At 43.2% G+C, this 144,179-nt stretch overlaps 2 protein-coding genes and 4 pseudogenes across 12 annotated transcripts in view; 2 read left to right on the top strand and 4 right to left on the bottom strand.

The window, feature by feature from the left end:
* Window positions 1-4,897, bottom strand: part of HTR3B (5-hydroxytryptamine receptor 3B) — a 25,659-nt gene extending 20,762 nt beyond the window's left edge. Inside the window, exon 1 of the mRNA XM_016220575.2 lies at window positions 4,718-4,897. Within this exon, the coding sequence (XP_016076061.2) occupies window positions 4,718-4,897 (180 nt within the window). The remainder of the gene's footprint in view (window positions 1-4,717) is intronic.
* A 32,798-nt stretch (window positions 4,898-37,695) lies between these two features.
* On the top strand, window positions 37,696-97,511 carry USP28 (ubiquitin specific peptidase 28). Of its 11 annotated transcripts, XM_087821536.1 has the most exons (26): window positions 37,716-37,805; window positions 54,290-54,367; window positions 55,400-55,532; window positions 58,171-58,276; window positions 59,202-59,361; window positions 65,037-65,123; window positions 66,091-66,228; window positions 67,160-67,233; window positions 68,934-69,013; window positions 70,411-70,559; window positions 72,338-72,465; window positions 74,570-74,665; window positions 77,659-77,838; window positions 83,935-84,149; window positions 84,882-84,952; window positions 86,293-86,521; window positions 88,794-88,982; window positions 89,820-89,959; window positions 90,114-90,299; window positions 91,314-91,409; window positions 92,078-92,256; window positions 92,367-92,445; window positions 93,771-93,850; window positions 94,406-94,529; window positions 95,895-96,090; window positions 97,160-97,511. In XM_087821536.1, the coding sequence occupies exons 1-26, from the start codon at window positions 37,740-37,742 to the stop codon at window positions 97,333-97,335; spliced, it is 3,435 nt and encodes a 1,144-aa protein (XP_087677662.1). In that variant the 5' UTR covers window positions 37,716-37,739; the 3' UTR covers window positions 97,336-97,511. The 11 variants fall into 11 exon arrangements, with proteins under 11 accessions (XP_087677657.1, XP_087677659.1, XP_087677662.1 ...); XM_087821531.1 differs by lacking the exons at window positions 90,114-90,299; window positions 91,314-91,409 and having other exon boundaries at window positions 37,696-37,796; XM_087821528.1 differs by lacking the exons at window positions 90,114-90,299; window positions 91,314-91,409 and having other exon boundaries at window positions 37,717-37,805.
* LOC148091921 (large ribosomal subunit protein eL36 pseudogene) lies at window positions 40,497-44,684 on the bottom strand (annotated as a pseudogene).
* On the bottom strand, window positions 80,613-82,246 carry LOC148091922 (pleckstrin homology domain-containing family M member 1 pseudogene; annotated as a pseudogene).
* Window positions 97,512-101,310: 3,799 nt separating the features above from the next.
* LOC148091923 (ubiquitin-ribosomal protein eS31 fusion protein pseudogene) lies at window positions 101,311-101,738 on the bottom strand (annotated as a pseudogene).
* Window positions 101,739-125,722: 23,984 nt separating this feature from the next.
* On the top strand, window positions 125,723-127,342 carry LOC107543126 (protein FAM118B pseudogene; annotated as a pseudogene).
* Window positions 127,343-144,179: the final 16,837 nt, after the last annotated feature.

Genomic DNA, 144,179 nt, shown 5'->3' on the forward strand with positions numbered 1-144,179 from the left:
TGAAATCAGAGTTCATAGCATAGCAGTCAGATGTTAACACAGAAAACCACCTCCATTGGTTGCTCAAAAATTAAAATGGGAACTGCCTTATGAACCAGCAATTCCACTTCCAGGTACATAGCCAGAGAAACCCAATACACTAACTTGAAAGAATATATACACCCCTCTGCTTGTTGCAATGTTATTTACAATCGCCAAGCTATGGAAGCAACCTAGGTGCCCATCAGTAGATGAGTGGGTGGACCTAGAAGGTATTAAGCTAAGTGAAATGAGTCAGACAGGGCAAGACAAATACCATGTGATTTCACTTGTATGTGGAATCTAAAGAGCAAGATAAATGAACCAAAAAACAGAAACAGACTCATGGTTGCCTAAGGGGAGGGGGACTGTTGAGGGATGAGTGAAAATGGTGACAGGATTAAGAATTACAAATTGGCAGTTAGGGGACAGTCACAGGATTGTAAAGTACAGCACAGGGAATATAGCCAATAATATTATAATAATTATGTTCAGTGTTAGGTGGGTACTTGACATGTTGGGGGCACCACTTTGTAAAGTATGTGATTGTCTAACCACTATGCTGTTACGCCTGAAATTAATACAAAATAATATTGAATGTAAACTGTAACTGAAAAATAAAACTTGAAGAAAAGAAAGAAAAAAGCTTATATTAAAGCAGATTAAACAGGAATTATTGTTATTTAAACTTAATTCAATATAAGGACATTAAAATAATAACATTGCATTGCACGGTATATTATGTGTGTAAATGTAAAATGAGGGCAAAGGTAGTGCAAAGGAGGGGGGCAGGTAAATAGAATTTTACTGCTGTAAGATTCGTACATTTTATGTGAAGTGTAATAACATTAATTCTGAGTACATTACATGAAGTGAATAATGGATATGGAAGTCCATAAAACAACATTTAAAAAGCCAGTATAAAGAGGGATGCTAAAAGGCCAATAAGAGAACTAAAATTAAATATTAAAGAAATTAATTTACCTAAAATAAGGTAGGATAAGAGGAAAAGAACACCAAACAGATGGGACAACTAGAAAACAAATATCAAGATGGTACTGGTAAGTGGACGAAACGCCTCGATGAAAATGCGTGGATCGACTGGTTTAAAAAGCAATGCCCTGGATTACTGCTTAGCAACAGAAAGGAATGAACTACTGATATACACAACAGCTTCGAAACAGGACGGGAATTAGACGCGATGAAAAAACTCAGTCTCGAAGGCTACATGATGAATGGTTCCATTTATATGATAGTCTTGAAAATACAATTATAAAGATGGAGAGGAGATTGACTGGTTGCCTGTAGTGAAGGGTTGGAAGGAGAAAGGGCCCTGGCTGGGCAGGAGCAGCACCAGGAAGCCCTGTGACGATGGCTGCGTAGCCTGATGTGGGGGTGGCACTGGCTACACAAAGCTACACATACGGTAAAAGTACATAGCCGTGCACACACCAATCTGAATACATGTGAAACTGGAGAAACCTGAATGAGCTCTAGGGATTGCACAAATGTCATTTTCTAAAACTCAATATTGTTAAGATGTCAATTCTTCCCTAAATCTGTAGATCCCACACCATTCAAAGCAAACTCCAAGCAGGGTTTGGAAAAAAAAGAAATGGACTGCGACTCTCTCTGGAGCACAGCCACACCTTTCCCCCTCTCCTTCCCCAGGCTTGTTCTCTCTGCCTTTCTTTTTACTAAACTCCAAGGGCCCTTCTTTTGCCTCTGTAACTTGTTTCCTGAGCCCACGCAGCCCAGCTGGCTCACCTTTTCTACCTCTCTGACTTTCTAAATAAACTTTTTCTTATTAAAAAAATCATATAGCCCTGGTTGGTGTGGCTCAATGGTTAGAGAGTTGGCCTGCACACTGAAGGGTCACAGGTTTGATTCCCAATCAAGGGCACATACCTGGGTTGCAGGTCTGCTCCCATCCCCACTGGGGTGTGTGGGGGAGGCAGCCAGTCGATGTGTCTCTCACATCGTTACTATCCCTCTCTCTCCACCCTTCTTCCCTCCCTTCCATCTTCTCTGACAAAGCAGTGGAAAAAATAGCCTTAGGAGAGGATTAATAAAATAATAAAGAAAAAGAAAGAAAGAAGAAAGAAAGAAAGAAAGAAAGAAAGAAAGAAAGAAAGAAAGAAAGAAAGAAAGAAAGAAAGAAAGAGAAAGAAAGAAAGAAAGAAAGAAAGAAAGAAAGAAAGAAAGAAAGAAAGAAAGAAAGAAAGAAAGAAAGAAAGGAGGGAGGGAGGGAGGGAGGGAGGGAGGGAGGGAGGGAGGGAGGGAGGGAGGGAGAGAGAGAGAGAGAGAGAGAGAGAAAGAAAGAAAGAAAGAAAGAAAGAAAGAAAGAAAGAAAGAAAGAAAGAAAGAAAGAAAGAAAGAAAAAAGAAAGAAAGAAAGAAAGAAAGAAAGAAAGAAAGAAAGAAAGAAAGAAAGAAAGAAAGAAAGAAAGAAAGAGACAAGATAATTGTAAAACTTATGAAAAATACTAAGGTCATAAAAAGCCAAACTATCTTAAAAATAAAGAAAAAATTCCAAGGACCTATACTACGTGATTTCAAGAGAAATAAACCAACACTTATCAGTTAATTTAATTTTCAACCAAGGCACCAAAACAATTCAATGGGCAGAGGAAAGCCTTTTTTAAAAAAAATAAAAATGGTGCTGGAACAACGCCTACCTAATTGAAAAAAAAAACACAAAACAACCCACAAAAACAACAACAAAAATCTTGACCCATACCTCATAGCATCACAAAAATTAATTCTCAATAAATCAGAGAACTAAATCTAAGGAGCTAAAAGCTTTAAATCTTCTGTAGGAAAATATTTTTGTGAACTTGGAGTAACAAAGGTTTCTTACTACCCAGAAAGCAATAACCATTAATAAAAGAATTGATAGAAATGGACTTCACTAAGTTTAAAATTTTCTGTTCATCATAAGACCCATTAAGGGGAGAGTAGAAGACAAGCTGCAGACTGGAACTAAACATCCACAATACATACCTGACAAAGGACTTGTGTCCAGAATAGCTCCTATAAATCTATAATAAAAAGACCAACAGCCAAATAAAAACAAGGAAAATACTTAAATAGCTACTTTACAAAGAAGTTACATAGGTAGCTAAAAAGCACATGGAAAAGAGCCCCAAATCATTAGCCATCAAGGAAAAGTAAAGTAAAACCACGACGCTATAGCACCACACCCTCACCAGAGCGGCTGGGAGTTAAAAGTCTGAGAATAACAAATGTTGCCGAGGACGTGGAGCAACGGGAACTCTCACGGCCGACCGGTGGGAGCGTAAGACAGCAGCCACCTTGTAACTCAGCCTTTCTCAGTTATTCGCTTCCGGGGTTTGCTTAAGTGAAATGAAAACATGGTACGCAGAAGACTTGTACAGGAATGTTCACACCAGCTTTATTAATAGTACCCTAAAACTGGAAACAACCCAAATGCTTATCAACAGGACAATGGGTAAACAAATCATGGTAGAGCCATAGCCAAGTGCTACTTATCAGCACTCAGCATGCATGAACCTCAGGAACATTACACTAAATGAAAAATCCAGGCGTGGTAGAAGACATACAGTAAACTTTCATTCACTTAACATTCTAGAAATGGCAGAAATAATCCATGGTGACAGAACTCAGAACAGTGGTTGTACCTATGGAGGGAGGGGGTGGGGACTGACTGGGAAGGAAACGAGAAATCTTTCTGGGGTGCTGAAAATATTTGATATACTGACAGGTTACACGCAGTCATCAGACCTCATCAAACTGTACGTTTGCGATCTGTGCATTTCAATATGTGTACTGTATACTTCAATCAGAAAAAGTAGTTCTGAGAAGTAAATTGAAAAACAATCATTAAACGACTGTAACAAAACAAGCTCAGTAAAGTCTGCTTGTTTGTAAGAGAAATTAATGCATGGTGCCAGATGGGCACTAGACTTACTCGGGTGGATCACTTTATAAGGTACACTAATGTCTAATCACTATGTTGTACACTTGAAACTAATATAATATTGTCTGCCCACTGTATTGAAAAAATAAATTAAAATAAGAGAAATCGAAATAAATCTGAGCCTACTGGTATTGAAGACTTTGTAATAAAGAAAAAAGAGAAAGAGGGAGCAGGGATAGTCATCGGGGCCGTCAGTCACTGAGGGCTTCCTAAGACCTGCTAACTCTTCACAACAACCCAGTTTTCAGATACGGTAGGAAAAACATGCTTTAGTAAACAACTCTTCCCCCATCCTTAGCAAAGACCTTAGGTATAAGACCCCTTAAAGCTCAATACCAAAGCACTTTTTTTCCCTTAAATTTTCAGGCAAGAAGTGGCAGATGTTTTCTTAAATCTACTATCACTGTGAAATGTGAACCATAGGGGGGAAATGCCTATTACCATTTTTTGTTCCAGCAATGCTCATAAAATATGCACCAGATCAATGACCAGAATTCTTGATACATCTTAATTCTGTGAAACTCATCTTACTAGACTATCTGCCCTTCCCAATGTAAGTTGGGGGCTAGAAAGCAGGATTTGCCTAATAAACATTCTACCTCATGCTCACTGCTAAACTGAGCCTAGCACAGCCCCCCTGCCATTTCAACTAGAGTCTCAGGAACAAAACTACTCCTAAGCTCCGGTAAGCAGCAGAGAGTTTTAGCAGCAGGAATAGGAAAGGGTAAGCGATCCTTACCACGTCCAGTACTGCACGGACAGATACGTCCAGGTAGACAGTGGTGGCCTCGGTCCAGTCGTGAACTGGCCGCACGCCCTTGTGGCACTTCTGTAAGAGCTGCTTGGTGAGATGATACAGAGCTGAGTTCCTGGGATGAGGCGCATCGATGGCTAGGATTCCTGGAAAATAAAATATCATTGTGAAGATGAAAATAAGAGGAACTTAGGATCTTTAGGAGATTTCAGACTATTCCTGACTCAGTGGCTCCTAGCAGAAAGTTTCAGCTCACCCCAATCTGCTTAAATCCACAGCCAGCTGGTAGGTTTTTGGCAGACAGTATTAAATAACTGATGTAAGTAAGCTGATGGCCTGTGTGCCCAATAGAGAAATCTCATTGCAAAGATAAATAAATCAACCCATCTCCAAGGATGCCAAGCTGCACCCACAATTCCATTTTTACAGCGATCATGCATCTCAGAGACGAATCTTGTCCCTGTCCCTGTACCACCTCCTCCGGGTACGTGAGAGAAAACTTCCTATACACTTAGCCCAAACTGAACTTTCCCCTCGGGTTTTTCTTTTGATTTTCCATTTGTAATTCAACAGTTAAATAGAAAACCCAGGCAAAAACATGGATGAACCAATGATCCCAAAGATCTGCGTGGATTTCTAAATCATGGGATTAATGAGATCCCAATTTTTACTTTTCACACCACCCCCCCAAAAAAAGAAAAATCACTTTTCTCATTTGGTCTGTCTTTAAATAAAATGCACTTGTCAGAAAATGAGCTCTTCATTTTGGGAAAATTCTCTCTGGTTCCAGGGAGCAACCATCTGCAATGACCCAGGAATCTTGATTTGCAGAGGAGCAGGGATTGGTGCTGGGGGAGGGGAGGCCAGGGCAAAGGAAGCCAGAGAAGTGAGTGTCAACAATTGGAGGTGACAAATTCGTGAGAGTTTTCTTTGAATTGCGAAAAGATATTTTGTTCACAAGCGTTGCCAGCCCCTGGGGAATTCAAAGCCTCCCTGAGTCATTGGGCTGAAGCGAATTGCACGCCTCCTGCCGCAGCCGGGCCTGAAGCCGAGCTGCGTGCTCTTCGCGAGGCCGCCTGCTCTCGGCGGCTCTGATGGTTGTTCTGATGAGCTGCTGACTGTATGCGGGATCCAGCGGGAAACTGTAAACGAGGGGTCTTCTCCCTGTGCGACAATCCTGCTCAGACCCGTTTCTTTATGAATGATGTCGTGTCACTTGCCACCACAGGCAGCAATTTCTATGCTTTATCAATGTCATTGTGACTAAAATGCTAACGACGACGCTGGAGGTGCAATTGCAGGCTCGTGGTGGGCAGTGGGATATTTACTTTCATTACCCTCCGAGCCGGGACGCTAATGAGAATATTAACTTCCTCGCTGCTCGCCCAGAAGATGCCTGGAGCGGCCTCGGCTATGCGGGCGAGCAGGCCGAGGTGGGTGGCTGGCGTCAGCCGTCATTTTTAGGGTGTTTTGTGAACTGAAATCGTTAAAAATGTGCTGTGGATCTCTCTACCTGAGACCATGTCTGGCTGGCTACCCCAGGGGACAGAAGTCAGCGCGCAGAGTCAAGCTGGTCTGGAGCTTTTCCTGCAAACTTCACTTCGGGTAACTTCGCTTTTACTTCGCTTTTACTTCGCTTGGGAGCTCCCAATTCAAGTCCCAGTTGGGGAAATACTGAAACTGCAAATTTCAATGCAGGAAAGTGCCCGAGACGGAGTTCAAGTGGAGCTCTGAGAAATGAGCGTGTGTAATTCTGAGCGTGGTTCCTTACACCCTGTGCTCAGAAAGACTCAGATTCCCCGCGACTATCTTTTCTGGGAGACAATCGACAGGTCCCCCGTGGATAAACACATCTTTCCTGGAGCATGTCAAGATCTTTGGGTAAAAAGAGAAAGTTCTGGAAGCTAGAACGAGGAACAGAAGAGAAATAACCAAGGACAGGAGAAAAGTAAGAGGCAAAAGGAAATCACTTAAATAAGCTACAGGGGAAAGAGTTCTTTGTTGAAAATGGGAAGAAATAATAAATTACATTTCCACGATGAATGCAAATTTGCCTGAGGAGAAAGATCTATTACAGGAGGGAGATTAAGGATCTAAGTGACCATTAATTAACAGTAAATTATGCCCCTTGAAAGCTAATGTGACATTCACACAAGCGCTAAATGACTCACAGTGAAGTGATGTTTCAACAGGCACCGAGGGAAGCTCTCGGCAGGCCCAGGCCCGGGCAGAGTCCTCACTGCACTGCCCCTGACAGCCAGCTTCACACAGCTCCCTCGCAAGGTCGCAGGAAGGGGCAATGTCTCAGGAACAGAGACAGGAAACACTTGTAGATGAAGAGAGACTTTTTTAAAGATAATGCAGTGGAATTATTCCCTTGTTTTCCTTACTTGAATGGGTTTCTCTTCACACCTATCTTACAGTGCTCCCAGCACTTTGATGAGAAGAGCTATTCGTGCCCGGCCGGCGTGGCTCAGTGGTTGAGTGTCGACCTATGAACCAGGAGGTCACGGTTCAATTCCCGGTCAGGACACATGCCCAGGTTTTGTGCTCCACCCCCAGCAGGGGGTGTGCAGGGGTCAGCCGATCAATGACTCTCTTATCATTGATGTTTTTCTCTCTCTCTCCCTCTCCCTTCCTCTCTCTGAAATCAATAAGGACATATTTTTTTAAAAAAGGAAAAAAAGAAGAGCTATTTTGGCTTTAGTGAGTATACCATCTTTAGGATTCTGAGTTATACATACATCTGGGAGGTTACGAGGAAACAGAGGTTTAGGCATGTGGTGCTATGAGTACCTGATACTGACTGAATACTTGGCATATGTCAGGAACTAGGCCAGAGGCCTTTCACGTGAATTATCTCATTTAACTTTTGCAACAGCCTATGAGATAGATGCTCTCCAGCCCTGTGTGTCTCTATTATTACAGGTGAAGGACTAGACTTATCGAGGTGGGTACCACCCAGGGCCATTGCAAGTAAAGAGGCTGGAATTTAAACACAACTGATCTGTGACCCTGCTCCCTGAAAATATTAACAACAGCAGTGAGTAACCTTTGTAAGGACAGATCGCATTGCATGCTGTTCAGTGTTGGGCAGAAAGAGCCCATTGTTATTTTCTGCGTATGTGTGTTTTCGGGTCAATAATATCTTAAAAATTTTTTTATATGCTTTTATTGGTTTCAGAGAGGGAAAGGGAGAGGGAGAGAGAGATAGAAACACCAGTGATGAGAGAGAGTCCTTAATCGGCCGCCTCCTGCACGCCCCCTACGGGGGACCAAACCCGTAAGCTGGGCAGGTGCTCTGACCGGGAATCGAATGGTAACCTCCTGGTTCGTAGGTTGACGCTCAACCACTGAGCCACGCAAGCCGGGCAATAATATCTTCTGTTTGTGTTGCACCTTAACAATTTCACCATGCTATCTTGTCTGATCTTCATGAATATACAAACTACATGGTTAACTTGCAGGAAAACCGAATCTCTAAGAGACTGATTGGCTTCCCAGGGTCACCTGGCTGGTGGGAAGCGGAGCAGGCACTAGAAGGTTCTCTTCACCCAGGCCTTCCGGGGAGCAGCCGTGAAGTGTGGCCGGTTCAGTGGTCTTACATTTACAAATCATCTTGATATTAACCCAGGTAAAGTTCCCAAGGATGGATTTTTCTGCAGCAAATGTGCTCAGTATGATTTATGTTCAAGCACAGATTACTAGACACTGTTAAAACACCTTTTTCTGCAACATTTAGAACAAACATCAAGCATAATGCAAAACATTAGAAAGAGATATTGTTAGGAAGAATTTCTTCTGTTTTCTTACCTTCATTTTTCTACTTTATCTTAGTATAATGGTCACAGTTATTTTCTGCTAAGAAATCCATTTGGCATTTAATGAAATTTCCTCTGTTTTCATTTTTTATAATTAAGATCGGCTTTTATCCTTTAAGTTCAATAATCAGGATTTTTATACTTTAATGATAAGTGGCTATTTTTTCCCCTCCACTGAATAAAAAAATCATTTCCAGCTTCTTGACTAGCAAACTCCCTCCTCATCTCCATAATGGACTCGTTCCACTTCCAGTTGTATTTTAAAACACTGAAATTCAGACATGGGCTCTGGGAGAACCCTCGAGAAAGGGGATATCGGGAAACACCAGCATAAAGATAAATTCTTGATTTGTGCATGTTTTCTAAGAATCAGTGGTGTCCTTACTAAAATGGTTCAATTCAGTAGAGTTAATACAGGTGCCACGGAAGTTTAGTTTGAAAAATTTAGAAAAAAATATATATTAGCTTCTAAGGTATTTTTAAGAGAAGTTGTACACTCGGACCTGCGAGCTGCGGTCTGGAGACGGACGCGCCTGCACAGCCTGCGTGTGGCTGTGGGAGCCCCGCAGCCAAAACGGCCTCAGGCTTCTCTGGCCACGATGCATCCGCGGGCCTCTTTCTCTGGTTTCCTAAAAGCTTGTGATGAAGCCAGGACTGTTTTGGAAAATAAAAATGTATGATTCAGACACAAAAGCAAATCTGAAAAAGAATGCCCCACACCCACCATGTAACTGCGGCAGAGAGAGGCCCCAGAGCAGAGATTCAGCAACAGCCAGAAGGGTCCAGAGCCTGCTTCCCGCTGCGGGGCCCTGGGGGAAACGCGCCTGTAACTGTGGGAGCCAAGTCTCCTCGTAGCTCACAGGACTGGCCTGCTACAGGTGCATAGACACGGACCCTTGTGAGGAGTTAGTTACACGGCACAATGTAGAACACACGGTCTCTAGTCTCTAAGAGTCTGTCCTGATGCCAGTTAAATCACTCAGAGGACTCACCCGAGGCAGCCGCCAGGATGAAGGGCCACAGGGGCGCCATCGCCCGCGCCAGGGTCCCTGGACAGCGGGAAGGCGCCCTTGCCTGTTGGACGGAGCGGCACTCGCTGTCTCCTCGGCACTTGGTCCCTCTCTGTTTGCTGTCCTTGCTGGAGCTATTTTGCAAACACCAAATGGAAACCAGAGGCGATACCAGCCCCACAGAAACGTTTTGGAAATGGTACCATCGCGACATCCCTTAACTTCTCCATTTGGTTCTGCCCCAGAACCCGATCGTGGCCAGCATTTCAATTTCCCCGACAGGAGATGTCTAAGTGAGTAATATAATCTAAGAGGAGCCCCCGAGGACGGGAAATTCCACACTAATATGATTTCCTTTACAGCCTTTACCTAAGGCAATGTTCTGCTAGCATTCAGGACACTAATCTCATTAATAATTGAGACTCAGATAGCTGTTCTAAATATGCAGTAAGGTCTTCAGCATTTCTCAGTGGATTCTGGACTCGAATCACACAGAGGAAATGGAAGCCCGGTGCTGCCTAACAGAGAACAGCTCGAACAGCATGGGGGTAAAGTGCTCTTTGTTTCTCCTGAGCCCCTTTAATAAAAAGAAACATCGATTTTTGATATTTGAGAGTGCTTTCTAAATTTCCAGTGCCCACAATTCAGAAAGTAACCACGTGAGAGAGGATGTTCTAGGCTTATTGGACATGAGAACCCTGAAAGTTTAACATTTGGTAAAATTTTTTCCCTGTTTGATTGCGCCCCCATTCATTCACTTTTCCATATAAAAATGCTGCACGATTCCACATAATAACTCTGCTTTCCATCGGTGGACTCCTGGATGCTCTAGAAACAAACACTGCATTTCGTGCCATTTTTGAAAGTTGCCTTCTTTCTACTATAAATGGGGTTGTGGAGGCACAAGTGTGAGATAAGTTTCCACAAAGCAAATTGAGAGGGAAGGTGTCTCCTGGCCCCTGTTCTGATCATTCCGGCCCTTGTTTAGGATCCATGACATTCTCCTCTTTTTCATCTACCGATAAAATGTAGCCCGATGGGTTTCCCACAAACATGGAAAAGGGGAAGCCAGGATGACCCCTTGGCGTTGAGCTGGTTTGGGGATATCAGCGTAACTCGGAGTTTTCAATATATGTAGCTCAATATAGAAATAAATACAAATGTAAGAGTGTGTGCACACGCTTGTACATACACATATCCCTAGCTCTGCCTACTCGAGGGCCCGGGAGCAAGAGCACCCCAATAGCAATGAGCACATCTAGTATCCAGGTCTTAGTTTCTAAGAACCATATCACCGAAAACGAAAGCATGGAGAAATGCTGGGTGCCAAGGCTGAGAGAGGGATGGGGAGGAGCCCAGAACATTTTGTATTGCAGAGTGAAGAACTGCTGAAATAATGATGCGAGGACACACGAGCCAGCCTGGAGGGGCTCCCAGCTGCCAAGTCTGGGACAATTAGAGCATCAAAACCAACAAGAAATGTGGAAAAAGTATAGCACGCTAAATGAGTAGTCATCCACAAGCCCGTACTGATTTAAGTAAATAAATGAGTGGGAAGCAAGGAAGGCCTTTCCTTAAATAGAATGCCAGCTAATAAATGTAGCAGGAATGATGGATCTGCATAGTAACAATTCACTCAAAAGACATCAATGGGCGATAAAAAGTAGCTGGTGAAAGTTTGATGAGGAACAGGACACTTACACAAGATAGTAATTACAGAGATTGAAAAAAAGCACTTCCAGTGGAGAAATGTGGCAGAGAGTACCTAATCCAGCTGTGAAAATGAGCATCCCCGGGCCGGGGAATTTGTGCCATGAGGTAGGAGGGATGGAGAGGGCACAGCAGCACTTCTGTTCTCCTGCTGAAAATTCGTAACTGAACCTACCCTGGAGGAAACACCAGACAATCCCATGTAGTGGGACGTGCTACAAAGTAGCAGGTATGTAATCTTCAGCAGAGTCAAAGTTATGAAAGTCAAGGAAAGACTACGAAACTGCATCAAACAAAGTGGATTAAAGGTGCATGACACTCAAGCAATGTGTGATTCTGAATTGGATCGTGTTATTACAAAAAATATTTGGGGGGGAATTGGTTAAACTCAGATAGAGTCTGTGGGTGGGATAGTAGTAATGTAACAATGTTGATACTCTGCTTTTGATTATATTGAGAATGTGTAAAGGGATATTCTTGTTTGTAAGAATAAAACACTAAGTGCTCACAGGTAAAAGACATCGCGTTGGCACCTTACTCTCAAGTGGTTAGGGGGTGGGGGTGGGAGGAAGTCTACTATTCTTCCAATTTGCTGTGCATTTGAAAATAATTCCGAAGGAAGCAAAATGAAATGTTAACTGGTAGACAAATTTTAATACAAAGTTATAGCAAGTTTATTGGAGAAATATTCATCAGAGATATTTATATCTAGATTTATCTATCTGGTGACCAGCTAAGGGAGCTGCGTCGAGAGATAAGATCACCAGGGATTGATCTGGCCTTCGAAGTCTCAGCCCTTCCCATCAGTTCTCCGAATTGTCGCTTCTACCTACGAGGTGAATTTGGACAGAAGGAAAGCAAGCTGAAGGCAGCGTATCTATGTAGGAAACACTTTCTATGGGAAAGGAACACAGAAGCTTGCCTTTTATGCAAGGCTTTGAGATGGCGATGGACACTATATTCTTGCCATGCATCTTAGTCAAACCCCTCTCTCTCTTCTCACTTTCTCGTGCGCGCATCTGTTACTGCAAGGCCTTTGCTAACGATGTGTATACAGGTACATTACAACCTTCATTAGCTCACCTACAACAGCCTGGTGATCCTGCCCATTACAGCTCCTTACCGACTGATTGTTTTGCCAACACGGAAAAGGTTGTGTGTGAGCGACTGGTCCTCAAGGTCCTTTGCATACAGATGCTTCCTGACCCTCCTTTGACCACCCTGCCCCACACAGCCAGGCGGCTCAGGTCTTCCTTTTTCCAGCTTTACTGTCCTGGCTGCATTTAGTTTGTTACTTGGTGCCTTTCGACTTGGTATCTCTCCTCTGCTCAACCTATAATTTTTCATGACAGCTGTGGCTGCTCACTCCTTAAATACAGCACTTTTAACTCAAATTGTTTCTTATAACCCACTGGTCAAGGGTTTCACCCCCTTGTATATCTCCTTAGGAAGGATGACTATTAGGGCTGGGGGATTCCATTCAGGCCCTTCAAGCAGATTACTGTTTACATAAAAATTAGAATTGCCAGGGGCTAAGCACGCAGGTTTCTTGACTCTCACCTGGGAGAAAGCAAGACTTACAAATCTGAGGTTTGGACCCTCCATTCTCTGACAGCAGTTCAGGGCAGGCCTATCATTACGAGAGCACCTAGAAATATACTTCTTTCTGACATCCCCTCTCCACATTCTCGTGAGCCTGTGCAGGTGTTTCTCCATTGTTTCCAAGTAAGACATGGCACCTCTTAGATGGACCAGTGTCTTTCGGAGGAAGCAGGGGGAGAGGGTTTATTATGCAAATATAATAAGGAAGTGTTTATTATGCAAACAGCAACTGAGTTATGTGTCCTTTAAGACTACTAAATAGTTTTTAATTACTGCTATATCAGTAAATCCCATAAATATGCAAATGCAATTAGTTCACAAAATAGGCCTTTAAATATCTTTATTCCTCTCCAACAAAGTTCTTTGAAGTTAATCGCCAGCTCTCTTTGTTCGCTCCCTTGGCAGTCCTGCTCAGAGTGACAGGGATTTTGACAGATGTACATACTCAGAGGGAACCAAATTTTCTGAGCACATCTGGTCAGGCCAGAGGAGGAAGGCAGACACGGACACTGCAGCCAAACTCAGATAGTTAATGAGGAGAGTCCCATGTGAAATTCTTACTCTATCACACTGTCCTCTGAAGTATATATCCAGGTAACCACTGGGGCCCCACTTCAAGTCCAAAGCCACACTCAACATTTGATTTTCTTCTGGCTCAGAATTTCATTAATAATAATAATAATGCACATTTTTTTGGTCCCTAGAAAAATAGAGATAAACACAGAAAAGAGTCCCCATGACTCTGGCTCTCCTGGGCTCCATGATGTGTTTTCTACGGGAGGTCACCGGGCGCAGGAGCTGAGGCCCCGGCTGTAAAGTCAGGCTCCCCGCTGGGCGCTCAGGGTCGTGGTCCGCTTGCTCGCTGCTTCCGAGCCGTCGTTTTCACGCCTGTAAAGAGCACCGCGGGCCCCGGTTAGTTTCCTGTGGCCGCATAACTGGAACACAATTCCAGCGCGAGCGCCCAGACCCGAGGGCCCGAGGCCGGCTCAGCACGCGCGGCCGTGCGCGGGGCGCCCACGCGGACCCGCGGGTGGAGGGGGCGCTCGGGGCTCCCCCAGGGCGCACGGCCGCGCCCCTTCCCGCTGCGCTCGGAGTCCGCCTGGACGGGAGCGTGAGCCCCGGGAAGACTGGGCACCCCACACCAGGGCCCCGCCGCCGGGCACTGCCATCTCCCCGCGCGCTGGGCCGCTCCCGGGAGCCCTGGGTCGCGCGCTCCGCCGTCGCTCTTCCCGGGCGCGGCGCTGACTCCCCCGCCCCCCGCGGGCCCCGGCGTCCCTGCGGCCGCGCCCCGCGCCTTCCCCGCCTGCGGGCTGCGTGTGCGGGGGCTCCCCGAAGGTCTGGCGAGAACAGGAGCGGGGCGCGGTCATTAAGCGGGCGGGAAAGGACTGTGGTTTATGCGTGACCGGTGGCAGCAGGAAGGGCCTCGCTTTCCCGCGACCCGTCAGTGCGCTTTCCTTTCGCCTCCAAAGGCGGGACGAGGGCGCGGGCCTGGGCGCGGAGCCGGGCTGCACGGTCTCCCCTGCCCCGCCCGGGCTCTCAGGGGCGCCTGCGGGCAGCGGCCTTGCAGCCTCCCGGCCTGAGACCCCAGGAGCGGGGACGGGGGGCCGCGCGCCTGCTGCTTCCCCGCGCGCCCAGCGCGTCGGCTCCAGCCCAGCGCTCAGCCCCCCACCCCCACCCCCCAGGCGCAGGGGCACCCCGCGAGCTGTGCCGTCCAGCCCCGAGCCCCAGCCTGGGCCTGCCGGTCCCCTGGGCGCCGCTGGGGACCCTCCCCTCGGTGGCTCGTCGCAGAGCCCGGGGCTTTTCCATGAGGCCCAGGAGAGGTTTTCTTGGAGAGGCCTGGACACTGTCAGTCACAGCCGCCATAGTCCGGTTTGGGCCCAAAGTTCTGGGCATCTCTCAGGATGGGGCCCGGTCTTTCATCCTCCCGAGCTGCGTCACTTGTTCCCCCATCGGCTCCCGTGGGGAGCGGCGGTAGACACCGGGGACAGGAAAGGTAAGAGCGCTCGGGGACCTGGGGGTGGGGGTGACAGACGGGGACACTCAGGAAGCGACCAGGCCGATGCCAGCAGGTGAGTGGCCTGCGCAAGACGAAGGTAAATGAGAGGGGGCCCAGCCTTGGGGGGGGGGCTTTTCACAAAGACAGTGACCCAGGCGAGGAGAGCGCGGGGCTCCCGGGGGAGAACTGGCGCGGGCGGGGGGATGGGAACACAGCACCTCACTCTGTAAAACTGGGGGTGGGAGGGGGCAGATTACTCCAGATTAGCATGAGTTGAATGTATTAACGAGCTCACGTTACCAAGTGTTAGGGAAATGAAAAGTGAAATACTGTATAAGTCTGTGTAAGTGCTGCAATTATAAAGCTGTCTCCAAATGGCCTGCGGCAATTATTCTAAAATGCACGCCAGCTATGTTTGTCCCCTTCCTGCCGCTGCTGAGATTTACACTGTCATTGCTCCAGGAGGAAGGCTTGGCACTAATAGCAGGTTGGCGGGCTGTGGCTGGAGCGTGACAGACCCTAGTTACAGCCCCGACGGCTGCAGGCGGGGGATGGAGACGGGAAGCTCGGGAAACAAAGTAAATGTGGTCGGGGCGCCCCCTTGTGGCGGCTGCCATGCCTGCAAGCCCCAGAAAACAGCCTGTTTTACATTTTATTAAACCTGCGATTTTCAACCGGCGACACACGAGAATTTTTCAGACATGCCATACCTGACTATTTAGTCAGGGGCACTGACCTCTTTTCCCTTAGATTGTCAAATTTAAAAAATTACAACAGCTAACACAATAGCCATCTGGTGTGAATAAATAAAAATTAGACCTATTTTTTTGTCAGATTGGCAAAAAATATATAGTTTGTCGTGTCGCAGAATTTTAATAATTAGTTTGTGTGTGCCATGAGATGGAAACGGTCGGACATCCTGTATTATACTGTGCACTCTTACGTGGCTTGAAAGCCATGTCATGCTCTGCTATGTCACCACTCTTTTTCCTGTGCTCCAAACATCCGTCTGCAGGTTCCCCAACGCCAGCTCACACTAACCAGCCCAATTTATTTCTACTCTACTTCCAACTGTCAACAGATCCCTCCCTGCTCACTCCCTGACTCTCCTGCCTCCAAACGTTTTGACCCCAGGAGCTCCCAAGCTTCCCAGTGAATCAGCGGCTGCTCTAGGGGTAACCTCTCCTGTCTTCCTAAGAGCGGGAGTAAATAAAGCCTTGGCTGTCCGCCTCTGAGAAGTTATAAAGAGTGTTATTAAGACGGGTGTGGGTGTGGGTGGGGTGGGGAGAGATTAACCGAAGAATTTACATGCATATATGCATAACCCGTGGACACAGACAATAGTGAGGGGAAGGCCTGGCGGTGAGTGGGGGCGGGGTGGAGGGAGTCAATGGGGGAAAAGGGGGACATATGTAATACTTTCAACAATAAAGGTACATTTTTTAAAAAGCCACATAGAATTTTAATATTAGACAAAAAGGTTAAGATTCCAGGAAGCAGCCTTAGACTGGGGTTTTCTGAAGCGTGCCTGGTAAGGATTTGCCTACCAGTGCTCATTGCAGGACTCACAAAAGAAACGTCTAAGGAAGGAGGGTGGCTGGAGCCTGGCCCTGCAGGGAACCCTGGCAGTGAAAACGAGCCTGGGAGTCTGTTAGTGAGGAAGCCTGGCTGTCACACTCACTCACGCCTGCTGGGGGTTGGGGGGAGGCAGGTAGTGAACTCCCAGGCGATTCCTGCTTTTTTCCTGGGCAGGCAAACCATTTGGTAGCCCACGAAAAGAGTTCTGTGTGCAACCCGGGAGCCCCGAGAGGGAGCAGAAACAGTGAAAGGAGACCTGAAGAGCTCGGGAAGACCGCTGAAGGCTCCCGCTGCAGACAGCAGAGCTGTGAGAGGCGCGAAGTTTCTTATTTCTCCAGAACACAGTTACTTCCTAAGGAACCTGAGGATCAAGGTTTTCAGAGGCTAATCCTACCAAAACATATATATAGCTGTTTTCAAATTAATACTATCTCTCCTGAAGGAAGCTCTTCTCTCCTCAGAACACTCAATGATGACTTTACCATAAAGTTTTGCAGAGGCACATGATTCCTAACTTGATCACATTTTTAAAGAATCAGATATGGCCCTGGCCGCGTGGTTCAGTTGGTTGGAGCGTCATCCTGTGCACCAAAAGGCTTCGGGTTCGATTCCTGTCAGTGCACGTACCTAGGTTGTGGGTTCGATCCCCCAATCGGGAGGCGTAAGGGAGGCAACCAATCAATGTTTCTCTCTCACATCGATGTCTTTCTCTCTCTCCCTTCCTTTCTTTAAACATATCCTCAGGTGAGGATTATAAGGAAAAAAAGGAAGGAGATATAAAATAATAAAATCTGAAGTCTTAAATTATACTGATGTGAAGTCTAAACAAGTAGTCCACAGCCCTGGCAGAACATTAGGATCATCTGGAGTGTTTAGAAACTTTTAAAAAATTACCTGGGCTCGCCCGGCCAGAGTGGTTCAGTGGTTGAGCGTCGACCTAGGACCCAGGAGATCGAGGTTCGGTTCCGGTCCCGGCACATGGCCGGGTTGAGGGCTCGATCCCCAATGGGGTGCGTGCAGGAGGCAGCCGATCAGTGACTCTCATCATTGATGTTTCTCTCCCCCTCTCTCTTCCTCTCTCTGAAATCAATAGACAAACATATTAAAGAAAAAAATTACCTGGGCTCCACCTCCACAGATTCTGATGTTATAGTATAAGGTGGGACCAGGCACTGGTGGGTTTTTGCAACTGCACAGGTGACTGATGTGCAACCAGGTCTGAAAACCACAAGTTTAAATCAAGGCCAATAGACTCGTTTGCAGATGAAAGCTATTGATTTCCCTTCATTCAATTACTATTAAATTCTACTTTGATGCTTATAGAAGGAAACTGTTGGAAAAGCAGCGCAGTCTACAGTTCCCTTCTCTGAGAACTGCCTTTTTCTCCAGCCACGGTGGCCGTACGTATCGGGTTATCACCCTCTCTGACCAAAGCAGAAGGACAAGGAGGGGTGGGTATCGGGTCCAAGTGGACCACTAGGCTCTGTCCTACAACTTGAAGCCAGTGGAAGTGGTCCTGGGACTTGGAAGTATGTGGGCCCAAGGCTGGAGTGATGTCAGTGTCCAGCATCTCCACAGGGAAGCGTAGGATGCTGGGCTGCAGAAAGCAAACCTGCAGAGCGGTCAGGAGGAGCAGCCACATGGGCCAGCTGTCCGAGAGAGGAGTCACTGATTCCTAACGATTCTTTGAGAACAGGTCTCAGAGTTTGTGTGGCGCTGCTCTGCTCTACTACGAGATTGCTCTATGGCCTCTAAGAAAATCACCCTCACCCTAGCCTGTTTGGCTCAGTGGTTAGAGCATCGGCCCACGGATTGAAGGGGCCTTGGTTCAGTTCCGGCCCAGGGCACGTAGCTCGGTTGCAGGCTCAATCCCCAGCCCCAGGGCACATGCAGGAGGCAACCAATCCATGTGTTTCTCTCACATTGATGTTTCTCTCTCTCTCTCTCCTTTCCACTTTCTCTGAAAGGCAATGGGAAAAATATCCTTGGGTAAGGGTTAAAAAAAAAAAAAATCACCCTCCCTTCCACTTATTAGAGCTGCTTTGTGCTGATTTCTGTTACTTGCAACTAAAAAGCCTTTGTTGAAACAATGATACCTTGGCCAGGTACTAAGTTTATGCCAAAAATATCTTTTTCAGGTAAACTATTTAGAGGACTGTGGGCAACATGCATGTACGTTTCTGAGCCTATGTAGAAATCATTCTTCACCACCAGGTCTATCTGCCTCGCTAGAGCCACTTAACCACCAGCCGTCATCCAGCGCGTACAGTGGATGTTCAATAGGTAGCTGCTGAATTCAATTACTAGGCTTGTCAAATAGAATGTGTATGTGTTAGTTTGCTAGGGCTGCCATAACAAAGCACCACAGATTGGGTGGCTTAAACAACAGAAACTTCTTTTTTCACAGACGTCCAAGATAAAGGTGTCAGCGGGTTGGTTTCTTCTGAGGCCTTGCTCCTTGGCCATCAGATGGCCGTCTTCTTGCTGTGTCTTCATGTGGTTGCCCCTTGGTCTGTGTGTTTCTGTGTTCTAATCTCTTGCTGTAAGGACCTCAGTCATGTTGGACTAAGGACCACCCTAATGACCCCATTTTAACTTAATCACCTCTTTAAAGGCTCTGTCTGCAAATATAGTCACATTCTGAGGTACTGGGGTTAGGACTTCAACGTAAGAATACAATTCAGCTCATAACAATGCATGTTCATTCATTTATTTATTCGAGACACTTTTATGGATTGCAATGAAGCAGGCCTATTGTGATCCTCCAAACTAAAACCTTGGGTATTGCATCACTGGTAAATGTGCCAGCTCCTTCATACTCTTAGTTTATAACGTTCAAAGAATCTTACAGATTGAATTACTCCAAATTATATGACTAACCCTTGGAGGAAATCTAAGCCTACAAACTTCAGAAAAATAGGTAAGTTCCAGCACACAGTTTTATTATCAAAACTAGAATGGAACAGGTTTTTAAACTTTGCTTTATTTTCATTTTTTAAAATTAAAACTTTATTTTTGAAAACAGTTTTGCAAAATTAAGGGAAAGGCACAAAAATTTCTCATATACACCCTGCACCTTCCTACACATGCATAGCCTCCCCTAGTACCAACATCCCGCACCAGAGTGGTACCTTTGTTACAACTGATAAACCCACATTGACACGTCATAATCAGCTATAGTCCATAGTTTACATTACAGTTCATTCTTGATGTTGTACAGTCTATGGATTTAGAAAAATGTATAATGACATGTAGCTCTCATTAAGGTCCCACACAGAGTATTTTCACTGCCCTGGACATCCTCTGAGCTCCACCCATCCTCCCCTCAAACCCCTGGCAACTGCTGATCTATTTACTGTCTCCATAGTTTTACCTTTTCCAGAATGTCATATAGTTAGAATCAGGCATTTCAGATTGACTTTTTTCACTTATTACTTTAAGGTTTCTCCATGTCTTTTCCTGACTTAATAGCTTATTTATTTTTAGTGCTGAATAACAGTCCATTGTTTGGATGTCCCACAGTTGATTTATCCATTCACCTATTGAAGTTTGGCAATTATGAATAAAGCTGCTATAAACATCCATGTACGGGGTTTAGTATGTATATGTTTCCAAACCTTTTGGGTAAATACCAAGAAGCATGATTTGGGCATCCTGTGGTAAGAGCTTGTTTAGTTTTGTAAGAAATTGCCAACTGTGTTCTAGGTGCTGCACCATTTTTCATTCCCACCAGCAAAACGAGAGCTCCCGCTGCTCCACGTCCTCACCAGCAGTTAGTGCGGCCGGTGGTCCATATTTGGGGCATTCTGAAGGTGTGTACTGGCATCTTGTTGTTGTTTTGAGTTGCGTTTCCCTGACGATAAATGATGTGCAGCAACTTTTCATGAGCTTATTTGTCATCTGTTTATCTTCTTTGATGAGGGGTCTGTTGAGGTCTTTGACTCATTTTTTAATCAAGTTGTTTTCTCATTGTTGAGTTTTAAGAATTCTTTTTATATTTGGGTAGCAGTCCTTTTGTAAACATTTTCTTCAAATTTTCTTCAAGTCTTTGGCTGGTTTTCTCATTCTCTTGCCATTGTCTTTCACAGAGCAGCAGTTTTACTTTTTAATGAAATCTAGCTGATCAGTTATTTCTTTCATGGATTATGACTTTGGTGTTGTGTCTAAAAAAATCACCAACATACCCAAGGTCATCTGGGGTTTTATAGTGTTGTGTTTTACACGTAGGTCTGTATTTCATTTTGAGTTAATTTTTGTGAAGGGTGTAAGGTATGTGTTAGAATTAAAGTTTTTCTGCATGTAGATGTCCAGTTGTTCTTCGCTCCACTGTATTACCTTTGCTCGTTTGCCAAAGACCAGTTGACTATATTCATGTGGGTCTAATTCTGCACTTAAATCTGTTCTGTTCCATTGTTCTTTTTGTCTCTTCTCTTGCCTGTGCCATACCGTGTGGATTCCTGTAGCTTTGGAATAAGTCTGAAGTTGGGTAGTGTCAGCCCTCTCACTCTGTTCCTCTCCTTCAATGTGTTGACTATTCTGGGTCTTTTGAGTCTCCATATAACCTTTAGGGTCGGTTTGTGGATAGCCACAAGATGCTGAGATTTTGGTTGGAGTTGCATGAAATCTATAGATCAAGTTGAAAAGAACTGACATCTTGACAATATTGCGCTTCCTATCCACAAACATGGGATAGCTCTGAATTTATTTATTCATTCATCCGTTCATTTATTTTTAAATTACAGTTTACGGTCAATGTTATTTTGTATTAGTTTCTCTCCATTTATTTTGTCTTGGGTTTCATTCATTACAGTTTTAGAGTTTTTCTCATATAGATCTTGTACACATTTTGTTAGATGTATACCTAAGTATTTCATTGGATGGGGGTAATGTAAATGGTTTTGTATTTGTAATTTCAAATTCCTCTTGTTCATACTGGTATATAGGAAGATGATTCACTTTTGTATATTAACCTTGTGTCCTACACCCTTGCTATAAACACTTATTAGTTCCAGACATGGGTGGGGTTTTTTGTTTGTTTGTTTGTTTGTTTATCAATTCTTTTGGCTTTTCTACCATAGATGATCATGTCATCTGTGAATAGATAGTTTTATTTCTACCTTCTCAATCTATGTACCTTTTATTTCCTTTTCTTGTCTTAATGAGTCAGCTAGAACTTCCAATATGGTGTTGAAAAGAATGGTGAGAGGGAACATCCTTGCCTTCTAACTGATCTTAGTGGGAAAGCTTAGTTCCTCAATATTAAGCATAATGTTAACTGTAGGGTTTTGTAGATATTCTTTATCAAGTTCAGGGAGTTCCCCTCTATTCCTAGTTTACTGATAGTTTTTATGATGAATAAATGTTGGATTTGGTCAAATGCCTTTTCTGAATCTATTGATATGATCATGTGATTTTTTGAAACAGTTTTTTAAAGGCTTTTACTCTAGCTTTCACCCTAAGTTTGGCCAACTCACTTTTTAATTCTTTTACTTTTTTTTCTTCTTTTTGTGTGCTTTGTTGTGTTACTGTTCAAAGGAGGTAATAATTTAAAATGCAAAAATCCTAAATGTGTAATCTGAAGAGTTTTGAAAAATGTATAAATTCATGTAACCAACATCCCTATCAAGATATGATACATCCCCCAAATGTTGCTTCATGTTTGCCTGTTTTAGAATTTCCTATAGTTAGAATCATATACATACAGTATGTACCGTTTGTGTCAGGGTTCTTCCTCTCAACTCAAGGTTTTTGAAACTCACATATGTTGTTATTATATCAACAATTCTTTGATTTTTATTGCTGAATGATATTTTATCATGTGGATATTACTTTGTTTACCTAATCTCCTATTGGTGGACATTTGGGTCATTAAAATTTGGGATTATTCTAAAAAAAGATATATGAACATCTGGAGCAAGTATTTTTGTGAATGCACACTTTCAGTTCTCCTGGGTGAAAACCTAGGAATGGACAGCTGGATATTAGATGTGCATGTTTAACTTTTAAGAAACTAACAGTTTTCCAAAGTGGTTTTACCATTTTATACTCCTACTATCAATGTATGTGAGTTTGGATTGCTTCACATCCTTTCTAACACTTTATAAAGTCTTTTAGCCTGGCCAGGTGGCTCAGTTGGTTAGAGCATCACCCTGTACACCAAAGGGTGGTGGGTTCGATTCCTGGTCAGGGCACATGTGGGAGGCAACCAATCAATGTTTCTCCCTTACATAGATGTTTCTCTCTCTCTCTCCCCCTTCTTCTCTCTAAAATCAGTTTTTTAAAAAGTCTTTTAAATTTTAATCATTCTAGTTGGTGTGTAGTAGTATCACATTGTAGTTTTAATTTGCATTTCTCTGATGACTAATGATGTATTTGCTATTTATATATCTTACTTTGTAAAGTATCTGTTAAGGTCTTTTGCCCATTTAAAAATTGAACTGTCTTTTTCTTAATGATTTGTAAAAATTTTTTATACATCTGGTTATGAATTATTTTCTCAGATTATATATTATAAATATTTTCTCTCGGTCTGTGGCTAACCTTTCTATTTTATTAACAGACTTTTGAGGGGCATAAATTTTTCAATTTTGATTAAGCCAATTTATCAATTTCTTCTTTTATGTTTAGTGTACTTTATGTCCTGTCAGGCTAATTTTTGCCTGTATCCAGGTAGAGAAGATGATCTCATGTTGTCTTGTCTCTAGAAGCATTAGAATTTTGGTATAACATTTATATATATGGCCCATCTTGAATTAGTTGTTACTTATGATGTAAGATTGAAGTCGTTTCATTTTTTTCCATACAAATATCTCATTGTCACCATTTATTGAGAAGACTTTACTCTCCCCACTGAATTGCATCAGTATTTTTTCTGAAAATCAGTTGATTCTGAATTTATTTCTTGACTTTCTACTCTGTTGCATTGATATGTTTGTCTATCATTGGGTTTCTCAACTTCAGCACTATTGATGTCTTGGGCCAAATAATTCTTCATTGTGGGAGCTTTCCTGAGCATTATAGGATATTTAGCAGCAGCCCTGACCTCTACTCATTAGATATCTGTAGTACCATCCCCTAAATGTGAAAACCCAAAATGTCTCCAAACATTGCCAAATGTCTCCTGGGGGACAACATTTTCTCTGGGGGGAGAACCACTAGCATCCTTTTGCCAATGTCATCTAATTTGAAACAAGTGGAAAAGGCAAAAGATATATCTTAGCTTTCTAGTATGATTAAGTACTGAAAATGAATTCCTAGCAGTGAAAGTAAATAAACGCTTTTGGTTTACAACCTTGTTTCAAGCAACCTCCCTCAAGCCATCTCTAGAATCTGCCCTGAATGCATGGGCTTATTAAATAATGTCCACAAAGTGGTGGAAAAGGGGCTCTTTATCTGATCAAATTTGAGCAGTGCATATTTAGTTTTTGTAAAAATCAAAACTGTTCAAGTGTCAGACTGAAAAAGAATGACTCCCCCCCCTTTTTTGGTGGTCTTTCTGAGACTGCAAAGTTTTTTCTCTGAGGTACATGAAGAGAATATGTAATGATGACAGGCAAAATACCAGTTTTGCTTTTTTAGTCTAACACCTGTCCCCAAAATAAGTAAAGCTTTAGGCCCCTTTACGTATGCTGACTCCCTATTAAAAACAACAGTATCTCTGCTTTGTGCAATGTTAACATCTACAGCTACGTAAATAGCCCTTGCTGGTTGAAAATCATGTGAGAAAACTGCTGTTTTTCCACCAATGAGACTAATAAACAGACTCATTGTAAAAACAAACAAGCCAAAGGAAAAAAAACAACCAAAAAACGTATTCAAGTGTCACCGCAAAATGTTCAAAATATTTTCATCATGTTCTTTCTGTTATCGTGTAACCAGATCAGACCCTGAGAGGCCTACTCACTGTGATCAAGTCACAGCACCGGTTTTGCCTTCATCCCATTCTCTTTGTCTTGCCAATGAAATAAGGAGCTTTAGCATAAAACAACGTTTGTTCAGGTCACTGCTCATCTTTTCGTGAAGCTGAGGAAATGAAGGGACTGACACCCTCTCTATAGGGTCACAGCTCTTCACAGGAATGGCTGAGGAGTCCAGTCTATTCAGCACCCGCGCCTTTGGTTTTAAGTTTCTTGCTATGGATGACTCTGGAGAACTAAGAGAGACAATAAATACTACAAAAAGGAATTGTTTCCGTACCTCAGAGTTTGTGCCTTTGCCATTCCAGACCTGAAATTCTAAACTCTCTTCTCCACTGGGGACAGAAAGCTCCATTCATCTCCGGCTTTAGTTTTTACCCCCTGGCGGAGACCATCACCATTTTCCCTCCTAACTCCACATGGTCTCCATCTATGCGATGACTGCCCTGGGCACTTGGCCTTAAATGACATTGAAGTTGGCTTACAAAATTGAAAAGCTGCAGTCCTTAGGCGCATGGGACTCCAGGCAGTGACCCCACCCACTTTCAGTGGGGTTCCTCTGGCTGTGTTCTTTAGAAGTGGATTAGCCAATTTTTGTTAATGATGAATGCTTATCAGATTTGCCTAGGGATCAGCATTTTAGCGGTATCTGAAAGAGTTCGGGAAATACCATGCTAAGACTCTCTAGGACCATTGCTTAAATTCAAGATAAACTGCTCTGTAAGTAGGGTGATCATATAATTTATCATCGCAACCTGGAAGTTTGATAAAGGAGGAGCTACTAATAATCATGCTGGAAAAACAGGGATAAACAAGAATTGCCCCAGGCAATTGGGACCTGTGATTATCCAGAGGAAAACTAGTCTTTTTACTGAGTGCCAAGACTCCCCTTGCCTTCCTCTCAGCTTTCCCTGCCTGTCAACTCAGCTCAGGTGACACCTCACAATAGTCTTTACAGGCTTCTTCTTTAATTATTCATCTTTCCCAGTGAGAGTTTCTCTAAACCAGAATCTCATCTTTTACCCCAGACTGTAGACAGAGCTAGACCACTTGGCTTAGAACCTGGACGCTACCTTTATTAGTAGAAAGACCTGGGGCAAATTTATTTAACCTGCCTGTGGTCGTTTACTCATTTGTAAAGCACATCTTTATAATAACAGCACTCACTTTTGTTGACCGTAAGACAGAATTGATTAGGTATTGCATTACCCAAAATAATTTATTCAAGAACGACAAAAGATTGCAGTCCAGTGCCCGCAGCCAACGGTGAGCCATATGGAGCTTCATGCCTGGATGAAGGGGAGCAGGTACTTTACAGAGGGAAGAGGGAGTTCAGGGGAGGGGCTGCCCCAGCTGTAGAGTTCTGTTGTAAACATGGGGTTTGGGAGGAGTTAGGGCTTTTCCAGCACGTGGGGTGTAAGAGCTCCTTCTACAGTCCCTCAAATTGATTAAGCCCAGATGAAGGTCTCAGCCACAGATTTTATCACTTCATAGGTTATTGTGTGGATAAAATGATTCCATACAAAAGCACTCAGAACACTACCTAGCCTCTAACTGCTCCGTAAAGTTAGCTGTTACTTTCTCTAAAAATGTCCTGTTTTTTTCTAGATTCAATTATCAGAATCTACAAAACCTCAGCAAAAACATTTGTATTTTTTTTTCCTTTTAAAAAATTTGTCTTTATTGCTGAAAGTATTACAAATGCCCCTTCCCCCCCCCATTGATTCCCTCCACCCTGCATCCACCCCACCCCCAGGCCTTCCCCTTACCAATGTCTGCATCCATGGATAATGCCTATAAACATACAAGTTCTTTGATTAATCTCTCCCCACCCACTCCCCCACTCCCGCCTTCCCTCCGAGATCCCTCAATCTGTTCCATGCTTCTGTGTCTCTGGATCTATTTTGTTCATCAGTTTATTTTGTTTATTACATTCCACATATCATGTGACATCATGTGATACTTGTCTTTCTCTGACTGGCTTATATCGCTTAGCATAATACTCTCCAGGTCCCTCCATGCTGTCCTAAAGGATAAGTGATCCTGCCCTGCCCAGCATGGCTCAGCAGTTGAGTGTCGACTGGGATCCAGGCGATCAGGGTTCGATTCCCGGTCAGGGCACATGCCCGGGTTGTGGGCTCGATCAATGCCTCTCTCATCATTGATGTTTCTATCTCTCTCTCTCCCTCTCCTTTCCTCTCTCTGAAATTAATAAAGATATATTTAAAAAAAAAGGATAAGTGATCCTTCTTTTTTACAGCTGCATAGTATTCCATGGTATAAATGTACCACAGCTTTTTTATCCATTCATCTACTGATGTGTTCTTGAGAACAATGCATATTCCTTAGCTTTGAGGTGGAATGTTCTATAAATGTCAATTCAATCTATCTGAACTAGTGTGTCATTTAGGGTCACTGTTTCCTTGTTGATTTTTTGTCTGGAAGATCTATCCAGTGAAGTCAGTGGGATGTTAAAGTACCCTAGTATCACTGTATTGCAATCAATCTCTCCTTTAAAGTCTTCTAGAAGTATTTTTTATAAATTTAGGTACTCCTATATTGGGTGCACATATGTTTATCAGGGTTATATCCTCTCATTGGATCGATCCCTTGAGTATTATGTAGTGACCTTTCTTGTCTCTTGTTATGGTCTTCATTTTGAAGTCTATTTTGTCCCATATGAATATTTCTACCCCAGCTTTTTTTTTCCATTTCCATTTGAACGGAAAATGTTTTTCCATCTCTTCACTCTCATCCTGTGTGAGTCTTTTGTTTTGAGGTGGGTCTCTTGTAGACAGCATATATTTGGGTCATGTTTTCTTATCCATTCAGCCACCCTAGTCTTTTTATTGGAGTATTTAATCCATTTATATTTAAGGTTATTGATATATACTTATCTATTGCCATTTTAATTTTTTATGCCTATGTTTCTCTCTCTATATATTTCTACTTCTAATTACAGCAGTTCCTTTAACATTTCCTGTAATGCTGGTTTGGTGGTGATAAACTCCTTTAGCCTTTTTTTGCCTGGGAAGCTCTTTATTTCACCATCTATTTTGAAGGATAGCCTTACTGCATAGAGTAGTCTTGGTTTCAGATCCTTGTTTTGCATTACCTTGAATACTTTATACCATTTCTTTCTGGCCTGTAGAGTTTCTGATAGGAAGTCAGCTGACTGCCCGGCTGGGCATGGCGCAGTGGTTGAGCGTTAACCTAGGATCCAGGCGAACGGGGTTCGATTCCTAGTCAGGGCACATACCTAGGCTGCGGGATCGATCAGTGACTCTCTCATCATTGATGTTTCTGTCTCTCTCTCTTCCCTCCTCCTTTCCTCTCTCTGAAATCAATAAAGATGTATTTAAAAATAAATAAATAAATAAATAAATAAATAAATAAATAAATAAAAAGTCAGCTGACAGCCTTATGGGATCTCCTCTGTAGGTAACAGATTGCTTTTCTCTTGCTGCCTTCAATATTCTTTCTTTGTCTTGAATTCTTGGCATTTTAGTTATGATGGGTCTGGGCCTGGGCTTCTTTGGATTCTTCTTGCTTGGGACTCTCTGCCTCACGAACTGTGTGACTTTTTCCTTGACCAGGTTAAGGAAGTTTTCTGCCATTATTTCTTCAAACAAATTCTCTATCCCTTGCTTATTCTCTTCCCCTTCTGGTATTCCTATAATGTGAATATTGTTACATTTCATGTTGTCCCACAGCTCTCTTAAATTTCTTTCTGTTTTTTCATTGTTTCTTCATTTTGGATGTCTGATTGATTTTTCTACCCTGCCTTCTAATTTGCTGATCTGATCCTCAGCTTCCTCTAATCTGCTGTTTATTCTTTCCAATGTATTCTTGATTTCTACTATGTCATTCTTAATTTCCTTCATAGTTTCCATATCTTTTTTCATGCTGTTGAGCATCCTTACAATCAGTATTCTGAACTCTATATCTGATAGATTGCTTATCTCCATTTCACTTAGATCTTTTTCTGGAGACTCCTCTTGCTCTTCTCATTTGGGACTTTTTTTTTGTCTCCCCATTTTGGTTGCCTGTTTGGGTAGATCTGCTAGGACTCTCAGTCTTTTTGGACAGTCTCTGGTGCAGGCCAATGTCAGATGCAGTTTGTGACTGGCCCTGAGTAACCTGTTTGGAGCTATCAACAACCCTCTGACTGAGGTCTCCTCTGCTGGGGCAAGGTACAGTTGGACAGGACCAAGATGCACACTAAAGTCTGCTTTTCCAAGGCCCAGGCCTAGAGCAGATCAGGCAAAGACTCAATCACTTTAAGGTCCACCTCTGGCTGCAGGCTGATTAATCTGATTCTCTTAATGAGTCTCAGGCTGTAGAAACTCCTCTGGGTAGGGGAAGACATTTTCCAGCAGGGTGAGACAATTGCTGCCCACCCCCACCCCACCCCAGGCAAAAGCAGCAAAATGTCTGCCTGCGAAAGATGTCCTCTGCAGTTTGGGGTAATGACTCGGCACAGGAATCCAGAGGGGTGCCCTCTGAGCTCTATTCCAGAGCCCACAACCCTGGATTCTCCTCACACAGCTCCAGTCCACTCTGCCCTCCCTCTGCTGGAGCCCAAGGTGAGTGGCTGTACATGAAACTTTGTCCATTGGCTCTTTAAGAGGGTGTCTGCATTTCCAGCCACCTCTCCCTGGCACACAGAAACCCAGCTGCTTTTCACAGCCAGATGTTATGTGGGCACCTTTCTCAGTTCTGGTGCTCTGGGCTGGGGAGCCCAGCCTGGGGTTTAGGCCCCACAGTCCTCAGTGGGAACCCCCCACAGCTGAGATATCCCTCTGGTCCTTCAGCTGCTTCCTGTGGGAGCCCAGTCAGCTCTCTCGCACCTCCGCACTTCCTACCAGTCTCTACACGGTCTCCTCTTTTCCTCTTTGGTTATCAGGGTGCTCTCCAGCTAGTCTTCAGCTGCAGTTGATTATTCAGTGTGTTTTTTCTATATTTTAGTTGTAATCCCAGTTTGGTCCCGGGAGAATGTCAGTGTAGCTTTCCACTCAGTCTGACATCATCTTTAATCTCCAAAACATTTGCATTTCTAAAGGGAAGTTTGTATTACCTTTTTTGCCTTGTCTATTTTTTCAAATTTTGAGGAGGAAGATTTTTTTACTTTAATGGTGTCCTGGGTGAAAAAATTAAATCACCTGGTGTGCCAATTTATGTCCCAGTACTTGAAGCATCATGCAAGTTTCTATTTGCTTTCTGTGGGTAGCTTTCTGGTTTGCATCCTAAGTCATGTTTTTAGTTTCTGTAGATGGCTTTTGAAGTCTTTCCCTAAATACTGGGAGATAAAAGAGAAAATATTTTTAAAATAGACTTCAAAAACTTCTGGTACATCATCTAAAGTCTGGATTTTTGGCACACTCTGCTTAAAAGGGAATGGTAATATTTTTCATTTGTTTTATCTTGAAGACAGTCAAATCATAATTCCTACTAATTAGGGGAGAATGTTAAATCTTTGCCTTATGCATCAGCTGGCATAAAAGGGTTATCTTTTGTAAACTGAAGAAACTTTATATTTCTCAGTATTTTGGGTGGGTGCAAAAAATATTAGAAAATGAAGATATGTTTTTAATCTTTATTATTAGAATAGTGTTCTTTTGATCTTTTGTTTTATTAAGTAGTTATAAAATCTATGTAAAATGATATAATGAACCCTCATGTATCTACCACCTGATTCATGAAAATAGGATATTACCAATATCTATGAATTCCCCTACATGCCCTTTCTCCATTCTTTGCCTCAGAATTTTGTGTTTATTATGTCCTTGCTTTTATTTGCAGTTTAACCATATGTTTATCTCCCTAGAAATGCATTATTTAATATTACTTTTGTAATTCGTATGAATGGAATCTTGTTGTATGTCATCTTCTGTGGCTTGCTTTTTGCCCCACAACATGGTGTTCCTGAGAATCATCCATGATGCTGCACAGCTGTAATTCATTCATATTCATTGCTCTCTAATGTTTTATTAAATGACTATACAAAAATTGATCAATTTTACTGTTGATAGATTTAGGTTGTGTCCTGTTTTGTCTGCAGTTAAAAATGTTGTGAATGTTTTTATACATATATCCTGGTAAAAAGAAATTTTTCTAGGCTACGATTTCAGGGAGGAATTGTTGGCCACGAGGCATGCACAGCTTCAAATTTTAGTAGTTATGTTCATTGTTTTCCAAAGTGGTTGTGCTAATTTATACTACCAAACAGTGTATAAATGTCTTCCCATTGCTCCACATTCAACATGTTATTGTGGTATTTAAAAAATTTTGCCAATTGTATGCATGAAATTGTATCTTTATGGCTTTGATTAATGTGTTCCTAATTACCAGTAAGTTTAGCATCTTTTCATACAGTTGGGATTCTTTTCGTGAAGTGCCTGCTTAAGCCTTTGGCCCTTTTTTCTATTGCATTGCCTTTTTCCTTTAATTTGTAAGAATTTTTCACCTAGTTTAGATCAGTGGTTCTCAACTGGTAAATAAATTCTATACCTAAAATTGATTTATGTGTATAATGTAAGGTAAGAGTCCAAAATTAAGTTTTATATAGCTAACTACCAGTCTGAGCACCATTTATTAAAAGTCTACCCTATCCCCCACTGGTCTTTGATGCTAGTCTGTTAAAAATCAAGATTGTAGAAATGGTTTTATTTCTAGTTCTCTATTTTATTATTACTTTTTAAAAAATAATTTTTAAAGAATTTTTCAATTACAGTTGATGTACAACATTGTATTAGTTTCAGGTATTTAACCCAGTGATTAGACACTTATGCAACCTACAAAATGATCATCCCGAGAAATCCAGCACCCATCTGACACCATAGTTATTACATTATTGACTATATTCCCTATGCTATACTTTACATCTCCATGTCAATTCTTTAACTACCAATTTGTACTTCTAAATCCTTTCACCTTTTTTACCCATCCCTCCAACTACCTGCCATCTGTCAACCGTCAAAATGTTCTCTGGACTAATGAGTCTTTTTCTATTCTGCTTGTTCATTTATTTTGTTTTTTTAGATTCTGCATGTAAGTGAAATCATATGGATTTTTCTCTCTCTAACTTATTTCACTCTAGGTCCAGCTATGTTGTTGCAGATGGCAAGTTTTTATTCTTCCCCAGCCTGGCATGTCTCAACAGTTGAGCATCTAACCTATGATCCAGGAGATCAGGGTTCAATTCCCGGTCAGGACACATGCCTGGGTTGTGGACTCCATCCCCAGTTGGGGACGTGCAGAAGGCAGCTGATCAATGACTTTCATCATTGATGTTTCCCTCTCTCTCTCTCTTTCCCTCTCCCTTCCTCTCTCTGAAATCAATAGATATTGAAAAATATATTTTTTATGGCTGAGTCATATTCGTTGCATATATGCACCACTTCTTTATGCATTCATCTATTGATGGACATTTAGGTTGCTTCCACATCTTGGCTATTGGAATAATGCTGCCATGAACATATGGATGCATATTTCTTTTCAATTTAGTGTTTTGGTTTCTTTAGATAAATACCCAGAAGTGGAATTGCAGGGTCCCTCTTTGTCTCTTATTATAGCTTTTGTTTTGAAGTCTATTTTATCTGGTATAAGTATTGCTACCCTACCTTCTTTTGTTTCCATTTTCATGAAATATCTTTTTCCGTTCCTTTACTTTTAATGTGTCTTTCTATTTGAATTGGGTCTCTTGTAGATAGTACATGTAAAGGTCATGTTTTCTTATCCATTCAGCCACCCTATGTCTTTTGATTGGAGCATTCAACCATTTGCATTGAAAGTAATTGTTGATATGTATTTATTGCTATAATTCATATATTTTAATCTTTTTTTTCTTTTTCTTAAAGAAGATCCTTTGACTTTTTTGTAATACAGGTTTGGTGGTGAGGAACTTCTTTAGCTTTTTCTTGTCTGGGAAGCTCTTTATCTGTCCTTTGATTCTAAATTATAAATTTACTGGGTAGAATATTCTTGGTTGTAAGTTTTTGCTTTTCATCACTTTGAATATTTCATGCTAATCTCTTCTGGACCCACAAAGTTTCTGTTGATAAATCAGCTGACAGTCTTATGGGAGCTCCCTAGTAACTACCTTTTTTTCTCTTGCTGCTGTTAAAATTCTCTCATCTTTAACCTTTGTGAACCCTGAGAAAAAAAGACACTAAGTAGGGCTCCTTCTTGGTGGCTAACTGAGCTCAAATTAAAAAAACAACCAAAAAAAAAAAAAAAAAAAAACAAGCAAAAAAACTCCACAAAGAACAGAGTCTAGCAGCTATTTCTGCACAGAGACCTCTCACACAAACTGCACTTCACAGAGAAGCTGGTGCTGGAGTACCTGCCTCTGCACTATGTTTCTGTCATCTGAGCCAGCCCTTACAAAGGAGTTCCTGGAATCATATTAGAAACAGAATAGGACTGAGACTTTCCCCATCAATTAGGGCTGCACAGCTCTGACCACTCAGAGCAGCTCTATTCTAACCAATCAGGACAGTGCCTTTTGGACCAATCAAACCGTGAGGATTTGGAATCCTCATTTGCATGAGGACAGACCAATCAGGGACCAGGGGCTGGGACTTCTGTCCATATAAGCCAGCTCCCTTCTGTCTCCAAGAGTGCACGGTCCACTAAAGACAGAAGACTGTGTGTCCCTGGCTGAGCTGAAACACTGAAGCTGTCTCTCCAGAGCAGAGGGAAGCAGACCAGGGCAGTGAAAGGTAGTCCATTGAAGAGCAGAGCAGAGCCGTCTGGCCAGAGAGAGGCCTGGCCTCAGGGCCACCTAGCCCTAGGGTCACCTCACAGCCATGCTGTTTTCACAGCTAAGCTATATGACAATTGAGCTATTTTGCATTGACTAAAGTTTCTTTCTTCACAACACCCTGAATTGGAGATTCCTGTTAGCATTGGTTTGGTGCCAATGAACATCAGTTGATAGCATTTTAATTATGGTATGTCTTGATGTGGGCCTCTTTGGGTTCATCTTGTTTGGGACTCTGCACTTTCTGGAATCTTGTGTCTTTTTTCTCCACAAGGTTAGGGAGGTTTTCACTCATTATCTCTTCAAGTAGGTTCTCAATTCCTTGCTCTTCTCCTGTGGATGTTGCACTTGATGTTATCCCACAGGTTCCTTAAACTAGTCTCATTGTTTTGGATTTTCATTTTTGCTGCTGATTGTTTTTCTGCTGCTTTGCCTTCCAAATCACTGATTTGATCCTCTGCTTCATCTAACATGCTGTTGATTCCTTCTAGTGTATTCTTCATTTTAGTTATTGTAGTCTTCACTTCTGAGTGGTTCTTTTTTATTGTTTCTATGTCCCTTTTTATGCTGTTGAAGTTCTCACTAAGTTTCTTGAGCAACCTTCTAACCATTGTTTTGAACTCTGTATTTGGTAGTTTGCTTGACTCCATTCAGTTCTTTTTCTGGGAACTTCTCCTGTTCTTTCATTTGTGACATGTTTGTCTCCTCGTTTTGACTGCCTCCCTGTGTTTGTTTTTATGTATTAGCAAGGGCTGCTTTGTTTCCCAGTCTTGGTAGAGTGGCTTTCTGTAGTAGGTGTCCTGTAGGGTGCAAACTCCCTGGTCACCCAAGCTGGGCATTCCTCCCATGTGGGCTGTATGCACCCTTCTGTTGTAGTTGAGACTTGGTTGCTGTTGGCACATCAGTGGGAGGGATTGACCACCCAGGCTGATTGTTATTATTACCTTATTATTTGGAGGCTAAAGCTAATTTGCTTTCCTATAAAAGGAAAATTGGATCTGAAGTGTTTTAAGTTTTTCATGAATTCTTCAGAACTCATGATTTTAAGAGCTTTTTCTTTTAGTGTGTCTATATTTATAGAGAAACAAAAGGAAGGGGACATGAGTTTGTTATTCTGAATACAAAGGCCAAATACTTGTAAAAAATGAACTCATTAACTCATTAACCTTACTGTTAGTTGTTTCAGTTCTCCACAAACCACCTTTGCCTACTGTACAAATTTCAGGAAGGTTGGGAACCCACTTATTTTTCAACTAGCAAAAAGGAAGCCTTGTTTTTAAAAAATTTTTTTTGTTAATCCTCACCTGAGGATATATATATTTTTTCCCATTGATTTTTTTTTTAGAAGAGTGGGAGGGAAGAGAGAGAAACATTGATGTGAGAGAGAGACATCAATTGGTCACCTCCAGCACTTGCCTCGAGCAGGGCCAAGGATTGAGCCTGCAACTGAGGTCCACACCCTTGGCCAGAATCGAACCTGGGACTCTTCAATCCATGGACTGATGCTCTAACCACTGAGCCAAACCGGATAGGGCAAGAAAGTCTTTTCTGAAACATTTTCTCAACATATATAATTTAACCTTATACATAACCTAAATCTTTAATCTAGGGGTTATAACAGAGATGTCCATATTCTTTCCTCTATAGTAAGAAAGGCCATTTTCCTAACTGCTGAGAAGCTGGCCTTTAAGGATATTTCTGTCTAGATCATTCCTGGACAGGAATCTATGGCTCAAAGGATTCTATGGCTGATGTCAATCAGCCTCAGCCAGCAGGTTTCAACTCTAGTTGCTCAAAGATGGTGGCAGAAACTATTTATAGAGTGAAGCCCAGATAAAATACAAATATACACTTTTTCTTTCCCCTTTTCTTTTTTCTTTTCCTAACACCTTCCCTTCCTTTTCACTTACCCCACAAAGCTCCATAGAAGCATTCAATAATATTGAAATGGAATAATTTTATTATAATAGAAACTATATTTGGAGTTTGAGGTAAATCAGAGGCAGAAATATAAATCCATTGACTCAGAAAATTACCTAACATTGGGACAAAAAGTTTTCTAGTAAAGGAAAAAAAATTCAGTTTCTTCTTTGGGAAAATACTCTGGGAACTATTTCCCCCTTTTTAACAGGTCAACAACTTATTGCTCTGTATTAATATTATTTGTCCTGAATACTCTTGAAATGATTATTGACTAATGTAATTATTCTGAAACCTTCACGTAAGGAGGAATGAGAGGGGATTCCCTGTGGTGACAGCGTATATGTTCCATGATACTTTTGTTATTTGATCACCATGATGCTTGCCAACTGATGGCCAAGACTGATGTAGAGTGTTCATTAAATATGCTGGTTGGACAGGGTATCTCTGTCCAGGACCAGGTGGTAGTTAAACCCAACGGGGCTATAGCCCTCAAATTGATTAGGTCAAATTTATTAATCTGGAGCCCTGTTTAGAACCATATACCAGAAAGCCACTTAATCAAAACTCAGGGGTCTATATTTACCAAATGATCTGTACATACTTCTTTCAGACACATGGGTATAGGCAGTCTTTGGTGGTCTTTCAAGGAAATTTTCATAAATAAACATAATAGGTTTCCATCCACTTTCACATTAAATAAACAATTTCCCAAAATGAATGTGCAAAGATGAAAAGAGCGGGCCTAGAGTCACGGTAAAGGCACAGATATAGAGCTTTCTAGCAACATACAAGCACACAATGCTGCAAATAAACAAAGCTAAAGAATAAACTTGTTTTGCAATGACCCTCCAGGTTGAGGCATGAACACAGGTTTTGATTACTCATTTAAAAAAGGGCACAGCTACAAAAAATAGTCCTACAACCATTAGGCATAAACACGGCCTTTTGAATGTGGAAGATTCTGATTACTTCAAAAGTTGCCTGCCAGGGAAAGGGATAGTAGTCTGTAGTCTGTATCTGGGGTTTTAAAAATTTGTTTATTTGTTGCTTTTTGTTTTATAGCCCACATATAAGTGTAACTATACAGTTCTTGTCCTTTTTTGTCTGGTTTATTTCACTTAACATAATACTCTCAAAATAGTACATGTTCATGGGTTGAAAGAATTAACATTGCTAAAATGGCCACATTACCTAAAGCAATATACAGATTTAATGCAATCCCCATCAAAATCCCAATGGAATTTTTCACAGAACTAGAACAAATAATCCTAAGATTTACATGGAACCACAAGAGACCCCAATAAGCCAAAGTAACTCTGAGAAAAATGTACAAGGCTGGAGGTTTCACACTCCCCGACTTCAAACTATACTTCAAAACGAAAATCATCAAAATTATATGGCATTGGCAGAAAAACAGACACATAGACCAAAGGGACAGAATTGAGAGCCCAGAAATAAACCCACAAGTATGTGGGATTTTTGACTAAGAAACCAAAAGCATACAATGGAGAAAGGAACGTGTCTTCAATAAATAGTTGGGAAAACCGGAAAGCCACATGCAGAAGAAAACCAGCCTGCTGACACCACCCACAAAAATTAACTCAAAATGGATTAAAGGCTTGAACACAGGACTGAAGCAACACAGGGGGAAAACCAGAGGCACTAAACTTATGTACCTTGGTCTCAGTGAGGTTTTCGTGAACTTGCTTCTGATACAGACTCGGACTAAGGCTTTAAGGCAACAAGGTCAGTGGGAGGGGCCTGGTGGGCACTGGCGCGCCAGCGCCGCCATAAGGGAGCCCCGCAGGGAGAGCTACTCGCAGTAAGCTCCCTGGCTGTGACCGCCTCTCCTTGACTTTCTTGCCCCTCTATCAAGTGCCTCTGTCCGCAGGGCAGCGCAGCACGTGCACCGAGGTGCAACCTTCCCCCCCCCATCCTTTTTGGTGAGGAACCACCAAGTGGGTACTGTCCACACTCCCCATCCCGCGCCCTGGTCAGTGTTAGGGCACCACACTGGGCATCAGTGCACAGGGGTTTGGTTCAGTTTAGAAAGACCACTCCATTCAACTCCTGCCTCTCCTTTTTAAAAAGATTAACAACTTTTCCTGTCTCCGAACTGAGGCATGGCGGCTACACGGTCAGGTGGGAAACCCTCTATTTACGCGGTCCCTGGACAGGGTCCCCAGCTGGGAGCAGCTTTAACCCGTCCGAGGGGAAGACTGCGCCGGTGGTGAGTCCTGAAAAGGAGTAGATTTGAAAGCAGAGCACGGAGAGCGAGCCTCGGCAACGCAGAGTCCGCGGGCCCCAAAAGCACTTCCGGGGCGCCACCGCCGGTAACGTAACTGCCCTGGGCGGCGACGCTGACCGTTAGCTGCGGGCGGGGCTGGTGTCACGTGACCGACGCCGGGTCACGGTTTCGCGTGCCCCGGGGCACGCAGAGCGGCGTGGCCCTCGGTCGCGCGCATTGGGTGCGCGCGCAGGCCGGGGGCGGGGCGTGTGGGCTCAATCTCTGGCGCGCTCTGGAGGGGGGCGGGGTGCAGGGCGGGGTGCAGGGCGGGGGTGGGGCCTCCGCCGCCGCCGCCACCGCCTCCGCGGCCTCCCTCTCCTTCCCCCACTCCTCCTCCTCCTGCGAGGCCGGGCGGCGGCAGTGGCGGGAGGCCGGTGACCCGTGGAGGGGTGTCTCGGCCATGACTGCGGAGCTGCAGCAGGACGACGCGGCCGGAGCAGCCGATCGCCAAGGCGCGGTGGGCCAGGTGGCGGCCATGGGAGCCGGGGGCGGGCTCCGGGTCCGGAGAGAGGAGGGGTGCGGGGCTAGGGCGGGAGCGGCGCGGGTCGGGGGCGGGCGAGCGGGCCTGTGGGGCTGGGCGCGGTGCGGGGGCCGCGAGGGCCACGGCCGGGCGGCGGCGAGGCTGAGAAAGGGGGCTCGGGAGGAGGCTGAAGTCTTCGCCAGGCTTGGGGTGCAGAGACTGAGTTGGGGTCGCTGAAGTTCGAGGGCATTCGCTCCTTTGGAAAACGAGTTGTAAAGGCTGGACGTGGGCTTGTCGGCTTCAGGGATCTCCGAGGAGCGCTCCCGGGCCGCGACCTGGGGTGAGAAACTTCCACGGGGCAGCATCGGGGGTTGCTGTTTTTATTTTTAAATCCGCTTTGTGGCGGTGCCGCTCTAAAGTTCCACGCAGCGCGAAGTTAACTTAAAGCCGGGATTTATCAGCGCCGTGGAAGACCGGGTCCCGTTTCCACTCGCGGTGCCCCCCGCCCCCGCTGCTGTGCGGAACCGAGCGCAGCCTCCCCGCGCGATGGCGGCGGCCCCTGAGGCGCTGTGAGGAGGGAGCCGGGCGTCGCGGCGGCGAGGCCGGCGGACGGCGTTTTCCTGCTCTGTTATCTGAGAAGATCCCAACCAGCACTCGGCTTCCTGGGCCACGGGGGCGGGAGTCCATGGGCGCTGGTTTGGAGAAAACCCGAAGGCTAACGTTTGCGTGAAGAAACTTGGGAAGGGCGCAGCCTGAGGATGTCTTCCCGCGTCGCTTTGCAGTGTTCCCACCTCGGCTGCCTCACCGCCCCTCGGATAAAAAAATGGGAAACCTGGGCCGAGTATTGGAAGTGAGGAATTCCATAAAGTGTTTACAGTACCCCACGTGAGGAGCCTCGTCTACTCCCTCCACGCGCGGGAGACCAGCAGCGCGGGAGGTGGACACGCTTCCTTCTGAAACTCCCGCGGCGCCGGGCAGCGCCGGGTCCCGCGCCCCGAACGGGACGTGGGTGCTGATTGCTGATGGAAGTAGCGCTGTTAGGGGCGCCCCGGGGCCCACTGGAACCGAGGCAGGATTTTCTCCGGTTTCAGAGATCAGCTCTGTTAGTGTTTAGGACAGTGACTAAAAACAGGTGGCAAAATCTTAGTTTTGGGACAGTTGTGTTGACTTAGAGAAAAGGCTGTTTTAAGAGAGAGCAAGTAATTTAAATTTCTCAGGACTCTGTCCGCCGAGTCTGTGCTTGTTAACCAGCAGTACTCTCGATTCCCTTTGCCACAGTTTGAGTAGTGACCGCTGTCTCATCACTGCCTGTTGGAGACGTGTGTGGCCGAGGTGTTCGATGAGCACTTGTATGTATGTCATAGCTATTTTTGGAAAGCTTGGGAATCCAGTGGCAGTGGTTGGCTGCAGAGCCCTGACTCCTGGCAGCCTGCAGTGATGACATTGACTGTTCGTCCCCATGATTTGCCCCATACGGAGGGACAGATGATAAGCGCGGTATGTCGATAATGTTGCCCTTTTTGCTTTTGCTAGTGTAAAATGCTTGAAGTTAGCAGGCCAGGTTGAAGGAATCTTATATGGGGAAAGTAACTTTCACATCTTAGAGGAAAGATAGCAATACCTTCTTCCTCAGCTTGATACGTTTCATGTTGGAATGGACTTTATTTTGAATTCTCTGTAGCATTATACATTTCCCTTAGAGGATCTTTAAGTGTTCTAGTTGAAAAGAGCTTTCCTCCCCAGACACTGGAGAAGCTGTTTAAAACCTAGAATGCTTCCCTTCGCTTATTGGCGGGTTGTACGCGGGACAGACAGAACCCTCTACAGCCCGGAGGAGTTTAGTAAGGGAGAGATGTACTCTTGGAGTAGGTTTCTAGTGCGTAGTCAAACCTAAAAGAGGACACTGGTGACACTAAATCCCCCAGACTACAGAATGTTGTTCCAGTATCTAAAGAGATTACTTACAGGCAGATTATGTATTTTAATCAATTCTTGACTTAGATAAAAACCCAGCAGCAACATTTACTGTTATTGTAGGATGAACAACTTGAAGTCAGGTTGGTTCTTATAAACCTGTTGTCCTTGGCAGCTGTACTAGGCTTCATCACACATTCTCTATGCTACCTGGAGCCCTGTGAAAACCTGCCAGCTTCAGTGAAAATTTAACATCCTTTTTGTTTTCCCTGGATTTATTGGCTGTTCATTTCCTTTTACCTTGTCTCATTAATTGTGATTTTTGGAGCGTCAGTAAATGAGTGATTGGTTGGCTTCCACAACTCTCATGACTTCCCAGCTACAAACAGTTTCTGCTTACACAGTGAGGAGTCTTTATAAAGCACGTTGACAAATAATGCCTCAGCAGGCAAGATCTTTCTATGAGTCTTGTTTCATCAGAGAAGTTTAAAGCAATAACCAAGTGAAGCAGCTATTTTTCAAGGAAAACAATGATGTTGATAATAACAGTAGCTAACGGTGAGCATGTACTATGTCCCAAACCCTGTGCTCAGAACTTAACATATATGATCTCAATACTTATGACTACGCTATGAAGTTTTCTTTTTTTTAGAATATCTTTTATTGACTTCAGAGAGAGGGAGAGAGAGAAACATCAATGATGAGAGTCATTGATTGGCTGCCTCCTGCATGCCCCCTACTGGGGATCGAGCCTGAAACCTGGGCATGTGCCCTGACCCAGAATCAAACTGCGATCTCCTGAATCCGAGGTCTATGTTCAACCTTTGCGCTGCCGGCAAGGCTAGAGACCTTTTGATTGTGACTATTGGAGGAGGATGCTGGCATCTAGTGGGTGAAAGCCAGGAATGCTGCTAAACATCCTGCAGTGTACAGGATAGCCCCTAAAACAGTGTTATCTGGCCTGAAATGTCAGTAATGCTGAGCTTGAGAAACCCTGATCTAGATGATCTCTCTCCTTACACTCTTAAATTATCTCAGTCTCTGTTATACTAGCCTAACCCCTAGATACCTTTACTGCCAGTTTCTCTCTTGTGACTCAAAATATGGTCCATGGACCAGCAGCATCTGTATCACCTAGGAGTTTGTTAGAAATGTAGCAGTTTGGATGTGCTGGAGCCAGCTTTTACTGCCTCTCCACCTGATTGTGTACATCTCTTCCCAGCTCCACTTAGTGACCTCATGTTGCTAGTTTGAAATTGCCACAGTGGGAGTATTAATACCAAGGAAATAAGCAAACTCTGAGAATCATCACACCACTGTTTGGGCCTCCACCCTAGACCTATTGATTCAGAAACTACCTTTGACAAGATCCCTGGGTGGTAAACTTTGAGAAGCTCTGTCCTTTGAGAATTCTGTCCACAGAATTCCCACTTTGCATTCAGCCATGAACACATGTCCCCAGTCCTCAAATAAAATATGAACAACAAAATTCTCTTCTGCCCTGTCCAGCTATTTCCTTGTCCACCTCTTTTCTTTTGTTTACTTTTTGAACAGTTTAAAAATCTCCCTGTTTCTTTTTTAAAGTGTTTTTCCAATTGCAGTGTAATTCCAATTCACTGTAGAAAATTTGGAAAATGCAGACCCCAAAAGATTAGCTCTTGGCTGATAGGAGGTACAGCCCCCAGACTGAGGCAAGTTGGTTGGCAAGATGCCACAGTGAGGTGGCAGCAACAGGTTGTGCAAATGCCCAGTTAGGAGTTGGCTCTGGGGACCAGTCTAGGCTCCAGCAAGAAGAGGGCTGATTGTCCAGAGGCCCTTCAGCAGAGAGACTGACCAGGCAGCAGAAGGTTAGATTGTAGGGCAGTGAGTGATCAGCATCCCCCAGGCTGCCCAACCAGAGCCTTCCCAGTGGTAGGTTTTTAGTATTTGTCACTAGCAAATGGAACAGATCTGTTGGAAATGATCAATGACTGACCACCTTCTGGTCAAATCAGTGGCCTTTCAGTAGTAATTTCTTTTTGTTGTTTTTCCTTAGTTATTCAAGTACCCCTCGAGTCCCATTCTCATACTTTTATTTGTAATGATTCCTTATTGCCACTTATTTTGGCATTTGATTTTACTGCTACTTATTATCAATTGTTCACTTTTCCCTAAAAACTTCCTGTGTATAGTTTTTCATGATTTGCTGTAGTTTTATCACAGACAGAAATATGGTGTTGGCCCTTTTGAATTGGCTACATAATGTTACAATTTTCTTTTGAAAATTAGCCGTGCAAAGGATGTTTGAATTTCTCTAATACAGCCTTTTTCATCTTGCAAATGCAGCAGTGGGTTTAGGCAGTTGATTACTCTTGATCACCCATTTGAAGGCAGAGCCCTGGCCTCAGGCTTCTGTTCAGTGTCCTGTTAGCACCCTCAGTGCTTCCCTCCTTTGGACCTTTGGGCCCTGTATTCTGGTTCTTCCATCTTTCTTCTCTGCTATGGGCTAACCTGTTTGCTTTCTTGGCTGTTACTGTTCTTTTATTAATTGCTTCCCTGTCTGCATGTGTAATCTTCTACCTCTCTCTTTGGAAATGCTGTTGAACAGTTCTACTTGCATGTCAGCCTCCTTGGCTATTAAGTATTTGCTGCATAGCTACTTTTCCCACACTTATTGTAATAGGCACGGGGATATATAGTTGTAGTAATAGCATTGGCCATATGCCAGTTACTGCCCTAAGCACTTTCCTGTACATTTCTAATATTTACAAAAATCCTGCAAGGTAAGAATTATTATGCCTTATTACTGATGAGGAAACTCAGATATTAATATAGCTTATTAAGGGCCTTATATGAGATTTTAAACCAAAGTCCATTTGCCTCCATATCACAGATAAGAAATGAGGCTACTCTTACTCAAGATTGAAACCATTCGACTCCCCACACTGCCATACATGCCTTTCTAAAGCCAAGCTTTCTGACTACCACTTGACAATTTATAAAGCACTTTAACATATGTTGTCATTGAACCTATATAGCAACCCCATGAAGTAAAACTTAGAGTGACTGGGAAGTAAAATTTGCAAAGTGACACAGCTAGTAAGTGATAAAACCAAAACCATAGATAGCATAGGCGTTTTCTCCTAACATATCAGTATGTTTCTTACAACCTCTAGATGTGTTTCGTTGGACAGGCAGGTCACAAAATTTTACGTTTATATAGCATTTTCCATTTTATTAACAATTCCTGTTTGCATTATTTCATTTGATAGTCATACCGGGGCTGTCAAAGCTGATGCTATACTTTGTTTTACAGATGTGGGAATTGATGCTTAGAAAAGTTGAGAGTTGCTCAGAGGCTAGTGTGTGCTGGACTGTGGGCTGCATAGTGCTATTTCCACTTTCTAGGCTTTCTAAATCAAGGGGAGGCCAAAATACAGACATACAAAGCCTTATTAAAGGTCTGCATGAGTAGGTGCTAGCAGCGTGCTATGTGATGGCTGGTAGTCAGTGTAAACTTGAGATGTCCTAAACAGATGATTTCTTTTTTCAACATTACTTCCCAAGTTAGTACTTTCCTAGTGTTCTTTTTCTTTTTTGGTGTGTGCATGTGCGTGTGTGTGTGTGCATGCACGCAGGTACATGAGCAGGCACAAATCACTCTTGAGGTGAAATACATATAAAGTTAACTTAAGTGTATGGCTCTTAAAGTTAACATTAAGTGTATTCGTACTGTTATGCAGCCACCACTTCTATTTAGTTCCAGCATATTTTCGTCACCCCGAAAGGAAACCCATATTCACTAAGCAGTCACTTCCCGTTCCCCCAGCCCCTGGCAGTGCTGATCTGCTTTCTGTTTCTGGTTTTACCTATTCTGGGTATTTCATATAAATGGAATCATACAATATGAGACCTTTTGTGTCTGGCTGTTTTTACTTAGTATAATGTTTTTGAGATTCATCCAAGTTATAGCATGTATAAGGTACTTCATTCCTTTTAATGACTGAGTAGTATTCCACTCTGCGTATCCACTATATTTTACCCGGTTTTCCGTTGGTGGACACTTGAGTTATTTCCAGCCTTTTTGCCTGTTGTGACTAGTGCTGCTGTGAACATTCATGTACAGGTTTTTTAGTACCTGTTTCCAATTCTTTTGGGTATATACCTAGACGTAGAATTGCTGGGTCATATAGTAACTCTGTTTCAATTTTTGCTCCAGGAACTGCCAAACTATTTTCCACAGCAGCTGCACTATTTTACATCCCCACCAGCAATGCACAAGGGTTCCAGTTGCTCCGCATCCTCTCCCAACACGTTGTTTTCCATTTTTGTTTTTGTTTTGTGATAGCCCGTCTCGTGTGTGTGAAGTGGTATCTCATTGTAGTTTTGATTTGCATTTTCCTGGTGGCTAATGTTATTAAGTATCTCTTCATATGCTTATTGGCCATTTGTATATCTTCTTTGGAAAAATATCTATTCAAGTCCTTTGCCCATTTTTTTTCTGGCACATAAGAACTTATTTAATTATGATTATAAAGCATTTCCAGTACTGCCTGTCTGTTGCTTCTTTCTGTGCCCACCACCGTGCCCCACATTACTGTGTTCTAGGAGGGTTTTTCAGGCAGATAATGGACCAGATGCGACCTCCCCTCCCAGGAAGCCCAAGTTTCTGAACAAGTTTTATTACACACAGAGGGGATGGGACAAACCTTCTTAGCTGCTGCATTCCCCATGGGTGCAAGGACATCATTCAGATCCTCTCTCTTCCTCCTGGTGTGAATGTGGCACACCCTTTTCTTGAACTTCAGGGCCCGCTTGTATCTCTGTGGCATGTTGCTCATAGGGGGCAAACCACACACCTCTCGGATCATGTTGCACATGAACTTGTGCTTGGTGAAGCGCCTGTGGCGGTGGCTGTGCCTCGGCTCCCTCATGTTCTTGGTCACCTTTGGCCCTTGTTGAGGCCACAGACCTGGGGTAGGGCAGAGCCATGGCTGTTGCTTCTCAGTGGCTGCTGCGGCAGAAGGGCAGTCCTTTGCCCATTTTTTTAAAAAGGAATATTTTTATTGATTTCAGAGATAAGAAGGGAGAGGGGGAGAGAGAGAAACATCAGTGATGAGATAGAGGCATTTGATTGGAATCCTTCTGCATGCCCTGTGCTGGGGATTAACCCTGCAACCCGGGCTTGTGCCCTGACCCGGAATGGAACCACCATCTCCTTGTTTATGGGTTGATGCTCAGCCGCTGAGCCACGGGCCCTTTGCCCATTTTTGAGTTGGGTTTGTCTTTGATTGTTTGAATTTTAGAGTTTTAATGTAATCTGGATATTACACCCTTACCAGATTTAAGATTTGAAAATATTTTTTCCCCTCCTATGTATTGTCATTTCACTTTCTTAGTAATGTCCTTTGATGCACAAGTTTTAAGTTTTGATGAAGTCCTGCTTACTTGTTTTTCTTTTGTAGCTCGTACTTTTGGTATCATATCTAAGAATCCATTGCCAAATCCAAGATCATGAAGATTTACCTTTATGTTTTTTTCTAAAAGTTTTATAGGATTAGCTCATATTTAGGTTGTTGATCCATTTTGAGTTAGTTTCTGTGTGAGGTAGGGGGTCCAACTTTATTCTTTTGCATGTTGATATCGATTTGTCCTAGCACCATTCTTTGAAGGGATTATTTTCCCCATCAAAATGGTCTTGGCACCTTAGTCAAAAATCAGTTGACCACAGATGTATGGGTATAATTCAGTGGTCTGTACGTCTTTCTTTATGCCAGTACTACACCATCCTGATTATTGTAGCTTTGTAGTAATATTTGAAGTAAAAAAGTGTGAGTCCTTCACCTTTGTTCTTTTTTCAGTATTGTTTTGACTATTCAGGGTCCATTGAAATTCCATGTGAGTATGAGGATGAAGTTTGCAATTTCTACAAAAAAAGGCCGTTGGAATTTTGATATGGATGCCATTGAATTTGTAGATCACTTTGGGTAGTATTGCTATCTTAAAATATTAAGTCTTTGTGATGATTAGTTTTATATGTCACCCTAGCCGGTTTGGCTCAGTGGTTAGAGCATCGGCCTGTGGACTGAAGGTCCCCGGTTCGATTCTGGCCAAGGGTACATACCTCGGTTGCAGGCTTGATCCCCAGCCCCAATAGGTGTGCAGGAGGCAGCCAATCAATGTGTGTCTCTCACGTCCATCTTTTTCTCTCTCTCTTTCTCTCTCTCTCCCTCTCTCTCTCTCTCTCTTTCTCTCTCTCCCTTCTACTCTCTGAAAAGCAATGGAAAAAATACCCTTGGGTGAGAATTAAAAATAAAGAAATAAGTAATAAATAAATAAATTAACTTTAAAAAAATGTTATGTGTCAATTTGACTGAGTGGAGAGGTGCCCAGACATTTGGTCAAACATTATCTTGTGTGTGAGGGTGCTCCTGGATGAGATTGACACTTGAATCAGTAGGCTGAATAAAGCAGGTTGCCCTCCCTAATGTCTGTGGGCCTCATCCAATCAACTGAAGACCTGAATAACCAAAAGGCTGGTTAAGAGGGAACTTTACTTGACTGCTGAGCTAGGACATCAGTTTTCTTTTGCCCTCAGACTGGAACTTACATCGGCTTTCCTGGTCTCAGGCTTTCTAACTCAGAGTGAAACTACACCACTGGCTTGCTGAAGGTCTCCAGCTTGCTAACTGCAGGTATTGGGACTTTTTAGCCTCCATAATCGTAAAAGCCAGTTCCTTATAATAGATTAATTTACCACCACACACAGGAAACTGGGAATCAAGGGTTCCTTTAAACACTCATCACACATCACACATCCCCTCTTGGTTCTGTTTCTTTGGAGAAACCTGACTAACCCAGACTTCCAAACCATGAACTTGAATATCCTTCCATTTACTTAGATTTCCTTTAACAACTTTCTCAATGTTTCATACTTTTCAGTGTACAGGTCTTTCACCTCCATGGTTAAATTTATTCCTAGGTACTTTATTCTTTTAGATACTGTTATAAATGGAATTGTTTTCTTAATTTTCTTTTCAAATTGTTCATTGCTGCTGTATAGAAACACAACTGATTTTCATGTGTTGATCTTATTTCCTGCAAAATTATTAAATTTGTTTATTAGCTTTAGTAACTTTTTTGGTGGATTCTTTGGGATTTTATATATCATGTCATTTGTGAATAGAGATAATTTTACAGTTTCCATTCCAATTAGATGCCTTTTATTTTTCTTGCCTAATTGTTCTGGCTAGAACTTCTAGTACAGTGTCGAATAGCGTTGGTGAAAGTGGGCATCCTTTTCTTGTTCCTGATTTTTGTGGGAAAGCTTTCAGTCTTTCATCACTGAGTATGATGTCAGGTGTGAGGGGTTTTTTGTTTGTTTGCATTTTTCTAAAGGCCCTTTATCATGTTGATGAAATTCCCTTCTATTCATAGTTTTCTGATTGTTTTTGTCATGAAAAGGTGTTGGGTTTTGTCAAATGCTTTTTCTGCATCATTCAGGATGATCTTATGTTTTCCCTGTTCATTCTATTAGTGTGGTATATTATACTGGTTGGTTTTCTTACTGCTTTTCTTTTACGTCATTGGCAGTAGCATTCTCTTAGGCATCCGTATTCGAATATTTGACTAATACTTGAGATGCTCAGAGTATACCCTACCTTTCTGTTTCTCCTACCAGCATCCTGGCTGTCTCATCACACTTGGCTTATTCCATAGCCCTGTAACTCTAGTTAAGCTTTCTTTCCCTAGTCTCAACCCACATTGAACTAGTTGTTCACATGTGCTAGATTAATTCCCTTAAGGTGCCCCCCCGAAGTGTCTCCCATGCCTTGGAATCTGTAATGATTTTCCATTGTTCACCAGGTCAAGTCTCATCCTGACGTATAGCACCTTTTCTAATCTAATCCCACATCACTTCTCTGGCCCCTGTTATTTATCAAAAATAGAAACTACACACTGAGGCGTACCTAATAATAACTTAAAATTTTACTGTTGTTAGATTTCTAAAACTATAAGCATGTAAACTTGATTTCTTAAGTCTTTCCCCATATTTTCCTAGCTTCTCAAACTTAACAGTATATTACTAACAATGGCATTTTTTTTAACTTTTGAAGATGCATTTCATATGACCTTATTGTAACTGCTTCCCAACCTAATTTGTATTTGGTTCAGTCATGTATTCAAAGAAATGAGAAAGTGTTGTCTTAATAATGTCTTCTAAAGTAAGAAGGCGGCAAGGTGCAGGACATGATAGCTAGTATGAAAATAATATTCATGTGCATAGGCTATTCTGGCAAGACAAATCAGAAACTATTAATAGTGGTTACTCCTGGGAAATGGGACTGGGATGGGGAGAAGAGGGAAATTTCCTGTTCATTTTATATCTTTTTGTACTGTTGGAATTTCTTACTCAGTGCATTTGCGAAAAAGAGATGAGAAAATTTTAAAGTAAATAATGATTAGTTCCTTTTTTTCTTTTAATTCCAACTTAAACTCCTCTATACCATATTAGTGACTAAATTTGAAAAGCTCTTAATGCTTTTTAAAACTTTAAGCCAATTAATGAACTGAAACAGTCGTTTTCAAATGATGTTTTTACATCATTAAAAGAAGTTATTGAGCAGCCTATTTCGGGATTTAGTTGTACCCACAAAAAACTGCTATTAGTCATTTTTAGAGTCATAGCCTTCTGGCACTGTTAAACAGAAAATCTTAACTTCCACTGCCAAAAGTCTTTTTAAACGAAAGAGTTTACGAGACCATTGCTAACCAAAAAATGTAAATAGATAAAGAAGAAGACAGGTGTTGGGTCGTGGAGTCTAAACCAACCACAGCAGCATGGCTGGGTGAGGACCACATGTCCATCATCCTGGAGCTTTGCATTGTTTTATACATCAGTGGGGGAGTGGGGAGAAGTGTAAGCCTCTCAGAAAGGATTTATGTTAGCTCCAGACAAAGGGGCTGGGAGAAGGTGAAAGAGGCTAATTCTGGGATAGGGGCTAATTCTGAGATGGGCGCAACAGAGCTGTAAGGAGGAAGTGTCTGTTCTTGTGGATTATAGCCACCAGGAAATTAATCCCAAGTTACAACAGATACACTGGAACCTGAGCAGTCTTTTGTCAGGGCTGGTCCACAGCTATGAACAGGCTCTCATTCTCCATCTGCTGTGATTTTAATTTAGACCATCTCAGAATTCGTAATTTGTTAATATGTTAGGTTTCTGCTTTATCAGTAAATTGGACCAACACAGAGTTGTTGCTGGAAGAAAAACTGAAAAAGCACCACGGCTCTTGTGGACTCTTCTTGTTTTGTGGAAGTTGGAAAGGTTAGTGTTAGTCTCAACATGCATTAAGACCCTGCTGTCCAGACTGGATTTCTGGAGTTGTTTCTATATATTTTCTTTGACTCCTATAGTTATTACTTTGCTTTTTTTTGGTACTGAAGTTTTATTTTAAAATTGGAAAACCAAATCTTTAATTTTGGAGGGAACTTTATTGGTCACACCTTGGCAGTTCTTTGGAGTAAAGGAACATTTATCAATATTTACTTAGTTGTTTTTTTAAATTGGTTTTAGAGGAAGGGGAAAGAGAGAGAGAGAGAGAGACATCAATCGGTTGCCTGTGCCCTAACTGCGAATCCAACCCCCTACCTTTTGGTAAGTCACACCAGCCCGGGCAATATTTACTTAGCTTTAAGTGTAGAAATGTCTTCATAAGAATAGACAATTGAGATCAGGAAATATGTGTGTCAGAGTGATGAAAATAGCATCCCTGCCCCTTGTCCCAATACTAAACTGGGTATTTTAAAGATAAAACTCCGTAATCTCACAAATTTGCCACAACTGATCAAAGAGAGTTTTAATTAGTTGCAGTAGGATTAGGGCAGTTACTGTTTATTACAATAACTTGGTTGCTTAATGTTTTTATTGCTGATTAATCCTGTTTACTGCTTATTATGGGATGAGTTGCTGTTGTTGCTGTAAGCATACCTAAGTCCTGAGGAGTGAACTGGGTTACGCCAAAACCACCGAGTAGCCAAGGTCAGAGAGCTGGAGCTCCTCCTTTCCAGTGCCTCTTTCTTCTCTGCCTCTGGGCAGGAAAAGAGAGTACTTTTGTTTTATGAATACAGTGTGAATTCAGCTAAGGAAATGCAAACCTGTTGGCTCTTGCCTGTTATTTGGCTTGATTATGACTGGGGCACAGGCTCTGTCTTGTCCCTTGTTGGGTGTGTACTATATATAGCAGCCTTGTAGTGGTGAAGTTAATATTTAAATCAGCTTCCTGTGAAGTCCCAGGAGAAACTGTGAGTTAGTAATACAGTAGGATCCTAGTGATCTTAGTTGGTCTGTTACTGTAAAATTAACATTTGATACTTAGTACTTATTAGGATTTTGGTTGTGGGTACTATTTGAGAACTTAGGTTTAGGTGACTATTTATTAAGACCAAGTCATGTAATAGCAGTTGTTTGCATTAACAGCATAGGTTAATCCTTTGTTATTCAAACTCTTAATAGTTATATTTTAATTCAAGACATTTGATGACAGATTAGGTTTTGTAAACCTTAGTTTCTAATTCCCACAATGAAGATAATGATTCTTACCTTTAATGGTTATTATAAGGTTACGTGTATGTGAAGCACCTAAAGTTGCTGACACAAAGGTGTTCAGTAATGTTACAGTTGTTATGAGCACTGTCTTATGGATAATTCAAATTAGAAAATATGTTGTATAATTCTTGCCTTATCATGTTTAAAACAATTAAAGAACCACAGGATGAGAAATACTGGGTAAAGATAGCCTCATTCATTCACAAACTCATCTGTTCCCTCAACAGTGGAAGTTAGAAAGAGGAGAAATAGTAAGGACGAGAGTTCAAGGGAATACCCTTGCCCTGGCTGGTGTGGCTCAGTTGGCTGGAGCTTTATCCCGCGCACTGAAAGGTCGCCCGCCAGCTGGATTCCCAGTCAGGCTCATACCTAGGTTTCGGGATTGCTCCCTGATCGGGGCGTGTGCGGGAGGCAACCTATTGATGTTTCTCTCTCACATCGATGTCTCTCTTTCTCTCCCTTCCTCTTTCTCTAAAATCAATAAAAACATATATATTTTTTCAAGATGAATATAACCCTTGACTGTAGGTTAGCATTCTATGCTTAATCAAATGTAGGAGGTATTACTAGGGATGCTAGAAATAATGCTTCAACTGAGTCTGTGAAGTAAGGAATTGTGTAGGTCTGTAGTAGAAAAGGTTGAGCAGGTTAAGGGCAGAACCAAGTAATAGTCTGTGAGTAATAGCAAGATGAATCTGGATTTGAGGTGACATGTAGAACACTGTTCTTAGAGCTGTACAAAATGATTTTACAAAGTTGTCATCGCTGCCCAATAGCTTTAGAAAATGGAAACTAAGTGTATTTTCCTTTCCTGTGTTATGCTATATGTATTGATGGTCCACTGCTACCTATTACAAAATAAGTGATTTAATATTTGCGTACCGTATGTCATTGATTTGCAGTTGTTTGGCATTCTGAGATCTCTAAAATTGAGGGCTCTTACATTTACTGTCTTCCAGATGTGATATAGTCATCATTGTCTGCACACATACAGGCTTGGTCATAGCCATTCTTAGTGTCACGACAGTTGAGTTATATGTACTGTGGGTGCTACACAGTTAGTTTACTTCCCACTTAAAATGTCTTTAAAGAGATCACATTGTGATTCAACTTTGAATAGAAAAAGGAAACTGTATGAAGGCACAGAAACAGAATCACAGGATATAAATTTGATTTTACATGAAACAAAATGTTTCACATTTTCTTGCAAAGCTACAATCAAGTGCCTTATGGGACCTAAGAAAGGAAGATGCCGTAGGTATATTTGTTACTGAGAAAGGTACAGAAGAATTGCCTATCACATGCCACGCTATGCACCTGGAAGCAAGAGAAATGGCTATATTTCTCAACATAAATAAATTTTAGAGCCACAAGAAGCTGGTGTGACTGATTCATGTGTCTCCTAGGACTGTCATGAAGGCACTGTATCATAAATTAAATGGCAGTGGTTTTTCTCCTTAGTGCTGCGTAAAGTACTTTTTATAACTGATGAAACTTTAGATGCAGTCAAATATAGTATTTACCTCAAATACAGTGTCTTCCTAATGATAACTTGTTTAGTACTGATTGTACTATTAAGTAATCAAAGTTGTGATTATATAAAGGCAGGCAAAAAAAATAAGAAACTTGTTAAGATGCAGAGGTCAAGGTCAAAATACAAGAATAAAATATTTGCGTTGTTTTGCATCAAATAGATGTTCTTGCCTCTTTTCTCAGATACAGCAATGCACAGAGGTTAGAGGGCAGACTTAAATCAGGCAACTTGGGGTCAAATCTCAGTTTCCCCCCTTACTAGCAGTAACCTTGTGTAAGTTATTTGACCTCTCTGTGCCTCAGTTTTTTGTCAAATGGGCATAATATCTATCTCAGGTTTGTGGTGAGGGTTAAATTAGTTAATACACATGAAGTGTTCAGAAGAACACCTCGCTAAAGGTAAGCAGCGTGGGTTACTTATTATTTTTTACTGGGATTATTTTCTCTGAACACCAGGTATCAGTTGATGTACAGAGTCATTTGAAGTAAAGATGTGATTATCTCACCCATTGTTACCTTCTTGGCTCTAATTTAGGTTTGTGCTACTCATTTCCCTCCCAATTATTCCCCCTCTTTTCAGGGTATATTGGTTTTGATTCTTAGAAAATTGTGTATGATTGAGATTCAGATACTTCTACCTAATAAAATCAAATGGAATTAGAGTTTGGAGAAAACTTTTTAATATTTTATTTTTGGAAAATCCACATGCTTTGTTTTCGGCATTTGCCAAGGCTGAGTCTGGACACCTGCTAGTCTGAGAGTCACTCTCCCAGTCCACAGGCAATGACTTTCTTGGACAAGACTCACAGCCTCAAGGACTGCTGGTCTCAGCAGGGTCAGGCTTCATTTCTAGCCTATGACTGTGACCTGGACTAGGACAGAAAGACTGACTACAGGGGTGTTGCGTTTAGTTATTTCTAGTCGTGTGATTCTTACGTGTTGCACTGGGCCCGCAGCTGTTGAGGAACATAGGATCCTGTTTCTGTTACAGCTGGCGGTGAAAGCGCAGTGCCTCTTGGGATGTATTACTAACTGAAAGACAGTCAGTGGTGAAGCAGTAAGTACGAGTCTGGGCTTAATTCTGGGATAATCTTAGGAATGATATAAACTAGATTGCTTCTCAGTGAGTTAAATTTCAATTATTTTGTTTTCAATATTCATCTAAATGATCATTGTCTTCATTTGGACAGCCAATTATTTAAATTGAGCTTACTTGTAAATAGTTGTTTTGTGTTAACTTTTGTCTCTGTGCAAAACAGGATAAAATGTTCCAGTGAAGATGTTAAGGCTGAAAAGGGGCTATAAACGGATCTTGGGGTAGCCGGAAGTTACCACAACATAGGTTTTTCCATGATTTAAATCAGTGAAGAGAAAACATTCCATAGAGTATTCTCCCTGGAATTTTATTTATAATTCAGAAAATTCTAGCTTTATTCTTCATTTAAGCAATTAAACCTAAAGTTTTAAATATGATGTGGGTGATATCATTTGTTAATCACATGATTGGAAAGTTATTGTTAGTGAAAAATGACACATACAAATGGCATGCACAGTGAAGCTTAAAATAGCACATCTTCACATCCGTGCACATTCCCTGCACTCCATGTGTGACCTCTGTACTTATGTACCACTCCCAGAAAGACCCGGAGGCCCTTGACGCATCCCTTAGGGCTGGAATATTACATTTAAATGTTTTATGTACTTCCAGTTTTACTGTTTACTTATAGTTCTTCTACACGAGCCAAAAATATTTTCCATGAGGAAGTGTCCAAGAGAGTATCAGCTTTGGCATTTCAGAATATGCCTTGACAGTGTTGGGCTGGGGACACTTTCCACTTACCTACCCCTTAAGTTCTTCTGGCTGATTGAGTAATTCAGCTGACATACAGCAGATTAACAGAAGATCAGATTTAGTAAGTACGCACAAAGAATTCACATAAACATGAAAATTCCAAAGACTGAGGCAACAAGAGCTAGATTTGTCAGTTTGGACAAGAAAGGAGGAGTCTGGGATTTCTGAGGGGAAATCCGAAATTCACAGGTATACAACAAAGTGGCAAGCAGATTCTTACTAGGTGACTCAGAAACAATGGGCCGCACTTAATTCACGTGCTCCAGTGAGTCTGCTAAGGTGATTATGCTAAGGTTCCCTTCCTGAAGCAGGGTTTTCATTTGAATCTCAGTAGGTGGGAAAGGGGGGATAACTTTTCCTGTTTTGTTAAGTGGTAATTGTTTTCAGCTCAAGATAACCTGCATGGCAGGGGGCACATTATGGGAGACCAGACCCCACAACATCAATGCCTTGTTGCTTTGAGGTTGTCAGTTCTTTAAAGTAAAAAATGCAAGTCTCAGACCTGTTTAGTTTTGATGCTTGTATTCTTTAATGTATCCCAGCTTACTTTCTGACTGACATTTGTCTATGTTTTGTTTTGGTTTGTTTGTTTCTCAAATGTAGAGCTGCCAAATGCTGTTAAATCAGCTGAGAGAAATCACGGGCATTCAGGACCCTTCCTTCCTTCATGAAGCTCTGAAGGTTAGTTTCAAGGCTTCTATTAGTCAATAGGCTTTAAACCAGTTGTTCATGTTGTAGTTGTGTCAATTCAAACTCTTAATGCCAAAATGAAAGTGTATATAGTGACAGAAGCTTTTACAGGTCAAATAACCCAGGATCTTCAACATGTAAATTATAAGGGGGGTTGGATGGGAGAGACTCATAGTAGGGGGAAACCCTATAGCGTAAAAGAGATTTATGAAACATCAACCAGTTGCATTGTATAGACTTTGTAAGGATCCAGACTCAGACAAATGAAAAGATACTTGAGCCAGGGAAGTTTGAAATGGTTATCTGTTACTTAAAAAGTTGTTGCTTACTCTTCAGGTGTGATAATAGCATTGGGGTTATATTTTTAAAAAGATACATTCTGAAATGTTAACTGATGAACTGAAAAGATACTTCTGATTTGCTTCAAAATATCTGGGAGAGAGTAGGCAGAATAGATAAAATAAGATCGACCACCTTGATAACTGTTGAAGCTGCGTGATGGGTACATGTGTTCAATTATACATTCCCTCTACTATTGTAAATGTTAGAAAGTTTTCCTAATAAAAATTTAAAAGCAAATACAAGTATGGTCACCACTACAGAATATACCTGCTTAGCATTTTTACTTTAGAGGCTGACTTCATTTAGAGTCTGTGTTAATTGCCAACCCCCTTTTTGATACATCATGTCTTCGCTGTTCTGTGAAATCAGAGGTAGTAGCATCCAAGGCAGTAAGAACAAGTCTCCAGCAAGATTTCATTCTGTTTTGCATTTTGTGGTAAATCAGAGCATAGCAGCTCCTTTCGTGTAACTAGGAGTTTGGTACATGTTTTAAGCACAGTGCCTTACTATCCACTGTACTCCCCCTCACCCCCCCAGTTCTACCCTAGACTTACGCCTAGACTTACTAAGTATGTCACCAGGGTATTAAGGAGTTGTAACCAAGCAAGAAACTAATATGCTACTTATTTTAAATTCTGTGATGCTTTACTTTTGAAGTTTTTATTTTTTCCCTCTCCTTAGGCCAGTAATGGTGACATCACTCTGGCAGTCAGTCTTCTCACAGATGAAAGAGTGAAGGAGCCCAGTCAAGACACTGTTGCTACAGAACCATCTGAAGTAGAGGGGAGTGCTGCCAACAAAGAAGTATTAGCAAGTAAGTACATCCTGTTGTAGTCCTGCTTCAACTAGCAAAAAATAACAGATGAGTGTGTGTTTCCTATCACTCACATCAACCCTTTGGAAATAATGGTAATGATAGCTAATTATTAAACCGTTACTATGTGCCAGGCACAATTGTAAGTACTTTCCGTAGATGCATTCATTGACACTTATTTAATGAGCACCTGCTATGTGCCAAGCACTCTTTTAGGCACTGATGAACAGAATAAACAAGATGAACAAAATAAACAAGAATCCCTGCTTTCATGTTGCTTATTTTTTGAGGGGAGATGAACGTTATATAGTATATTAGAACATGCTAAGTACCATAGAGAAAAAGTACAGGGTGGAATGAAAAAAGAAGTTCTGAGGATTAGATTCAAACTGGGATGAGCCTTGTGGGAAGGGGTGAGCGAGTAAGTCACGTGAGGCCTTAAGATGGGAACATACATCGGTTTGCTTAAGGAGCAGCAAGGAGGCCAGAGCCGAGGCGTAGTGAGTGAGGAGGGCAGGAAGGGATGAAGCTGTGGAGGGAACAGGAGCAGATCATGCAGAGCCTTCATAAGTGTTTGGCTTTCCTCTGAGTTAGATGGCTAGCCAGTGGAGAATCTGGAGCAGAGGAATGATGCACACTGTTTCCATTTTCTAAGGTTGTTCTGACTGCTGTGTTGAAAGCAGAGTGTGGGGCAGTGGGTTCTGAGATGGGTCAGAGCAGGGAGCCAAGGACCAGTGAGGAGGCTATTGCAGATGGTGTTGGGTGGAGTGGGATGTAGTGGTGGAAGGGCGAGAAGTGCTTGCTGTGTGGGCTTTGCTTACAGAGACAAGGATTGTGAAAGAGGAGTTAAAGGTGACTCTGAGTTTTTTTCCTAAGCAGCTGCAAAGATGGAGTTGCACTTAACTGACAAGGGAATAACTACAGATGGAGCAAATTTGGGGTGGAAGATGAAGCAATGGGTTTTGGCAATATTAAGTTTGGGATGCCTGTTAGACATTCAGATGTAGTGTCAAAAGGCAATGGAGATCCATGTGTGCAGTTCAGGGGAGAGATTCAGCTGGAGATAGGTAAAACCTGGAATCATAAGCCTGTAAATGGTATGTAAAGTATGAGACTGGACAAACTCTCCAGGTAGTTGATACAGAAGAGAAAAGTCTGTATATAGGTCCCTTACTGGACGCATGACTTGCAAAAATGTTCTCCCATTCTGTGGGTTGTTTTTTCTTCTTCACTTTCTTGATGGTGTCCTCTGAAGCCCAAAGGTTTGTGGGGGTTTTTAAAATTTTGATGTCAGATTTATCTGTTATTTCTTTGGTGGTTTGTGCTTTGAATATCATCTCTAAGATGCCATTGCTCAATCCAAGATCACAAAGATTTACAGTGTTTTCTTCTAAGAGTTTTATCATATTAGCTGTTGTCATGAGGGCACAATCAAAGTTCATTTTTGTAAATGGTGTGAGGTAGGGATTTAAAGTCATTCTTTTGAATGTGAATATCCAGTTGTCCCAGCACCATTTGTTGAAAAGATAGTCTTTCTCTATTAATTCTCTTGGTACTTGTGATGAAAACCAATTGACCATAAATGTGAGGTTTGTTTCTGTTCATTGATTCTGTTCCATTGATCTGTATGTTTGTCCTTATGCCAGTAGCCCACAGTCTTGATTACTACAGTTTTGTGTTTTTTTCTTTTTAAATTAAATGTCCTTCATTGCTCATGTATAGAAATTCACTTAACTTTTGTATATTGATCTATTATCTAACCACATTTTATTAATTATAACTATTCTCTATTGATTATTTTGTAGGTGATCATTACCTGTGAAGTATGACAGCTTTTTTCTTATTTTCTAATTCTTATATTAAAAATTATTTTTTCTTTTCTTTTCTTATTGCACTGACCAGAACTTTCAGAACCATAGTGAACAAAAGCCTTGATAAGTGGACATCTTTGTCTTAGTCTTGGTTTTCAAGGAAATATGTTTAACATTTCACCATTAAGTATAAAGTGTGCTGTGGGCTTTTCATGGATTCTCTTTCTCAGCCTAAGAATACTTTCTTCTCTTTCCAGTTATCTCGGAGTTTTTATGCTTGAATAGAGGTTGAATGTTATCAACTACTTTTTCTGTATCGAGGTTATCATTTTTTCCTTTAACTGTTAAGATAATGAATTTTACTGGTCTGTTTTCTTTTTTTTTTTTTAATATATCTTTATTGATTTCAGAGAGAGGAAAGGAGAGGGAGAGAGAGATAGAAACATCAATGATGAGAGAGTCATTGATCGGCTGCCTCGAGCCCACAACCCTGGGCATATGCCCTGACCGGGAATCGAACCCCGGTCGCCTGGATCCTAGGTAGATGCTCAACCGCTGAGCCACGTCTGGCCGGGCGCTGGTCTGTTTTCTAATGTTAACTCAATGTTTCCTACAGTGAACTCAACTTGGTCTTAATATAGAATCTTTTTTTGTACATTAGCAGGATTCTGTTTGCTAGTGTTTTGTTTAGGTTTTTTGCATTTGTAATCATGTGCGAGTTTGTGTATATCTAGTTTTGTGAATGCTTTTACACTTTTTCCTGCAATACAGACAGAAGGACAATGTTTCCTGCATGCAGACTAATTAAATTTCAATGTATCTTGCAGAAGTAATAGACCTTACTCATGAAAACAAAGATGATCTTCAGGCTGCCATTGCTTTGAGTCTACTGGAGTCCCCCAAAGTTCAAGCTGATGGAAGAGATCTTAACAAGTAATTGATTTAATTTATAATCTTTGCTCCCCACATTAGTGTGTAGGTCAAAGGCAATAGCTCTGTGTCATTCAGGAACAGTTCTGCCAGGCTCCTTTAATTGCACCTGAATTAAATTTTTTAAGGAAAATTTGCTAAATTTAACTTACTCTGGTTCACTTTTGAAAATGCCAAATATGGTAAGTGTCTTATTGCAGCCTGTGATCTTTGAGTAGAAGCCTGTAGGTTTTATAGTTCATATTGCTAATTGATGGTGGGAAAAACCCATCCTAGTGCAAGTATCCAATAAATATGTATGCCCTTTATAAACTTTGAGCCTTTGTAAACATTGAGGGTTATATTGACTTTTGAAAATGAAATAAGGACCCAGCTACCCTGTTTCAGAAGTGAACAGGGAATATAGTTTTTTAATTGCTACTAAGTTGGTGATTGGCTGGAATTGTCCACAAATATCCAGGTCCAGTGGTGACCTGTCAGTTTCCAGATATGTTTATTTCCACATACTGTTGAGTTGTTTCTTTCAGGGAAACCCAGGTCTGTGGTTTGTGTGCTAGACAGTTAGGAGGCTCTTTTCTTTAGCAGGTTGTCTCTCTTGCCTCTTTCAATGATGTGGTCTGAGATAGGGCACTGTTGTTGAAATCTAAAACTTTTAATATGATAGCCATAAATAGTCTTGAGTCTCAATTCAGTTCCAACAGGCACCTTATTAGTAATAATCTCTGTTATGGAAGGATTAATATCTCTAAGTTTAAACCTTACTTTTCACTTAGGTTATAATTTTATAATTACTGTATAGCCATTGATCCCCAGTGAATAGTTTATCTGGCCTTTTGAACTGTCTATGAAAGGTTACCAGCATCTTCCATGTAGTATGTTGTTCTTTAACTTTTCCTTTTCTGGTGTATGGTATGTTGGTGCAATACAGGATGCACGAAGCAACCTCTGCAGAAACTAAACGCTCAAAGAGGAAACGCTGTGAAGTCTGGGGAGAAAACCCCAATCCCAACGACTGGAGGCGAGTCGATGGTTGGCCAGTTGGGCTGAAAAATGTTGGCAACACATGTTGGTTTAGTGCTGTTATTCAGGTATGATATTTTTACGAGACAACTGTGTCTTCTGGAAACAATATTATAATTTACCAAACCAAAATGTGAGAAACATAGCTAAAAAAAATGGAAACATATATAAAACTGGAGAGTTTCCCCATGGCATTGCTGTATTTGGTTGCTTTCTTGTGTTCTGGGTTTATATGCTTCTGGTGTCTGTGGTCGTAAGTATTTTGAGTAGGTGTTTTGGATCAGCATTCAGTGACTCCTGTGTTGTAGCAGAGCAAGAGTTAGTAAGGAGAAGCCAGTTGTTGGGAGGCCGTCCTGTATATCCAGGCAGGTAATGATGGTCTGCAACAGAGAAGGGGCATAAGCCATGAGGAACAGACTTAAAGCATTCTGGAGGTATTAGGAGATCAGTTCTGAAGGATTTGGTGAAGTGACTAGATTCAGGATCTTTGCAAGAGAGGGCGGAGGAAGATCCCCAAGGTTTCTAGCTGGACTAACCAGGTGGATGATGCCTCTTGGCACTTTGGGGGGGCTAATTCAGGTGTGTGTTAAGGGTGGGATTTCTGTTCATTTTTTTTCCTAATAGTTATTAGGTGGCAGAGCCAAGATATGTGACAAAAACAATAGAATAGGTTGTCACTTAAAGTATTATAGACTGTGGATGAGAGAGGAACCTTGAAGGCACTCTAGTCCAGAGTCCTCATTTTAATTTTTTGTCTTCTATGAATCCATGTATAATGCTCTTTTCATTGAAAATACTTCTAAATACTAAATAAAAAAAAAGCAACACATGTCCTGTACAGGGGGCTCCCTGAAGGCAGAGATAGTGTATAATTCACCTCTCAGGGCTTCTTGAGCAGATAAGTGAGTGAATTGAGTGGGTGAAAGAAAATGTGTCACATACTGTGATACAGAGGGATTAAGAGAACAAACCCTGGTGGTTGAGGAAGCCTTGGGAAGCCAGGTGACCCCTCCGGGGCTGACTTTGCTGTGGCCCCATCATGGTCTTGGAGCCCCTCATGTGAGAAGTGGGATGGACTTGGCCCCGTTTTCCTCTTGCTGAAGTGATGTGAGCCCAGCATCGGACAGCTGGCCGTGCAGGTGGGTGGCCTTGCCTGCCCCATTCCCACTGGGTGCCCCCAGGTTAGCAGCTCGGCTTCTTTCTCGATGACGTGACTGGGCTTCCTGTCATTCCTGACATACATGTGCAGATTTCCCCCCTAGGAATCTCCAACGAAAACCTCACAGAAGGCAGGGACTCCTCTGCCACCTTAGGCTTCTGTGTGACCATCCAGGAGTACTTTGCAAAGTGACTTTTAGGATTAATTTATCAGTGGACTGCTTGCTTTAACCTAAACCCAGCAGGAAGCCACAGAGCCACCCCCTGGCCCTTTCAGTTCCATTTGAAAAGTCAGCCAGCAATGCATTCCCTGGACAGCTGCTGGTGTGTGTGTGCAAATGTGCCATCAGCCTACCATCTGCTGCCGTCGCACTCCTGGAACCTCCTACTTCCTGACACAGTGGAGCCGTGAGGTTTGTGAGGTGGTCATGGCCTTCAAGCCCAAACCGTCACATGGCCTAACTCCTGCTCTGATAAAGGGACTCAGATGCCGGGGGTGGCCCTGGCAATCCAGCACCTCAAATCTAATTTTTGTGAGGCAGGCCTTTGGGATCAGTTCAGTTTTATACTCGCTGAGTTTGAGGTGCCACATGAAGGTATCATGTAGGCAACAAACTCTGTGAATCTGTAGTTCAATGAAAAGATCTGGGCTGTGGATATGGTTCTGGGGATCAGTAGAATGGGTGTTGATAAAGCCAAGGGAGTGGATGAGTCCCCTAGAGAGAGTGGCCTCTCTAGAGTTCTCAGGCATCTGCACCCGACATGGCCATGTGTGGCACTTGATCCCTCCCCTGCAGTCTCACCCAGCTGCTCAGCCAGAAGTGGGATCTTCCCTTCCCACACATAAAGTCCGTGGACTCCTGTGTCTGGCACGGCTTTAGCCCTGGGGAACCACAGTGAATAAAATAACCCTCACTCCAATGGAGTTTACTTTGAAAGGAGTGGCACAGACAGTAAACAAAGTATGTGTCAGGTGGTGATAAGTGCCATAAAGACAAATGCATGGGAGTAAGGGGCCCAGAGAGGGATCAGCTACAGAGGGAAGGGTTGCTGTTTATATAGGGTAGTTAGGTGTGGCCTTTTTGATAAAGTGGGTATCTGAGCAGAGGCCTTCATTAGGCGAGGGCATGAGCCATATAATTACATGAAGACCATTTCATATAATTACATAAAAACATTGTAGACAGAGGGAACAGCAAGTAAAAAACCCAGGTTCTGGAGCTTGCTTAATGAGTTGAGAAATGGAAAGGCTAGAGCTCAGTGGAAGGGGAGAGGAGGACCGATGGCAGTGAGGTCAGAGGGGAGGGGCAGGAGCTTGGGGTCACGGTGAGGATTTAGGGATCATATAGGAGATGGGAAAGCACTGGAGACTTTGGAGCAGAGAAGTGATTTGATCCTACTTGCGATTTAAGAGGATTATTGGACTCTGTGTTGAGAATAGGATTTAGTGAGGTAATGTAGAATTAAGGCCATCAGTCAGTTCTTAGAGGGAGAGAGAGAGACTGAGAACCCTCCCAGTGTTCACAGCCCCCCAACCTCCGCTCCTGTGAGAGATGCTGGAAAGAACTAGCAGATAGAGGGGATAACCGAGTAAGGTTTCTGAGAAAGCATGAGAGGACAGGGTATAGGACATACAGGGACGGAGAGGGAAAGGGCGGGAGTAGTAGGGAAAGTACAAGGAAGAAATGACTGCAAGTTAAAGCTGATAGAGTTTCTAAGAGTCATTTTTTCCCCTGTGAAATAAGCAGCCCTTTTCTGAGCCTGGGCGGAGGAAGGGGAGAGTCAGATTTTAAATGGAGTGAAAGTTTAAAAGAGTTTTTGCAGACATTGGGCAACCATTTGGCACCAGAATACAAAGCAGTATTTCTAACAATTTTAAGGTTGTTGACCTTGAATGTATGGTGAGATCAGTATGTCCTGTTTTTGTTGGGACTTCTTAGCAGCACTCTGAAACTGTTGAGTAGAAAATTGAATTCATTTAGGTTAGAGGATTTGCTGGGTATGATGAAAGGTAAAAGGGCAATTTAAGAATTTAATGAAGGGTATCAAAGCTAGAAAGGGAAAAATGAAGACAGGAAGGAACTAATGATTGAGGGAAAAGGAAAGTGGTCAGTTTCCTTGGGCTCCTGATGAAATGAAAAGACACGTGTCCTGTGGGTAGTTGAAAAAATAAGCCAGAAGACAGGTTATGGTTCAAGAGTGGGATTTCCTGAATTTGTGATTTGAGCATTGGCATTTTTTCAGGTATTGGCATAGCCTGGGTGTGGCCTCAGGTAAGGGTATCGAGGTGGACTGGAGGAATGTGTCCTAGAGAAGACGCTCAGGAAGACTGGTCCCTGGGCCAAGTGGATGAGTGTGTGCCCGCAGCACATCCTAGTTGAACACCTACTGTATGTCTAGAGCTGCTCTAGGCCATTGAGATACAGGAGTAACACAACCAAGACAGAGCCTTGCCCTCATGGAATTAAGGTTTAAATAAATTTATATACTATGTCAGACTATGGCCAGTGTGATAGAACAACAGCAGGGTAAGGGAGGTTGCAATTGTTGCAGAAGACCAGGAGCAGGTTGCAGTGTAAACTATGTTGTCAGGCTCAGGAGAGGAGATTGGAGCAAGTATCAGATAACCGGGGAGCAAGGGAGTGAGTCGGGCAGATGCGGGGGAAGAACATGCCAGATCGGGGGAACCATGGAGCAATGCCTTGAAGTGGGAGTGTGTTCATGGGGTTGGTGTGTGCGCAGAGCACCCAGGAGTCCTGAGTAGCAGGAGTGCTAGGAACAGATGGGAGAGTCATTGGGGATGAAATTGGAGAGGTAACTTGTCTCTCATTCTGAGTGAGAAGGGGAGTCACCGAGGGTTCTGATCAGAGGGCTGATGGACTCTGACTGAGTTTTAGAAGGCACCCTGGCTACTGTGAGAGCGGGTGGAGTGGGCAAGGATGAGGGACACCCATCGAGACCACTGCAGTCGTCCGAGGGCGAGGTGGTGGCCTGCAGCTGGCCAGTGCCTCGGAAGTAAAGAGGTTAGATTCTTGTATTCTGAGGTGGAGCTCACAGGAGGTCCCAAGGGTTGCATGTTGACTGAAGTCACCTAGTAGAATGACAGGATTTGGGATTCTAAGAACCGTTACCAGAGACTAGTCTTGAGTGAGTCGGGAGCTTCATTTTGGTCACGTGAGAAAGATGGGAGAACCTGCGTGGCGGGTGATGGGCACAGGGACGTTCTGGAGACAGTGCCCCAGGAGCAGCGGTGGGAGTTTGGCTGCAGCATCGAAAGGGAGGTGGTTGTATGTGGCACCCCAGGGGCTGAGTCCAGGCTCTCCTTCTGTGTAGGCTGGGGATGGCCAAGAACAGGAAAGGGTTCCAGGACCATTCCGAGTTTCTCACCTTTGACGCCTGGGGGATGAGGGTGTAACTGAGTGGTACAGAAATACAGGAGGAGCAGCAGGCGTCAGAGGATCGTGTCATGTTGGGTTGGGAAGTGGGGTACCCATTGTGGTTTACAGTGGCATTTGGGGGGAAGCCCGATTTTGGTGAAGGTGAGGAGGTGGAGTGACGTGACTGAAATTATAAAGCCATTTTCTCGTGGTAGAACCGAAGTCCTGGAAAAGGTTAGTGGGGGCGGTGAACAGAGCAGCAGTGAAACCGCAAGGAATGGGGGCGTGTGAGGGAGGCAGTGGAGGTGGAAGCAGAGGGCAGGGCGCTGATACTCCGGTGCAGCTGTCCTCCCCTCCCCCTGGTGGGCGAGTCCCGGCAGCTTCGAGCAGGGGCTGCATTTGAGGAGGAGGAGTTGGGAGAAGGAGTCATAGTCATATGACTGATTTGAAAACATTATCTTTCAAAAGATACTCATAGTAGAAAAATGTATAGGTTATAAAACAAAGTAATCCTTCTAACTCTGCCAGCCAGATATCTGCTATTAATTTAAAAAAAAAAATGATACTAGGATTAGTGGAGAATGGCAAACAGTGTTGCCCCCGACGCCCTGCTCAGAGGTAAATGTAACAAATCTGTGCTGTCCAGTCTCTGTTGTTCCCATCCCCAGTCAGCGCCTCCTTTCCCTCTGATACAGCCATGTATGTGTAAATCCTAAACAATATCTAATACTGTTTCACATATAATTATACTTAATAGAAACAATATAGTACTCTATTTTTCTGTAACTTTAATTCACACAAAATATATATCTGAGATTTATCCATGGTGATTCATGTAACTTGATTATTCATTTTCACTGTTATATGGAGTCCATTTTTATGAAAACATTTTTTCTACAAAAGTATTTTAATGACTGCATAATAGTCTATTGTAGAAATGTACTGTTATATAATGGTCTATTGTATAAATGTACTGTAGTTTATCTAATCTATTCCTCTGGTTAGCCATTAGGTTGTTTTTTGTTTTTTTCTAAGAGGGTTAACATTCTTTCAGCTCAATTTTTATGCATACCCATTATTTCATTCGACATAATAGAAGTAAAATTACTATGTGGACAGTTATACATACTTTTAAGGTAAGAGAAGTATTTTCTTGCTGCAGTTGTTTTGAAAGAAAGGCTGTCAATCCATTTCTCTCTTAATTTCAGTCTCTCTTCCAATTGCCTGCATTTCGAAGACTTGTTCTGAGCTACAGTCTGCCACAGAGTGTACTTGAAAATTGTCCCAGTCACACCGTAAGTTGCTGTTGAGGAATCCACTGTTTAGTACCTTTCATCCCCAAAGCTTTTAATTTTTTGGCTGAAGCTGATAACTGATGCTCTTGGGCTTGTGTTAATATTGTTTTCACTTCCAAATGGCTCTTTTTCCTTCTTTGTGACAAGAAATAAGGGTTTGTAAAAATGTAAAGTTAAGTGGGAATAAAATTAGAAAAAGAGTTCTAAGAAAGTGGTGAGTTGCTTGCCTACCTCAGCACGTGGGCGCAGAAATCGCTGCTCTGTTGTGGCAGCGAGCATTGAGCTCTCTTAGCCATCCAGACCTAGCGAGTCAGAGTAGGCAGCCTGGTGCTGGAGGTCTGTGCCTTAGGAGAGGCGTTAGCCCTGGCCGGTGTGGCTCAGTGGTTAGAGTGTCCGCCTGGGAGCCGAAAGGGTCGAGGGTTCGATTCCTGGTCAAGGGCAGGTACCTGAGTTGCAGGATGATCCCTGGCCCTAGTCAGAATGTGTCCAGGAGGCAACCAGTCAATGTGTCTTTCTCACATCGATGTTTCTCCCCCCTGCCCCACTTCCACTCTCTCTATAAAACAATGGAAAAAATATCCCCAGGTGAGGATTAACAAAAAAATAAAAAAGAGGCTTTAGTAGTTTCTCACCAAAGGACGAAGCCTCCCACCAGTGATCCAACCCTTCCCAGGATTTCTCCTGGGTGACAGATCTTCCTAGCTGGAGGGAGGGCCCCAGCTTCAGAAAAGAAGAATGTTGGCTTTTCTGACACTATTATCTCTCTTCTGCACAGACATTCTTTCAGTTTAGGGTAATCCCCCACAGAGACCTTATCAGAGTACCTGTAACAGAGTTTGAGGCCTGACCCTGGTCTAGATCTATGGAAATATAAATTAAGGAGTGATCATTGACAACTTTTCTGTGTATATGTTCTAATTTTCCAAGTAAGAAGTTGTGAAAGTATACATTGCTGTGTTTTCTACAGGAAAAGAGAAATATCATGTTTATGCAAGAGCTTCAGTATTTGTTTGCTCTCATGATGGGATCAAATCGAAAATTTGTAGACCCTTCAGCAGCCCTAGATCTCTTAAAGGGAGCATTCCGATCACCTGAGGAACAGCAGGTATACGAAGCCTATTCTTCACAGCTTTTCCTTCAAGCTCTGTGGAGTTTGAAATCGTGCCTAACATTACTGTAATGTTGCTTTTTTTAACTGTGTAATAAACTATGAACATGAGTAGGCAGGACTATGAGTGTCTGCCTTTGCCCTGTATAGTTAATGTCTAAGGAGAGTGTGTGTGTGTGTGTGTGTGTGTGTGTGTGTTATGGGGGGTGGGGAGACTGGCAGTTCTGAATGTAAGGAGTAGTAGTAGAAAAAATAGAATTATACAGAGGCTGTTGAAGTAGGAGGAGATTGGAAAAGAGCCCAGTGAGTCCTAGCAAAGGGTCACTGAGAAAAGTGAAGCCCTTTGCTGCACCTTTGCTGGGGATGGTCCAACTAGAAATCTTGTTTTTAAAACTGGCAGACCCTGAGTTCAGCAGCTTCTCTGAGCGATCTTCTAGATGTTAGTACCTTCTTTTCCCTGCCTCCTTTTAGAAAATAAAGCTCTCACTATTAAAGCAGCTTCTTCCTCATAAAATTTTTTTTTCTCTAAAGGTCCTACCGTTCTACAGTATCTCAAAACATTTTACAAAAGTTTCCTTTCTCCATTCAGATCTCTTAAATTCTAGAGGACTACAGTGTGTTCTTTGGACCTTTTTAAAAAGTCCTAACGGGAAGATTTTGTTTGTTATTTGTTACAAGAAGATGTGGCTGGAAGTGGCAGAGTTCCAGTTTCCTCCTAGCCACAACTTAGAGGTTGCCTAACGTGCCTTCTCTTTTACCTGTAGTACCTGGGTTCCAGTGTTCCTTTATCTTCATGATATTTGGCCCTAAAGTAGAAATCTTTTCATTGTAATAGAATCTTAGTCATTGGTAGGATAAGAGCAAATGTTTGTTTTCCTGAGTATAGTGTGGAGTCTAACTCTTACGCAATTTGTTACCTCTCTTACAGCAAGATGTGAGTGAATTCACACACAAGCTCCTGGATTGGCTGGAGGACGCTTTCCAGCTTGCTGTTAATGCTAAGTGAGTGTTGAGGGTCTTTTTGTACATCCTTCCTGCTCACAGTGGTCCAGTGAGAATTAGGATTAAGGGGGAACAGGACTCATTTCAAGTAGAAGTTGCTGGTTTTTACCAGACTTCATGGGGCAACCACTCATATATTTGTGTATCCCCATAGCCTTTGGTTTTTCTCTTTGAGGATATTGATAATCATGTTAACCCACAGGTTTTTACTAAAAGGGCCATAACTGTTAACTCTGTGAAAGCCATAGCCTGTACTGTAAAATGTGCTAAAAGGTTAAATCAATCGCAGATGTGAACATGGTGGTATAATCTGGATCATTAAATTTAATCTCAGACAACTGGTGAAATCTATGTAGAATGTTAGAAAACAGCCTTTAGTCATATCAGTCACTAGCAAAAGTGAAATTCAGGGCAAAGATACAGGTATCCATCACTCAATACAGGTGCTGAGGAATTTCTTTTCTAAATTGTTGTAACTTTGGGTAGAGGAAATGTATATCATAAAACAGCTTTGCAAATGGAAAACGTACATAGTTAATAACAATTTAAGATAGGCTTGTAAATATAAACTACAGTTGACCCTAGAACAACATGGGTTTGAACTGTGCAGGTCCATGTGTACATGAATTTTTTTTCCAGTGAATATATTAGAAAACATTTTTGGAGATTTGCAACAATTTGAAAAAGCTTAAGACAAACCACATAGCCTAGATATATCAAAAAAAATTAAGAAAAAGGTATGTCATGAATGTGGAAAATGTATGCTTTTCTTTTTTTTTTCTTTTTTATTAATTCATAAAGCCTTAATTTAGCTACAGTTCTTTTTTTAAAAAAATTTTTAAATTTTATTTCAGAGAGAGGAAGGGAGGGGGAGAAATAGAAACATCGATGAGAGCGTCATTGATCGGCTGCCTCCTACATGCCCCCTGCTAGAGATCAAGCCCGCAACCCAGGCATGTGCCCTGACTGGGAATTGAACCATGATCACCTGGATCATAGGTCAATGCTCTACCGCTGGGCCATGCCAGCTGGGTTATGATATTCTTAATAACATTTTCTTTTCTTTAGCTTACTTTATTATAAAAATATAGTATATAATACATAACATACAAAATATGTGTTAATCAACTGTTTATGTTAGCAGTAAAGCTTCAGGTCAACAGTAGGCTATAAGTAGTTAGGGTTTGGGAGAATCAGAGTTATACATGGATTTCACCTTTGCCCGTAATGTCCTTGTTGTTCAAGAGCAACTGTATTTCCATTCCATTACTACTGGCCATTGGGAAAACTTCTATTTAATTGCAGAACTACACAGGAAGGCTCATTCTTATCTATGCACTACTTCTGTACCTTGTATACCTTGGAGATATATCTCTGCCTCTGTATCTCTATTTCTGTCTCTGTCTCTATCTCTGTCTTTGTCTCTATCTCTGTTTCTGTCTCTACATATGTATCAAATGTTTACAGATGCATGTTAGACTTTCGGCCCCTTAAGCCAGGGATCATGCTATATTGTCCTTCTGATTTTAGCATATACTTGTTCAGTGAATGTTTGGACTGAAATAATCCATTACTTGTTTTAGACCGTCTCTGCCTCTTTGTTTAATGAAAATGTAGTGTTTTTGCTTTTGAATGATGGTTGGGTTTAGTGTAGTGCTTATCTGATCCAAATGATCAGAGTTGTCTCTTTTTTTTAAAAGCAGCAATCCCAAGAACAAATCTGAAAATCCAATGGTGCAGCTATTCTACGGTACTTTCCTCACTGAAGGGGTTCGTGAAGGTAAATTCTCTGCTGTCCTATGACCAAATCTGTATTACTGTGTCCATTTCATGAGGCAGTGTAGTGAAAAGGCTTGGGAGTCAGACAAATGCAGGCCCGGATGTTGGTTCTGCCTCTTAGTATCTGTATAATCATGGACAAATTATGTGAGCTCCTGGATCCTCGGGTTCTTTATTTATAAGATGGGCCCAATTAGGTAGTTCTGTTGGTTAGAATGTCTTCTCCATACACCAAGGTTGTGGGTTTGATTCCTGGTTAGGGCACATATAAGCAGCAACCAATGAATGCATAAATAAGTGGAACAACAAATCCATGTCTTCTCTCTCCCCCCGCCTTCCTCTCTGTAAAATCAATCAATAAAAATAAAAAAAGATGGGCCTGATCATTATCTCAGAGTTGTTATATTAAATTTATAACATTTGCATTACCCAAATTTAGTATTAATTTTAGATGCACAGTGATGTTACTCAGTTGCCTGTTGTTCTTTCCAGTGTAATATCTAATCTCAAAAAGTTTATTGTTAGACTCTGCCAAAATGTTTATCTACTATGGAAGCTGCATGTTGGATACATGAGATTTTTTTTCTTTTTTTCAGCTCTAGAGAATTTTGAACACATACAAATAGACCAGTATAAAAATCTCCATGAACTCAGCAACCATTAGGCTATGGCAGGCATTCCCCATGTAACCTCTGTCTACTCTTACCCCTCTGACATTCTTTTTAAAACAATCCAATATCACTATCATTCCAAAAAAAGTAGCGCTTCTTATATAAAATACCTAGTCAGTGTTCAAATTGTTAACTTGTTGTATAATTATATATGCAGGCAGAGTGTGTTTATTTTTACAGTTTCTTTTAATTAGGATCCAAATGTAGTGTATTTATGATTGGTTGATATCTTTTAAGTCTCTTTTCAAAATCTGTAGACTCTCCCTCCTCCGCCAATCTTTTTTTCTTGAAATATATATTTTTAAGACATTGCTTGTTTGTTCTCTAGTATTTGTCTTCCCCATACTCTGAAATTTTGCTGCTTGCACATCCATGGTAGAGTTTAACATATTCCTCTACTCCTCTTTTTATAAATTGCTAGTTGAATCTAGTATTTGACTGCCTGTAGGTAAGGCTTTTTTAGGCAAGACAGCCTCTCAGATGGTGGGATAGTCTTGGTCAGGAGGTATTTATTGTCTGATTGCGTTTCTTCTTGTAGTGTTAGCAGTTGTCAGTGATCAGGGCCTGGATCCACTGGTTCATGAGTGGTTGCCACACAACCTTAAGTGCACTGCAGGTCAGCTCTTAGGATGTGGCTGAACTAAGAAGACATGGTCTCTTTGGTATCAAAAAAAAGGCGCTTTGGTAGTGATGTTTTTTAAAAATCAATCTGTCTCTTTGTGTCTAGGAAAGCCCTTTTGTAACAATGAGACCTTCGGCCAGTATCCCCTTCAGGTAAATGGTTATCGCAACTTAGACGAATGCTTGGAAGGGGCCATGGTGGAGGGTGACATTGAGCTTCTTCCTTCTGATAATTCGGTGAAGTATGGACAAGAGGTGAGTTGGATATTTTTATTTGGTGTGCCAGCCACAAAGCCAGTTTAGTAGACTGAGCTTTTTGGCCAATTGTTTTCCCATTACATAACTTTACACTTAGTAGAGTTTGAACTCGTTTGAAGTCTCATGAGTTGATACGAGTTAGTGAGTCTTACTGTTTGATAACTTCTTTACTGAAAGTATGAATCTGGAGTTTGAGTTATCAGTCATATAAAGGTTGTGTGCTGCTTCTGATGTTTCAAACGTGATCAAGTTTCTCTCTTTCTGTTGAAGCCTACCTGTACCTGAATAGGGAGAGCCCACTGCCTCCATATTTTCGGAGGGTAAAAGTACAGTGATTAACTCCTATGGTATGCTATTTAGAATATTTTCCCTATTATAGTACTTACTGTTTTCCATTGTAACTTCTGTCTTTGCTTTAATTTTTAAAAAAATTTTGTATTCATTTATTTATTTTTGTGGGTTGGAAAGAAAGGGAGACATTAAAGGGAGAGCAAGGGTAATGAATATCTCAGCATTTCAGCTGGGTTAAGAGTTAGTGCATTGCATTTGTAGTGGCATTATTGGCAAACCACACTGCTTAGATTACTCTCTTTTAATCATACTTTTTGAGATAAAATTGTGGCTTAAATGATGAGTCCAATTCAGTAATTACTGTAGGAGAAAGAAAAGCTTTCTTGAATTAAACTAGGGAGCATAACATGAGCCTTGTGAGAGTGCATTAGCAGTAGAACAGGGCTTGACTGGGAGAGAGGAGCTGCCTCCCTAGCTTTTCAAGGACGGTGCTAATTCCTGATTGTGCGGAGCTGTGCAGAGCTGATGAGTGTGCTCACAAAAGAGAGGGGATGCTCATTAGCTACTTAGCCCTCTGGAGACCTTTATTCAAGGATGGGATCTCTTTATATATATATAAAGGAAATCATTATGCTTGTTTAGATTTTGCCCTGAGGTAGTCAGACAGGCTATCTGGATTTCCCTTGTGGCGACAGGGTATGTGAAGGGAACAGCTGTTTTTACCTTTGGTAAAGAGAACATTTTAAAGCTGTCACACAGACCTCTGGCCTACAGGTGAACTGAACAGAAATGCCTTTCCTGGTCTAGTTTTTCCTCATCTATGATCAGTGACAGTTGAGGTCTTTTTATAAGTCAGGGCTTTCTTTTCTTGAAACTCAACATTATAGGCTCAGATGTCTGGGTCCCTTAGAAGATGTCTATAAATTGTTGGAATTGAGAGATTTTCTCAGAAATTTGAGAACTCATAATCATGAGGCTATTTTAGGTTTCCTTTTTAGACATAAAGGGTATTCAAATTATGGTTAATAGACTATAAATAAATAGTACATAACATATGTACACATATTAGTCTTTTTCACTGATTCGTGGAGACAGTTGTTTCCTTACTTATATACTGCTTAGGTCATAATTTCTAATTCTTTGGTTAGGCTACCATTTTCTTCAGGTTTTAAATCTCTTTTGAGTCCTGATGGCTTAATAAATGAGTTGCACAGGTGCTTGGTGCAGTTCACATATTTAAGGGCAGTTATTTCTGAGGATGATAGTTGAGCTGGAGTATTGAGGAATGTTTAACCATATTTTCAGCGAGGGCATGATTCTAAGGGGTCATTTCCTTTAGGATTTGAGAGTAAACAAAAGCTGTAGTATGAGTTAGATTTGAATATAAATTCAAAAGAACAAGTTCGATGAGGCATATTTTAAATCTGGCTATTGCCATTTCCTAAAAATAACTTCTTTCTCCCACATTTTTACTCCTGACATAGTGTTGGTTTACAAAACTACCTCCAGTGTTGACTTTTGAACTCTCAAGATTTGAGTTCAATCAGTCTCTTGGTCAGCCAGAGAAAATTCACAATAAGCTGGAGTTTCCTCAGATCATTTATATGGACAGGTGAGTTCTGTGTTTGATTGTCTTAAGATATTTTACAGCAGAAGTGAGCCCATACTAAGTATATTGTGCATACGAATCACCTGCAAATTTGGATTTAGTGGGTCTAGGTTGGGACTGAAGAGTTTGCACTTCCAAAAAGCTCTCAGGATGATGCTAATAGCGCTTCTGATCTCTGGACTACAATTTGAGGATCTGGGCTTTAGGTGAAGAACAGTACATGGAGAAACCACAGTGTATTTCTTTCTAGTCTGGTTTATTGATGTATAGTTTACATATGAAAAAGGTTACAGCCAAAGGTGTACAGCCAAAGAGCTTTGACAAATGTATACCTACAGCCAAGTAACCATCGTCACAGTCAAGATGCAGAACATTCCATCACCCAGAGGGTTACCTTGTGCCCGTTTGCAGTCAGTCCCTTCCCCCACCACTCGTTTTCTGGCCCTTTAGTTACGCATTTCTAGGATGTTATAATTAGGAACATTAATATTTAGTATGTACCTAATACTCTCTTCTTTCATTTATGATTTTGAATTTGGAGTTCATCCATGTTACATGTATCAGTGATTTGTTCCCTAATATTACTGAGTAGCATTTCATTCTGTGGATGTGCCACAGTATTCACCAGTTGGTGGGCATTTCAGATGTATCTACTTTTAGTCTATTATGAGTAAAGTTGCTGTGAACATTTACTTAAAAGTCTTGGTGTGGGTTTCAGTGCTTCCATGTAAAATACCCAGGAGTGAGATTGCTGGGTTGTATGAAAAATGTATGTTTAACTTTATAAGAATTTTCCAAACTGTTTTCTAAAGTGGCCACACAATTTTGCATTTCTACCAGCTCCATTTGCTCCAAATCCTCGCCAATATGTGGAATTAATTTTAGCCATTATAGTGGGTTTGTAAGACTATCTTATTTTTTTAAATTTGTTTCCCTGATAACTAATGACATTGAGCAACTTTTTATGTACTCAATTAATGGTCATTTGTATATTTTTTTTGGTGAAATGTCTATTCAAACCTTTTGTCCACTTTTTTAACTGGGTTGTTGTGTTCATACTGAGTTTTAAAAGGTTTTTTATATATTTTAGATATAAATCCAAATATTTCCCATCTGCCTGTCTCTTTCATTTTCTTCCAGTGCTTTTAGAAGAGCAGGAGTTTTAGTTGTGAAGTGTAATGTATCAGTTTTTCTTTTATAGTTTGTGTTTTTTATATTCTAATTAAGAAAATTTTTGCCAAACCAAGGTCACAAAGATTTATTTCTATTTTTTTCCTAAAAATTCTGTAATATTAACTCTTAGATTCATATCTATGACCCTGTTAGAGTTTATATTTATATATAGTGTGAGATAAAAGGTTATTTTTTGTTGTTGTTTTTACAGGAGGGGGAAATATGGTGCGTGGCAGTCCAATTAGTCTAGCACCATTTGTTGAAAAGACACGCCTTTCCCCCACTGAATAACCTTGATACTTTTGTCAAAATTAATTAAACCTATATTTGTAGGTCTATTTCTTAGTCTCTGTTCTATTTTCTAATCTTATGCCACTGCCACATTGTCTTGATTACTGTGGCTTTATTATAAATCTTGACCTCAGTGTAAGTTCTCCAACTTTGTTTTCTTTTTTCAAAATTGTTTTTATTATCCTGGTCCTTTGCATTTCTATATAAATATTAGAATCAGCTTGTAAGTTTCCACCTAATAGTGATTGGGATTTTGATTGAGATTGCATTGAATGTCTAGATGAATTTGGGGTAAACTGACTTAACACTTTCTAGTCCTTCAATCTATGAACATAGTATAGCTCCACTTATTTAATTCTTTGTGAATTTCTCTCAATAGTGTTTTATTTTTAGTGTACAGGTCTTGCACATATCTAGTGTTTATCCCTAAATTCATATTTAATTTTATTGTAATTGTGTGTTTTTTACCTTGTTCTCTCCAAGGGGAGAGCTTTTAGTCTTCACCATTAAGTACGATATTAACTGTGTTTTCACAAATGCCCTTTGTCTAATTGAGGGAGTTTCCTTGTATCCCTAGTTTGCGGAGACTTTGTGTCATTAACGTTTTTAAATATAAATTGTGTTTTTGTACTTACTTGCTTAGATATATGTACAGAAGCAAAGAGCTTGTTCGAAGTAAGAGAGAGTGTATTCGAAAGTTGAAGGAGGAAGTAAAAGTCCTGCAGCAAAAACTGGAAAGGTAAGTTGTGGACACCATTGTGCTTAGAAATATAGGAGTAGAACATTAAAGTCAGATAATTTGCTTATATTTAAAAATTCAAAGTTTAAGAAAATTTAAAAAAAAATTTTTTTTCTAAGGGTGGAGCTGTCTTCAGAATGACCTAATAGTATCCATGGGTAAACAGTGGTCCCAGGGGACTCAAGTGACCCTAAGCCATAGCTACTGGCAGTGTATGGCAGAGGACCAAGCTCTGACTTTATAGCCCTTTACTTTTTCTACTTACCTTGCCGTCTTTTTCACAAACATGAGAGAGGGTAATTGTCACAGTGCTCCTTTCCCTTTGTCCTGGGAAAGCAGTTTCTGAGTATCTGGGAAAGGTAAAAAAGGAAAACAATGCTGCTCTACCTAGAGCAGTGCTAACTGATTAAAATGGCTAATATTTCTGAGACGTACGAAGTCCTTTGTCTTATGGAGGAATCAGTCCCTTTTGTTTATTTTACACTATTTCTGTGGAGTCACTCCTGTGACGTCCTAAGGAAGAGTTAATGTAATTTCTTTCTAGTTAAGATAGAGCACATTGATTTAGCATTTAAGAAGGAATCCCACACAATATCAGTGACTGTTCTCCCTTTTATCTGCTTATCAGTTTTGCTGCTACCACCACCCCAGCTCTATGCACTCCGTTGCTAGGTCATTAATTTCCCTGAGAGGCAACACTGCATACCAGCCCATGATAGACCTAGCACCTATAGGTCTCCCTTCCCCAGCCTCCTCTCCTCACTTAGGAAGAACTTACCCAAGACCTATTGTGACGGATTATCTACTTGTCAATATAGACTTAAGCTGAGGATTGATTCCTTAAATAGTGTCCTGGAAGAGATTTACAGGACTCTACTTGCAACAGTATTTAACTTTTCAGGTTTTGGTGATACTTCATAAGACTAGAAAGTTTTTATTGTTTTCCTAGAGCCAAATATACCTGATGTATTATAGCTCAAAATACTCAATTTACCAGTAACCAACAAGGCATTCTAGCATATTTAGATTTTAAAATAGCATATTGGAGCATTTTCTGTAATGTGATACTACTCTTTTTTAAATAAAATGACTTTTTAAATTTCAGATCACTTAACTTGGATAATGTTTTAAAAATTGCTTGTCTGTGTGACATACTCCTGGGAAAATATACAAGAAACTTAATGAATACCATTAGGTAGTGGAACTAAGATGGGGGTGGGTGACTTTTATGGCTTGTTTTACACTGTTTTATATTTGAATTTTCCTACCAGGTGGTTGTATTACTTTTATCATTAAAAAAAATGTTCACCATTTCTTCTCTAAGATACCTTGATATAAAGTTAAAAATAAGATTTGTTATGCACAGTGTAGACATCTTTGAAACTACTTTGCTCTGATTTTACTAAATTAATACAGGTACTGCATTGTATGAAGTAGCTGGTCGAAAGGAATTTGGTAGAACAGGAAAATAATTACGTCATAAAATTGAAGATGACTTTCTTAGAGGAAAATTTTTCCTGAAATTTTGAATATCATTAAAATACAGCAATCCTGCGAAGAGTTACAGGTGTAAAGTGATGGCTTAAAAATCCTGTGACAGGTTATCAGTGCCACATTGCCAGTAAGAAACTGTTTCCTTTGGTTCAGGCCAGTTGTGTATTAATTCAGCAAACACTGAGGGCTTAAGGAAGTACACTATGGGATAGACGACAGGTTTAGTTCGTGCACTGTAGGAGTTCAGGGAGAGTAGATGTTCATTCCAGTGTTGGGGGCATGTCATATTGAGGAAGATTTCATGGAGAAAGTAGGTCTTGAAAGAGTTTAGATAAGCTGAGTTTAGATGGCTGAAATTAAGGCAAGGAAATGCATCTTAAGGAATAGAACAGTTCTTTAAGTTTTCTCTAGCTTTACATATTCACCATCTTTTTTAATGAAAGCTGTAACTCTCTGGCGTCCGGACCCACAGGAGAAAACATGCTGTTTCTCCTTTAAATTAGTGAAGATGGAGTGTCTTAGCTACGTATCCTTTAACATGTTGTTGACTTAGCACTATACTTACTTTCCACTAGTATTTTCATTTCCTAATGTCCTTTTTCATACAGAAACAGACAATTTTCCCTCTTCCTAGCTTTATACCTGTTTCTTTTTTCCCCCTTTATTCAGAGAAGAAAAATGTGAATTGATTCTGTCCTTTGTAAATAGAATCTCAGAATTATAGAGTTTACCTGTACCAGTCGGTCAACTTAATTATTGTACCATTCAAACTCTGTCTACTATAGTAAACTGTAGAATTCATTAAAGTAAGTTTCTTTACTGAGTCTAACATCTGCTAGTAGTAGCAGAATATTGGGTATTATTAAAATAACTTGTTATTTTGATTACATATTTCAGGTATTATTTACTAATCCCAAAGAAATCTTTAATAATTTATGCCTGGGCTATGCTATTGTTGAGTGTATGAGTAATAGGGTACTTAGAACTCCACAAAAGAAAGATTTGCCAGTATTCTTAAACTCTGACCTTTACCAACACCTACTTCCCATTTTCAGCTTTCATTTTTTTCCTAAAATTGCTAAGTGATTGATCTGAAGGGAAGCAAAGAAAAAATCCTTGGGTACTAGTTCACCAGGATTATTTTCAGATTTGAGTACTGGTAATATTTTCATTTTCCTTCAAGAGACAGCATTTACTTTTCTGACCAGAGCCTAATTGTGACATGATACCAAGAGAAAGCATAACTGGCATGACTTTTAATAGGAGTTCATTTGAAATATTTTTCTGCCAGGTATACAAGTTTAGATTGTTAAAACTTACTACTTTTGTAGTTAGGGATTTTTTGCCCAATGGATTGTTTGAATAATGTATTAAATATTGTTTAGTCTTTAGAAATAGCCTTTTCATTGACTCTGAACATAATAACAGATCTTTTGTCAGTAAGCCTCTAAATATAAGATAGACATGGCCAATAGAGCACCATTGTCTTTGCCTCTTAGGTATGTGAAGTACGGCTCGGGCCCAGCTCAGTTCCCACTCCCAGACATGTTGAAATACGTTATTGAATTTGCTAGTACAAAACCTGCCTCAGAAAGTTCTCCGTCTCAGAGTGACACAAGCATGACATCACCACCTTCTCCAGTGCACTGCCCAGTTTCTGACCTGACAGCCAATGAAAGGTAATACAAAAATGCTTTAAATAGTATAAGTATATATATATATATTTATTGTTGTTTAATTTGAACTGTGCACTCTCTTTCCATCTGATTAGCACTCACCCCATATGAGCTTGAGGTCTGTGAGCTTTTTGTCTTAAAGGGAAGGATTTTGCTAGCTGTCACTTGGGAAAATGTTCCTGATTCCCACCAGTACACTCACCTGCTTACAGGAGGGTTGGGGTTATTTTGGAGGCTTCCTGAACTGTCTGGAATAGTGGTCATTCTGCACCAGGGCAGCCTCATTTTGAGCTCCCTATTATCCAGCTGCTACCAGAGGTCTTTCTAAGAGGAAACATGCTTTTCTAGACATCTTACTCTTCCTCCTGAAAGTACACACGACTAAGGAAACAGCAAGGAAAGAGACTTATTCTTAAATAAAAAACTAAAACATGAAAAGAACTGGCTAGCAGAGGAAGAGGACAACCTGGAGGGGCTTATCCAGTGAAGAAACAGGAAGGCCAAGGCTCAGGAGCCCTCTGGTTGTGCTCTGGCCCAGCCACAGGCAGCAACCTTTGCAGCCTGGAGGAACCACTAAGGTCAGCTCAGATTAAATTTGGTATATGTGTCCTAACTAAAAAAACAAAACAAAACACTAGGAACTATTTTAAAAGGTTAGATTATTTATTTATTTAAGAAAGATCAGGTCTTTACTGCGAGATCACTTAAACATCACACAGCAGCAGGTTCCCCACAGTGTGGACAGTTTATTGCATAAAATGACATCATAATAGTGTGGTGCTTGGCTACTGTGGCTCAGCAGTTGAGCATTGACCTAGGATCCAGGAGATCAGGGTTCAATTCCCAGTCAGGGAACATACCTGGGTTGTGGGCTCGATCCCCAGCATAGAGCGTGCAGGAGGCAGCCGATCAATGACTCTCTCATCATTGATGTTTCTCTCTCTCTCCCTCTCCCTTCCTCTCTGAAATCAATAAAGACATATTTGAAAAAAAAAAATAGTGTCGCCACCGTTGAGGTTCACATCAGTTTTCCATCGGAGGTGAGGGTAAAAGTCAGCTCATCTGAAAGCATCAGCAGCTGTGGGTGATGGGGAGAGGGTCAGGTCTAATGCTGCTGATCTCTGGGGAGCAGGGGTAGACTGAACTGAGAGTCTCCAGGGCTGCACTCCTGCCAACTCCAAGGACACCTTCTGGAATATAGAATATACTCAGGCCCCAGGAAATGGGGTCAGGCCCAGGTGGCACTGCCCACTCTGGCATCTGGAGCAGTTCAGGCTCTGATCAGGCTGTGTTTGCAGTGGAGCAGCGATGCTGCTGTGTGTGCACGTCGTGGGTAGGGTAGGGATAAGGAGTTATCTTTGATTATCTTTTGTACCACACATCGAATCCATCAGCACATCCTGTTGGCGTATCCAGAATCTTCCACTTCTCACCACCTCACGGGTTCAGTCCACTGACATCCCTGGCCTGGGTTATGGCAGTAGCCTCCTAATTGGTCTCTCTTCCTGTAGTCTCAACATATGAGCCAGAATGAATCCCCATTTAAAACATGTCAGATCATGTCTCTGCCTGAAACCAGAGGCTGCTGTCTCCCTCAGCACAAAAGTCGGCGTCCTTTCTGTGGCCCACAGGCCCTCATCACTGTGGTCGCACTCTGCCTCCTTCCATCCTATTCCAGCTACTCTGTTCTCTACCATTTCCTGGATGTGTCAGCTGTTCTCTTGGCAGAGTTTGCATTTGGTCTTCCTGCTTGAACCACAGAGCTCGGCTTGTGTCTTCCTCTCTCCCTTCACATCTCCTCAGGTGTCACCTGGTATGTGGGGCTCCCTGGGCCATCCAGCACACTCCCCAACCTAGCGCTCCCAGATTTACTTTTCTCCATAGCAGTTGTGATCACCTGCCTGTACCATATGTTTACTCATTAGTTTTCTGAGTCCCAGGAAGCTCGGACTTTGTTTTGTTTCCTGCTGTGTCCCCAGCACCTGGCACAGCACAAGTGCTTAAATATTTGCTGAATGAGTAAGTGCCCATGTGCCACACACTGCTCAATGAATGCTCCCTCCTCCTGGGGGTCTGCCACCAACTAGGACATGCAAAGGACACACAATTCTCTCTCCCAACCTGGACCAGCCTTGGAGATTTCAAACCATTGTAGAGGGTCTTCCTCCTCTTCAGGGATCCCTGACGACCTAGGTACCAAGCACACCTCCTCCAGCATGGTTACCACCGTCCACGGGCTGACAGAAGCACCTAAAGGAGCCAGCATGGAGACCAGGGCTCTACCCGTGCTCCCAAGCCAGGGTACCAGAAGCATGGCTGGAATTCTCTGCTGGGTCACTGCAAACAGGAAATGAGAGAAAGACTGACTCCAGGGAATACATTTTTGTTTGAAAAAGGAAGCCATTTATGAGGATTGCAGAAAAATTCAGTTATGGTTATTTAACCTGTTCTGGATTTCCCCAGGGTGGGGATCAAGCTGGCCTCGTAAACAGTACATGGAGGACACTAAACAAACAGCTGATAGATAAACCACCTGAGTGAGATAGAGGCCTTGGGAAGGAGCACTTGAAACCACGGGCCTTCAAGAGGCAAGGCAGGGTTTGCTCTGGGCCACAGACAGAATCAAGAATTCTGTGTAATAAGGTTTATAGGGTGGTTCCAGGGAAAATATTTTCCATTTCATTATGTGAAACTTTGCACTCTGTAGGCAGTTTTGGGCATTGGTTTTCAAGATTGCCTGAGAAAATATAGTACTTGTCCTGCAGTGCTTTCCTGAGTTACTCAGCAAGTGTGTTCCTTATTACATGTCGAGAGGAGGGTTTTCTTGTGAGAAGGCAGCACCCAGTTGGTAATGGAAAAGAAGCCCTCAGAACCACCAGAAGGAACTCTGCAGTCCCTCCCCATCGCCTGCGGTGCACCACCCTGGGGCTCTGGTGCTCCTGCACCACGGCTGCCTGGCTTTTCCTGCCTCCTGGAAAAGGCACACAAGCTTTCTGAGGCCCCCGTGGAGGAGCTTTTCCTCGGTCCTTGAGAAAAATGCCTGAGGAGACCAGGCCTGGACTCTGGAGCCCCTCTGGAAGAAGCCACGGAGTGATCTGAAGCCTCTCTGGGATCATTCGTTCCTGGGAAAGCTGGCGAGTCATCCTCTGAGATCCAGGTCTTGCTTTTCGGACTGGAGGGTGAGAATGGCCGAGGCTCAGTCCAGCTCCGTCACCCACCACAGGCTTCTTTCTGCGGCCCGCCCCCTCCTTGCTGACTGCTGTCACAGGAGTAGAAGGCTGCTGTCTGATGTACTCCCTAGTGACAGCTTGGGCAGTGCCTGATGCTGCAGGCCCAGGATGCCAGGTGCCTGGGAAAGTGGCTCCTGCTTGTGGCCACCATCCGGAGTCCCAGAGGCTGCTTGGGCAGGGCCAGGCGCTGAGGCACAGGGAAGTGCAGGTGTGTGTGGTATGGAGGCCGGGGCTGTAGAGGGAGAGGGAGGCCTGCAGCATGGGAGCCTCAGTCTCTCGACTCAGTCCGCTGGTTGACAGCGAGTTTACCTGGGCTTTGCTGAACTCTGACAACACCTGCAGAGATGAGTCCGAATCATCAGCATTTTCTGTCCCAGGTTTGAGTCGTATGACATGGGCCCGTCAGAACAATCTGGACTCCTGGAACCATTCTCTTGGAGTAGGTGGCTGTCAGAGTCTAGGCTGTAGGACAGAGGGATGAACTGGAATGTCAGGCGGAGGGAGAGGGCAGTGAGCTGCCTGCTCCATCGGATCTTATGGCCCTAGAGCTGGCCTTCCACGTCATTTGAGCCTGAGGAATGGGGAATGGAATCCAGAGGCTCCTTCCCCTGTAGTTATGCACCTGAGGTGGTGATGGTTGAGCTCAGAGAGTGGGCGAGTGTCCACTTTTTTAAAGTGGTGGACTTGTAGAAGAGGCCACAAGTTATTCCCTGCAGGAAGCTGAAGAACTTGCCCTCCTGGGCATCACCAAGCAGGTGGTAGGCTGGTAGTACTCACACTGCCAGGCAGTGTGCACTCCATCAGGCCATCGTTGAGGGCCGGCCACAGCTGGGTGCAGCAGTGGCCCACATCCCTGCTGAAAGTGATAAGATACTCCAATTCCCAGATGATGTTTTTGGGTGACAGCTTTCAGGAGGGGCCAGAAGCTAGGCTGCGGCAGAGGCTTCAGGCTGCGGCAGAGGCTTCTCCTGCCCCACCCCTGGCCTCGGCTTGAAAGTGCTTATCCTGCAGTTTCGTGGATAAACACGGCCTCCAGGGTGCTGCGTGTGGTGTTGGCATCTTTCTTTGCTGGTGACCACTGTGTTCGAGGACACTTACTGCTTTTGCACCACCTTCAGGGATCCCACTAGCTTTTTCTTGATGACTGGGATGGCAGCTGGGGGGTCCAGTCCATTCTCCATCATTGCATTTCCACTCATGCAGCAGCTCCCAGGGAGAGCGCATGGCACCTGCAGGGGGAGTGGGGAGCTGGGGGGGGTCCTCCCAGCCACAGCAGCCAGAAGCTCCCACCCAACCCTGTGGCCTCCTGGTTACTGACTAAAAAGGTTAAGTTTTTATGTTTTAAAAGGCCCACCTATTTCCCCAACCTCCTCCATATTAATATTCATTCATCCATGTATGCATAGAAATGCGTACCTCGGGTGGCAGGAGTCAAGGGATGGAGGAGTCTTTTCCCGTCTATATTCGTGTGTGTGGACTTTATATAGAATAGTTTCATGTTCTTTATGAAATATCAATGGTTTTAATTTTTAAAAAGCGGTTGGGCAATCTGTTTAACCACATACAATAATACTGCCTACTGCATGGTATTAGATTTTAAAGTTACTCTATGTGTGTGCTCTCTCCTGAGATTGAGATATCTGCTCTCTTGCTTATACTGGCGTATTTTTCCATATATACTGTTCCTTGGGGAAGAGGCTTTCTCCATTATTTTGTGTGTGTGAGAGAGCAAGTGGTAAGAGTAGGGAGTGAGGGTTTCTTTAAGTCAAAGCTGCAGGAAGTTTACGATCTTCAGTTTGTTTTTTTAAAAAATGTTTTCATTTCAGAGAGAGGAATCATCTCTAATGTTTCAAAGAGAGATAGAAACATCAATGATGAGAGAGAATCTTTGATCGGCTGCCTCCTACATGCCCCCTACTGGGGATCGAGCCTGAAACCCAAGCATGTGCCCTGACCAAGAATCGAACCCAGATCTCCTGGATCCTTGGTTGACGCTCAGCCACTGAGCTACGCTGGCCAGGCTATTCTTCAGTTTTGGTGTGAAACAGAAACCTAAGTACAATTAGAAGCTTAGTTTATATTCCTGCTGGTTTGTCTTTGTGTAGTTTGACAATAGTTAATTAGTAGATAAATTAATGTTTACTTTACATACTTTATTCTCAGTTTAGGGCAATCGAGTAAAGAAGTTAATGTTTACATTTAGAGCTGAGTATTAGATTACTTACCCAAGGCTACTAACTCTTCCTTGGGTATTTAACTAAGGAGTGGTAGAGCTGGTCTGCCTTTGAGTCCCCCCATTATTTTCCCAGGATGCCACCTAGTTTGTATTCCTGTGACTTAGATGTTCAGCTGGTACTTCATTTTTCTTGCTCTATATATTTTTTTCCTGGTTCGTCCGTCCATCCCACTTTAGTCAGTTGCATCTTGGAAACTGCAGTTGATTCCTCGCTTCTCCCAGCCCCCATCTTCCCTTCTCCGTGTTCTCTCCCCTCCCTCCTTCATGAGAAGGCATTATAACAAGTGGGGAGAGCATTAGCCGTAGACTCAGGCAGATCTGGGTTTAATACCACTTCATCGTTTACTAGCTGGATGAACTTGGCAAGTTCCTCAATTTTCCTAAACCTTAGCTTCGTAATTGCTTAATAGGGATTGTATCTGTGTAGTACTAGTGTCTGTCTCATAAGCAAGTTGTGCTAAGCTAGATGATGCATGTAAAGGAAAGATTGGGCTCAGCACCTGAGCAGAGGGAATACTCGCCTGCTTGCAGCTGTACTTTGCCACGTAGCCGCTTGCTTGCAGAGCACGTTAGTTCAGGCCAAAGCGTGCTTTGGAAATTATCATGTGAGCATGATGTGTCGTCTTCCTTCAGTACAAGTAAAGAAAGCTCTTCTCAGGACGTTGAAAGTACCTTTCCTGAAGATTGTCTACACAAGTCTAAGACGGTGAATACACCACTTCCATCTTCCCGGTCTTGTGTGGAAATGCCTGCACACCCAGCTCCTCGAGCAGTCACAGAAGAGGAGATCCACTTCGTTAAGACCTGTCTCCAGAGGTGGAGGAGTGAGATTGAACAAGATATACAAGGTTGGCTCTTTTAAGACTTGTCAAACAGCTACTCTTTGCCTTCTGTTTGTTTGAATATTTGGAAGTTTAGCACCTTGGGTATGCTTGCTGCCATTGTCGTATACTTGTTGAGTCTTGGCATGGGAATTGTGACTTCTTCCTTTAGTCCCCTGTAATATTGAGTCACAGACTCCCATTATACAGCTGTGGGAAGACCCCTCTTGGATTCCCTCCTCAACATTTCTGGGCTTCCGGGGTAGCTCAGACATTCATGATCACCTTTGGTTGGGATTTTTCTGTATAGCCTCATGGTCATGTTACTCAGGCTTTTCTTCCTCCCCTACTTTCTCCTTTTATCTGGGGAGCAAAAAATAAAAATAAAAATTCACATTCTTCCCAGGTTCTTACAGAAATTTAGCCCTGCCTTGCTCTGCCACCTTCTTTCAGGTCTTGTCTCTGGGACATTTATTTTGTACCCAAGTGAGCCATTAAGGTTTTTTTCTAAGTAGGCTCGCTCTTCTTTAAGAAATTTTGGTGCTAGTTATAAGAGATAATTTTTCAAAAATCTTAATGTAATTATATTAGACTAACAGCCTTCCTAACCTGAAGCACTAGCTGCTTTAAGACTGTCTTTCGCAGTTCATTGAATGGGGTCGAAGTCACCAGAACCCTGGCACAGTGCTCTTTGCATAGTTGAAGCGCTTCTGTGATGTGGAGTGAAATCATTTTAACTAAGTCTTCTCTTGTTAACAGATTTAAAGAATTGTATTGCAAGCACTACCCAGACTATTGAGCAGATGTACTGTGACCCCCTCCTTCGCCAGGTAGAGTGAATCGATGGGAATGTAGTCAAGGCGTATTCTAGTGGTGGGTTAGAATAAGGACATTGCATGGTTTTCTTTGAAACTAAATGGGAACCTCCCTGTGATATAAGAATAAACGTAGGGAAGAAATTGATGGTGTTCTTTTTTTTTATTATTTTAGGCTAAAACCCAATATATCTTCTGCCACAAGTAGAGCCCAAAATATACTAATTTTGATTCTGCCACATGTAATTTTTTGGTATATTAGAAAGATTTTCTATCAAATATTAATAAAAATTTCTCACACAATAGTAATTTAAGTAGTGCAATGGGGAAACCTGAACTAGGGACCAGTTACCTATCCTTCCAAAGTACCTTGGTCCTTTGTTTACAAGCATGCTTTCAAGGTTGGTTTCTCCTGTGACTCTAAAAGGGAGGGATGCAGGGCAGAAATTCTCATTGTCCACATAAAGTTTTGTTTAGAATCACATTCTGGACATGGAGGGGAAGAGAGGTTCCAGTTAGGGGCATGACCTCTTAGTGACCAGAGGAGAAGAGCTGTCTCAGGGTTGGCTGGAGACATGGTTCTGTTGCATGGCAGGAATGCATCATGTAAATCTTGGTTTCCCCCTATTTTCTCTTTTGTACTATTTCAAAAATTTCTCCATCAGTAAAAACATGTCAAGGTACTGATTAAAAGTAAGTTTAACTTGATTCTATGGCTGACTTTACTTTTTTCCACCAGTAGTTACTTAGCACTTATTTTCTGCGTAAATAAGAAATGCCTCTCAAATGTTGAAACAAACAAGTATGTAGTTAAAATGGCCTTCACCCCAGATAGGTGAACAGTTACAAGAAGAAATATAGGGACCATGTGACTGATTCATAATGAAATATACTAACTTAAATGTTGATACCAAATAAAATAGACACAGAATAATGTGGCCCCTAAACTTGATGTTGGTCCCAAATGTCGGAAGCATTTTCTCTGCGTAATGGTCAAGGTGATTCTATTTTTAGACAAACTGGTTTGGAATTGGGAGAATAAATAGGTCTAGTTATCTTTGATTTTAGATCTATAATCATAAGAGTTTAGAGTTGAACGAGGTCTCAGAGGAGGTTATCTAGTTCAGTTGTCTGGTTTTAAAGATTCAGAAACTGAGACATAATTGTTAGACTCCAAGGCTGTGTTTTTGTTTGTTCATCCTGAATCATCAAGATGTTTTGATGTGAACCTGTAACAAACACATGCATACTTTTCTTATGTCTGATAGTTGGGAATGATCTTGAATTTTAATATCCTAAACTTTGCCAGATTACTCTGTTGACTCTCGCTCAGAAATGTGCTTTCTGATTTGTAGGTGCCTTATCGCTTGCACGCGGTGCTTGTTCATGAAGGACAAGCAAATGCTGGACACTACTGGGCCTATATCTATAATCAGCCCCGGCAAGTCTGGCTCAAGTACAACGACATCTCTGTGACCGAATCTTCCTGGGAAGAACTTGAAAGAGATTCCTATGGAGGCCTGAGAAATGTTAGTGCTTACTGTCTGATGTACATTAACGACAAGCTACCCCACTTCAATGCAGGTAAAAATATCTTCGCAGGAGCCAGAGATGGGGGAAATCTTTACTGCTCAGGGAAGGGGGAACAGTCTTCATAGTTTAAAATAATTTTTACCCTAGAATTTATTATAAAGTAATAATGAATTTTTAAAAATACAAACAGTGCAAAAGAGAAAGAAGAGGAAAAATAAGTTTGCTCTCCGGCGTCCATCGTTGAGCCCAACAAGTAACCATTGTCAGGTTTCTTATGCAGTGTTCAAAACCTGCTCTGTGCAGGTGCTGCATTTACTTGTTGGCATCTCTCCTCATCCCATGTTTCCCCCAAATGGATATTTTCCATTCTGTTCTGCATCTTTTTCATTAGTTATGGATCTTAGTGACCTCTATATTGTCATAAATAAAATCAACTCATTCTTTATTTTATTTTAGTTCTCACCTGAGGATATGTTTTTATTGATTTTTTTTTTTTTTTTTTGAGAGAGAAACATTGATTGATTGCCTCCCTTATGCCCCCTGACCAGGGATCGAACCCTCAACCTGGGTATGTGCCCTGACTGGGAATCAAACCACTCTCTTTTGGTGCATAGGATGATGCTCCAACTAACTGAGCCACTCAGCCAGAGCTCTTTCTTTTTAACAACTCCATATAATTTCATTGTATGGAATGAATGAACATATATATATATAATTTATTAAACCAGCCTCTCATTGATAGACTTTTTTTTTTTAAATATATCTTTATTGATTTCAGAGAGAGGAAAGGAGAGGGAGAGAGAGAGATAGAAACATCAATGATGAGAGTGTCATTGATCGAGCCTGCACCGGGCATGTGCCCTGACCGGGAATCGAACCCCGATAGCCTGGATCCTAGGTTGATGCTCAACCGCTGAGCCACACCCGGCCGGGCTCATTGATAGACTTTTAAGTTGTCTCTAGTTTTTTTCTTTTTCATAACATTTTGTGCCCTTTGAAAAATAGCTAAATTTTGTAAGTGGTTTGGCCAGAATAATTTTATACTTCTCATAATACTTTTACTAATGCTAAGAGCAGTCGTACTTATCATTTCTATTGGTACTTTACTCCTTACTGCATGCTTTCAGTTTTTATAGCTTTAAAAGGGAGGTAGGCGGGGTAGGAATTCTTACTACATTTTCCAGCCGAGGTTCTCTAGGTTTCCAGTAAATAAATGGCAGGTGCACGATTCAAATCCAGTTCTGACTCCAAATTCTGTGCTGTTTTCCATTTACGTTATTCTCTCTTCCTTTCGCATCTTCTCTGAGAGGTCTCATGGCCAGCATTTCACATCTAAGATCGTAGGGGGCTTTTTATTTCGCTATTCACACTTGACTGTTGCACTGGTAAGAAAATGCATCAGGCATTGGGTCTAGACAGTACCTTGTCTTTCTGACTTGCTAATGAGATTGGGGGAGGGAGGAAGGAATGATCACCTACAGTAATCAATCTTCATAATTGCATATTTGCAGTGTAAAAGCAGGGACAGCTGCTTGTGGAGTTACTGTATAAATGCCTATACGGGCAGTTGGTATATAGGAGCCTCGGTGTTACACATATGGCTCATTTTTATATTCTAGAAACAAACAAGTGGAAACTGTCATTTGCTTAGTAAAAAGACTAGTTAATGGCGACCAGTACATGAATGTGTTATTCTGGAGGTTTTTGTTTTGTTTTGTTTTGGTCAAAACAAAAAAGGGTTAGAAATGAAATTTAATATGTCCTTGATACCCTGCCATTTTTCATCATAGCTTTTAATGAACCAGGTATTACTGATCATCTAACTGTTGTATCAAGTTGCTTTTTGATAGCACTTAATTACATCGAACTTGAGACGCCATAAATGCCTTGGAATTCATCTCTAATCATCTTGAGATAGATCTTATCAATAATAGATGCAGTGGTTACATTGACAAAATTATTTGTGTTTGAAATTTACATTGGATCTAATGATTTTTCTGAATTTCCATGAAATGTTTGGTCCATTCTTATTATTTTGCCAGTAATTGGCCTCTATTCCAAATCCTTATCTTCCTTCCCTCCTTCCCTCCTTCCCTCCTTCCCTCCTTCCCTCCTTCCCTCCTTCCTTCCTTCCTACCTACCTACCTACCTACCTACCTACAGATATTCAGTGCGAGTCTACCTACTAATACGCCAGGCACTGTTACTGATGTGCTCTGACTGTTGGCCTTATCTTATCAATACTGGTGATGGCTTATGTCTGTGTGTATGTAGTTTTTATTAGGAAGGACCTTTTGATTTCTCCATCTTTGTTTTTTCTCAGAAGCAACCCCAAATGAATCAGATCAGATGTTAGAAGAGTTGGAAGCCTTATCTGTTGAACTTAAGCATTACATTCAGGAAGATAACTGGAGATTTGAACAGGAAGTGGAGGAGTGGGAAGAAGAGCAGTCTTGTAAAATTCCTCAGATGGAAGCCACCTCAGCATCACAGGATCTGTCTACGTCACAAGGTATCGAGAAGGCTTGATCTGGTGTGTGCACGCTGCTCTCCTTCAGCCAGCCCTGTGCGCTTCATCTGACGGGCGAAGCCTCTGTCTGCAGCTGCAGTGCAGTTCAAATAGAGCCAGTATTGCAAAACATGATGGGATAACCGTGGCTTCAGAACATGACTTCTGATGAGTAGAAGTAATAGCAGAAAGGCTGGCTACCTGTACCACCTTTACTCTGTTTAGCTTTTGCTTATTTCCCAGGTTGTAGGAGTAATTAGGACAGGATTAATAGGTAGACCTCATGAAAACGATTCTTCAAAGGTCAACTTCCACCAGGTCAAATGCATGGTAATGGAAGGAAACTAGACTTTGGGTGGGGAGCACGCAATAGAGTACACAGGTGTCCAGTTATAATCTTGTATGCCTAAAATTTGATGTTGTTAACCAGTGTTACCCCTATAAATTTAATAAAAAAAGATTTTATAACAGCATTAATTGTAATGCTGTGTGCAGATGTTAACATGTGAAACCTCAAGAACTTTAAAAATATGTACATAAAAATTTCTTATTAAAAAAAGGCTATCTTCCTAACAGATGGTTGTTTGTAGGAGGCCGTCTTGGCATAAAGGAATATGACCAAGTTGGGAGCATGTTAAATTTTACAGGATCATCAATGGGGGTTTTCTGAATTAGCCCCATTTTTTCTAGTCACAGTTTCCAAGGGAAACATAGATTTTTTTAAAAAGGTTTGTTAGAAAGATTGTATATTAAACTTTGCATCCATCCTGCTTGCCTTATAGAGTGTTCTAGACATTACTTACCATCAGATGCTAATTCTTTTGTATAATTCTTTCTCAGAGCCTTTAGTAGCCCCTTCGCATGGGGCTCGCTGCTTGTCCTCTGAGCATGCCGTGATCGCCAAGGAGCAGACCGCGCAGGCCATCGCCAACACTGCACATGCCTACGAGAAGGGTGGTGTGGAAGCAGCCCTGAGTGAGGTGCGTGACTGAGGAAGCCCACTAGAGGGCGGGCTTTCCGCGTCATTCCCACAGCTCTCTCACTTTTCCGTCATTGTGTGTCTCTGCTGCATTTGACCAACCCCTTTATTTCTCCATTTTTTTCGTACTCATTCTCTCCATTCTGCTGCTGCAGCCCAAGGAAGCTGAACCCAGGAAGCCCCTGCCCCCGGAAACAGACCTGGCAGAGCAGTCAGAGCAGCCCCCAGAGGCTCCCGATGCCGAGCCTGCTGCCCCGCCTCACTCTGAGGTTTCTGAAGTGGAGATTCCCAGTGTGGGAAGGATTCTGGTTAGATCGCATGCAGACGGATATGATGAGGAGGTATAGCAGAGCACGAGGCTGAGCTGCTTGTTGTCATTCTTACCCCGCATGTCACTGAATGTACTCAGAGGTGTTTGACGATGTGTAATATTTTCTTATTGAAACAATGGACAAGAGGCCTAATCTGGTTTGACCTTAGTTACTGCTTTTAAAAAGAGCCTGTTCCCGCTGTCTACTGCTTCAGTATGTCTACCCAGGCGTGTATTCATGGGGCCACTGCAGAGCTTAGAGGGCTCAGAGAGACAGAATCTAGTCCCTTGTTTGGTGTTAGGAACAAAAATTGCCTTTTAAGTCAGGAGTCTTTGTCTTTGGTAGTATTAGTTAATTGTTTTCCTCCAAGTGTAAAATTTTCAGATGTCTAGTGAGCCAAACAAATGTAGATTGGAGTTGTTTTTAATTCTAAAGCTTCGGGATGAAGCTGCAGAATCCCAGTGGTGGAGCTCCTTACAGTGGTCACTGCACATAAACTCAGGAATCCTGTCTCTCAGATTTGTTTTGTCCTATGAGAGCTATGTTTAAATCATTGAAAGGTTTTCATTTTATGAAGTCATATCTGTGCATCCCCTAGTTCCTGTTTTAAATGTCCTGTTTGTCCCAGTAAAGGCCTAACATGTTTGTGTGTTAGGATATACACCCAAACTATAGAACTGAATTGGAGTTCTCAGACGCATCCCCACTGAGAGCTCTACTTTAACTCGGTTCTGCAGCAGTGCCATCATAGGTGGTTTTAGACACACACACTTATTCATCTGTGCATTACAGAGAATATGTAGAAATGGCATGTCTTGGGCTGTAAGTATAAATAGCAGTGGGTGTGTGGAACTTGGCATTGTGTGGAGGGGCAGTGCCGTAAGTGTGCACGGGAGTGGGAGTGTGGAACTTGGGCTGCAGTAGGTGCTGACTGAGGAGCAGCCCTCCCACTTCCTTCAGCAGTCTGCTCACCTGTCTCATACACTCTTCCTTTGATCCTTTCTTCTCTGCTTTTTCTCTGTGTTTTGTGCCCTCCTGTGGTAGGTGATGCTGAGCCCTGCCATGCAAGGGGTCATCCTGGCCATAGCTAAAGCCCGTCAGACCTTTGACCGAGATGGGTCTGAAGCAGGGCTTATTAAGGTATCTCTGATTTTAATTTCTTATCCTTGTACCACAGGTATCATAATAGTGGGGCAGATGGTAAACAATAGGATTATTGCTTACACTTTGAAGTGAAGTAAAACTCCCTTTCCTGTCTAGTGAATAGGCTGGCCCGCCGTACTGATCGCTCCTCACTGCGGTGAGCAGTGCCATTCTGTCAACTGCCCCCCCCCCCCCCCCCCGAGGGCTCACTGCTGTTCTTAGGGAATGTCTGGTAGTAAAGCTGTGATTGAGACATTGCCTTTGTAACTGGATGGCTCTAATATGAGAAGGTAGGCTATGCTTTTTAAGGTACTAGGATAAAATTTAAGGTATGTGAATAAATTGCATTCATGTAGATTTTTAAAATTTGGGCCCTTAGGACTCAAGGATATGCCTGAAATAATTAAAACTAAATATTTTTTCTGAGAACTTTATGAAAAGCCAACTTATGAATATAGTATGTCTTTGGTGCCATAGTACCAGAGGAGCTTCATCCCTGATGACATGCAAATGGCCTGCAGACTCATGGTTGTGTCCAATTCCTCAGTAGGAAGACTTTCTCAGGAGTCTCCCCAGAGTTAGGACAGCCTCTGAGGCCCCCAGGCATCAGTGTCTGCATAGACACCTACAGGGCACCCTTTCTTACTCTCCGTTGTCTTTCACAGGCATTCCACGAAGAATACTCCCGGCTCTACCAGCTTGCTAGAGAGGCCCCCACCCCGCACAGCGATCCTCGACTGCAGCACGTGCTTGTCTACTTCTTCCAGAATGAAGCACCCAAAAGGGTGGTGGAGCGGACCCTTTTGGAACAGTTTGCAGATAAGAATCTTAGCTATGATGAAAGGTGAGAGGGATTGCTCCTGCGAATCCCCTCCTGGGTCTGGCTTGACCCTTCCCTGATGGGAAGCCACGCCCTGGGCACTTTCCCTGCTTCCTGAACCTTGTCCCACACAGGTCCATCAGTATCATGAAGGTGGCCCAGGCGAAGCTGAAGGAGATCGGTCCAGACGACATGAATATGGAGGAGTATAAGGTGAAGTCTTTTCTTCAGATCTACAAAGCCTTGCCCTGGCCGGTTTTCTCAGTGGTTAGAGCGTCGGCCTGCAGACTGAAGGGTCTCGGGTCAAGGGCACGTACCTTGGTTGCAGGCTGAACCCCTGGCCCCGGTCGGGGTTTGTGTGGAGGCATCTAATTGATGTGTGTCTCTCATCGATGTTTCTCTCCCCCCCTCCACTCTCTCTGAAAAGCAGTGGGAAGAGTGTCTTCGAGTGAGGATTAAAAAAAAAATCGAACATTCCTCCCTGGGGCTAAACTAATAATTTGGTGACTGGTTCCCCACCCCCACCCCCACCCCACAAAACACTGGATAAGGGTGGGTGAATGGCCTTTTCTTACCCTCAGAATAGCCCATTACTTTATTCCATTTTCAGAATGAATGAACTTCGTTTTTGTAAACATGTGCTTTAGGCTTGTTCTAGGCAATAGAGTTCCTGAACTCATGGTTTGAGTTTGTTTTAAATAATATAGTTTTCTAATATTTCTGTATTGGAAATTAAGTTTCTGTGCATTAAAATGCATATATAACTACAAGCTTTTAAGAAAGCTTTGTGTTGTATGTAAAACAGTGTTACGTGCCACCTAAGGTGTGCCCACACTTACTGAGCTTGAGTGTTGTCCGGTGCGAGTGGGACGGCCTGTCCTTTCATCTTCCCACATCTGGACAGTTTCCTCAGAACCAGAGAGGTCATTCATTTGAACCAGAGCGGAATGGCATTGACGTGGGTGTGGGAAATCAGGATGATAATTCTAAAGCTCAGATGAATACCTTAGAAGGAACAGGATATTAAAAATTCAGGTCAAGCCCTGGCTGGTGTGCTCAGTGGTTAGAGCATTGGCCTGTGCACCAAAGGGTCATGGGTTTGATTCCTGGTCAAGGGCACGTACCTGGGTTGTAGGTTCGATCCTCAGCCCTGGTCGGGGCGTGTGCAGAAGGTGGCCCATCGATGTCTCTCTCACATCGATGTTTGTCCCTCTCTCCCTCTCTCCCTCCCTCTCTCCCTCCTTCCCTCCTTCCCTCTCTCCCTCCTTCCCTCCTTCCCTCTCACGCTCTAAAAGTCAATGGAAAAAATACCTTCTGGTGAGGATTAACAACAAAAAAACAAAAAAAAATTAAGGTGAACAGTAGACTTACTCTAAATGTTGAGTATATTTTTATGTGAAAGTTTTCATGTTTGCTGTTTTTGTGCCTGGCCGCGTGTGCTCAGTAAATGTTTGTACGGAGTTTAAAACTTATGTGGTGGGCAGTGTGGAAGTAGTTTGTCGTGGTCATAATCATTAACACGAATCATTCCTTCTCAGAAGTGGCATGAAGATTACAGTTTGTTTCGAAAGGTGTCTGTGTATCTGCTGACGGGCCTGGAACTCTATCAAAAGGGAAAGTAAGTTTGCCTTTTATGTCACTAAGACTATTGGTCGGGACACTGATTTATCGACCCCCACCCAGGAATACTGAGAGGCACAGGCACGCACCACCTGTCACTTGTGCTGTGTGTCTCTACTTCCCAGTGTTGCCCTTGGTGTTGCTCTGAACATCACACTTGTGTTTCCATCCTTCACATAGTGCCTGAGGTATTAGTACAGAGACTTAGTGGCCAGGTTTCTTTGTGATAAATGAGATGAACTCAGAGAATTAATCTTTGAGCTGGTGCAGCCCTCAGCTGAGCATCTAGTCCATGTCTCCACATCTCTGTCAGGAAGACCGAAGCCCAGGGAGCTTTCAGGATTGGTCCTGGGCATCGGCCAGTTTGTAGAAGAGCTGAGACTCGCTGCTGTCTTTGGCCCTCACGCTGGCTGTTCCCAGTACCCACTGCTGCTTCCTTCTCTCAGAATTTTCTATAATGCAGCCGCGTAAATCCTGTCTGAGGAAACGGGAGGTCTGAGCCCTGGGTTTTGGAGGAGCACGCTCAGCTGTTGTTTACCTGCCATTTCCTAAGGTACCAAGAGGCCCTTTCGTACCTGGTGTACGCCTACCAGAGCAACGCCACTCTGCTGACCAAGGGGCCCCGCCGCGGCGTGAAGGAGGCGGTGATCGCTCTGTACCGGAGAAAATGCCTTCTGGTTTGTGTTTCTGTAAAGCCCTACATCCCTGTTGCTCTGTCTTTGCCTCTGCTCCTGGAGCCAGGAAGAAATTAATCTCCAACAGGCTTCAGATTTTTCCAGACTCTCAAGAGGAGCTTAACATTGATGCCGGTTATTTTAAATTGCTTAAGTGAATCTGGTTCTTCTTCAGGCCTGAATAGAAGTCGGGCTGAGAGTGGATTGTCCCTTTTCCTGTGCCCTTATGTTACCTGCCCTTCATCACATTGCTCTCCTACCAGACTGGGTCCTGGAGCAAGATTTTCTTAGTTGGCTGTTTCTCTGTGACAGGAACATAGTACACATGTAATAAATGTGTGTTGAAGGAATGCAGTGTTTTTTTTGTGTTCCTTCTAAAGAGACTCCAGTTTTTTTTAAGGTGTGAACCATAAGAATGGGCCCTGGCCCCCCGTTCCTATGGTCATATCCGCGGAAAGTCCCCTGGCCTGCTTTGCATCAGGCAGCCACATGGAGAAGCAGAATGATACCCCTCTGCCTCCAAGCGTCTAAAGAGGCCCGTTTCCTTCAGGAAACTACAAAGTGGGGCTTGCCCTCAGTGTGTGCTGTGCTTCTTCCCTGACCCCACCTGACCCAGCAGAACGCCCTTCCAGGGCAGTCAGGCAGCCTTTCTGCCACTGCCCTGTTAGTACCGAATGGAGGAGGCCAAGTATGACACACACTGGCCTCCGGAGCTTCACTTTCTGGTTTATACTTTGATTTCTGTGTTAGCTACAGGTGTGGCAGAGTATTTGGAAGCTGAAGAAAGGGGCTTGTAGATTGGATGGATCTGAATTTTATTAGAGTTGTACTTTTACTTTTTAAATGGCCGAAGATAGATTACATTTGGAATGTCCTGCTCAGGTAGCAGTGATAGTGAATTAGATGGTACCCGTCACTGGCTTTCTACCCTCAGTGTGCATCACGATCACCTGGGGAGCTTTCACTGGGGGTGAGGCGCAGGCCCCTCCCCAGGCAGCCAAACTGGGGCCTGAGCAGCTGCGTGTCTTCTGCAGGTGATTCTGATGCTCTGTGGAGATGGGAGCCAGGGAATAGGCCTTAGAGTGGATGCGGGTGTTAGGCACGATCTTCACTTGTAAGTTGAGGCCAGTGCATCAGAGGCTTAGCTGCATGAGAATCACCTTGGGAGCTTTTTAAAAATCCCAATGCCCAGGTCACCTTCATAGGATCACATTAGCTTATAGGGTCGGGGAGGGATCAAATGGTTTTTAGAGATTCCCCAGGCAATTCCAATGTGCAGTAAAGTGTGGAAACCATGTGTTAGGATCTTCTCAAATAGATATTTATGTTTTTCAGGCTTTTTTTTTTCACTCTTCCTTTTATCTGTAGGAGCTGAATGCCAAAGCGGCTTCTCTCTTTGAAACCAATGATGACCATGCGGTAACAGAGGGCATTAATGTGATGAACGAGCTGATCATTCCCTGCATTCACCTCATCATCAATAATGACATCTCCAAGGATGACCTGGATGCCATTGAGGTCATGAGAAAACACTGGTGCTCTTATCTTGGGCAGGATATTGCAGGTATGTTGCTTTTAACAATCCCAATAATTTTTAAGTCTCTTGGGAATTATAGAAACTTCAGTGGGCTCCCTCTATAGCACCGGTTGCCAAACCTTATCAAGCAATTATGGGAACCCCTAGGATATATGCGAGTTAAGTGGGTCTGCTGTATAGAAACCAGTGGGAGCCATGCCTCTTCCTCCTGGCCTCTCCTTGCCTTTTCTGTGGCTGCTGAAGTGTCCCCTCCTGAAATGTCACTGCTTTCCAGGAGTGTCCGACCTCTGTTTTCATTTGCCAAAATCTGGACTCTAATTTCATAGTTTAAAAATCAGAATCCCTGTATGCAGCTTGGTTACCCAGCGGTGCCGTCACTGCAGGTTCCTCAGGCCTGAAGTGTCAACACATACCATGTTCCCAAAGTGCCTTGAGCCCAGTCAGTTCGTAAATGGACTCTTGCTTGTCTGAAGTATTTTAGGGAGGGATCCCAAAGCTAGTTACTTTTAGGAGAGTTTGATGGACTTAGAAAGTTGGTGTATACTCTAATATGAACCCTCTCTATTAGTTTCTCACTGGTGTAGACATAGTCTATTGACTGTTACAGTGCTTATTTATAATATTTATTGAAAAACGCTATTATAGTTAGTAGGTATGAATTTCCTTTTAATGTCTTCAGCTTTTGTTTAGACCATGTGTGATATATAGCTTAACTTAGTGCTCTGTGCATACACTGTACATTTTAATCCTTTGAAAGAAAATAGCTCCATTATATTTATGGTACAGAGTGTTACATCTGCTCTCAAGGTTTAAAAGGATGACTGATTGGGAGACCTGTCCATAATGAAGTCAGTATAGTTATTCTGCCATGTGCCAGGTGGCTGACAGCAGTGACCTGAAGCTTTGGTATATTTGGCGAGTAGATCTTTCTTCTGGTTGGGCCCAGAGGAATCGTCTTTTGTTAGCTGTCCCGAGCAGATCTTTGAGGTTGGGTAGTGGGCTGTATGGAGGGCCTTCCCATAGGGTTGCAGATTTAATTACTTTTACTCCGAGATCTGTTTAGCTATATATGTAACCATCCATTTTCTCTCCACAGAAAATCTGCAGCTGTGCTTAGGGGAGTTTCTACCCAGGCTTCTAGATCCTTCTGCAGAAATCATTGTCTTGAAGGAACCTCCAACTATTCGACCTAATTCTCCTTATGACCTTTGCAGCCGGTTTGCAGCCGTCATGGAGTCGATTCAAGGGGTTTCAACTGTAACTGTGAAATAAGACGGGTTCAAGGCCCGTCCTGGTCTTTGGTCGCCTACCTGTTGAACAGAACTCTGTTACCCACTGTTTACTTTGTGAAAGGAATTAGGTGAAAAAGTAAGATTCAGACCCTGACCCCAACCATGCTTTTGTGTAACAAAGGATTGAAAATAAAATTGCACTTTTTAGGAACAGAATCACTAAAGCAGTTTTACTGAAAGAGGTGGGAACCAGTGCGTTGAGGTGTTGGATTATGCCCAAGGACCTGAGGTGGCCTCTTGTGCCTACCGGGATGCTTGAGCTACTCTAAGCCTTTGCCACTTTTTAAGTTGTCCTTCAGTCATTAATATTTTTGACAGCAGAATAGGAGGGTGATTCATCAGAACCTGAACTAGATGAAAGCTCCTAGTTTTTACAGGTGACATTTGAAAATTTTTAACTGCCAGAGACAAGAAATATAAACCTTGCCTGGCTCTTGACAGGATGGCAAATGGGTTGCTGATAAGCCACCACCCTTTTATGTGTGGGTAGAATACAAGGTCATGTGGCCGTAAGATGCTGAACAGTCGGGAGAAAGCTGCCCCTCCTTTCTTCTCTCTCTCTTACTTTATATTTTTAAATAAACCAGAAAACCTCATGCTCAGTCCTGAATGAAAGAAAGGAAAACATTAAGGACTTTAGACGGAATAACATTGTGAAACTTGACAATGGTAGTGGGTTTGTGTGGTTGTTTGTTTTGTTTTTAAATGAGAAAGTGAGCATATGTAAACTCTTGGGTGTCTCATACTAGTACAGTGGACCTTGTTGTTTTTTGGTGGGGGAGCCTTTGTTTTACTTTTTGAATTTAAATATAGTTGGTATACAATATTATATTAGTTTCAGGGATACAGTAGAGTTATTCGATGTGATCACCACACTAAGTCTAGTAACCATCTGCCACCATGCAAATTTACCACAATGTTATTGGCTATACTTCCCTTTACCTGTTTCACCCATCCCTCCCACCACCTCTCCCCCCAAAACCAAACAAAAATAGACCCATAGGAACAGATCCAACTGTTGGTTAAAGATAGCATTTTGATAGTTGTTAACCATTTAGGTAAAATTTTCTAGGGTCTGAAAATTGTCGGAAACATGTCCTGGGCTGCTGCTGGCCCAAAAGAATGTTTTGATACCTTGCTTTGAAAAAATAAGGGATGTGGGTTTGTAAAAAGAAAAAAACTGTGTGTGTGTGTGTGTGTGTGTGTGTGTGTGTAGAGAGAGAGAATTATCCCCTGTTGACCATTTTAAAAAGGCTCCAGTTTGGGTATAGTGTTTTAACCAAATTTTCAGATTAATGAGGGAATTGTGGGAGGGAAGAACACTTGATACAACTATGCAGATTTTATAAATGTGCAATAAAAGTATTTGTTTTACCTTTGGTATGTATTTAAATGTGTATTTTGTAGTTTGGAAATGGAGTTGGTAAGCATTTGTCATGTTTCAGTTTTTCTTTTTTGAAAGAAAAAAGTAAATTGAAGGGTTAAGAAGTTTAATGGGGATGAAATAGGAGCAGGCAACAAACAGGCAGCTCTTGAGCAGCACCTAGTGGTGACTGATACCTTCTCATCCCACTTAACTAGTTGTATTGCATGTAAGTGATCCACTTTGTAATTTGTCAAATTTATAAGGCAAAAAAAACCCTTTTAACTGAATTTCTTATGTTTTTATTAAATTTATGGTTTGGTCATCTTTTACAGATATTCAGAGATACCTTTTGTGTTTTAAAGTTACTGCAAAGATTTATTTCATGGGAAATTGATCCATTTTCTTACCCACTGACTACCTTTTACTGTTTGAAATTATAAGCCATTTGCCTTTCACTTTTAAATCCCTGTCATTATTGAATACTGTGCAGTTACATTATTTCCCTTCATGTAACAACCCTGGGATGGTGATGGGTCAGGTGTCATAAGTAGTGGAACCAGGACACTAACCCTGGTGGTCTCACTTCATAGCCTGTGCTTTAACAACTGCTCAACGGTACTGGGTAGTCTTGTAAAATCTGCTTTGTACCTTTCCACATTAGTTATTTCCTGGTCAGCTACCCGGAATCCACAGTGGGCCAAGGAAGGAACAGAGCATCTATAGTGTGCGATGTTGAGTTTGCAAGGCTGGGACTCCCTCGTACCACCAGGGGGAGTGCTGGGAACTAATTTCTTTCCCTCACTGCTGGCTGCCTTCAGGCTGGCCTGGTTTCTTACCGAGTTCACAAACTGCCCCACGCTCAGGATGGTTTTCACGTGTTTAAAGGGTTGTGTAAAATGAACAAGGCGGGCGGGAGGAGGAGGAACCTGTGTAACCCTTACCTAAAATGCCTCAAGTCGACACTCCCTTGAGACTGGGTTAGATTTTCCCTGGTTAGCTGGAATTGCAGTCCTCTTCTGTGTGGATTGTTAACTCTTTAAAGAACTACGAGGTATATAAGCTCATTTTTACCCTGCCCACTTCAAGAAAGAGCTGTGAAGTGGGTATAGAACAATTTAAATAGCGAGTAAACTAGAGGCTAGTGTTGAATGGGATCCTGGGATGCAGCAGGGATAGGACGGGGGATTAATTGTAGCTATAGTTTATCCACTTCCACTGGTTGGTTTATTGTGTAAATATACCTTAAAACTTACTCACTAATTGTTATTGGAGTTGTTTGCAGTTTCTGGCTACTACCCATACTGTTGCCAGGAGCACTCATGTGCATGTCTTTTGATGCACACACGAATGCGTTTCTGTTGGTGTGTAACTATGAGTGAAATTACTGAGTCATAGGAATAGATAGATACATCTTTATTGGATACTGCCAAACAGTTTTCCAAAGCAGTTACACCAACTTAAACTCCCACCAGCAGTTTGTAAGAGTTCCAGTTGCCCCATATCTTTGTCAAGATTTGATTTTGTCAATATTTTTAAATTTACCTTTCTGGTAGATGTGAGATGATTCTGTTTTAATTTGCACTTCTCAGGTGCTGATGATGTTGATCATCTCTTTGTGTATACTTAGTGGCCTTTGGCTGTGATCTTTTGTGAAATACCTATTTAAGTCTTTTGCCCACTTTTTTGTTGGATTTATTGTCTTTTATTTATTGACTTATAGGAGTAAAAAATGTATTGTAGTTATGGAAACTTTTGGTCCTATGCATTGCGTGTATCTTTTCCCACTCTGGTTTTGCACTCTTGATATCTTTCAATGAAAACCAGTTTTTTAAGTGAATGTAGCCAGCTTACCATGGTGTCTTCTCCTTCTTAGTTAGTGCCTACTATGCCCTGTTGAGGAAATTATTACAAGGTCATGAAGATATCTGTGCTATCTTCCAGAAGTTTTACTATTTTACATTCCACAGGGAGCTAATCAACTCACACCAGTTATTGAAAACTGACAATTTCCCAGTGCTACACATCTGTCATAGATCAAGGGTCTGTGTCGGGGTCTGTTTCTGGGCTGTTTTGTCTGTTCCATTGGCTTGTCTGCTTGTACCAACAGAACACTGAACTAGTATAGCATTGTAAGTCTTCATTTCCGCACAATGCATTACCCAGTCTTGCACCCTTCAAGATCGTCTCGGCTAGTCTTGATCTTGTATATTTCCATATAAATTTTAGAATGGATTTGTCAACTTCATACATGCACACACAGATCTCCAGGGATTCTGATTAGATTTACAGTGACTAGAGATAATTTGGAGAGAACTGATATTCTCTGATCTATGAACATGATATATTCTATTTACTTAGGTTTTCTTTCATTTCTGTATAAAAATCTTCCAAATCTTCCATAAAATTTATTTCTGGATGTTTTCCAAGCTATTGTAAATGTCATTTTTTAAATTCCATTTTTGTTGTTGCTATATCTAAAAAATTGATGTGAGTTTTCTTGTTTGTTTTTTTGTGGGATTTTTAAAAAATGTTAGTTCTTGTCTTTTATTAACCCATATGCAAATACTTGAATTCCGGTTTGTGGATGCATTAGATCAGAAAACATTTGCCACAATACTGTCTGTCAAAGTGGCTGGCCATAAAACTGCAGCACCACATTCACTGAAGGGCACTCCCTACGAAGGTGGCTGATTTTGCCACTCCCATGCACTGTGTAGTAGTTCAGGACAGCAGCCTCACCTTTTTCATGCTCACTCCTCGTGGGAGAGCATAAGGCTTCTTTCTCTTCTTAGCACCACCACAAAGTCTCAGCACAAGATGAAGAGTCGACTCCTTTTGAATGCTGTAGTCAGACAAAGTAGGTCCGTCTCCCAGTTGCTTGCCAGCAAAGATCAGTCTTTGCTGATCAGGAGGAATTCCTTTTCCTGGATCTTGGCCTTTACCTTTTCTATTGTATCCGAGGGTTTAACCTCGAGAGTGACAGTCTTCCCCATAAGAGTCTTCATGAAAGTCTGCATCTTAGTGGGGGCTCCACTGCAGATGGCGGATCAGAAAGCCATTGATATTTTTATATCAACTTTGTATCCAATGACAGTGAAGAATTCACATCAATTCCAATAGAGTATCAGTAGTATTTTTAGATTTTCTATGTATACAGTTACGTTATCTGTGAATGAGGACTTTTATTTCTTTATTTCAAATTCTTACAACATTTATTTTTCTTGTCTGGTCACACTTACTAGGACTTTTGATAAAATGCTGAATAGAAATGTCCATAGTGGGCTTCCTTGTTCTCCAATATCAGGGTAAAAATTTTCAAATATTTTATCATTAAATATACTCTAGGCTTTTTGTAAATTCTGTTTATTAAAGACCGATTCCTTCTATTCCTAGTTTGCAGAGTTTTAAAATTACGAACGGATGTTGAAATTTATCAAATGTTTTTCTTTTCTTGAAATGATTACATGAACCTTTTCCTTTATTCTGCTCATGTGTGAATTACATTAACTTCAAATGTTAAACTGTGTTAACAGAGTAAACTGAACGTGATCATGATATAATTTCCATGTATGTGGGATTTATTTTTCACGTGATTATAATTTTTGCATATATATTCATGAAAGATTGGCCTTTAATTTTTTTTCTTATACTGACTTGGGAAATGTTCTCCCATTTTCTGTTCTCTGAAAGAGTTTGAATAAGATAGAACTGTTTCTTCCTTAATGTCCAGAAGAGTTCATCATCGAAGCCATCTAAGCCTAGAATTTTTTGTGTTTATAAGAATGCTATTATTTGGTGTTTTCATAGAACTATGTTTGTTATTTTCTTTTGCAAGTGATTTTTGTTTTTTTTTTCCCCTGGCTGATTTAAGTCAAAGTGTTTCAGTGATTCTTAACCTTGGCCAACAGTTCAGAATCAGCTGTATGATTTTTCAAAACAACTGACAAGGCCCTGGCAGGTTTGGCTCAGTGGTTGGAGTGTTGGCCCTCAGACCAGGGGGTTGCGGGTTTGATTCCCAATCAAGGGCACAGTCAAGGGCACATACCTGAGTTTTAGGACCCCCACCCTGGTTAGGGTGCATTCAGGAGGCAACTGATCAATGTGTGTCTCTCACATTAATGTTTCTCTCTTGTCTCTTCCTCTCTCTCCCCTCCTTTCCACTCTCTCTAGAAATCAATGGAAAAAATAACCTTGAGTGAAGATTAATCAAAACAAAACAAAACAGCTATCAAGGCCCTGGCCAGGTAGTTCAGTTGGTTAGAGCGTCATCCCTATACACCAGGGTTGTGGGTTTGATACCCAGTGAGGGCGCATATAAGAAGCAACCAAGGAATGCATAAAAAAAGTGATACAACAAATTGATGTTTCTTTCTCTCTTCTCCACTCCCTCTCCCCATTCATCTCTCTCTCAAATCAATTAAAAACAAAACAAAACAAAAGAACAGCTGCTGACTTGTTAGATTTGCTCCGGGCCCCTGATGCTTTCATGCTTTGAAAGCAGGTGATTCTGACACAGTCATGGCTGAGAACTACTTAGAAAGTGGCTTTTACATTGTCATCAACATACTGAATTCTATGGTTTCATTAAAAGACTGTAGAACCTTCTTCAATAATAGTTGACATTCATGCTCTTAATATGTTTTACTTTTGGCACATTCCTCGTGTTATAATCAACTTTGATACAGTATAAATAAATTGAAAAAAATTTTAATCTTTATGTTGAAAATATTACAGATGTCCCCCTTTTTTCCCCATTGACCCCTTCCACTGCCCCCCTGCCCCCCCCAAGGTCCTCACAGAAAAATAATTGTTTTTGTATAATTAACCTTTGTTTTAATTTCATAAACACATCAGTTTCCTAAAGTTTGCTCACAGCTCAAATTCTTAGCTATTCAGTCATTAACTACTTTTCTCTGAGCCAAAAACAAAACGCAAAGACAGCCTACCTGTTGGGAGAAGATACTTGCCAATGATACATTCAATAAATTTTCGATAGCCAAAATTTATAACTCATACAACTCAACACCAAAAGAAAATACCATTTAAAAATGGGCAGAGTACCTGAACAGACACTTCTCCAAAGAGGACGTAGAGATGGCCAATAGACTCCTGAAAAGATGCTCAATGTCACTAATGAAGATAGTTTAGGAACCTCTGGGACAACATCAAGTGTAACAACATTCACATCATAGGGGTACCAGAAGGAGAAGAAAGAGATTGAGAACCTATTTGAAAAAAAATTCTCTAACCTGGCAAAGGAAATAGACATAAAAGTCCAGTAAGCACAGAGAGTCCCAAACGAGATGAACCCAAAGAGGCCCACACCAAGACACATCATAATTAAAACTGCAAAGGTTAAAGAGAAAGAATCTTAAGAGCAGTAAAAGAAAGGCAGTTACCTATAAGGGAGCTCCCATAACAGTGTCAGTTAATTTCTCAACAGAAGCTTTTGCAGGCCTGAATGGACTGACAAAATATTCAAGATGATGAAAAGAACCTACAACAGTACTTTACCCAGCAAAGCTATCATTTAAAATTGAAAGGAGAAAAAGATCTTCCCATGCAAGAAAAAGCTAGAAGAGTTTATGACCACCAAAGCAGTATTATAACAAATGTTAGAGGGATTTCTTTAGGAAGGCAAATAAAGAATGTAAATATGGATAATAAAATGGTATTGATACATACCTATCAATAACTACTTTAAATGTAAATGCATTAAATGCTCCAATCAAAAGTCATAGGGTAGCTGAATGGATAAGAAAACAACACCCAGCCCGGCCGGCATGGCTCAGCAGCTAAGCATCAACCTAGGATGCAGGAGATTGCGGTTCGATTCCCGGTCAGGGCACATGCCCAGGCTGCAGGCTCGATCCCCAGTGTGGGGCGTGCAGGAGGCAGCTGATCAATGACTCTCTCATCATTGATGTTTCTATCTCTCCTTCTCCCTCTCTCCTCTTTTCTCTGAAATCAATAAAGACATATTTAAAAAAACAAAACAAAAAACACCCATACTTATGCTGACTACAAGAGACTCACTTCAGATTGAAAGACACACAGACTAAAAGGATGGAAAAAGATATTTTATGTATATATTATTTCAAATTAGTGTTTCGGGTTTCTCTGGATATATTCCCAGAAGTGGTATTGCTGGATCAAAAGGAAGCCAGTTAGTGAAAGACAAATACCATACGATCTCACTTATATGTGGAACCTAATGAATGAAATAAACTGATGAACCAAATAGAAACAGGCATGGATGCATGGAACAAACTGACAGCTGTCTGAGGGGGGGGAGGGGAGACTGGGGGTCTGGATGAGAGAAAGTGAAGGGATTAAACAAAAAATACATATATAAAGACCACATACACATACAGCAGTATGGTGATAGCCAGAGGGAAAGGGGGATGGGGGTAGGTGGAGGTGGGCAAATGGGGGATAAATGGGGACAGAAAGAGACTTTGCTTTGGGCAATGGGCACACGCTGCAGTGTGCAGATGATGTTTTGTTGAGTTGAACACTTGAAACCGATATGGTGGTGTGAATCATTGTCACCCCAATAAATTCAATTAAAAAAGATATTTCATGTAAATGAAAATGAAAAAAACTATGGTAGCATTACTTAGACAAAATAGACTTTAAAACAAAAAATAATAAGAGACCCCAGCCGGGCATGGCTCAGCGGTTGAGCATCGGCCTAGGATCCAGGCTGTCAGGGTTCGATTCCCGGTCAGGGCACATGCCCCGGCTGTGGGCTGCAGCAGATCAATGACTCTCTCATCATTGATGTTTCTATCTCTCCCTCTCCCTCTCCCTTCCTCTCTCTGAAATCAATAAAGATATATTTAAAAAAAATAATAAGAGACAAAAAGGAACATTACATAATGATAAAGGGATCAATCCAACAAGAGGATATAACCTTTGTAAATATTTAGCACCAATGCACCTAAATATATAAAGCAAATATTGATGGACATAAAGGGAGAGGTCAACAGTAATATAGTCGTAGTAGGGGACTTTAATACCCCATTGATATCAATGGATAGATCTTTCAGACAGAAAATCAATAGGGAAACAGTGACCTTAAATGACACATTAGATCAGATTTAATTGACGGATTTAATTGATGTTTTTAGAACACTTCATCCCAAAGCAACATCATATACATTCTTTTCAAGTGCACATGGAACATTTTCCAGAATAGACCACATGTTAACCCACAAAACAAGTCTCAATAAATTTAAGAAAACTGAAATCATATCAAGCATCTTCTCTGACCACAATGGCATGAAACTATAAATCAGTTATAAGAAGACAACTGAAAAACACACAAACACATGGAAGCTAAATAACATGTTACTAAACAATGAACAGGTTAACAATGAGATCAAGGAAGAAACCAAAAGAAACCTTGAGACAAATGAAAATGAAAACACAACAAACCAAAAATCTATGGGACACAGCAAAAGAAGTCCTAAGAGGGAAATTTATAGCAATACAGGCCTACCTAGGAAACAAGAAAAATCTCAAATAAACAATCTAACATTACACCTAATAGATCTAGAAAAAGAACAAAGCCCAAAGTGAGTAGAAGAAAGGAAATAATAAAAATTATAGTGGGCACTGCCTGAATCAACCTGATTTGACCTCCTCAAATATCTACATTAGGATTTAAAAAAAAAAAATCTTTATTTCAGAGAGAGGAAGGGATATGGAGGGCAAGAGATAGAAACATCAATGATGAGAGAGTCGCCATTGATCGGCTGCCTCCTGCACACCCCCCACTGGGGATCGAGCCCACAACCCACACATGTGCCCTGACCGGGAACCGAACCTCGACCTCTTGGATCATAGGTTGATGCTCAACTGCTGAGCCACGCCCGACCGGGCTGCATTAGGATTTTTTAAATCTCTGAGCGAAAAAAAGTTTGCTTGTGCAAACATGAACAAAGTGGGAATATATAAGCAATAAATCAACCTAAAAGTTGAACTAAAGGAAAGGATGTCACATTGTCAGTACTACTGGTCCAATGAAAAGCAGGTGCTGGATGAAGATCTGACAACACAAGTCACCGTTGAGCTTGACTTGGTCGGAGCCACGAGCAGGGGTGACTGCAGAGAAAGGGAGAGCAGAGAGGAGGATTTTTCTCACTTTTTTGTGGCTCTAGAACACTGTCAGTCGTAGAGTTGCAGATCCGTATATCATAGTAATAGCCTCAGCCTCGGGCTGCAGCCCAGGGATGTGCAGAACACCTTAGTTGAGAGATCTTTGGATCCAGAGAATTGGCTAGGGACCCTGGAGACCCGGTGCTTAGTGAGCCTGATTTAAAAGACAGGAGATAGTGGGAAGGGCTCCCAGGCTTCTGCTTAAACTATCTTACAGCAGAGTCGCCAACACCGAAGCCCGTGCTCAGGGTGCACGTGAGTCTGGCTGTTGTTCCTGTAGACGCAGAGAGGAAGGGTGGCTGAGTCAGCACAGACTGAAACAGGAAATCTGCCAACACAGACACTTGTCAGAGATGCGGCAGGAAGCAGGGTAAGGCGTCTTAGGAAAGTAAACATGTAAGGAATAAAATTGAGAATTAGGACCTTGTCCCTGAGGCCTGTGCCGGCCTGTGCAGTGAGGGAGGAGCCTAAGGTGGAGCAGAGACCACGCCTGGGTGCACGCAGAGCCTGAGCCTCGCAGTGGGAGGCCCCAGGCCTCCTGTTCTTTCCAGTCTCTGCCAGAGGAGGGGCTGTCCCCGCAAATGTGCCTTCATCCACTGACTGCACAGCCCCTCCCTGAGCCTGGTGCTGGAGCTCAGCTCACACCCAGGCTGAGGGAGATGAAGGTTAGCTTTACCCCTTGGAAGAGCTGTGGGAGGAAGGACTTGCTCAGGCGACTCTGCTAGGCTAGAGAGGACACGTCCGAGTCCTCATTTGTGAGCGTCTGGCTCAGCCCCCAGGCCCAGGCTCCTTTGAATGAAAAATCCTCACCGAGCAGCTACGTAGGAACTGACAGATGTTCCCACAGTGCCCCCCTGTGGTCACAGGGCGTACATCTCCCCATGGCCCTAAGCCCTGGGAGCCCAGCTGTTTCCTGCAGCTCCGCCGGACACCGGACGCTCTCTCGATTCACACACCCAAGGGCTGACTCTGATACTGTGATTCTCACTGCACATTGATTTTTGGTTGGTTGTTCTGTTTGGTTTCTGCAACAGTCTCAACATCTTTAATTTTTTTAAAAAAAAATCTCAACATATTACTATGTATTTCCATTTCCTTTTAGTTCATGTGCAAAATGGATTTGCAAACAGTAGTCTTACACTTAAATCTTTCCATTTAAATATTAGAAAAAAATGTCACATTTCCCCAAAATCTGATTGGGGCCCAGGGTCAAACCTGCAACCCAGGTGCCTGCCCTTGACGGGAATCAAACCCAAGACCCCTCAGTGCACAGGCCAGTGCTCTAACCACTGAGCCCAGCAGCCGGGGCTATGAGCTCTCTTTAAAGGGACACACGCATCGGTGCAACGTGAAGCTCCAATCGGGGTAATGCACCATCACTGTAGGACTGTGGAGGCTGTTCAAGGGTGAGCGAGGCGAGGATTCAAGGTTACACACGATCACTTGTTTATGCGGGGCGTGTTGCCGAAAGACTTGAGGTGGCCTTTAGTGAAGAAGCCGACTGAGTTAAACTAGTAAAACAGTGGTTAAAACACGAAACAAAAGATGTCACCAAGCAAGTTCAAACACTTTGTTCCATGAGTAATATTTGTTCAATCTTCTAGAGCAAATTTGTGAAACATCTATTTGTTACCCTGCCTTCAGTAAAGCAGCACTAATACTCTAAAAGCAAACCACACGTGCAGTTACTAATCATTAACTAGAGATAATTTTCTTTCCATAAACATTCATTTTTTTTCACCTGAAAGCGGTATAATCAAAATACCTGTTTGATTATCTCACAGAGAGCAACTTGTTCTCACAAATATAAATGTTTTTAGCAACAGAAAATTTCATATAGCAACCTCAAACTCTAAACAGAAATTTCAAATTATACATCCCAGAACTAACTCTTTGTGAATTCTTTTAGATTTAATATATGATATTCTAAGGGAAGCTACAGTTACTCTGTACCAGTTAAAAACTAACATTTTCTGAAAACACTCTATGTCATGCTATTTATATACAATTTTCATAGCATCATTTCAGATAGTATTCCCAATATTCCCATTATACAGATGGAAAAATTAAATTTTAAGAAATATTGACAACTTCTCCAAGATCACAAAATTAGGTTTTCAAGAGAATAAAGTTTAAAAATATTTTAGAGCACAGATAATTGGTCACATTTATTTACATATTTAAGGTGTTCCATTTTTGGAATGATGGATTAGAAACTGTACTTTAAACTAAATAACCACAGCCCTGGCTGGGTAGCTCAGTTGGGTAGAGCATTGTCCCAATATGCCAAGGTTGCAGGTTCGATTCCCAGCCATGGCACATGCAAAAATCAATCAGTGAGTGCAATAAAGTGGAACAGCAAAACAATGTTTCTTCTCTCTCTCACTCTCTCTCTAAAAATCAATAACAATTGTTTCTAACTAGACAACTACACAATCAGAAAATGTTTATTGACTATTTATTTTATACAATCACTTCACTACTTCTAAATTAAATGTCAAGAACATTAAAGGACACATATTTATATCAGAGTCCACTTTTCAAAAAAATAGCCTATATATTGTTATAACATGACCTGCATATCCAAAGGCATCTTTGTATCATAAAATAATTGTATAATAAAAACTAATTATTATTTCATAAATGTTTAAAGTTTGACATACTTAAGGTATCTAGAAATTGAGTCCACATAGAAAAATAACTAAATGTGTCAAAAATATGTAACAATTGGCCCTGGCCAGGTAGCCCAGTTGGTTAGAGCGTCGTCCGGAGACACCAAGGTTGCAGGGTTGATCCCACTCAGGGCAGGCACAAGAATCAGTCGGTGAACGACCGCACGCAGAAGCGCAACAGCAAACCAACCGGTGCTTCCCTTTCTCGCTCTCTCCCTTCCTCTATAAAATTAATCAACAAAAATACATATATAATGACCAAGTGCATAGTCACACAGGTTTCTTTTTAGAAATGTTGAACACATTTCAATGGTGTTTTTTAGAAAAAAATCATAACTATATATAAATTCAAAAAAGGCATTTAAAATTCCTAATTTACATTGATTTTATAAATGATTATAATACTAATTGGGCTAACGTTTGAAAAGACAAAAATAAATTAAATTTAAATATTCGAGAAACTTACATAATGATTTTCTGTATACTCTTCCTCACTAAATTCATTTTTAAAAATACTAATCTTGGAAAACATAAGTTTATCATAAATTTGCACACATACACACACCAACCATAAGGGCATTACAAAACCAGCGGCAAAACCTAATGATAAAATATTGTGTGCCCCGACCGGGTGGCTCAGTCGGTTAGAGGGCTGTCCCCATGTGCCAAGGTTTGGGGTTCCATCTCAGGTCAGGGCGCATGCAGGAAGCAACCAGTGAGTGCACAAATAAATGGAACAACAAACAGATGTTCCTCTCTCTCTCTCTCAAATCAAATTTTTAAAATTCTTATATTGAAACTGTATTAAATTCAATGCACTATATTTATATATTTCTTTAAAAATTGCTTTCTTGAGGTATAAGAAAATCAAGAAACAATTCCAAAATCCTGCTATAGGACACACTGCTTGATGGGTAGAAGGATTAACAAAGTGCACAGAATATGTAAACTTGCCAGAGTAGCTACCAATATATTCGTGGTAATTAAAGAAAAGTGACAGCAACCTCATTCATTCATTTTTAAAAGTGTTTTCTAATTACAAAAGTCAAATTACTTCTGGGTGAGACAGGAATGTTGGCAAATACTCAACCAAATGGAATTCGGACACTAATTCACCACTTCACATGTCAATTTCATTTCTACATGAATTTCCTATACTTTCGTCACTCTCTTTAAAAATATTTTACATATAAATATATATGTATATGTAACTTTGCAACATAAAATGTGTGAAGCAGCATGTTAGAATGAACGCCAGCGAGCCTGCCACCGAAGGAGGGCACCAACATGTGCTTCCTCTAGCCGGCCCTGGCCTCACTCTGACTTCTCACCAGGAACAAACATTCCTACATTAGGCCATCATTTTCTTATTTTTTCAAAAATATGCTTTAATCATATGTGAATGTATCTCCAAACAACAAAAAATTTAATTTTGCATATTTACTTGTAAATTTTTTGAAGGACATATACTGGTGTAGTTTCCTGGGACTTGGTTTTTGGACTCAACATGATGTTTCCAAGAGTCACCCATGTTGTGGCACATCACGGTGGTACCTCCGCTTCATTCAAATTTATTCCATCTATTACGCATATATTACCCTTAAATTATAAATACAATACACATTATTTGTCCATTTTCTAAAGGACATTTATTAGGATTGTTTTTAGTTTGGCTTTTACAAATTATGTGGCTTTGAATAAACTTGTATAATTTTCTGGTACAGAGAACAAAAGCCTCTATCGGATTTGAGAGGAGAATGGCTGATGTGGTGCACGCAGAAAATGCAATTGTTCAGACTTATTCAATGTATGTAACACTGATTGATTTCCCAAGGGGTCACACCACTTTACAACACCGTCAACAATGTATAATGAATGACTTATAATGCATAATGTCTCTGTATTAGACATATTCAACACTTGATATTTTTCAGGGATGCTAATTTTTGACATCCTTTGGGTGATAAAGTGGTCTCATGGTTGCATTTGGATTTTTCGAATGGCAACGAGGTTGGGCTCCTTCCTCAGGCTTATGAGCCACTCCTGAGAGTTTGGGATTAAAGTAGGAAAGATGACATGAGTGAAGGAAAATTCTAGATTTTTGCCAAGAAAAGCTGAAACAAAAAATTTAGTTGTATTTTTCTGGATGAAGGTGAGAATGGTTGTTTTGGTTTGGGGATGAAAATAAGAAGTTTGATTTATTTATGTTAATTTTTAAAAACCTATTAGGCTCCCAAGTAGTATGTCCAGTGGGCAGTTAGATACACGGATCTGGAGCTGAGGGCCCAGGAGGAAGCCGGGCAGAGACGAGCCTTAGGCTGGGAACAGGCCGAGGGAGACGGCGTCTGGGGGGCGAGGTGTGACCAGGGTCAGCGAGCAGCGGGTGCAGAGGGCCCGGGCCAGGAGGCGGGCACAGAGGAGGGCACCTTAGAGCCGAGCCCAGAGGGGCGGCTCAGTGAGCACCCGCGGCAGGTGCCGAGGCCGCGCTCCTCGGGCGCAGCGGGAGCTGAGAATGGCCTGTGGGCCCAGCAGCTCAGCGGCCGTTTGAAACTGTGTCGAGGCTGCGGGGCAGCTGCTCATGGAGGCGGCAGGGCTGGCAGGGCGCCCACCTCGCCAGTCCGGTGGGTCAGGCCCCACATGCCGCTCTTCGAGGCAGTGGGCTGGTCGTCTGGGGCCCATGGTTCAGGAACGAGGGGCTCCTATGTCCGGCCTGGCCCCTGTGCCCTGGGCCTTGGGTCCCAGCGGGGGCCGTGTGCTTGTCTGTGACCCAGGGGAGCCGGAGCCCAGCCGCTCCTATAGCCTCCCCCTGGAGGGAGAGCCCCGCGGCTGCTCCAGCTGGGGCGCTCTCCGACCTCAGTGGGGAGAAGGCCGGGCGGAGCAGCACACAGGCGGCCCGCAGCTCCTCGGCCAGGAGCACCCCGACTGCGCGCCCGGAGCTCCTGCACTGACAGGCGGATGCCCACCCGCACTCGCACCCACGCTTTCTCTCCCTGGCACACACTCATCCGCTCACGCTCACACCTCACTCCGGTCCTGCCCATGGCCATGTTGGCGCATTGATTTTTAGAGAGAGTGGAAGGGAGAGGGAGAGAGAGAGAGAGAAGCATCGATGTGAGAGAGACGCATTTGGTTGCCTCCTGCACCCGGCCACCCAGGCAGTGCCCTTGCCCAGGAATGGAATCAGCCCCGCGATCCTGTGGGCGCAGGCCGGCTCCAACCGCTGAGCACTGCTGGCTGATGCTAAATTTTTATTTTTTAAAAATTTCATTAAATTTTATTTTATTTCCATCACCACTTATGCCTCATGCCCTCTCCCGCCTCCACCCCCCCTCTCCCCAGTCACCACAGCGCCGTCCTTGTCAGGAGCTTCCCCCCCCCCCTCCCCGCTGCTCTGTCTTCCCGAGTCTGCCTCTGTTTTGCCTGTTGGTTCAGTGTGTCCATTAGATTCCACATGTGGGTGAGGCCATATGGTGCTTGTCTTTCTCTGACGGGCCCATTTCACTAAACAGAAGAAGTTTCATTGTTTTCCTCTCACTATGTTCTCCGTTTCCCGCCCGCTACACTCTGTTTCCTGCCTTCTCCTTATTGCTTCTCTTTCTCCCTATTTTAACACATCCATTCATTTTTATTACGTCCAATATAACTATCTAAACATGGTTTGACTACTATTAATGTAACTATTAAATATGCCATCTCACATGCTGTCTCCAAAGTTATAGTTTTGCCCCAGCTGGTGTGGCTCAGGGGTTAGAGCGCCAGCCCGTGAGCCAGAGGGCCTCAGGTTTGAGTCCCGGTGAAGGGCACGTACCTGGGTAGCAGGGTGCAGGAGGCAACCAGCCGATGTGTCTCTCTCACATCGATGTTTCTCTCTCTCCCGCCCCCCCTTCCACTCTCTTTAAAAATCAATGGAAAAAATATCCTCGGGTAAGGATTAATAACAACATGTTCTTGTTAGAGACGCCTCTCTCCTCTCTCGACGCCAGAGCAGTGTTACCAGGCAGCCCCGAGTCCCTGGGAGAGGGCTGAACCCAACCTCCATCCTTGTCTTCTCAGGTAAATGAATTTATACGAGGGACCTTGATTGCATTGTGAGTAAGCCAATTTTATTAAAGCAACTCAAGCAAGAGCAACTAAACCTTTATGAAAGAGGCAAGGAGAGCAAATCTATACACCTGGCTTATGAAGGGCAGATCTCAGCTCATCTGCAGAGCCAGTTGGATGGCGGTCCGAGGCATTATACACCCTCCTGTCTATTGGTTTCAAATTCCCCTGCTGAATATTTTGGTACAGATTAATTCTCAAGGTCCCTTTGTACTTGGTGTGGCCTTCCCAGAGTTCATGAGAAGCACCTGCTATTGTATCTTGCCAAGCCCCAGACTGCTGGCTTCTCTGCTTAGGGAGTAAAACTGCCCTTTTTTCCTTTCCCCTTCCCCCCTCCTTTCCTGCCTTCTCTCCTTAGGGAGGCTTTTAACCCTTTGCCCTCAAGTGTCCTTGGCTGGGGAAGAGAATGGCTTGTTATTTACAAGCCAGCTGCAAATTGCCCGACTGTTGGGCCTTGTTTTAACTTTCCCTTTTCCACTTGCCCTGGAACTTTCCTAGCTCCTTACTGCCCTGTAACATTCTGATGGCATTACCGTTCTCCCACCACCTAAATTCATTAATTTAACACCAATTTTTTGAGGACCTCTTACAGGGTATGCAATACATAAAAAGCACTGATGATTAACTAGTGAGTTCCCAGCATTGACTTCACAAAGCTTTTTTACCAAAGGAGAGAGATGCTTAATAAATAATCATATACATAAATGTTAAATTATAATATGAAGTGTTATAATAAAAAGTTACTAATAGGACTCATAACTGAAAGGATTTATTTTCAAATCAGTCAAGAAATTTATTACAGGAGGGAGTAAAGTTAATGCAAATCCTCATAATGATATAACTATCTTGAAAATAAGTTTAAAAGCATACATCTTCCCTCACTTACTGAAATAAAAGTAAAAATTAAATCCCCCATTATACAACATGATACTACATGCTGATTACTTAAAGACAACTACAAAACCCCAGCTTTTCACAAAAGGAAAACAATTTTTCATATTATCCTTCTCGATCATCTTGAATAATTTAACCGTAAAAATGTCCTAAATGTTGCTTAAAATATTGGATTATTTAATATATCTGAATGAGTGTAGAAATCTGAGATTTAAAGTAATTTGTATGTTTATGGGTACATTAGTAGTCCAAATATATAACATTTTGACTTAATATGCCAAAGACAATGAGAGCATAAACAGGGTGTTTTCTAGAAAATGGGACACAGTAGGTTGCAGTCTAAGGCCTGGCTCTATTGTGAACTTGATCAAGTTAACTTCTCCCAGTATCTTGTGCCCTCTAATATGAAGATGAAATTGCATGTTTTATCTGCACAGAGAGACTTTCTTAAGTTATATTCAAATACATTTTGCGCTAATAGGCTCTAAATACACTCACGCTGTACAACATTAACATGGGTCTGTTACTTAGAGTGGTCACTAGGTTCCATGGGACTGAAACCAGAACAAAGTGTGCCCGAGCTTGCTGCCTGTCACTACCAGTCAATAAGCAGAGACAAGGTTGAATCTGAGGTGCTTTTGTTCAGATGCTTGAGATCTGGGAGAGTGGCAGGTAGAGTACCCTGAAAAAGCACTCTAACATCTTCTCTCAAGGCAGCCATTATATAGGATTAGAGCAGGGGTGAGGAACCTCCAGCCCATGGGCTGTGTACGGCCTGAGAAATCATTTGGTCTGATCCTGCCAAGGCCACCGCAGGCGCGGCTCAAAATTCAATAAATCTAGGAGCTTTACTCATAGTAACATAAATGTATATTAAGTGAATCATAATAATAACATAAATTTTGAGGGACAAGCAAGGAACGTCCATTACGGGACAGACAGGACACCTACTAGTACATGACAGGACAGACACGTATGCTTCTGGTCGGCTGCCCATGGCCTGTCTGCCTGTATTTCGGTGGCTCAGAGGCCAGGCAGTGCCAGGTAGGCTGGGCGTGTACATGTTTCACAGGTGTTAACCACTGTGGTGAAACCCCGGCGATCGGTGATGAGGGACAAGAAGTGATGAGATGATGACCTTGCCTCCGATGCTTGAGGACGATGTCGCTGACTTCTCTGTCGACACGGACGGTAACTCCAGTCCAACCTTTATCCACATGTCCATGATCAACAACCCTCGCAAAACCCGAATCTCAGATGAAGATTAAGGCAATTAGAGCACACGGAAAGACCTCAAGAGTGGATGATAGGAACGTTGGATATGTTCCAAGTCCAAGGTGCAAGATTATTTTGCAAGCAAAGCAAAATAGTCGCGTAGCTGGCAACACACAGTGCATAGTTATTAAAATTTAAGAGGTTCGACATCCTACAAATGGCGACTACAAAGAAAAGCTGAAGCAGAGTGTCGAGCTTTCCAAGAGAAATGGACAAATGATTATTTTTTTGTCGGAGCCGAAGGGAAACCTGTGTGCCTAGTTTGCGGCGATGCGTTAGCAAGAATGAGAAAAGCCAACCTGGAGCGTCATTAGCGTTCAAAACAAGCTACACTCAGCGATTTGGGAGCCCCAATGTGTCTGCAAAAAATCAATGCTCTTCAGCAGAGTTTGGAATCACGACAAGCTGCTTTCACTGGGCCCCGTTGTGACAGAGACAAAGTAATTCAGATGAGGTATGTCGTGAGCGAGCCAGTGGCAAAGGTGAGGCCTGGCGCAGAGGGAGAGTTCCTGAGGGCGCGGCGGCCGGCTGCTGCGGGGCTCGGTCCCAGACAGAGTAACATCGTCCCAGAGTGTTAGTTTGTCTCAGATTGGATTGCTGATTTAGCACAAGATATTGAAAAAACACAGAAGGATTCTGCAGGAGATTTCCAGGTTTTCTCTCTGGCTTGTGATGAGACAATGGACCTAACACATCCTGCCCAACCGGCCGTTTTCGTCTGTGGGATTACTGCAGCGTTTGACACGTGAGCCGGGCTGCCGTCACTGGAAGCCACGCTCGGCACCGCAAGCGGTGAGCACTTGTTTCAGAGACTTGTTTTATCAGTGAAAAAACTTGAGCTAACATCTGAAAAGTTAAGTGGCCTTATTACAGCTGGAGCTCCAGCCATGGCTGGCTGCACAAAGGGTTAATTGCATTTGTCAAGAAAGAACTGAATCGTTTCATCTGGATCCAAGTGATTTAATTACCTGCCACCGCACCATACACCAAGAAAGTCTGCCTGCAGTCTTTTCTCCTCAACAATGTGATGCCAGCAGTAGTGTCGTGTATAAATTTTGTCAAAAGCTGAGGGTTTAAGAGCCGCTAGTTTAAGGAGCTGCTGAATGATCTTGACTCTGAGTGCGGTGACCTTGTTTATCACTGTGAAGTGCGGTGGCTGAGTCGCGGGAACATGCTCATGAGGTTTCATGAACTGCGGGATGAAGTCAAGCAGCTCATGGAGATGAAGGGAAGCCTGTCGGGGAACTCAGCGACAGCGGTGGCTGTGGGATCTAGCGTCGTGGTGGACATCACCAAGTCCCTCTCAGAGCTGACCGTCAAGCTGCAGGGCCCCAACCAGCTCTGAGCCCCCCGCTTCCAACCGCGGAATCCCTTGAAGCTGGACGAAGGCTGTGGAACGCGCAGCTCGAAGGACAAAAGCCCCCTCGACACTTGAAGATGCCGGTGAACGTGCGAAACTAACTGAGGCAGTGAATGAAGATTCAGGGACCTGAAGAGGAAACAAGGGGAACTGAACCTCTTTGCTACTCGTTCAGTGTGGGCCCAGCTGATGGGCCTGATAACCTACAACACGAAACCACGCAGCTGCGGAGCGACGGTGGGCTGAAAGCTGGGGGCAACAGCTCCCGCTGCGAGGGCCACAGCGTTACACAGGCAGGGCTGAATTTCCCGCTTTGAGGGGGCATGCGTTAGATGTGCATCTGTGTTCGGAACAACCTACTGCTGCGAGCAGTTCTTTTCAAAACTTACCATCGCAGTCGACGGCGCTCCAGGCTGACCGACGCAAACCTGGAACAGCAGCTGCGAGGAGCAACATCGTCAACACCAGCTGCCATCACAGGCCTCACCTAAGAGAAGCGGCTCCAGCCATCACATTAGGGCTGAGTTAAATGTTTGACCAAATATAGCAGGCTCATTTTTAAGCTGATAATTTTGTGTGGCCTTCGAATGATGTTATAAATATCCAAATGGCCCTTGGCAGCAAAAAGGTTCCCCACCCCTGGATTAGAGGGTGGGAAAGAATCTAAAATCATGTGAGTTCGAGTTTCTATCATTGTCATAAAGATTAGCCCCCAGATGTTTGTCTCCCTTTAGGTGTGTCCTGTCCTTGATTTGCCTTCGAAATGTATCTTTTTTCTGAGTGATGGAGCCACCTGGACTTCAAGGTCGATTTATCTTTATGACTCTGTTTTTCTTCTTACAACATTTCCTCCATTTTCCCAGGGTAAGAAAATCTCTTATCTATAGTGAATACAGCGAATAGCTGTTAATCAATGGATTCTATTCTTATTGCCCATCTTTCCCTATCATTTCCTGTTAGAATTAAATCTCATATCTATGAGATTAGTTTCATATGGAAAGTGTCTTGCTGAAGTGCATTATTCCTGGCCTGTCTCAGGACTTCTGTTTAATGTATAGAATTAATATTTTAGAAACTTAAAAAATTATACTATAAAGCTAAGAGAGCTATGCATTGGTTTACTATTGCTGCAGCAGCAAATTACTACAAACTTAGTGGTTTATAATCAATTATAAATTGATTATCTCGCAGTCTGCAGAACTGAAGTCCAAAAGGGGTTTGACTGGGTTGAAATCGAGGTACCAGCATGGCTGCCTTCCTTCTGGAGGCTCGAGGGGTGAATTTGTTTCGTGCCTTTCCCAGCCTTTAGAAGCTGCTTGCCATTCTTTGGCTCGTGGCCCTGTTCCATCTTCAAAGCCAGCGATGGCATCACCCTCCCTCTGCTCCCGTTACCACATACCTGCCTCTCTCTGATCCCCCGCCTTCCTCTTAATAAGGACCCCTGTGATTACTACTTTGGGCCCATCAGATAATCTAAGGGAGTTTACTCTTCTTGAGAATCACAATGAGAAACACTTTAGTTTTACGTTGGTATATCAAGAAATGAAGTTAAAAAATATCTAGAAATTATTTAACAACTAATTAGTTACCCAATGACTCTGCAATTCCACTACTCGATATATTCCCAATAGAAACATGTATATACACTTACAAATTTGTTAACTAATTTTTACGGCAGTATTATATATAAAATACCCAACTGGAAAAAAGTCCAACAGTAAAATTGATACATAGAGGTATATTCATAAAGTATAATCTTATAGCACATGAAAGTTAAGTCCCATATCACTGCTGCAATAGTACAAACATAATGTAAATCAAATAAGCCAGAGGCAGAATAATTTTATTATATAATTTCACTTGTAGCTTTTGCATGGAGAGCAGAGCAAAAAGAAGCAGGGACAATGAAATGACAGGGCTCTGATGCCTCCAGTCCCGCTGCCGGTCACTGTTGTTGCAGAGCTCCACCGAGGATATCTCAAGGAGATGGTCTATGGCGACAGCCACATGCACCAGTGAGGGGCAGGTGGGACAGGTCACCAGCAGGTCACTGCAGGCTCTGCATCCACCTTCGAAGATTTGCTTCTGGCTTTTGTATGGTGAGCTTCTCACTCTAAAGCACGAAGGATGGCATTGGGGTCAGGGCCAAGGGGCGTCCCTCAACATTGCCATCCTGAGAAGGGTGTCACAGAGGAGCCCCAGTGGTTCCCGAGTGGCAGGGGGTAAAGGACAGCAAAGAAAGGAAAGAAGCAAACTGAGTCCTTTGCTTTGCAAGTGGAATATTACAGATGCTATAATAGGGAAATATCTGAATTATTAATGCGAGCACCATCTAATTACATGAGCATTTAAAAGTAGAGAATTCTCCCGAGCTGGAGGCAGAGGAAGCAGAAGCCCTCACACAGAACTGAAACAGGAGAGGTGACAAGTGCGGCGTAGACAATGAGGATGACTTGGGTGCCATCGCTGACAGGGCGAAGGCAGAGGGCGCGCCAGGAGGCCAGCGAGCCGAATGGTGGGGTGGGAGCACAGGGGAGTGATGTGGGACACCGTAAAAAAAATCATTACAAAAACAATGGAAAGTCTTAGGCTCAAAAATAATATGAGCTGATTTCCAATTGGAGGAGCCCAGTGGGAGGCAGGGAAGCTCGGTCAGGACAGTGCGCCATGCACTGGAGAGGCTGCTCCTGTGCCCGGTGGCAGGAGCGTCACCAGGCTGTTAGAGGGAAGAGGGAGAGAAATGGAGGAGGGGCGTCCATGGGACCTACAGATGGATAGGGTGTGGGGGACAGGAAAGAGTAGTCAAGAATGGCCCCCAGCCCGGCCAGGCGTGGCTCAGCGGTTGAGCATCGGCCTAGGATCCAGGCAATCGGGGTTCGATTCCCGGTCAGGGCACATGCCCGGGTTGTGGGCTCGATCAGTGACTCATCATTGATGTTTCTGTCTCTCTCTCTCTCCCTCTCCTTTCCTCTCTCTGAAATCAATAAAGATATATTAAAAAAAGAAAAAAAAAGAATGGCCCCCAGACTTTTGAGCACCAGGGTGGAGGGTGGTGCATTTAAGGGAGTTTAGAAAGAAGGGAACATGGATTCACCGAACAGCGCTGAGTTTGGGGACCTACAGACAGAGCTGCTGAAATGTAACGTATGTGACCATATTAGGGGAGTAAGAGAGGAGACTGAAAATGCAGAAAAAGGCTAAATTACACAAGTCTTCCTTTTTTTGAAGGGAGTCATAGAAGCAAAAGGATGCCCCTTCCCTCCCCATTTTTTAAAATAAAAAGGCTGCACGACTTTGAGAATGTTCCCTCTGGTGATGTGGCTGAGCTCAGATTATAGGAGGAAACGCTGGGGGCAGGGGACAGATGAGGGACTGGAGCACGTCGGGATGGCTGAATCCTCCCGCTGTGCTACTTCTCTGAAATAGAATTACCCATTACCTGACGTCAGCGATCCTTTTGCCAAATCCCTTCATTTTGAATGCAAAGTCCAAGATGCTTTCAGCGAGGGGTACTTATCTAATTTTCCACCATCCAGTGTGCGCGGCCTGCTCGCTTTCTCTCCTTTCTCCCCTTGCCGAGTGTGGGGCTGCTGGCTGGCTCTGCAGATGATTCGTCACCTGTCAGCACGCCTTACGGAAAAGGAGCCTCCATGTTGCAGGAGCAGAGAGGTAATTGACTACTAATTTCTGAATTGTCTCGAGGAGGGACGCATATCCCCCCTTCCCAAGGCTCCAGGTGCTTAACAAACGGTATGAGGCATCCTGCCGCGGCCCGAGGAGAGGGCTGGCTGAGAACAACGAGGCTCTGCCACCACCTTAGAAGAGTCACTTCTGGCTTTTGCATGGTGAGCTTCTCTCTCTGAAGCATGAAGGACAGCATTGGGGTCGGGACCAAGGGGCATCCCTCAACATTGCCATCCTGAGAAGGGTGTCATAGAGCAGCCCCAGTGGTTCCCTAATGGCAGGGGGTTAAAAGAAAGCAAACAAAGATGTAAACCGAGCCCTTCAGTTGGGCAGACGCTGTAGGGACAGCTAGGGTGAAACTGTGCGTGGTGTGGGGTGCCTGGGGGGCAGTCAGCAACCCAGAGGGGCCCTTGGAAACCTCTTGTCTCATGAGGAAGCTCAGGTTGGGGACCCCAGGCCCTGAGTTCCTTTGCTGTTGGTAAGCTCAACAGAGCTTTAAACCCTGGTAACCCAGCAGCCACATTCTAGAGATGCCCCTATTTAGCTTCCTTTGCTGGAGAAGCTCAATAGAGCGACATATTAATCTGTTGCATCCACATGTCACGGGGCTGTGGTCAAAAGAAAGCCCATAATGACCGGTTCTTTAGATGTCGCAGGTTTTGGGTCAATCTCACCAAAAGCCTCTGGCCATTTCCCTGGAGACACCCAAAGGGCAACAAACTTGTGGAGGCCCAGGGTGGTCCAGTTCAGGCCAGGCCACCACTCTGACCCCACCTGGGCATCTCCACATCTCTTCTGTGTGTGTGTGTGGAAGAAGAGAGGTTCACATGGGAGGGCCTGTCCTGAGCAGGAGCAGCCTGAGGAGGGTTCCGAAGCCTTCGGGGCTGGCCACGTTCATATTCCAGGTCGAGCCTGGCAGAGTCAATCTGTAGTGTGGGGCAGATCCTCCTGCCTGAGGTTTAGCCTGATCCTTGGAGGTGAATTTCATTCCCCCCCGTGGAGGTCTAGGCAGACACAGGTTCCAGCCTGATCTGAGAGCAGAAGATTGAAAAGAAGCAGTGACAATGAAATGACAGGGCTCTGATGCCTCCAGTCCAGCTTCCCATCACCGTCATTGCAGAGCTCCACCAAGGATACTGGGAGGAGATGGTCTACAGGGAAGCCTGTAGTGAGGGGCAGATGGGACAGGTGGTCACTAGTCGACCAGTGCAGGCTCTGCAACCACCTTCAAGGATTTGCTTCTGGCTTTTGCATGGTGAGCTTCTCACTCTGTAGCATGAAGGACAGCGTTTGGGTCAGGGCCAAGGGGCATCCCTCAACATTGCCATCCTGAGAAGGGTGTCATAGAGGAACCCCAGTGGTTCCCGAATGGCAGGGGGCAAAGGACAGCAAAGAAAGGAAAGAAGTAAACTGAGCCCTTCACTTGGGCAGACTGCAGGGACAGTTACTGGGTAACTGTGTGTGGTGTGAGGTGCAGGGGAAGCAGCCAGCAGCTCAGAGGGGCCCTTGGAAAGCTCTTGTTTCATGAGGAAGCTCAGGTGGGGGACCCCAGGCTCATGATAGAGCTCAACAGAACTCTGAACCCTGGTAACCGGGCAGCCACATTCTAGATATGCTTCTACCCAGCTCACTTAGCTGGAGATGCTCAGGAGAGCAGCATGTTTACTTATGGCATCCCAGGTCTCAAGGCCTTGGCCTTGGGAAAGCCTGCACTGACAGTCTCTTTAGAGTCTGCAGACTTTGGGTCAGATCTCACCCCAGACATCTCTGTTTTTTTTCCTGGAGGGACTTAGAGGTAACGCAGGGGGACCCCGGGTGGCCCAGTTCAGGCCAGGCCACCACGATAACCCCACTTGGACATCTTTATATCCCTTCCATTGTGTGAAGCAGGAGGGCGTGCCCTAAAAAAGAGCAGACTGAGGAGGTGTCAGAAGCCTGGTGGGCTGGTCACGTTCACCCCACAGGTCAAGGCTGGCTGGGTGGATGTGAAGTGTGGGGCAGTGTCCGCAGCCTGAGCCCCGAGGGGACTCTTATGTCCCCCTGGGGTTCTGATGCCTCCAGGTGAGCTAATGGTCATTCTCATTGCAGAGCTCCACTCAGGAGGCCCTCTCCTCAGGAAGTCCCCCTCAGGGGACCACTCCCTCTCCCCTAGTGGAGCTCATGTGTGCCACGCAACCAGTGAGGGTCAGTGAAGGCTTGGGCTCATGTGGCTACTGAGGGGTCTCCAGAGAGAGGGCTCAGGTACGGCTGAGGATGGCCCAGAGGCTGCCCTGGCCACTTCCCAGGGTCCCGTCCATGCCTTTGTGCATTTCTTCATGTGCAGCCCTGATCTGGAGCACTGGCTTGAGAACCTGGAGCCTCAAAAGCAGAGGGCAACCCTGAGAAGGAAGTGGGGGTAGGAGTACTTGAGAGCACATAGGGAGGGCTGGGCCGGACACACAGCAAGGAAACCTAGAGGCTGTCATTGGGCCAGGAACAAAGTCTGGCTTCAGACCACCCACCTGGTGGGCTGAAGGCAGGGAAGATACCCTGTGGTGGGTCCTGGGCTGGGGCTTCTCTAGAAGGCCCTGGCTGGGCTCTGTCCCTGGGGGAACATGGAAAGGCAGGCACACGGGTGATCTTTTCTCCTCTCCCAGCCCCAGCATTAGCTCTGGAAACTGCCTGCACATCCTCAGGAGCCAGGTACAGGTGCAGAAACCAGTGCAGAAGTAGAGGCTGCTCCCAAACTGGAGGAAAGCCCTCCTCCAGCAGCCGCTCCAGGGCTGCCGGCAACACCAGCATCCATTCCATCAGCAGGTCTGGGGCCGGAGGCAGCGTGTGGAGCAACGTTCCCTGCACCCCCCCTGGGAAAATCATCACCTGTACCTGCACCCACGAGCTGGCCCATTGCCCAGCCCCCTGCAGGTAGAACCTTCACCTGCCCCTGCACTGCATTTTGCAGGAGACTAGGAGCTGGCACATTACCCACCACCCCTGAAAAAAGAGCCGGTTTTAGAAAGTTCCTCAGTGCCGGCTGTGGAGCCTCTTGTTGAACCTGCTCTCCCCCCAGAGGTCCCTTTACCCTCGCCCTTTTGAGCTTTTGTCTTGGCGTTATTTATATTTTATATTTTTGTTTTAACTATTGTATATTTTAACTTATTTCAAGTTGTAAATTACATGTCATAAAATGTTTTCGTTTTAAATTGTGCAAGTCATGAGCACTATGTACATTCACGAGGCTGCGCAAACATCACCACACTCTCTCTGCAGAATGTTTTCTCTCTCCAAATGGAAACCCTTTACCAAAAGACTCACTCCCCATTCCTCCCTTCCTCAGAGCCTGGCAGCCTCTGATCTGCTTTCTGTCCCCGCTCCTTTACCGATTCTGGATGTTTCCTATAAATGGAATCTACCACAGTTGCCTTTTTGTGGCTGCTCACATATTTCAAGAAGGGACTGGTTAATTTGTTTTCAGGTTTTATTTGAATTAGCGTTTGTGTTATTTGAAAGGAAAATTCCAGATGAACTAGAGATTAGCTATAAAGAAAGAAGCCCTGTTAGTATGTGCGTAATCTCAGGGTATATATAGTAGAGTCCTCTGTTATAAGTGTAAGCCCAGAGCCGGGAACCAGTCAGGACATGTCTAGTTCTTTCTGTCCTCAAAAAAAAAAAAACAAGAAAAGTGCAGAAAGCTGGAAAGAAAAACCATAACTGAAAAGCACTCCTTACAACCCAAGGCCAGAGAAAAGTTTAACATTCCTGTCGTGCAGAAAACTCTCAAAAGTCACTGTTTTTAAAATGGGCAAAGAGCAAACATATGCACTTCCAATGAGACGCAGGGCACATTCCAGTACACGTCAGAGATGCCTGACCTTCCCAGTGGGATCACAAGCCCCGTAAACACTGGGGACAAAGTGAGCAAGCAGAGGCCCCAGCAGAGGCCCTGGAGAGAAGGGGGAAAGGCCCCAGCTCTGGGAGATGGGGTGCAGAACTCTCGAACTTCTACGGGTGCCCACCTTCACCTGGCAGGGCTCACTCTCAGAGGTTACCCCACAGAAATACTTGCCCAATGTTTTAAAGAGCTGTATTTTCAAGACTACCCATCAGAGCACTGGTGAAACAGCCGGGAATTGGAAGAACACTAATGTCTGTGTAGAGAGGTTGGCATTTTATCTGTCATGGTTCACACGGAGGAGTGGAGCTGAGCAGCTCTTAAAGTAGGTGCAGGGTCTCTATGTGCCACAGATAAAGACCTCAGCGGATCTCTAGGTGAGACGCGTGGACCAGCCGTCTGCCCTGAATCCCGCCAGTTAGACATGACATGTAATTTCAACAGGCAGACATGCACATGTGTAAATGCACGTGACAGAGACAGACAGAAAAAGACAGAATGAGAAGCAGAGAGCCAGAGAGACCCACCAGACCACCCCTGATGGTCACCTCTGGAGGCGAGGCTTGCGAATTAATTCTCCTTTAGGTGGCGGTTAAATTTTTTAGACAGTGCATTACTTTTATAATTCTAAAAACATTAAAATTATGTTAATGTTATTCACTTATTACTCATTTATGGAGTAAAGGCAATTATTCAGTTTGAATTTTTAAAGGTGATTATGACAAGGACAGTAAGGGTTTATTATGGTAAACAGTGATTTCTAAAGGAATTGAGACTGGAGTTAGAGGGGCGGTCTTTGGAGCTGACAAAGAATGAGCCGAGCAAGAGCTCCCACCAGCAGGCTGGGAGGAAAACCAGGAAAACACAGTATCCAGAGGAGGCAAGAATGGAATTAAGTGTCAGGCGCTTCCAAAAGGAACTGGACGGCTTCTACAAGGAGCCAGTCCTCTGACACAGACAAGAGTTTTGGATGCTTCAGCGATGGCGCCCCCACCAAAAAGCCAGGACGTTGCCTCTAAGCTTAGAAAGAAATTGAGACTTGTGCTGGGGATTGGAACAGGCCTTAGTGCTGAACGGGCCTTAGTGCTGCAGCTGCACCTCGGGTCCCAGGCCTGAAATCCTGGAAGGGGTTAGTGTAAGGACAGAAGAAGGCCTCTCCTCTTCTTTGCTGTGGCCTTCCACAATTAATGAAAAACACCCGGAAATTAAACCCCAAGATTGTTGGCTCCTCTGATTCAAACAGCCCCCCTGTTTAAACCTCAGACAAGATAAGCTACTCCTAAGGCTGCGTTCCCACATCCCCCTCCGCCCTGCTGTTTGCACAGCTCAAGGACAGGACAGTTCCCACGGAGGAGTCTCTAGTTAGGAGAGAGATTCTTGCTCCCACCCCCTCAAACAGGTCTCTTCTGAACTCTTCGTAACTTATTCTCTGAGCTTGCTTTACAGGCTCGGGAGAAATACTGGTAAGACCCCTCCCTGAGACATTTGCCAGAGTGTCTTCTGGACAGCAAACAAACTAGCTTTTTAAGACAGCCCGGTATCTGCTCTGCTCCCACACAATCCCCCCCCCTTCCTTGTCGCCTAGCAATAGCAATTGGTTGCTCTTTAAAAGTGAAAGCCGCTCTTCCTTCCCCCACCCTGAATTGACTAGCAAAGCTTGGCCCTTTCCTCCTTTGGAAGTAAAATAACTGTCCTCCGTGCATCTGTCTCTCCCTCCGCTGTGCATTCCTCCACAGCCCACGCCGCTAGGCCTTCCCGAGGCTGCCGCTGACTTTGATCTTCTAAAAGATGAGGAAAGCAAAAGGTTTCAGAAACGTCTCCTGAAGACAAGAATCTTGCTCACGTTGCCCATGTTATGCAGAAACTCTCCTCGTACTAGTAATGCTCCATCCACGTATTTCAAGGACTGTTTATATGCAATTCGATGACTTGGGAGTCGAAGATGAAGACTCTGGAAAACAGCTACTTCTGTCAGCTCTCCACCTGATGGAAAATGAGGCCCTGGTACTGACTACAGGTTTCAACACTCTCCTGGAACTGTATGCAGCAGACCAGGGAACACAACCTGAATCCTTTGACCTTACTGATGAACAAAAGGAACCAGAGTGGGCTCAAGAGAAGTGGAATCTGAGCGTGGTCCACACCCATGGGGTCTACACCAGTCCTAGTGGCACCGTCCATCCAGCTGGGTATCAGAATGTGCTCAGAAACACTGAAGTTCCGAGAGAGGGTCAGGAACTCTATGAAAACAAGCCATTTCCCCCCCCGGATTGTGGCCAGACTGTGGATGACACCATTTTCCAAGCCCTTTTTCTGGAGGCCATCAAGCATAAATCATAGAACATTTCATGCTTATTCAGAGGGGAGATGTAGATGAGTTCCAGGAGTTCTGGGGAAATATGCTGGACAAAGGTATCATGGTCACCTCCTGTGGAAATGAATGCGCTCATCACCCAGAATACTCCAAGCGACTGACCTGTGGGCTCTCCGCGAGGGGTGGAGTGGGGATGGTGAGAGGCTCAACTAAATGGTGCGTCTGCAGCACGCCGTGAAGTGAGAGACTGCCGTCCACGAGGGCGCTGCAGACATCACCACCATTAGGCCAAGCTGGAGGGCCCTTCCTTAGACAGTGTTGAACAGTAAACTTGCAAGAACTCAACACAGCTCCTAGGAAGATCCAAAACCCAGCTGGTGAAGGTTGGGGCTACGCAGTGGGGGGGGGAGGCATTCCAATTTAATTCTTCGTGAGGCCAGTTCTTGCTCTTACGCGGCCTGTTCCAGTCCGAGGATACCCAGGTCACAGTGGGACGAGAGGCAGCTCCCCGCCCCCGCGTCCACCCACAGACCAGTGTGATATCACCGAGAGAGCTGCCGCCCCGCAAGGAGGACTCGGGGTGTAGATGCTGTGGAATCATCATGGCCCCCGCTGCAGTTTTGTACTCTACTTTTGGGTTTTCACTTAAGCTTAATGGCCTTTTAAAAATAAGGCTTGAAGTTCTAGTTTTTGAAACCTTTTACAGTGTACAATATTTTACATACCTGAGCGGTATTAAAAGCTTGTTCATTAAAAAACCCAAAAAACAAAGTCCTTCCCCCCCAGGAGGCGCGCCCTCAATGGTGGTGTCCGGTGTTCCAGTCCTTCTCCTTGGTGAGCACACGTGTGTGCCTCTGTTCCCGTGCACACGCATGCATGTGCAAGAGCTCTAGCATGTTCAAATATGTGACTGTGTAAAATGGCACAGCTTTATCTGACCCCTATCGTGTTTTCTTTTCTGCAATTGCAGATGCAGTCAAGTATCAGGGATCATTCACTGGCTGAATTAAAAAAAGAGTTGTGTTTCATCTGTGTAGCCACCTATTCTGGGTACTGAAATGGGTGTGAGGGTGTGGTGAGAGAAAACGTGGTCACCTGTAAGACCATGGCCAGCATGACTCTAGGGAAGTGCTAGGAATCCAGAGTTAAGAGCAGGTGATCTGGTGTCAGCCACCATGGCCTCACTAGTGTCGGGAGGAAGGGGTAGCCCCTCTCCCTAATAACTTTCTTCCTTCTGTCTATGGTTTGACAGAATATATTTTGGAAAACGCTGGTTTTGATGAAATCTGTCCTGCTGGCTAACAGGATTCCAGGTAGGACCAGTGGGGGAGACTTCTTAGGAGCAGTCAGAATATACCATCAGTGGGTTTGAAAAATGTATGCCCTGCCCAGCAACAGGGTAAATCCTACCTATGTTTGGATTGGAGGTACTGTAAAAATTCAAATTTTACTTTGTTTCAAGATGAATAATTGTGATTTTTTTTTCAATTTCCCACATGTAAGAGAAAACTGTACAAACACCCTTTGTATCATTTCCTTCCCGCTCCTCTCTGTCGTCTGTCTTCCACTCGGGAGGATGGCCCAGCAGAGGCTCAGTCCACACTGGTTAACCAGCCACCTCCATACCCTCCAGTGCCTTGTTCACACCTCTCAAAGCTCCCTGTGTAATTCACGATCAGCAGCCACGAAGGTAATGACAGCTGCTCTCTGTTCCCCTAGCTCCATCTGAGAACTTCGAGGCGCCTACTGAAGGAAGAACTTCTGCTGTTTAAGGGCCCCTCTATGTTATATAGAAATCTTGCTTTGTTTATTTTTAAATCAAATTCAGATATAAGAGTCTGACAACATACAGTATACATAACATAAAAGTGCCCCTAATGTGGTGGGTTAGCACAGACTATGGGTCTTTTACCAGTTGATACCTGATAGAAGACAACTTTTGGAAATGATGGCATCTATTACAAATTGGATGGCGGTCTTTTTCTCAAGACCATTTTGCCTCTGGATTAAGAATTTGTAATTCACAGTACTTGAGAGGTACATGCTGCTTCAATTTTGTAAGTGTCCACTACACTTTCTTTTGAGATCTTTGACTTTTGACTCAACCCCAGTTCTGTATCTTTTTAAAAATTCATTAAAAGTAAAAAAAGACTTGTGTAAAATTGCACAACTTGATCTAACCCTCGTAGTGTTTTCTATAACTGCAGGGGCCTCAAGCATCAGGAATATTGGTATGTATTTTGGAATCACTCCCTGGCTGAAAAAAAAGTTGGCTTTTACCTATAGAGCCCTGCTAACTCTGGGTCCCAAAATGAGCATGTGGATGTGGTAAGAGAAAATGGGCCCACGTGTAGGTCTATGATGAGCTGAGTGAGTCTCCAGGGAAGTGCTGTGACTCGAGGAAAGAATACGGTGATCTGACGCCAGCTGGCACAGCCTCACTGGCGTCCAGAGGCAGGAGTGAGCCCCTCTCACTAACAACTCCAGTCATGATATATCTGTTTCCGCAGGGTAGATTTAGAAGAGTGTCAGTGATGGTGAACTCTGTTCTTCTGGGTAACACTCCAGAGAAACCAAAGGGGGTAGGGTTCCCGGGAGCAGCCAGAATATACCAGCAGTGTGTTTGAAAACTTTATGTCCTGCCAAGCACCATGGTGCACCAAACCTATGTTTAAATTGAGGGTAGTACACAGCGAATAACTAAGTTTTTAAATTCTTTGTATGTAAGAGAAAACTCTACAAAGACTCTGTTTTCTTTCCTGCTCCTCCCCTTTGTAGCCTGTCTTCCACCTGGTGTGATGGCCCAGCAGCTCAGTCCATACTTGTCAACTAACCGTCTTCACGCCCTCTCGCCCCTTGTCCAAACCAAGACGAGCTCCCTGAATATTTCTTAATTAGCACCCACCAGGGTACTGACGGCTATTTTGTGTCCCTCTAGCTTTATTTGAGACCCTGTTGAATGTAACTTCTGAAGTCAAAACATTTGTGTTCATGTAAGGACCCCTTTGCTGATGTTATATAGAAATGTTGCTTTAACAGGTTCTTTCCTTTTTAATTAAATTCAGATATAAAAATCTGATCATGTGCAATTTGCAAGACACACACAGTGCCCTGGATGTTTTAGGTTAATGTTGACCTTATGTCTTTTCCTGGTTGATATCTAATTGAAAAGGACATTTGAAAACGCAGCATCCATTATAAACTGAATGGGGAAGTCTGTCCCTCCTAGTTGCCCACGTTGGGTTAAGTATTTTTAATTGGTTTCCCAATGAACTTGATAGGTACCATGCTCCAGAAAAGGCCCCTGCCTTTCAACAGGGGTCATCTATATTTGCTTTGGGGTCTCTGACCTTTGATTCAAAACTTGTTTTAGGTCCGTGTTGTTGTTTTTTGCTGTTTGTTGGTTTTTCAGTTTACCGAGAGTTAAAACAGACCTGTGTGTAAAATTGCATAGCTTGACCTAGCCCTCAGTGTTTTATATAAATGCAGATGCCTCAAGTGTCAGCGATGTTGGTATAAATTCTGGAATCACTCACTGGCTAAAAAAAAAAAAGAAGAGTTGGTTGTGCTATGAATGCAGAAGAAAGAGCCGGTGACCTGGTGTCAGCCAGCACAGCCTTGCCGGTCTTTGGATAAAGGGGTGAGTGAGCCCTTCCTTCCTCATAACTTTCTTCTTTAAAAAAATTTTTTCCCCTCACCCAGGGATATGCTTTTTATTTTTAGAAAGAGGAAGGGAGAGAGAGAGAAAGAGAGAGGGAGAGCGAGGAGAAACATCGATCGGTTGCCCCCGTTTGTGCCCTGACTGGGGATTGAACCTGCCACCTTTTGGTGTACTGACAACCCTCCAACCAACTGAGCCGCACCGGCCAGGGCATAACTTTCTCCTAGATGTCTCTTTTTATGGAGATTTTGGAAAGCGTTAGTAATGATGAAATCTGTCCTGCTGGGTAACGGGATTCCAGGTAGGACCAATGGAGACATTTTCCAAGAGCAGTCAGTAGTTTTGAAAAAAACTACATCCTGCCAAATACAGGGTGCACCCTACAAATGACTCAGGTTAAGGTACTGTGGAAATTATACCTTTCAGTTGATTCGAAATTAATCATTGTAGCTATTTAATGCCTCGTGTGTAAGAGAAAGCTGTGAGACGGCAATGCCGTGCTTTCTTTTACATGTGGAAAGTCATTTTACTGAGTCCATCAATGTTGCTACAAGCAGACTGATTCATTTCAAAGTCAAGTGTGAGGGCAGCCTCTGCCAGGCTCATCAGGCCCCAGTCGGCTGCACAGAGTAGCTGGGATCCAGAGTCGGCCTACAGACCGAGCGCGTGAGCCCAGCAGAGCCCCTGCCCGCTGGCTGCTCTCCCAGTTGGTTGCCTTAACTGCTCTTCCAGGGTCGGTCAGTTGAAATAACTGCTGATTCTTGGCCAAGCTGTCACGTGGCAGTTGGTTTGGAATGTTCCAGGTTCTGAGACAGTTTGAGAGCCAAGCAGACGGTTGGTCACTGGTGTGGTCACCTGATCATGAGAAGGGCTCAGGGCAAAAGATCTGACCCTGAATATGTGTGTGTGTGGGGGGTGTAAAATGGAGGGGGGTGCCTGAGTGTTTGTTTTTCCCAAGGGACCTCAGAGAGGCTTTGGTTGGAAAAAAATGAGCGGGACGTTGGTCAGGTTTCAGAATCTTTTCCTGCCTTGGGCCTTTGCCTGCATTATTTTCCAAGTATTAAGCTGGTGGCCTGGGTTGCCCCAAGGAAGTCTAACCCAGTGACAAGGACACATATTATTGGCTCTTCTGTGGAGAAGGATAAACTACATGAGAATATGTTAGCGTAAGTAGCCAAATATTAATAAAGGAAGGGAGCAAAGGGAATTGGACATTGCTGAGCCTGACGGGCTGGGGAGCTGACCTGGACACCGAGCCTGCTTCGTTAGGAAGCTGCCGGTTCACACACTTCCCAGGGGATCACATCATTCCCTCAGGCCCCTGGTGCAGGGAGGAAGGACCGCTTTTCTATCTCTCCAGTCCATTTGCCCAGACGATGCCGAGAGGAATAAGTAATAAAGAAGCTCCTCTGCTGGGCGCATGTGCAGTAGGAGCCAAGGTGGCACAGGAGGAGGTGCTTCCACTTTGAGGTATGCCCGGTAGGAGCTAAGGTGGGGACCATGGGAAGAGGAGCCCAGCCTGGGAAAGGATCCTGTTGGATAAGAGACACAGAACCCGGAAGATCCAGGAAATGGACTGGATAGGAGGACCAACCATCAGAAGCCAGAGAAGGATTGAGTAGTTGATGGATTCGTTTGAAAGTGTGCCTGGCCCTTCCCAAGCCTGAGATAATATAACACAAGCTTAACAAAGCTCTCCCTCTCCCTCTCCCTCTCCCTCTCCCTCTCCCTCTCCCTCTCCCTCTCCCTCTCCCTCTCCCTCTCCCTCTCCCTCTCCCTCTCCCTCTCCCTCTCCCTCTCCCTCTCCCTCTCCCTCTCCCTCTCCCTCTCCCTCTCCCCTCCCTCTCCTTCTCCCTCTCTTTCCCTCTCCCTCTCCCTCTCCCCTCCCTCTCCCTCTCCCCTCCCTCTCCCTCTCCCTCTCTTTCCCTCTCCCTCTCCCTCTCCCTCTCCCTCTCCCTCTCCCTCTCCCTCTCCCTCTCCCTCTCCCTCTCCCTCTCCCTCTCCCTCTCCCTCTCCCTCTCCCTCTCCCTCTCCCTCTCCCTCTCCCTCTCCCCTCCCTCTCCCTCTCCCTCTCCCTCTTCCCTCCCTCTCCCTCTCTTTCCCTCTCCCTCTCCCTCTCCCTCTCCCTCTCCCTCTCCCTCTCCCTCTCCCTCTCCCTCTCCCTCTCCCTCTCCCTCTCCCTCTCCCTCTCCCTCTCCCTCTCTTTCCCTCTCCCTCTCTTTCCCTCTCCCTCTCTTTCCCTCTCCCTCTCTTTCCCTCTCCCTCTCCCTCTCCCTCTCCCCTCCCCCTCCCCTTCCCTCTTCCCCCTCCCCCCAAGCGCTTGCCCCATTCATTCACGAGGTCTCTCTCCATAGCAGCCACGTGGGCCTAGCCACTGCCTGGAGACTGGCAGACCACGTGGGCCTGGGCACAGCGCCAGCCAGGAGCACACTGGCCGGATGCGCACAGATGGACTAGGCTGCGGTCAGGGCACACAACTTATGGACACTTGTCTTTGTACCGGGCCCGATGAAGACAAAACTGGACTTTTCCCATGGCGGGGCAGACAGAGATGAGACGTTGGGAACCTGTGGGCAGGCTCCTATTTCCACCCAAATAAATCTTACCACCAGACCTCACCCTCCTGTGTGGGTTCCCGAAAATGCTTTTTTCATGACACCCCAAGGACCCCACTTCCACTGGCAACAAGTACATGTGAGCAGGTTTTCATAAGTGAACCCAAGACGCCTGTATCACTGGCCCTGTGTTTTCACTGCACAGCAGGTGGGACCATTTATTCAAACACTACCTGACCCAGCGCCAATTCTTACACATGTAATTGTTTAATTACAGTTGAAGTAAGCACATTTAGCCATTGAAAGCCTACCTGCTTTGTGTAACGTGACATCTGTACCACCATGTGGCCATGGATAACACAGACCCTGGGATATGAACGAACTCAACCCACGGCAGCCCTCAGGGCTCTCTGACCCAGAGCCCCTCACCATGCTCCTGAGCAAAATCACTGGACAATTCAGGTTCCTGGCTGATTCTCTTCTCTGTCCGGAGCTACCTGTCTCTGGAAGGCCTCATGCTGGGATGAACTCCCCAAAATGCTCCCCAAATAAAGCCTGTTGTGTGTTGCTGCCAACTTTGGTGGTATGTTTTCCCTTGATCAGCACGAAATCCCTGAACTCAATACACAGAAGAGCTGGAGCCAAGAATCAGGTGCGGCTGTATGTTGGGGGCGCAGTGATAAGGGAGGTTTCCACCTGCTTCTCATTCACCCAGACTGAGTCCTGAGTGCTTCCAGGGGGAGAGTATGTGGCCACACTTCTTTATAAATGTGCAGTCCAGTGGGTATGACATCAGGTCTTTCTCCTAGAGCTGCAGAAGGAAGCCTGTGGGGCAGGTGGCTGGGTCCTCTTCACGGATGTGAAAATTATGCATTTGTACATTAATTTTTATCTTTGAACTTTTGCTTTGTTTTGAAATATTATAGGACTACAGATCGCATGCATGAGCATAGGAGATATCCAGGTAGCAGTCTGTGTACCTGTGGGGTCAGGCACGAGACTCAACAGGCAGAGGGCACCATGCAGTGGAGGGTTTGGCATGGCTACCATACCAGGCGTGTGTGTGTACCCCTGAGCATTTCAGGGACGACAGGTCCCTAGCATGTGTTTAGGCCCAGGACCCAGACCCAGATTGTTCATGGTACTGCTAGCAGCAGAAGATTTAGTAAGTTACAGAATGTTTAATCACTGGGATGTACACCTGAAAGTAATATAATATTGTATGTCAACTGTAATTGAAAAATAAAAAATGATTTAAATTAAAAGAAGAAATAATAAATTTAATATAAAGATCATTGCAGTAAGAAAACCAGAAAATTTATTTTAATATGAAGATTCAGAAGAGCCAGTTATTAATGAAGAAAACAATCTTAATATTAAATTTCCTTCATGATTGCAGATAATGGTGATTTATTAAATAAACAGGCATTTTGAATTATACACAAATCCAGATTCCAACTTGGTTACTTGTACAACCTCCACAACTTATAGGAAATGTCAGATGAAGAATGAAGTACATGGGCCTGGCCAGTGTGGCTCAGTGGTTGAGCATCAACCCACACATCAGGAGGTTGTGGTTTGATTCTTGGTCTCTGCACAAGCCCGGTTTTTGGGCTCCATCCCCAGTCCGAGGATGGAGGCAGCCGATCAATAACTCTCATCATTGATGTCTCTCCCTCTCCCTCTCCCTCCATCTCTCTGAAATCAATAAAGACATATTTTTTAAAAAAAGAATGAACTACACTTTTGGAAGTTCATATTTAAAATTAAATTCATATCGTCTTTACCCAATCATCTATTGCAGGACACTTCAGTTGTTTCCATGTCTTGGCCACCGTGAATAGAACCAATGTCACCCCAATACATTTAATTTAAAATGCTACTGTAAAAATAATAAATTTAGACTGACTTGTAATCCACATGTTTGAAGAGTTAAATTGTTCTCGAAGAACCAGAAACTCTTATAAAAACAATAATTTACGTTTCAAAGAATTATCAGAAATTCATTGTCACAGCCTAGAATATGCTCTGTGAGCTCCAATAACAGTTGTGTCATGAGGAAGCTCTTTCTCAATTTTAAAAATTATTTGAAATCTTGAATTAGCAATAGTGACTAACATTGTCTTTAGTTATATTGATTAAATATCACTTTGCTAAAATTATACATTTTCAGGATATAAAATGCATTAACAGAGAATTTCTAAAAATAGTGTGATCAATCAGATATAAATTAATAAAGTTATATTTATTGGGTTACATATACTATGACACCACAGTATTATTTTGTGATGTGTGAGTTTATGCTTTTACTTGTGTATCTTTATCCCCACTATTATGCTCTATAAATAATATCTTAAAGGAAACCACCGTATATTATTTAAGTGCTCTTTATTCTCTACATTTTGCATAAGGGGTCCCACATCATCACTTTGCATGGACCCACAAAGTGTGCACCTGGCCCTAGAAAGGGGACCATGTTCCAGCTCTCTTGCTGGGCAGGTCTAGTGATGGGAAAGGGAGGGGCCAGCAGGGAGGCCTGGTGTCAACCTCACAGAGTGTCACTGTGTAACCTCACTGATTCTTAAAGGCATCAGAGCATAAAGCAAGTATGTAGATCTTTTATTTTTAATTGAAATTATTGGGGTTACAGGTGGTTCACAAAACCATACAGGTTTCAAGTGTATAACTCAATGAAACACCATCTGCACACTGCCTTGTGTACCCATCACCCAAAGCAAAGTCTCTTTCCTTCCCCCTTTTTAACCCCCTTGCCCACCTCCGCCTACCTCCCCTTTCCCTCTGCTATTTCACAGCACTGCTGTCTGTGACTATGTGTTGTGTTGTGTGTGTTTGCTCAATCCATTCTTACTAAAGTTTTATGCGACAGTGCAGAGAAAAGAGCTGTAGAAGGTTATATGATGTCCTCAGGGTCCTATGGCTTCTACTGGGATTTGAACCCAGATCATCATCAGGCACCAGCTCCCATTCTCTCAGTCACTGCGTAGTGTTGCCTTTCTCTGTTGTGTTGTCTAGAGAAAGGAGCTGGGTATCTGCTCATGCAGTGTCACTCTGTGTGCTGTAAGGACACAAACACAAAGAGCTACCTAAAGCTTAACTCCAATTCAGCTGCTCTACTAGACACCTGGTGAATTGGAAGTGGGTTGGAAGTTTAAAATGTGAATAAATTAGCCCTGGCCGAGTGGCTCAGCTCTTTGGAGTGTCCTCCTGTACACCAAAGGGTTGATACCAGGTCCGGGCACATGCCTAGGTTGTGAGTTCCATCCCCCTTCCAAGGCAACGGGAGGCAAGCTATCGATGTTTCTCTCTCCCATTGGTGTCCCTGTCTCTCTCTCTCTCAAATCAATTAAAAAATGTGAGTAAATTGCCGGGCCGGGCATGGCTCAGCGGTTGAGCGTCGACCTAGGATCCAGGCGATCTGGGTTTGATTCCCGGTCAGGGCACATGCCCTGGTAGTGGGCTTGATCAATGACTCTCTCATCATTGATGTGTCTATCTCTCTCTCTCCCTCTCCTTTCCTCTCTCTGAAATCAATAAAGATATATATATAAAAAAAAGTGAGTAAATTAATTTTCCTATAGTCTGCTGCCAACAAGGTGCCAACAGCTCTCTCTATTGTAATTTGTTTCCCAGGGTCTTGTCTCAAAGTTACAACAGAAGCTGATGCTTTGTTAGAAAATATAGTGACTGTTTCAGGAAGCAGGTCAGAAAGGTGTGCATCTGGCCAAACACTGGGGCACTGTCCTCACAACTCGTTGGAAGATGCTGCAGGCTGCTCTGGCGGGGTGGGGGGGAGTCCCGGGGGGAGTCCCAAAAGGAGTAGGGAGTTACTGGGTGGGGTGACCAGCGGTGGCTCTGGCAGTCCAGCTGGAAGGGGAGGAGGCCATGGGGCCCTTGGTCAGAACCAGGCCCTGCTGGGGAGCGGCGGGACTTGGGGCGAGGCCAGAGCTTTCTGGGGTTTCTGTGAAGCCTCCAAGGGCCACATTTTCCCAAGGTGTCCAGAGTTTGCGGTGACTGTTGCTTCAGCCACCACTGCCCCAGCTGCCACCTCTTCCTCCTCCTGGGCCGGGCTGAAGACACTAGAGGAGACTACGCTGTGTCTCCTCAGGGGCTGGGCCCACCCTCGTTTCCTTCCCTCAGGCCTCCTGCCACCCGCCTCCTCCTCATTCAACCTCCTGCCCCTCGGCCAGACGGGCACCGTGCACCGAGTGGTCTGCTGGGGAGCCAGTCGGCCCAGGAGCTGGCACAGCCTCAGGACGGCAGCTGAGGGCACAGCTAGAGGTTGTCTTTCACGGGCACAGTCTACACAGAGACCTGCTAGAGCCACTGCGGCACCCCTTGCAGGACACCCCACGCAGGGCACCCCACGCAGGGCACCCCACGCAGGGCAAGCCTGTGCTGCTCATGCTTACAGACAAGCGGGTCCATTTGTCACCTGAGAATTCTCACCCTCAGGCCCTCACATCATGTGCCCCCCTCTGACGTGCACTCTCCAGGGGGGACACGCTCTGTGACCTTCTTCCTCCCCAAAAGGTTTACAGGCACCTATGAAAGGCAGGAACGCTGGGATGCCTGTCTCTGCAGACAGATGGAGACGAACGGGCCTGAAATGCATTTGCGCTGTGCTAAAGCCGCAAGGGTACGGATCCCAGGAGACCCACGAACAGCTGGATGGAACGGGTGTGAGCGTAACAGAACGAGAGACCCTTTATCTTTCAGCACCTGCTTGGAGAAATACCGTGACAACATATGAGGAAGACATCCCGCTGGGGTGTTATCAAATGCTATCACCGAGCTCCAGAAGAATGGAATAAATAAGAGTTTTCTTTTTTGAATTGTGCCCAGCCGAGCAGTGTAGAAACTGGCCGCAGGTCAGTGAGCTCTGCTGCTGGAGCACTCAGCCCGCTGAAGCGCTGAGCCCTCGGGGGAGCCGCCTGCCGTGCTCACACTCTGTCCCCGCCTCAGCTGGCCCCTAGCGAGACCCTAAAGCTCAGACTAATAAAACTTCCTTCTCTTCTTTTCTCGTAGGTGTAGTTCTTCCTTAATTTTAACTCATTAGAAATGCTTTATAGTTTAGGTCAGTGGAAGGAAAACTGCCATCAACTATTTTTTTCCTAATTTTATTTTTCAATTACAGTTTACACTCAATATTATTTTGTATTAGTTTCAGATGTACAGCATAGTGGTTAGACAATTATATGGGGTCCTCCCTGATAAAAAACTAGAGGACATTATGCTCTGTGAAATAAGTCAGACAGAGAAATTAAAAACCATGTGATTTCACTTATATCTGGGATCTAAAGGACAATATAAACAAACAAAACAGAAACAGACTCATTAATTGCAGAGATCAGATTGATGGCTGCTAGAGGGGAGGGGGTTTGGGGGGGCTGGGTGAAAAGGTGAAGGAATTGAGAAGTACAGATCGGTAGTTACAAAACAGTCATGGGATATAGAGTATAACAGAGGGAATAGAGTTAATAATATTGTAATTACTATGTACGGTGCCAGGTGGGTACTGGAACTATCAAGAGGATCACTTTGTAAAGTATATGATTGTCTAACCACTAAGCTGTACATCTGAAATAATACAAAATAATATTAAAGGTAAGCTATAATCAACATTTAAGAAAGAATTGAAAAGGTTAATAAAATGTCTGTAAGTTTCATGCCTCTCTAATGGAGGAGATAATAGATGAAGCCATCCACGCATTGTACAGATGAGTTTATCCAATGCATTCATTCAAGGCTGGGTCGTGTTAAAAAGGACAGGCTGGGGGATTCCAAGGTCTCACCTTTCCCAGATCTTGACAGTGGACAAAGGTTGTAAGAGGGAGGCATCAGTGTCTCTGTGCTGGAGAAAGCCCTGGACAGGGATTCAAGAGGCCTAAAATGCAGTTGTCCCATTAATAGGTAGGCATGTGATCATGGGCACAAATCCTTTTTAAGTGTCAGTGATAACTTGATGACCCTTCCTGTTCTCTCTCTCTCTCTTATTGAATGTCTTCCGTTTCAGCTTCAAGTTATTTATGTCTTTGTGGGTAAGAAAGACAATTGATTCAGATGTGCTACACTATGGTGGAAATTAAAGGGTAACAGGATGGGGGCTAACTAGGACAGGTGCTCAATGAGTCCTCCATGAAGAGGTGACATTTGAGCAGAGCAATGGGGAAAGGGTGGAAGGAGCCCCATGGCTCAGTGGGGAGGAGCAGTAAGTGACACATTTCTCCACAGTCACACGTAGGATGTGTGTGAGGACAGCCAAGAGGTGAATTTCGCCCATGAGGAGCAAGTGGGACAGTGACAGGAAAGAGGGTCAGAAAGGTAGTGGGAAGGCAGGTCATGCAGGGCCATTCCAGCCACCACAGGACTTTGGATTTTATTGTACATGTGTCAATAAAGAACTGCAGCTAAGTGGGCTGGGGAATCACAGGATTTGATTTCTGACTCTATAACATTAAGAGATGTGAATGCTGTGTATTGAATCCTCAACGTGTTCTAGGCGCTGTGCTCAGGATTTCTGTGCTTTGTCACATTTGGTGATTGAGAAGTTGCAGAAGCTTAATGGAATCCTTGAGCCTCAGTCTCCTGCACAAATTCTGTGTTTTCTTCTCCAAACCCCCACCTCTCTGTTTCAGGTGAGCACAGATAAGGATTGACCTTTTTCAGAGAGTCTAGAAAATTCCTTTTGCTTTTATTATTCTCACAAAAGCAAAGGATAATTTTGGGTTTGGAAAGATAAGTAAGTCATTTCCCCTGAACTTCAGGAGCCTCTGTTAGGTTTTTACGGCTCACCATCATTTAATCAATTCTTTCTTCATGTGGGAGTGCTGTAATAATAAAATGTACAAAACTGTCTCTTCTCGGTTCATTTTGGAATTGGCTATTTCTTTATAATTTATGTGAATTGACTTAGTTTTCTTCAAGCTTGGGGAAAAAACCCCACAAAAATAGCAATATATTTTAAGGTACAGATAATTACTCATTAATAGAAACAGTGCATTTTAAAATTTTTACTTAATGTATTATTATGTACTTTTTGTTAGAGAATAATTTGTCCATTGCTATGTCTGAACCATTTCCAAGATTGAAAGTTTAATCATGTAGGTGACGATTGCTGGGTATGGGAATTTTGCTCACCGATAATCATTAAGCATAGCATGCGTTCATATGAAGCCAAGAACCTGGATATTATTTGGAAAACTAATAATTGGGCACAAGAATGAATGCAAGAAGTAAAGCACATAGAGGAACAGTGTACTCCTGACACCCTAAGCACCCCTGTGCTCATTGCAGGCCCACGATTCTAGGGCTGCTGCCTGCAGGCTGCTGTTGCCAGGCCCCCGGCCATCTCCATGGTGCTGCTTCTCCTGCTATAGACGATCTTGTTCCTGAGACCAGACCACAAGCCCTGAATGGATGTGTCAGCACAGCCTGGAAGCAGGAACCTAAAATATGTAAAAATAGAGAGAGCTGAGATTTGGAGGGTCCCTGCTCACTCTGTCCACAGCTTAATTCATTTGAAGAATCATAGTACAGATTTTGGGACTTCCAGAGAGGTTGGGAAGTGTGATGAGCGAAGGAGGAATTTCCAAAAGGAGAGCGTCGCAGTGTGGGAGCCCCCAGATCCGAATATTAACAGAAGAAAGCCCTGACTGTCCCTGTGCGAGGTGTCAGCCAGAAGACTAAGGAGATGAGCTGCAAACTCCTTTCTCATGTCATCACTTAATAAAATAATAGAATACTCTGCAATGTAATAATAATAATGAAAATTAAACCTATGGTTAGCACTACTCAGAGGGAGACTGACTGCGGGATCCCAGGAAGCTGACTCGCGTTTCCCCCAGGCCCGGTGCTCTGAGGATGGACTTTGGGTTGTGCTGGTCCGTGACGTTCAGCCTCATCCTCAAGCTGTCGTCAGGGGCCTCTGCTGCAGGTGACTTGGAGACCAAAATGAGACCAGCATTCCCAGAAGATGTGGTTATTTCAGTGGGTTCAGGGTTTTGATGAGCTGTCACCGGTGCTGATGTGTCCAAGTTACACCATCCTCTCCAGGGCTGCTGCTTCTGCTCGGGCAGCAGGCCTCAGCCTTCTGCCCCGGGGTCCCAGTCCCTGAAGGAGGCTGGATGAGCAGGGAGAGTGTGTGCCCAGGGCAGGGCCCACCCTGCAGGGAGGGGGGCAGAGCAGGGGCGGGATGAGCATGAGCCTCAGGGAGCCTTTGGCTGTGTCGTGTGTAATGTCTGGACGAGGGGAGGCCAGGACGTGGTGGAGACAACCTGAAGCCCTGCTCCTTAGGCCCCGGAGCTAAGGCACAGCAGCCGGGCACCCATCCTACCCCACAGCCAGAGGAAGGGGCGGGCCTGCGGTGGGTCAAACTTTATTCCAGTAGTTTCTGTGAATGGATTTTAAGTGTGTTAATATTTAGATCATTAGACAGATGAAAGTAGACTATCATCCCTAATGTTGGAAGACAGCCAATCAGCAGAAGGGCTTAAAAGAGCAAAGGCTGACCTTCCCCAGGAAAAAGGAATTCTGCCAGCACACTGCCTTCAGCATCAAACTACATCATCTAACCGCCTTCCCTGGGTCTCCTACCTGCCCTGGAAGTAACAGCATGAATTATTTAAATTTAGTCTTATTCTAATATGCTACATCATAAAATAGACTGTAAATTTTTCTGAAGCCTAAAATAAGCATTATTTTTTTATTGTTGATAGAATTACAGATGTCCTTCATTCCCCTCACCTTTACCCCCTCCCTCAGCCCCTCCCCCCAGGCCCTTAGTGCACTATTTTCTATGTCCCTGGGTTATGCGTACATGCATATCAATTCTTTGGTTAATCTCTTCCCATTCCCCTCACCGCTGTCCCCCCGAAAGCTGTCAGTCTGTTCGATGCATCCATGCCTGCGGACCTGTTTTGTTCGTCAGTTTATTTTGTTCATTAGATTCCACATATAAGTGAGATCATGTGGTATTTGTCCTTCCCTGACTGGCTATTTCTCTTAGCACAATGCTCTCCAAGTCCACCCTTGCTGTGGCAACGGGTAAGAGATCCTCCTTTTTCGCTGCCCCACTACTGTTGCTGTTTCATTAGACCAACGTAGCATGAAGAGCCAATTATGAACTGGCGTTTGGACGAGATTATATGGATGTCCTTATAATATTAAAATTATATATTTCTCAATTGCCACCCAAAATTACCTAATCTAAACATCTCCAGTACAGTAAAAATAAATTTAAAATTTTACTTGGTGATTCTCCACTCTGGTTTTTGTTCTTGTAGCTTACTACACTGCACATTTCCATTACCTCTCTCTTCCACAGACTGGGGCATGATCGATAAGACTTGTCTAGCTTCGGTGACAAATGTATCAATTTCATGTAAATAAGCTGAGTAGGTAACATTAAAATATAAGAAATATTATTACCACCAAAAATATTCAATTACACAATTTCTAAATCAAGGAGGATTAGAGGTAATCTAATATACATTAAACCCTAAATTATAATTTGCTTTCATAAAACATAATTTCAAAATGTAGAATAAGCCAAGAAATTTCTTCTCATGAACACTCAGTTGTTTCACATTATACTTAAACATTTTGAGTAAAAAGTTACAATATACTCACTCCTAGTAAATTTTACTCAAAATTGGGAACTTTTTCAGTCTTTTAAATAACATGCTAAAACATCTCAGTTTAAAGAAAACAAGAAACAGTGTAATATGTTGGAAAGTAGTGTCACTGGAAGAGATGAGAAACGCATCGCACCAGAATTACCTACCTCTCTCTAACATACACGACCAACTGATACTAGCTCAGGCTGCAAATAAGAGAACTGCCTTCAATTCTCAGACCTCTCTGGAGCTGAACATAGATTTTCCTACTTCCTTAAAGTTATCCTTTTAAGCACCTTTTATTTCATAATACTTTCTATATCAGTTGATTTTAATCATCTTTGGGATTCATATTTCATAACTATGAAAGTGCATGCTTCTTTATATAACATTAAGTAAAAACAAAAATAAAAATGTCTTTACCCTGAACAGACTCCTTCAAAGAAAGAACCGGCACATAAAATAACCTCTGAAGGAGGCATCGATGGCCCGGGATCCTGAGGAGGGTGGCAGGCAGCAAACCCCCCTTTCATTCTTTCTGCTGCCTCCAGTCAGGCGTCATTAGAAAAGATGTGTCCTGTCCTCAAGGGCTGCGGCCTGCCCTGGCTTTGGAGGGCTGGGTTCCAGGCCTCCCTCTGCACCAGCACCCGCACCAGCTCCGGCACAGTCATCAAGCCCCTCAGGGGCTGGTTGCACGACTGTAAAATGGAGCACACTAGCTAGGTTGTAATGAGAATTTAAAAGATTACCATTTTTAAATCTCCTTTAAAAGGGACTGATAAAAATGCGTCTAGTACAATGTCACCTTTCACAATCTTCCTCCGCTCTCTTCGCTGTTGGTTAATTTCCCACTGTTTTGTGTGTTGTTTTTTAATCCTCAATGAGGATATTTTTTCCATTGATTTCTAATGTATTTAATTTATCTTTATTGTTGAAAGTATTACAGATGTCCCCTTTTTCCGCCATTGACCCCTCCCCGCCTTCACTGCACTACTGTCCCTGGTTCACTGATTTCTAGAGAGAGGGCCAGAGAGCGACCCAGTGGAGGGGGGGAGACAGACAGACGCGAGTGGGAGGGACACAGCCATCAGCTGCCTCCCGCATGCTTGGGGGATGGGGGGTCAAACCTGCAACCCAGGTATTTGCCCTTTAACCCCTGAGCCTTTGGTGCCCACGCTCTAACCACTGAGCAACACCAGCCAGGGTTCCCATAGTTATTTTTATTTTGTTATCCTGCTATTAATTTCGGAAACTTTAACCACCAGTTTTCCCT

The sequence above is a fragment of the Miniopterus natalensis genome, chromosome 11 (genome assembly GCF_054644295.1).
Source record: "Miniopterus natalensis isolate mMinNat1 chromosome 11, mMinNat1.hap1, whole genome shotgun sequence".
Classification (NCBI taxonomy): domain Eukaryota; kingdom Metazoa; phylum Chordata; class Mammalia; order Chiroptera; family Miniopteridae; genus Miniopterus; species Miniopterus natalensis.

What these genes read in the sequence shown, in the direction of transcription:
- USP28 (XM_087821536.1), top strand. Translation starts at nt 37,740, where the DNA reads ATGACTGCGGAGCTGCAGCAGGACGACGCGGCCGGAGCAGCCGATCGC. An exon ending in CAGACGGATATGATGAGGAG is followed by an intron (nt 90,300 to 91,313) that starts GTATAGCAGAGC and finishes CTCCTGTGGTAG; the next exon opens with GTGATGCTGAGCCCTGCCAT. An exon ending in AATCTTAGCTATGATGAAAG is followed by an intron (nt 92,257 to 92,366) that starts GTGAGAGGGATT and finishes TGTCCCACACAG; the next exon opens with GTCCATCAGTATCATGAAGG.